The sequence below is a fragment of the Eptesicus fuscus genome, chromosome 17, assembly GCF_027574615.1.
Source record: "Eptesicus fuscus isolate TK198812 chromosome 17, DD_ASM_mEF_20220401, whole genome shotgun sequence".
Taxonomy (NCBI): Eukaryota; Metazoa; Chordata; class Mammalia; order Chiroptera; family Vespertilionidae; genus Eptesicus; species Eptesicus fuscus.
The window spans coordinates 11,371,866-11,498,085 of NC_072489.1; the positions used below are offsets into that span (position 1 = coordinate 11,371,866).

General features: G+C 49.6%; 3 protein-coding genes, 1 non-coding gene and 3 pseudogenes across 7 annotated transcripts; 4 read left to right on the forward strand and 3 right to left on the reverse strand.

The window, feature by feature from the left end:
* Positions 1-7,563: 7,563 nt before the first annotated feature.
* LOC129152090 (aurora kinase A and ninein-interacting protein-like) lies at positions 7,564-13,650 on the reverse strand (annotated as a pseudogene).
* Positions 13,651-15,609: 1,959 nt separating this feature from the next.
* TMEM254 (transmembrane protein 254) lies at positions 15,610-20,412 on the forward strand. 2 transcript variants are annotated; one of them, XM_008145295.3, is made up of 4 exons: positions 15,610-15,749; positions 18,033-18,136; positions 18,320-18,379; positions 19,760-20,412. In XM_008145295.3, exons 1-4 carry the CDS (start codon positions 15,660-15,662, stop codon positions 19,878-19,880), a joined length of 375 nt encoding a protein of 124 aa, XP_008143517.2. In that variant the 5' UTR covers positions 15,610-15,659; the 3' UTR covers positions 19,881-20,412. The 2 variants fall into 2 exon arrangements, with proteins under 2 accessions (XP_008143517.2, XP_028006996.2); XM_028151195.2 differs by lacking the exon at positions 15,610-15,749 and adding an exon at positions 16,003-16,107.
* Positions 20,413-35,112: 14,700 nt separating this feature from the next.
* PLAC9 (placenta associated 9) lies at positions 35,113-48,840 on the forward strand. Of its 3 annotated transcripts, none has more exons than XM_054728816.1 (5): positions 35,113-35,331; positions 45,455-45,508; positions 45,676-45,773; positions 47,617-47,740; positions 48,099-48,840. In XM_054728816.1, exons 1-5 carry the CDS (start codon positions 35,271-35,273, stop codon positions 48,104-48,106), a joined length of 345 nt encoding a protein of 114 aa, XP_054584791.1. In that variant the 5' UTR covers positions 35,113-35,270; the 3' UTR covers positions 48,107-48,840. The 3 variants fall into 3 exon arrangements, with proteins under 3 accessions (XP_054584791.1, XP_028006998.2, XP_054584792.1); XM_054728817.1 differs by lacking the exon at positions 35,113-35,331 and adding an exon at positions 41,387-41,542; XM_028151197.2 differs by lacking the exon at positions 45,455-45,508 and having other exon boundaries at positions 35,136-35,331.
* Positions 48,841-49,597: 757 nt separating this feature from the next.
* On the reverse strand, positions 49,598-49,692 carry MIR9259 (microRNA mir-9259). Its single transcript, NR_128957.2, is given in 1 exon segment — positions 49,598-49,692. It is a non-coding gene; the product is annotated as a microRNA mir-9259 (primary transcript).
* A 7,505-nt stretch (positions 49,693-57,197) lies between these two features.
* Positions 57,198-103,280, reverse strand: ANXA11 (annexin A11). The gene is made up of 15 exons (XM_008145297.3): positions 103,107-103,280; positions 72,646-72,708; positions 70,567-70,679; positions 69,157-69,600; positions 67,525-67,612; positions 67,183-67,277; positions 66,414-66,527; positions 64,686-64,776; positions 64,165-64,244; positions 63,998-64,054; positions 61,890-61,983; positions 60,491-60,586; positions 59,528-59,586; positions 59,209-59,331; positions 57,198-58,002 (listed from the first exon to the last, which is right to left on the reverse strand). Exons 2-15 carry the CDS (start codon positions 72,698-72,700, stop codon positions 57,943-57,945), a joined length of 1,569 nt encoding a protein of 522 aa, XP_008143519.2. The 5' UTR covers positions 72,701-72,708; positions 103,107-103,280; the 3' UTR covers positions 57,198-57,942.
* Positions 103,281-103,799: 519 nt separating this feature from the next.
* LOC129151994 (tRNA wybutosine-synthesizing protein 3 homolog) lies at positions 103,800-104,535 on the forward strand (annotated as a pseudogene).
* Positions 104,475-105,283, forward strand: LOC103289574 (peptidyl-prolyl cis-trans isomerase A-like; annotated as a pseudogene).
* The last annotated feature ends 20,937 nt before the right edge of the window (positions 105,284-126,220 follow it).

The following is a 126,220-nucleotide window of genomic DNA, read 5'->3' on the forward strand; positions in this document are numbered from 1 at the left end:
TTGGGACAACATGAAACATAGCAATACCCACAAATTGGGCTACCATAGGGAGAGGAGTGTGAGCAAAGGAGAAAGAACATGTTTGAACAAATAATGAAAGGAAACTTCCTAACCTGGAGAAGGAAAATGTCATACAAGTTCAGAAAGTCCCAATAAAGATGAAGACAAAAAGACCCACATCAAGATACATCATAATTCAAATGGCAAACTTTAAAGACAAAGATAGATTCTTAAGGGCAGCCAAAGAAAGACAGTCAGTTACCTAAAAGTGAGCTCCCATAAAGCTGTCAGCTGATTTCTCAACAGAAACACTATAAGCCAGAAGTGAATGGCATGAAGTATTCAAAATCATGAAAAGCAAGGATCTGAATCCAAGACTACTCTATCCAGCAAAGCTATCATTCACAATTGAAGGTGAAATAAAAAGCTTCCCAGACACACACATAAAACCACACAAAAAGCTAAAGGACTTTATTACCACCCAACCAGCATTGCAAGAAATGCTAAAGAGATGGTTGTAAGAAGAAAAAGAAGAGAGGGAACATAGGCATAAAGACTAAAAATGGCAATAAATACAATAAATAAGTACCTATCTAATCTAATAATAGACAAATATGCAAATTGACCATACCTCTGACACACCCACAAGCCACGCCCACAAGCCACGCCCACAAGCCATGCCCACCATCCAATCAGAGCGAGTATGCAAATTAACCCAAACCAAGATGGCTACAGCCACAGAGAGCAAGGTTCCGTAGGTAACAGAGGAAGCCAAGCTTTCTGCCAGCCGTTGCAGGCCTAAGCCTCCACTCAAGCTACAAAGTTTCAATTATAGAAGGTAAACAAATTCAAACAAATGGCGGCAGAATGGAGCTTGAGAGAGCAGGCCAGGGTTGCCGCCAGCAACGGGTAGCAAAGCTTTCCGCACACCCTGGCCGGGCCCACCCGCTCAAGGCAACAAAGTTTCAATTATAACCCCAACACAAATGGATTCGGGCCTCGGAGGGAGCCCCAGGCTTGACTCCGCTCCAGGCTACAAAGTTTCAGTTGTAGAAGGAAAATAAATTCCAGATACCAGGGTCTCCACTTGCATCCCAGGGGGCGTGGCCCACCTGCAAACCACCACAGGCCCCTCGCTCAGGCCGCCCCACACCCCAAGGGAACCCCACCCTGATCAGGGACGCCCTTCAGGGCAAACCAGCTGGCCCCCACCCCTGTACCAGGCCTCTATCCTATCTAATAAAAGAGAACTATGCAGATTGATCATCACTGCAACACACAATATAGCTGCCCCCATGTGGTCAAAGATCCTGCCCCCATGTGGACACAAGATGGCCACCACAAGATGGCCAGCAGGAGAGGGCAGTTGGGAGGCACCCAGCCTGCAAGGGAGGGTAGTTGGGAGGCACCCTGCCTGCAAGGGAGGGCAGTTGAGAGGGACCAGGCTTGCAAGGGAGGGCAGTTGAGAGGGATCAGGCCTGCAAGGAAGGGCAGTTGGAGGTGATCAACCCTGCAGGAGAGGGCAGTTAGGGGTGACCAGGCCAGCAGAGGAGGGAAGTTGGGGGCAAACAGGCTGGCATGGGAGTGATTAGGGGGTGATCAGGCTGGCAGGCAGAAGCAGTTAGGGGCAATCAGGAAGGCAGGCAGGCAAGCAGTTGGGAGACAGCAGTCCTGGATTATGAGAGGGATGTCCGACTGCCCGTTTAGGCCCGATCCTTGGGATCAGGCCTAAACGGGCAGTCGGACATCCTTCGAGGGGTCCGAGATTGGAGAGGGTACAGGCTGGGCTGAGGGACAACCCCCCTCCGTGCACGAATTTCGTGCACCGGGCCTCTAGTCTACATATATAAAAGCCTAAGCGACTGTCTAACCAGGCACTGACCACCAGGGGGCAGACGCTCAATGCAGGAGCTCCCAAGTGACAGCAACTTTGCAGAGTGCCCTCTTGCACTCTGGGACCCCTCAGGGGATGTTGGAGAGCCAGTTTTGGCCGATCCCCACAGGCCAGGCTGAGGGACCCCACCAGTGCACGAATCCATGCACTGGACCTCTAGTCAATTATAACCTTATATATACATGGATTAAGTGCTCCAATCAAAAAACATAGAGTAGCTAAATGGATAAAAAACAAACAAACATGACCCATATACACTGAGTGGCCAGATATTATGATCTCCTATATAATAAAAGGCTAATATGCAAATTGTCCCCTCGACCAGGAGTTCGACCAGCAGGTAGGCCAGCCAACTGCCCATGTCCCCTCACCCTGGCCAGGCTGGCCGGACCCCACCCATGCAGGAATTCATGCACCGGGCCTCTAAAATACACACACACACACACACACACACACACACACACACACAAACATTGAGTGGCCAGATTATTATGCATTCAGAGATCATAATAATCTGGCTACTCAGTGTATATGCTGTCTACAAGAGACCCACCTTAGAACAAAAGACTCATACAGGATGAAAGTGAAGGGATGGCAAAAATTTTCCAAGCACATGGAAATGAAAAATTAGCAGGTTAGCAATACTTATATCTGACAAAATAGACTCCAAAACAAAGATCATAATAAGAACCAAAGAAGGTCACTACATAATACTAAAGGGATTGTTCCAACAAGAGAATATAACCCTGGTAAACATATATCCAACCAATATAGAAGCACCCAAATACATTAAAACAAAAACTCTTGGAGGACTTTAAGGGAGAGATTGACATTAATACAGTCATAGTAGGGGATTTTAATACCCCACTGACATCACTGGAGAGATTTTCCAGACAAAAACTCAACCCAAAGTCAGATGAAGAAAGGAAATAATAAAAATTAGAGCAGAATTGAATAAAATAAAGAACAAAAGGTCTATACAAAAAATTAATACAAAGTGCTAGTTCTTTGAAAAGATGAATCAAATTGACAAACCCCTGGCTACACTCACTAAGGAAAAAAAGAGAAAAGACTCAAATAAACAAAATCAAAAATGAAAGGGAGGAAGTTATCACAGACATCACAGATATACAAAGGATCACACTAGCATACTATGAAAGACTATCTGCCACATAATCAAGAATAAAGGATGCATTCCTAGAAATATATCACCTTCCTAAAATGACCATGAAGAATTGGAAACTCTAAACAGACTGATAAACAGTGAGGAAATTGAAACAACCACCAAAAACCATGCCAAAAATAAAAGTACAGCACCAGATGGCTTCACTAGTAAATTCTACCAAATATTCAAAGATTTGATGCTTATTCTTCTGAAAATCTTCCAAAAAATTGAACTAGAGGCAATATTTCTTATCACATTTTATAAGGCCAACCTAACCCTCATACCAAAACCTGGCAAGAATAACACAGAGAAAGAAAACTATAGACCAATATCTCTGACAAATGCAGATGCAAAAATCCTAAACAAAATACTAGGGAATGGAATGCAATAATACATTTTAAAAAATAACACATCATGATTAAGTGGGGTTCATTCTAAGGGCACAAGGATAGCTCAGCATATACAATCAATCAGGGTAACACACCACAGTAACAAAACAAAGGATAAAAAGTCATATGATCTTATCAATAGATGCAGAAAAAGCATTCGATATGATACAACATCCAGGTATGATTAAGATACTCAATAAGATGGGTATAGAAGGAAAGTAGAAGGAAAGTACCTCAACATAATAAAGACCATATATGACAAACCTCCAGCCTATATCATACTCAATGGTGTAAAACTGAAAGTTGCAGGATATAAAATCAATGTAAAAATCCCCTGCTTTCCTATCCTATCTGATAAAAGCATAATATGCAAATTAACCATCACTCAGCTACACCCACCAGCCACGCCCACCAGCCACGTCCACCAGCCAATCAGGAGCAAATTTGCAAATAAACCCAACCAAGATGGCTACGGCCACAGAGAGCAGGAGGGAGGCTTGGGTTTCCCTGGCAATGGAGGAAGCCAAGCTTTCCACCTGCTCTTGCCGGCTTAGGCCTCCAGTCAAGGCGACAAAGTTTCAATGATAGAAGATACATAAATCCAAACAGAAATGGCGGAAGCCATGGAGCTGTAAAGAGCAGGAGGCTAGGGTTGCCCCCAGCAATGGAGGAAGCCAAGCTTTCCACACACCCTGGCCAGCCCAGGCCTCCACTTAAGGCTACAAGGTTTCAATTATAGAAGATACATAAATCCCAACAGAAATGGCTGCTGCCACGGAACAAGCAGAAGGCTTGGCTCTGCTCCAGGCTACAAAGTTTCAATTATAGAAGATAAATAAACCCCAGATACCAGGGCCTCCACTTGGGTTGCCGAGGGGCGTGGCTAGCCTGAAAACCACCACAGGCCCCTCGCTCAGGCTGCCCCACGCCCCAAGGGAACCCCCACACTGATCTAGGAAATCCTTCAGGGCAAACCAGCTTGCCCCCACCCATGCACCAGGCCTCTATCCTGTCTAATAAAAGAGTAATATGCAGATTGACCATCACTCCAACACACAAGATGGCTGCCCCCATGTGGATACAAGATGACCGCCACAAGATGGCCAGCAGGGGAGGGCAGTTGGGAGGGACCAGGCCTGCAAGGGAGGGCAGTTGTGGGCGACCAAGCCTGCAGGGAAGGGCAGTTGGAAGGGACCGAGGCCTGCAGGGGAGAGCAGTTGGGGGGGACCGGGCCTGCAGGGGAGGGCAGTTAGGGGTGACCAGGTCTGCATGAGAGGGCAGTTAGGGGCAAACAGGCTGGCAGGGGAGCAGTTAGGCATCAATTAGCTGGCAGAGGAGTGTTTAAGGGGGTGATCAGGCTGGGAGGCAGAAGCAGTTAGGGCAATCAGGAAGGCAGGCAGATGAGCAGTTGGGAGCCAGCAGTCCTGGATTGTGAAAGGGATGTCCCAGATTGAAGAGGGTGCAGGCTGGGCTGAGGGACACCCCCCGCCCCTGCACGAATTTCGTGCAATGGGCCTCTAGTATACTAACAATAAAACCTCAAAAAAATAAATGAAAAAAAAAAGTCCTTTTGCAATTTCAAGAAGGCAGAGGGAGTTCCTGACTTGATTCCACCATAGATCATGCCTCCCCAACCAAAATGAAGAATAAGCACGAGGAACAGACTTGATGGGCAGATGACCTCATGGGAGGCCTGTGAGCCATGCCTGTAGATGGGTCCTGGCTGCTGCTAGGAGTTCGAGGCCTTGAGAGCTCAGCCAGTGCATTTGGGCAGCACTAGGTGTTCTGAGTAGGAGAGAGCGCCATGTGCGAAGCTGGAAGTGTTGAAGGAGTTTGGGGACTAAGAGAGCAAACCAAAATAAGGTTCAACCTAAACTGATTTAGGCTGCTTTTTTCCCTCCCCAACTAATCCAAAGTTGACGTGAGATTTTTTGGTTTTATTTTTTCTCTCAGTACCTTGAATTCACACCAGGTGGCAACCTTCCCTGTGCCTCCTCTATCAAGCTGCTTCCAAAACACATTTCCACCAGGCTTTCAATTCCTTGCTTTACATTCTTCTCTCAACTCCAGTTAGTAGTGCCTCTGTTCCTACTCCATTATTTCAATCTCATTGGCAAAGATCAACAAAGGCCCTAAATTGCCCAGCCTGATGGTTAATCTTCTTCCTTAAGTCATCAAAACTTTTTTAAAAATCTTACTTCAGATTCTTATTTTAAGCTTAGCTTCATGGTATATCCACCGAGTCCTTAATGCTTTTGAAAAATATCCCATAACATATACCAGTGTATGGTATGTGAGCCTCCCACCCGGGGGGAATATGAGGAAGGCCATCTGGAAGTGGACTGTGGGTCCTTGGGAGTCTGGTGACTATGTGAGCCCAGACTGCAAACTGCAGGGAAACAGCCAGCATTTTGATCCCACACAGTTTACACACAAGTACACCCCAGCGCCTGCCCACACCTGCTTGCTTTGTTTTCTGGACTCAATATAACCATGAACTGTGAAAGCCTGTGATGCGGAAAACTTCACCAGCAGGCCACACTGGTGTCCATATAAGTCTAATAAACCCGTGTTTTTCACAGCCAGTTCTCTGGTTTATTTCTTTAAAATCAGCAGCCAAGCCCTAGCTGGTTTGGCTCAGTGGATAGAGCTTAGGCCTGCGGACCAAAGGGTCCCAGGATCGATTCCTGGTCAGGGCACATGCCCAGGTTGTGGGCTCGATCCCCAGTAGGTGGCGTGCAGGAGGCAGCCAATCAATGATTCTCATCATTGACCTTTCTCTCTCCCTTGCTCTCTGAAATCATAAAAAAAAATAAAAAATAAAAAAATAAAATCAGCAAGCAACACACTGATGGTTTTCTCAGACCTCAGCTCTGTGCAGAACAAGTCACATAGTCCAGTAGGTGGAGGCAGGATGGGAGGTGATGTGAATGTAGTGGGGGAAATCCCAGGTGGCAACCCTGATTGACAGTCGGGGACCACCTGGAAAAGCCAATAGGACTGTTTTTGGTCCTGGAATCAGTGGTGTGAAAGCTGCCACTGGCAAATGAAAGGAAAATGAAGACAATGGGTCTTTTGCCTGCCAGAGTGGCTCAGTTGGTTCAGCATCATCCCATGAACCGAAAGATCACTGGTTCAGTTCCTGATCAGGGCACATGCCTGGGTTGCAGGCTCCATCCCCAGTAGAGGGTGTGCAGGAGTTAGCCAATTGATGTTTCTCTCTCTCTCCCTTTCCCTTCCTCTCTCTCTCTTTCAAATCAATAAAAACATACTTTAAAAAGAAAAGAAAATGGGTCTTTTCAGCAGCCTAAATTCTTCTGGAGGCCCTGAGGATGCTGTGGTCCCGGGGACAGTGCAGGAATTGGTGCCTCCCCCAAACTCTGTGTGGGCAGTAGGGGTGACTGCCCCACCTCCATGTGAGATGGCAAAAACTGACACTTTTAAAACTGAAGTGGTGGAAGTTGTCCAAGCCTAGTACCCTCCCTCATCTCCAGCCTTCTTAAAAGTTGGCAAGGACACTAGGAAATTAAGCAATGCACTAAAGGAAAGCAATAATCACCAAGAATTCAAATAGTGGTTTAAGTTTAGTGAATGTCTTTCAAAGTTATTAACATAACATACATGTTTGTTTTGCCTGGGTTTACAAGTTCATGTTATTTATTTCTGTTACTCTGTTACAAAATTTGTCAATAAAATGGCTTGGGTAATAATTAACTTTAAATTTTCATACAGTTGGTAAGAACAAATAAATTTGAATCTGTGAATAAGTATATTTTGTACTTTATTTGAAGTAGGTCTCTTGAAAATGTGAGTCTATTTGCCAATGAAAAAAAACCTATTTCTAGAACTTATGAAATATATTCATAAATTTGTCAATCTAAAGAAATGCTAATTACTTGCTTTTAGATGTCACTACAAGTTAAGTTTTCTAAGAATTAAGAATTCTAATTAAGTTGGAAAAAGGGCACATGCCCGGTTTTGGTAATGGAATGTATAAGTTATGGTAATATATACATATATATTTTTTTGTCTCAACAGGTGTCACCACCGGCTTTATTTACACAAAGATAATGTTCAACAACAATAGTTTCATTCCATAACTCCGGAGCATTTTTAAAACCAAACCCTCAAAGATAGTTAGACTTGGTGCCTGATAACTTGATAACCATCAGAGTCCTGGGAAAGGAGTGAATCAGGCTGCAGGTTTAACTGAGTGAGCCTATCCTAGCACTGAGCCTAAGGGCTGTTAGGAAACTGCCCTAACCCCTGGCTACCTCTCAGAAAGGAACTCTGGAGTTGTGAGCAATGACCCGCTGGCCCTGAGAATCCTCAGTGAAAAGCTGACTCCCAGAGGCCTTGTCATTCTTTTCATGTCCCAGAAACCACAGGATCAGGGCAAGAGCTTTGTCTCCCTGCTTCTGTGTTTTCTCCGCTCCAGGGCTCCCTGTTTGAAAGGGGACAGGGGCCTGCCTATTTTCTCTGGCAGACACCTGTGCCCATGTAGGCTTGTCCCAGGGCTGTGGGCCCTTGGCCCCAGGTGGTTTACTGCGTCTCACCATACCCTGACGGTTCTTCTTCTTGATCCATGAAGCCATTCCCTTTTCCAGGAAGAATCCTTCTCTCCCTCCTTTTGGTCCAGCAAGCAAGAACTTTCCAAGTCCTGGGTGAAGGAACAAGCCAGTGAGTCTTGACTCTCTCCAGCACAGACTAAGTTAGTCTCAGGCTGGAACAAAGACAGCCCAGTCAAGAATGGGGTTCCGCCGAAACCGGTTTTGCTCAGTGGATAGAGCGTCGGCCTGCGGACTGAAAGGTCCCAGGTTCGATTCCGGTCAAGGGCATGTACCTTGATTGTGGGCACATCCCCAGTAGGAGGTGTGCAGGAGGCAGCTGGTCGATGTTCTCTCTCATCGATGTTTCTAACTCTCTATCCCTCTCTCTTCCTCACTGTAATAAATCAATAAAATATATTTTAAAAAAAGAATGGGGTTCCCAGTCTGTGGTGGCCAGAAGCCTGGAGGGACTGAGGAGAAAGTCTAGCTTCCTGGATGCCTGTAGGGGTTGAAGTGGCTATGAGGGTGCCACGTAATCATCCCCAAGCCCTGGATCAGATGGTCTAGCTGGGTTGCATCTTTCTTAGACTCTCTGTTGGTCTGACTTGCTATATATGATGAAACACTCCCCTGATCACCACCATCTCTCTTTCCTGACTGCAAGGTGAAAAAGGAAGCAATGCTGGCTGCCAAACACCGGCAGGTGGCGTTCTTTGAGTCAAAGGGCAACAGCGAAAGCCTGGGCCTCCCACTGAAAATGATTGACATGTTACAGCTTGTTAACAGCTTGTCTGTATGTGTGGAGTGGCATCTATGGCCCTTGCCAGCAATGACAGGACATTGTAATAATTGTGGCTGAGAGCCACAACATTGAATGGTGACTGCACCTCCCTTATAATCCAACAGGAGCTGGACTGATAGGACGTTATAATGAACTGTTGAAAAATGCCCTGAAGACTGAGGGAAGGTCATTACGAGGACAGACCCCAAGACTCTACTAACAATGAATAAAAAGCGCCGACCAGATCGACCTGCATGTTCCAGATGCTGCCGCAGACATGGGCAAACCCACTGAGAGGGCAAGTTTGAACAAGGATGGTAAGATAAGACCCTCTTGGGGAATGAAGAATAACCTGTTGTTGTCAGCACCCCAGGACATACACCCTGAAGTCAATGTATTACCCTGGCCCTGGAAAACTCAAACTGGTACCCACTGGTGCACTCTCCTGGCCTCATGCGGGGAGGCGCTTGCACAGGGTGTGCTTATACAACCTGCCATACTGGTAAATGGCCACCTACTATTCAAGTAAATAACCCTAGGACACGTATCAGGGTAGGGACCTTCATTGTTTCCATCTGGCAGATGCAAATGCTCCTCTCACAGCTAGCATGCTAGGACAGGGGGTGGGGGGCAGGGGGATGTCACCAGTCATAGGGTATGGTATAGGAGAGCAACAGCCTGTATGTGTACTGATTTCCCTCTATTGGTGCTGACTAAACATTTGTCTTATTCTCCCTAGTTCAGTGCAGGCTAGCTGTTTTGTGAGATGCTGATGAAGCGGCTCTCCGATCCACTGTTTCAAACTGTGTGGAGTGTTCGTTGATGCCCCCTCTCTGCTACTGCTGGGCTGCCTTGGAAAACGAACCCAGCCAACCTAACAAACTGGTCCTGTCCCAGCATGGTTTGGAAAGTTGTCTTGGGACTGGCGATTAGTTTTATATACTCTGATTCTGGTACGTGTAAGCCTGTTGTTATTCCTTTGCTGTATGCTACTAGTATATAGTTGCTATAGAAACAGATGCAAAGTCTCACCCATTCTCCTTCCTCCCCAGGATATATGCGGAAGTTGTAAGGGGGAGATTGTACGGGGGCGAAGAAAGAAGGTACCCATGTTGGGGTGGAGTGTACGGTATGTGAGAACATGGGTCCCTTCCCAAGCTGCAACGCCCCCTCCCAAACTGTGGGAATCTGATGAAGGCCGTCTGTAAGTGGACTGTGAGACCTTGGGAGCCTGGCCAGCTCCTCGGTACATCCAGAAAGTAACTGCTTCTAGACTGTAAACAACTACAGAGAAACAGCTAGCGTTTTGATCTCACACAGCTTACACACAAGCACCCACACACACACACATCCACACACCACCCATACCGTTTTTGTTTTCTGTACTCTATATGACCCTGAACTTAGAAAGCCTGTGCTGTGGAAAACTTTACCAGCCGGCCGCCACTGGTCGGCACATAAGTCATAATAAAACTCTCTTTCACGGCCAGTCCTCCGGCTTATTTCTTTGGAATCCACAAGAAAAAGCTGATGTTTTCTTGGACCCCGGCTCTTTGCATAACAACCAGGTGTGTATTGAGCCCTGTGAATGCAGTCTCTGCTCTCAGCAAACCAAAATTCAATAAGCTTTCACTCCCAATTACCATCAGCAAGGGGAAGTCAGAACTCGCGAGGTGCCTGAGAGGGAGTTTCAGGACGTGCCCACTACAGCCCTTTCAGCCTCACCTTGGAAACTCTGTGGCCTCCTGCTAAGGCTCAGCTCTCTAATCAAGCTGGGCTGTTTCCAGGTACTGAGAAACTTCCTGGCCTATACATCTGCTTCAGGTGCTACAAAGACGAGTTCCAGGTTACCTTAGAAAAAAATACTTAAGTCAAAAGCAAGTTGATGAACATGCAATTTGATTAAAATGATCATCTAGTTAAAAAGAAAAAGGCAACAATAGCAACAGGTGATTTTAAGAGTTTGGTGTTCTGTAGAGTAGCTGTGTTTTCCTTAAGTGTTTTTCTCCCAGGTCTCCCCTCTACAAGGATTTGGAAACACATTCTCCATTTTTGGGTCTCATGAACTTTTAATTCATTTTCCCCATCATTTTTGTGATTTTTTTTTGTTTTGGTCTTTTTTTTTAAATTTCTTTATTGATTAAGGTGTCACATATTTGTCCTCATCCCCCCATTCCCATCCCACACCCCTCCCCACGGATGCCCCCACCCCCCTGTTGTCCTTAACCATTGGTTAGGCTCGTATGCATGCACACAAGTCCTTTGGTTGATCTCTCCCCCCTACCCCCACCCTCCCGTATCCTCCCTCTGAGGCCCGACAGTCCGATCGATGCCTCCTTGTTTCTGGTTCTGTTCTTGTTCATCAGTCTATGTTGTTCATCATTTCCCCTAGATGAGTGAGATCATGTGTTACTAGAAATATACTTATAAGAACCGAATGTGAGACGAGCAATAATAGTTATGCTGACAGGCAAATGAATCAGTCTGTAGTGAGTTTCTTTCTGGACCAACAGTTCTTTTGAGACCCAATTTCAATGTCCACCAGTTCCTTGTGTACATGTCAGCACTGACTTTTCAGTTCTGGATGGTGGACAAATGGTGGTAATGCAGGTCCAACTCCCTCTGGTTTGGTCTCACCCGGACCCAGGGGCGCGGCCTCACCCGGACCCGGGACACAGCATCACCCGGGCCCCGGGGCGCGTGGCCTCATTCGGACCCAGGGGCGCGTGGCCTCACCCGGACCCAGGTGCGCGAGGGGCTCACCCGGACCCGGGATCCATCCTCAACCAGACCCAGGGGCAGGCGGCCTCACCCGGGTCCGGGACCCAGCCTCACCCGGACGCAGGGGCACATGGCCTTTCCCGGACCCAGGGGCGCGCGGCCTCAACCGGACCCGGGACCCAGCCTCACCCGGACCCAGGGGTGCGTGGCCTCACCCGGACCCAGGACATTTTTGTGATGTTAAAAATTAAACATAAATGCCCCAAACTCTGGTTAGTCCTCAAGTTTGTCTAATTAAAAAACGTAAAATTTTTCTTCTATATAGATATTTGAAACAGTATTTCATCCATTCATTTATTCAATAAATATTTCTGAGCTTCTACTGTGTTCCACAATTGTTGTATGCAGAGATGAGAAATATTGTGTTTGTCATACCCAAATTTGGGTCATTTTTTCTTTGTTTTTATTTTTTATTTTTACAAAGACATTACATTTGCCTCTAGGTGATACTCTTTTCTCTCTTGATATATGTGTTCAAAGGGAAATTATTAAGCATTTTCACTTCCTTCCACTCCTACCCTATCATGAAATACTGTTTATTCATGAGAAGTTTATCTCTGTCAAATTGTAAGCAATGTGCACCAATATTCCACAAGAAAAAGTAACATTATTCACCAGGAGTGAGGATGCTTGGGAAGGTTCCTCACAAAGCACAGCTGAGTAGGAGTAAACTGGAAACAGGCCGAAGGGCCCTATGGGAATCCCATTACTGGAAGTCAACATCTGGATTTGTGGGAGAAAAATAAGGGCTTACTTTCTCACAGCCATAGCTAAATCTAACTAATACAATATACCACCTGAGAAAATGCCTAAAAAAACACACACCTTTAAATATTCTAAAGGTCAGTAAAACAAGAAACGACGTTAAAGGATTCACAAAATATTTCTATAAAAGAAAAGTTGCTCCATGACAAAAAGTAAACATGTCTGACAAAGCTATTTAACATCCCTATTAAAGTCACACTCCATAAATCTGATGAATTTTGCAAACTGATGATTCAGCAAATTGGCTTTGAGCACATTGAGTTTGGTTGAGATGATTGTGTAAATTGCCTGTTCATTGAATTGTATTTTCTCAGAGTGAATTTTAGCCATTTGCGTGCCTCATCCTCCCTTATCACTGCACTTATTTCATTAAAGAGTAACAGTAGTAAAAAGAATAGCTAATGTTTATTGAAATTTTACTTTATGCCACCTCTAAACTAACCACTTCAAAGGGCATATTTTAAAAACTCAGTGTTCCATAGGCCAAAATCCTGTATAAAACCTAATCATCGCCATCACTGTCATCATTAATCATCATTATTTGAATTTGAACACTTTTAGGCTAGACAAGCACACACTAGTTTTACCACACACACTACCAGATTATCTCTGCCCCTTCATTCATGTGTTGATTTAATGCCCTGAGGAATTTCTGTCACCTCTGAATGCAAGATCTCATACTTGAAGGTCAAAGTGGTCAGTGTATTAAAACATTAAGTTATGCTGCCTCTAGTAAATCCCTATCGATTTGCTTGTCATCAGACCTACACTGTATCAACCTGACACCTGGACTGCATTGGTCTTGTTCATTTATCTTATTTATCTCTAGAGCATTAGCATCGAGCCTGACACTAAACAGATCCTTGGAAATATTTTTTGAATATCTGAATGAATAACATAACCTTTTCTCCACTCCCATAATTTTCCTTTATCAACCCTTCATCTTCCTTGCTTCCAATTTTACCTCCATCCAATGTACACCAAACATTTTCACTCCACTGATGTAAAAAACAAAAACAAAAAAAACGTGCCACTGACTCACCTTGGCTAAGGGATCAAATCAATGAATGCCATTAATGACCAGGACCTAACTACCTGCCTTTTCAGCCTCCCCTTCCTTCCCTCAATTTCACATTTTCCCTCTTGCAACAATACATTGCTAATTCTCTGGACACACAATGCTATCCATATTTCCATGTTTGTTTAGATCACTCTCCCCTTCCATGATCCTGGGAAAATGTGGGGTTTTTGCTGTATCAGCACTTGCACATCCCACTCTCCATCATCAGAACTTCCCTAGAGGGACTATTATCACTGTACCTCATGTTACTGCATTATTTGCATTTTTCTGTTGGGTTGAGGGTAGAGTCTTAAATATTTTTCCCAAATAGATAACCAATCATCCAAAAATAGTTTAATGAATAATCATTCTTTCATCCTTAATTTGAAATGTTAGCTTTATCATAAAATAAATGTCAGGTCTATCTCTGGAGTATAATTTCCACTGATTTGATTTGTGTGTCAAATACCAGATGCTTTTTATTATAGTTCTTTATAGTGTGTCTTGATACCTTGTAGGCCAATCTTAATGGGGAGGGGGAGAGTAGACAGTATCTTATTTTTACTTTATTTTGCACATCCCAAATTTCCCTACAGTTGAACACCTTTTCATGTTTCTTGGCCATTCATGTTTTCTCTTTTAAGGATGTCTAATTCATATCCTTTACTCTATTATATACACTGAGTGGCCAGATTATTATAACCACCCCATCAGTACTTCGTTGGGCCACCTTTTGCCTTCAATACTGCGGTGATTCTTCTTGGCATTGACTCCACGAGATGTTGAAAGTTGATGCGAGGAATCTGGCACCATGCCTGATGAATAGCACTGTCCAGTTCTGTGAGATTTGATGGTTATGGAACCAGCTGCCTGATGGCTCTTTTAACTTCTTCCCACAAATGCTCAATTGGATTGAGATCTGGTGATTGTGGGGGCCACCTAAGCAAGGTAAAGTCTCCCTCATCTTCTCAAAACCACTCCTGCACAATACGAGCACCATGGCATGGCACATTGTCTTGTTGGAAGAAGCCATTTCCATTGGGATACGCCATCAACATGATAGAATGAACTTGATCAGCAACAATACTTAGGTATGTTGTGCTATTCAGACCTTGTTCCACACTAATTAAAGGGCCCAAATCATGCCAGGAAAACATGCCCCAAACCATAACACTGCCCCCACCAGCTTGAAGGGTTGTACTCATGCATGTGGGGTGCATGCTTTCATGCTGTTTCTGGGAAATTCTCACTCTGCCATCTGCATGATGCAACTGGAAACATGATTCATCGGACCACATGACTTTTTTCCAATGCTCGACTGTCCAATCCTTGGGTTCCTGTGCGAACTGGAGACGTTTTATCTTGGTAACTGCAGACAGCAAAGGTGTTCGAACAGGCCAGACCTTCAGCTTCCATATCCCATACGATGCAGTGTACGGCTAATTTGCCTACAAACGTCAGGTGGTCATAATAATCTGGCCACTCATTGTATATTGAAGAATTCCTTCTTTCAGGTCTTTCAACTTTATGGTGCCTTTCATAAGAATGAAGTTTTAAATTTAGATGCCGTTAAATTTTCAATCTTTCCCTCTATGGCTTTTAATTTTAATAACTTGCTCAAAAGTTGTAAAACTCTTCTCCATATTTTCTGCATTATTTTCAATATTTAGGTCATTAATCCATGTAGAGGGGAGAGAGCTAAATTATAACGGGGTGAGAGATTAAAGTTATAATGGGGATGGCGATAGAGGATACCTGGAGGATAAAAAACTTAGCCACCCCTGTCACTTGTGGAGAGGAAGAGAAGTTAAATTGAGGCATAGAAGGGTTAAGTAACTAGTCTAAGCTTACGCAAAGTCAGTGGCAGAGCCCAGGCAATCTACTCCACAGCCCCTGTTCATAGCTGCTGTGCCCTAAGGTTTCAGACATCTAATGAAAAGGAAGAGCATTATTTCTCACAGGGCACGGCCGAGCTGAAGTTCAAATCTTAGACTCGTGTTTAGTAGACTTCCACGTAAAGCACCACATATTTCCAACACCTTTATCTTAAGCGCGGGAAAGTGACTCTGAGAGAGGGGTCTACCCTGCAAATGAGGTCCAGCCCACCAGGCCAGAATCAAGCAACAATCGCCCTTGGAGTTTCCGACCGCCAACCCCGCAGAATCTGCTTCCTCCCCGGAGGGAGGAGGGCGGGGCGCTGGCCGAGGCCCCGCCCCGGCCCCGCCTCCGAGCTAGCGAGCGGTGCCCAGCGCACTCCGGGGATGTGCTGCAGCGATGGGGAAGGCGGCAGGCGACGAGGCTTACTTCCAGAGGGGCAGTCTGTTCTGGTTCACGGTCATCACCCTCTCCTTTGGCTATTACACGGTAAAGGCAGCGAGGGGAGCGAATGAGCGCTCCATTGAACGCAGGGCCCGCGCCTGCGGGAGGCGAAGGCGGTCGCGCAGGCGCAATTCGGCGCCGCTGCTCTCGGAGCCGCGGGAGAGACGAGCCCAGAACGGGACGCAGGCGCACTGGTCGGCCCGCGCCTCTCGCCGGCGCTCCGGGCCCTGAGACCGGCTACTCAGGCTTTCCCGGGATGGGGGCGGGGACGGGGGCGGCTCTCCACACAGCTTTCAAGATGGTGGTGGCGAAGTCGGAGGGCGGCAGGGCTGCCACCGCCTACTTCCGCACAGCCAGACCCTTGCCCTCGCTGGTCACTGCCCTCGCGCTGGGCTATTTCACGGTGAGGCGTGGAGGGGCGGGGCATCATAGGGCGAGGGGCTCTGAGGGAGCGCGGTTCTGCGCCTGCGCTTCCGGGCGGTTGCCTAGGTTACTGGAGTAAGCGGAAGTTCTTGGGCTCACAGGTCTGTTTCTACTTAGGAGGGTTCCTGCCTTTGCGTCCCCTCCGCTCCAAGGTTACTATGATTTACAGGAGTCTCAGAACTCACCCAGGAAGCCAAGGTTACAGCCTGCCAAGTCGGAGCAGGGCTTCCGAAGCAGAATGTTGGGGCAGTTAAAATTGCTTAGAAAACAGATAAAGCTCTGGCTGGTTTGGCTCAGTGGATAGAGTCAGGGGTCCTCAAACTTTTTAAACAGGAAGCCAGTTCACTGTCCCTCAGATCATTGAAGGGCCGGACTATAGTTTTTAAAAAACTATGAACAAATTCCTATGCACACTGCACATATCTTATTTTGAAGTAAAAAAACAAAACTGCAAAAACACCCTCATGTGGCCCGCGGGCTGTAGTTTGAGGATGCCTGGATAGATCCTCAGCCTGTGGACTGAAGGTCCCGGTTCCATTCCCATCAAGGGCACATGCCCAGATTGTGGGCTCGATCCGCCCCCCCCCCCCCCCAGAGGGCGTGCAGGAGGCAGCCGGTCCATGATTCTCTATTATCATTGATGTTTCTCTCTCTCTCTCTCTCTCTCTCTCTCCCTCTCTCTCTTCCCTCTTCCTTCCTCTCTCAAACCAATAAAAACATATTTAAAAAAGAAAAAGAAAACGGAGATAAAGCTAAAGGATGGGTGAGACTTAATTGGTAAGGAGGGATAGAGAGGATGTAATGGGGAACCAAGGCAGATAATCTCTGATGAGAAGAGGAACGACTTTTGTTTGACAGTTGGTTTATAAAAGATAACGGGGAAAACTTCTGGAACTCAGGTTGGGGGACTGACTTGGTATAATTTTGAATGAAGGCAAAACTATTTGGATATTGCCCGGTAGATCCTGGAGATTGGGGATTGAAAGTGTGTTTGTCGTGTCCACAGTGTGTGTTGTGAAACCGGACCGCCTTTGTCCTGATTTCCCCATATGTAAAATGGAGGTGTTGAACTGAAAATTTTCAAAGGTGCATTTCTGTTCTGTGATTCTGCATCTCTGATTATAGATTCTGCATTTCCTTATAGATTGAGGAAAGCTTTGATGGCCTCAAATTGGGATATTATGGATAGATGCTGCCCATTCCATTCCCCTTGGTTTGGGAGAATGGAGTGATATTTTATGCTTTATTTAAATTTTAGGTGTGTAACAACATAACAGGAGAGGTAGTGTTGCTCTTGGCTGAATATGAATGGAACAATACATTTTGGACCTATTGGGACTTAATTATTCTCAAAAGCCTAAGGTGACAGAGGTCACAACACAGAGACTGAGGGAAAGTTGGTAAGATTACAAAAACCTTATGTGATTAAGTGGTTGCTGTGAGCACTTCACAAACCTGATCTCACTTATTTTCCAATTCTGTGCAGTGGATCAGTCCCAGTTTTAGACATAGGAAAAGTGAAAGGAGGTGATGGGGTTGTAAATTAAATGGAGATCTGTCTCAAGCCATAGTTTCTGCAGCAAAGAAACTAGTCGGGGCACATAAACTCTTAAAATTTGTTAGTAACCTGTATAAAATAATGTTTTAATGGAATTCATTCAGAACAGAAGCCATCCAGCGTGGGCACTGAGTCTGATAACCACATAGTTTCCTCAGAATAAATCTCCCACTAGAACAGTGTTTAGGAAATAGAAGTCAAGAGTGGAACCTCAGATGTCTTAGTTCCCAGTTTCTTTGGTCTGTTCTTACTGTAGAGTCAGGATGATTTCCTAGCCTCTGTCAAAAATAAACATTTGCTGGTTTCAGTGACCTAATAGGTATTCTGTGCCTCTGGTTCTCTTCCAGTGGGTTGTCTTCTGGCCTCAGAGTATTCCTTATCAGAGCCTCGGGCCCCTGGGCCCCTTCACTCAGTACTTGGTGGACCATCATCACGCCTTTCTGCGTAATGGGTAAGGAGGGCTGCAGAAATGGGGTGCGGACACTGCAGTTGTAGTCCCACTGTAGACCTGGAAGGCCTGCAGTGGCCTTTAGATATCTGAGTGGCGCTAGTTCACAGTAAAGCACTTTTTTTTAATAAAGGTTTCTGGGTTAGATTTCACCATCACCTTAAACCTGGCTGACTTTTGTTCCAGGTACTGGCTTGCCTGGCTGATTCACGTGGGAGAGTCCTTGTATGCAATGGTATTGTGCAAGTAAGTGTTTGTAATAGGTATTTGTTGCTTTGCTCTTGGTATCTAATTTGAGAGTAGCCACATTTAAATAATTCATGGACTTGTAAACTGAGAGCATTCTCCGGGTAGAGTTGAATCCCCACATCTAATACTGGGCCTAGCCCAGAGGGAGTACTCAGTAAATATTTAATGAATGAATTTATTTCATTGGTGATAGCTTATCAGTTATTTAGTTGCTTAATTTAGATGATTTTTCTTATGTTTTAAAAAATGTCTGTGTATGGTCCCCTGAAAAAGAGCTTAGTTCCTGACCAGGGCTGATGATTCTCAATCTTAGTTTTACAACTGAGCCACTTGAGGAGCTTTTTCAAAATACACAAGCCTGGTTTCCAGACCCACAAGGTCCTGGCCTGCTTGGCCTTGCTTCAGACATGGGAATGTTATTGTTACAAGCTCCACAAATCATTTTGGGGTGCAATGCAAGCTAAAAGCCCCTTGATTAAACTCCACTCAGCAGATGCCAGTGTAAGTTAATACTGTGTGAAAGTACTAGAAAAGATTCTTTTTACATTTGTACTTCATGTAGCATATACAGAAAGGATGGTGTAATGAAAAAGGTGCTTATAGTGATGCCAGATTTCTTTGCAGTTGACTTTTTTTCTGGTCAAGATTAACTGTCACCTCTATTATTGCTGTACTAGAGGCCCGATGAACGAAATTTGTGCAAGAGTAGGCCTTCCTTCCCCCAGCTGCCGGCACCAGCTTCCCTCTGACACCTGGGACCCGGACTTCCCTCTCACCCGGCCCCACCCACCCACCTCAGCCCACCTGTCGATGGCCTGTGGCCTGGGCCTCTCTCTCCTGGGCAATCATGGCCAGGCCCCCAACCAATTGCATTGCACTCACCTTGGCTGGCCTGGCGCCAGTGGGTGTCATAGCATGGTCCCGGATGGTCTTCCAGAAGATTGTCTGGATGGTCATTCCACTGTTCGGCTGTCTGGTCTAATTAGCATATTACGCTTTTATTATTATAGATTATTTCTAAAAGTAGAAAATGTGATACTTTATTACTACTGTGTTTTAATAACAAAAATAATATTTCTTGGGTACACACTTGCTCTGAAGCCATTCCAGTGCTGTTTAATCTATCCAGTCATCAAAATCATGTGAGAAACAGTTCTATGATACAGCTCTAGGCAGTAGCCAGGCTGCTTCTCGGGAAAACATGTACTATCCTAACTACACAAGGAAAGTGAAAATAAATGAACTAACCATTCGAGTTAAGAAGCTGGAAGAAATGGCAAAATAAACCCAATGAAAGTAGATAGAAGAGTACATTTTAAAAAATAGAAGATAATGACTCTATGAAACCACAATATTAAAATTGTTTCTTCTCTTAAGGTCTAAAGGCATCACGAATGGTCGGGCTCAGCTACTCTGGTTCCTGCAGACGTTCCTCTTTGGGATAGCCTCCCTCTCCATCCTGATTGCTTACAGACCAAAACACCAAAAGCAAACTTAAAGGAGATCTCCAAGCCTTTCCCTGCACTGACATCCAGCCTCACTTTATCTGGGGGTGGTGTGTTTACTCCACCTTTCTGTTTTCTGGAAAGCTACGACCCTCTAGTTATTCATTATTTCATATTCTCTAGTTGTGTTTGAGAAGATGACAGGAAAAGGTTTAACTTTCCAATTCTGCAGACTAACCTATTGAGCAGAGTCCTTCTAGCTACCTTCTCGAAGGCCTAGGCTGTGTTGGTGCTCTCTCCCCGCCATCTGGTGTAAGCCACGTACTAAATTTGCTGGTTGGTATACCTGTGCTCCCACCTTTTGACTAAAACACTCATACCACCTCCATCTTAGCTGATGAGGGGTTGCTTTTTGGTAAGGTAAAATATTTTAGAGTTAATCGATGGAAATCCAACTCAGATTTTGTAAAAGCATGGTCCTCTCCAAGGGAAATAACGACAGTAGCATTAATGGTACCAGGAACAATATGGTGCATTATTGAATGAAATGGATTAACGAATAAAATGCTGTGAATTGTCTCTCCATTCAAATGCTGTATTTATATGTCAGTTTTGATATGTTGTCACACCTTTCATCCTACTTTTTCTCAAATAGACTCTATTATAGGACTGTCTGTCCAGTTCAGATAGCAGGGGTATTTTTCCCACTGAGAGAAATGCAGAAAGCCCTGGTTGTGGCTCGTATGCTCCTCATTATGCTTAGAGAGCTGCCCACAGCCCACTTAGCTTCTCCACACACTTCTCCAGCCTGAGCCACAGGCTGGCACGAGTGTCTCCTTTTATTGCAGGATTATTCTCTAGTTTCCATTAACACTTAATTTAGCTTATGATACAATCTACACAGCAAGTGAGAGGAGTATTCTGACTTTTTCTTTTTTTTTGTTATTGACAGTATTGCAGGTGTCTCCCATTTTCTCCCTTTTTGCCCCCTTCATCCAGCCCCCACCCCATACTATTGCCTGTGTCCATAGGTTATGTATATATGTTCTTTGGTTATTCTCTTCCTGTCCCCTCCCACTGCCCCCACCCCTGAGATCTGATATTCTGTTCCATTCATCCAAACCTCTGACTATTCTGACTTTTTAAATGCCAAAAGTATAAAATCCTGTAATCTTATTTGGGGCATTATCATGGCAGACCCTCTCTGGGCCCAAACCTTGTCCGGAAACAGAAGCAGTCGTGGAGGCCAAACTAAACTGTTTTCTTACCCACTTCCTCCTCCCACCCCAAAATAATTGTCAAGAGCTTGTATAGTTTGGAAGAACAAGAAAGGATCAATAGAAAAAAAAACGACAAAATGAATGAGCTCACAACTTAAACAGCAACAGGCCAGATTTGTAAACTAATACTATTTCCTACATTCACCAAGTTTATTACTCGGCAATCCAAGTCTAAATGTGTTTTATAAATCATGGTTTTAAAATGTGTCTTGGGATTAAGAGGTTATGTTCCTATTTTAAAGGTTATGTATTTTGCTAAAAAGGTCTTTAGCAAAACACCTTGCCATCTGAGAGCCTGTATGTATTTACATGGAGAGTCTGAAAACACAGACGTTAGATAAACCACCATTGAGGTCAGAGTACAGAGAGCAATCGTATTTTTATCTTTGCCCCAGCCCTTCCTGGAGCCTCCTTAATTATTTATTTAGATGCTCAAATAAAGCAGTGGGAGCCCCTTCAAGGTGGTTCTGTGTCCTTTTGAAATGCCCTCATCAGTTTGAGTATTTTCAACAAGTTGTCTTTTTCCTGCCCTAGTCCTAGAATCAGCCATTTTCCCAAGCAGTTTGGCTTCCTTTTACTGGAGAAAAGTATTTTAAAACAACATCTGGTCTGTCCCTTGTTGTCAATGGTGCCATTGCTTTAGAACTATTCAATGGACAGAGCTAAGGATGCACTTTTTTTTTTTTTTTTAATCATGAATTGACTAGAGGCCCGGTGCATGAAATTCCTGCATGGGTGGGGTCCCTAGGCCTGGCTGGAAATCAGGGTCTATCAGGGACTTCTGGCTGCCGGCCAGGGCCTTCCTTCTTTCTGAGCCGCCCCCTGGTGGTCAGCACACAACATAGCGAGAGATCAAACTCCCAGTCTCCCAATCAAACTCCCGAAGGGACAATTTGCATATTCGGCTTTGATATATATATATATATATATATATATATATATATATATATATATATATATAGTAGATAGATAGATAGATATAGATAGATAGATAGATAGATAGATAGATAGATAGATACTGACACCTTGTAATTCCAATTCTTCCCACCAGAGAGCGTTCTTCCTCTCCTGTGTCTCCACCCAAGGGAGAACTGTAGTTGGAACAATGTCAGTGTATCACTCAATCCTACAGCAAGCACAGAATAGTTTCCGAATATCTCAGTTTGCCAGCCAATATTACTATGAACAGCAAACTTTCTTTGAAGTTCTTTCAGTTTTTACAATATATGTCATAGGAGTTATAGTTTTTTCTTTTTGTGAATATGTTGTTAATTGGTATTAGGTTTTAAGTTCATTTGCTAATTTGTATTCAATTTTAGGGTTTTCTTTTCCCTCCATCCTTGATAATTTTCTTTTATATCATTTAACATGGTTCTTACATCCATCAACAAGGTTCAAAAGGCAACACTATATCAGAAGACATCAGAGAAGTCTATTCCCTCCTCTGTCCTTTCAGCTCATTCATACCCCCTGCCTACAGACAACGTTATTTTAAAATCTCCTGCTAACCCAGAAAATCATCTCCAAATGTAAAAAAGAAAGAACAGTTTTATTACTGAATAAGCATTAAACTAGACTGTGATATGTGTCACAGGCAATCCGTCTGCTAATGAGATTGCAAAGGCAGAAAGAAATATCACCCTCTATATGGCCAAGCAGATACCAACCATTACATACATGTTCTCAAGATAAATGGTAGAGCTCTGGCTGGTGTGGCTCTATTGACTGAATGTTGCCCTGCGCACCAAGAGAGCACTGGTTCAATTCCCAGTCAGGGCACATGCCCGGTTGTGGACTTGATCCCCAGTAGGGAGTGTGCAAGAGGCAGTCGATCAGTGTTTCTCTCTTATTAATGTTTTGCTTTCCCTTTCTCTCTCTAAAATCAATACAAATATATTCTTTAAAAAAAAAAAAAAAAAGATAAACGGTAGCTAGTCCTCCTGCAGAGTACTTGGTAAGATCATTTTCTGTACATTCTTTCACAGTTGCTCCTAAACTCCCCTGGTAATTGGGTGTCATCTGTATTAATTGCTTCCATCTTTTTGTAGTTACAGCTTAAAGCAAGGCTAAACTCCCACCATGGCAGGGAGACTAGAGAGCTATCTTCCTTGGTATTTACATCTCAAGGAAAACATTCCTGGGTGGCAACACTGTTAAGAGACTTATTTAGCTTTTATATGTTTTACATGCATATCAAAGGGATAGGGAAAGAACTTGTAAATATGGTTTGTTCATAAATACAATTATATTATTTAATATGCTATACTAGTGGCCCAGTGCACAAAATTTGTGCACATTAAAAGGGGATTAATTAGAGGAAATATTTTAATATTGCTATTTTCCCTTTCTCTATAATAGAAGTGTCAGAGATTTTAAAAAATTATTAAAATGTATATGAAAAATATTCCTTCTGTTAGAGTCTGGGGCGTGCCGCAGGACACAGAGTCAAGTCCCTGCCCACCCGAGGTGCCTCAAAATCACTCCAGACCCAGACCCAGCTGGCCCCACCCTCATTGGGCGAGATCCAGACCCGGCCAGCCTCAGGTCACCTGGCCAGGCACCGGGGAGGGGGCATGCCTTGAGGTCTCCTGTCAAGCCCCACCATGGGGGGCGAGGCCTGAGGTCCCCCATTAAGCCCCGCCAGGTGGCAGGCGCAGCCTGAGGTTCCCCGGCCTGGCACCAGGGTAGGGGGCACGGACTAAGGTCCCCTATCAAGCCCTGCCAGGTGGGGGGTGCAGCCTCAGGTCCCCTGCCCTGGTCCAGCACCACACAGCCTCAGGTCCCTGCTGGTTGCTAGTTAAGGCTTGTTACGGGAACTCAGCCTCTGCTGTGGGTGCAGCCATTTTGTGTTACAGAAACCCTGCCTCCACTGTGGGCGCTGCCATCTTTGTGAGGGTATGACGGTCAATTTGCATATTCTATCTTTAGTAGATAGGATTAGTTATATGTTGCAATATGTTATTAATATATCATCCTATCTAATAAAAGGGTAATATGCAAATTAACCATCACTCTGTCACAAAGATGGTGGCGCCCATAGCCACAAGATGGCAGCACCCAGTCCTCTCAGCTCCGCCGGAGTCCCCCAGTCACAGGGGGGCAGCTGCTGAGAGCAGGCAGCGTGAGCAGCCTCGCAGAATGTTTGCTTCGTCACCGTGGCAACGAGGCAACTGTTCTGTGCCTGGCCATGGATGGGCGTCTGGGCTGCAGAGAGCCTCTGGGTAGCGGACGTGGAGCGGCCAGGCCCCACAGAGAGCTATTGGTGCATGGATTCGTGTGCAGGGCTACTAGCATTATACATAATATGTTTATTATATTATATCAACTAGAGGCCCAGTGCATGAATTCATGCATGGGTGGGGTCCTTTGGCCTGGCTAGCAATGAGGGCCGATGTGGGGGTGGGGCTGGTCGGCTGCGGGGAGGGACTGAGGGAGGTTGGCCAGCTGGCCCACCCCCGAAATCGGGGTTGATGGGGTGACCAGCAGGCTGAGGGGAGAGACCACGGGATGTTGGCCAGCCGGGAGAAGGGACCACGGGAGGTTGACTGGCTGCGGGAGGTTGGCTGTGGGAGTGCACTGACCACTAGGGGGCAGCTCCTATGTTGAGCGTCTCATAAATATAATTTCTCAAGGAAATGCTCTAAGAAAAGAGAAGGGGGAAAAGATCTTTCCCTTTTAGAAATAGGGAAAATTCAATCCTATTTTCATTTCCCTTACATAATAAATATCATTCATTTCTACTTTATCTTTCCTGTGTGAAATTTTGCAAATAAAAGCAAACACATATGAATATTCTTATTTTGCCTTTTCCCTAGGTGTCAATTCCTGTACTAGATGCCACCGTAACGTAGATTCCCCAGACATAAATAGGCAGAGGCTGTTTCACCAAACACCTGCCATGGTATTTTGAGTGTTCATTCCTGGGATAGTGGCATTTCAGATTAAGAAATAAATTTTGGCCGAAACCGGTTTGGCTCAGTGGATAGAGCGTCGGCCTGCGGACTGAAGGGTCCCAGGTTCGATGCCGGTCAAGGGCATGTACCTTGGTTGCGGGCACATCCCCAGTGAGGGGTGTGCAGGAGGCAGCTGATCGATGTTTCTCTCTCATCGATGTTTCTAACTCTCTATCCCTCTCCCTTTCGCTCTGTAAAAAATTAATAAAATATATATTTTTTAAAAAAAAGAAAGAAATTTTGAAAAACTTTCCACTCTCTAACCCTCTAGAGTCCTCATGTTCTCAAAATAAATGGTAGAGCCCTGGCCAGGTGGCTCAGTTGGTGGGAGCATTATCCCATACACCAAAAGGTTGCAGGTTTGAGTCCTGATCCAGGCACATTCGTAGGCTGCAGGTTTGAAAACCGGTTGGGGCATGTATGGAGGCAACTGATCGATGTTTTTCTCTCATATCAATGTTTCTCTCTCTTCTTTTTCTCTCTCTAAAATCAATTTTTTAAAAAAGTACTAGTGGTACATTAAAAATAGGAAGGAAGGAAGGAAGGAAGGAAGGAAGGAAGGAAGGAAGGAAGGAAAGAAGAAAGGAAGAAAGAAAAAAAGAAAGAAAGAAAGAAAGAAAGAAAAAGAAAGAAAGAAAGAAAGAAAGAAAGAAAGAAAGGAGAGAGGGAGGGAGGGAGGGAGGGAGGAAGAGGCAGCAGAATGTAATGGAATAGGGTCCTGGGCTTTTGAGTGACAGCTCTGTTCAAATTGTTACCCACTATTCACTAGCTATATCACCTTGGGTAAATTTTATCCTCTTTTTGAGTCTCAGTGTCTACTTCCCTCTTGATTTATTTCCTTTTATCATCATTTTCTTCCTGCCCCCACTCCCAGGCAACGATTCCAATGTGTTTACTGTGCATGTATTCTTGGAAAATGTACTCTGTTGTTTTGTGAGCATGTGTTTTTAATTAACAGTGTTTTAAATAAACAGTGTTGTGATAAGACCCAATCATGTTGCCATCCAGAGTGGGGCAAAAGTAGGTTTACCATTGTTCGTATGGAAAATAATACAATAATTAATAAATAATTATACAAGAATAAACGAGTGTTTCCCCTATTCACAATTGTAAACCTGCTTTTGCCCCGCCCTGTATGTCAACTGCTGCTGAACTTTGACAACTTGAGAACTCCGAGGACAGTGTGAGTTTGGTTACTTCATCTGATTTTCATTTAATTCTTGACAATTTGCCAACAAGAGCTGAGTTGCCCACATTCCATGTTGCTCCCTTGGCGGAGGGAAAAAATCTGTCTCCAAGACAGTGTGAGAGCCAAGTGGGACCCACGGGGTTTGGGAACAAGACAGATAACAACAGAAAAGAAAGCCCAGGCTGGCCAAGTAGCACAGTTCATCCTGGACGCCTCCGGAAATCTATCTTCATTTTGCTCGACTTCACCGGAATCGCATTAAGCTACACAGGATGTGAGATAAAACCACGCTATGGCCACTTGCAATCAGGATGCTGGAAGGGGCTGCAGCAATCTTCAGCTAGACCCCCTCACTCGACACGGGGAGAAACCGAGGGCCTAGGAAGCAAGGTAACCAGTAAGGTCACGCAGCCAATTTGGCGGCAGGCCGCGGTCCCTGACTCCTCGATATTTCACCACGCTGCCTGTCAGCAGTGTCGGATGAAACATCCAAAGAGATGTTCTCAACAGGATGCCTCACCTCCCAACTATTTTTCAAATATTATCCAAGAATGACCCATTAAGAGTGAGAATACTTTCCATCTTTGTTAGCTGCCCTAACCCCCTGCATCCCGTTCATGTTCCTGGCGCCCGCCTCTGATACTGTATCCATAGCAATGGACAACTAGCATAAACACTCTGCAGACCCAGGGGCTTCTTGCCATTGGTTAAAGGTGCAGCAATAACATGTTGCACAATCACACAGAATAGAGGTATCTGTAGCATTTATGGAGCTGTGATATATGCACAGCTACAGAGCTTGCTGAGTTTTCAGAGGATTACAGAGGATTTCCTAGGAAACTCAAAAGAAATATATTATAAAATTTCAATTTCAATGTGTCACTAATATTGTCCTGGCAGCCTGGTGTGCCGGTTGCAAAACACACTGTTGGCCAGAGGCAGGAATTCCTTATGTAATCTCATCATATCCTTTGAAACTGCAGGAATCCCACAGAATGTCCTCTTTACTAACAGTAATAAGAACAAACACTAACTGAACACGCACTGTGTGCCAAGCATTATGCTTGGCCATTTTCCAGTTAGAACGCTGAGGCCTAATGAAATGGAGTCGCTTGTTAACAATCAGAGCTAGCGGTGGCCGAAGCAGGAGTCAAATCTAGATCCCTGTGACTCTGCAGACCACGTTTGTAACATCTGTGTGCTCGTGGCCTATTGGTTGTAAACTACAGGTAGAGCCATAGCATCTAAAATCACTTCCTGGCAGCAATATTTTCACAGTGAAATACATGGCTCTGTGAAATACGTACGGTATTTAAAATGGACGCCACCATCTAATTCCTTATGTAGAAATTATTCCATTTATATTTCAAGCAAGGGATCCCGTTGAAATGTCTGTTTGAAATGGTATCAGGAAAAGACGTTTTCACTGGAACATGAGTCTGAACAAGGATTGGCTAGAGGCCCCTGCTTGGGGCCATTGGGAAACGGCACCAAAGAAGCTCAGTCCCTGTAAAAGATGGCAGTGACGCGTCCTGATTTCTCACCACTAGGAGTTAATTCAAGGGGAGGAGGAGGGGCCACTCAGGAGCACTGAGCCAGCCAGGAGGCTGATCCAAGGGCATGTCAGTGGCACTGAGGGCTGCTGGGGTAGGTGTGGCCAGGCCCCAGCTCTGAGCAGGTACCAAGCCTTTCTTCCATGGTCACTGAGGGGGAGAGAACCCCAAGCAGGTCAGCTGTAACTGCTACGTCTGGACTAGTGGAGGGGGTAGGTAAATGAACATTAGCCTTCAGGGCCTCAGAGACCAAGGCAACTTCAAGCAGAGTCAAGGTAAAGATTAAGATCAAGGTGGGACTAATGGGGGCTGGGCACTCAAAAAGCTACACCCAGGAACAGAGAGGAGCTGAATCAACCCTGTGACCCTGAGGTGGGCTGGAAGAGGATTGTCCCGCAGAATGTAGAAAGAAGAACCTGGACTTCACTGTCCAGCAGTTCTGAAATAGAGGCTCTTATCCTGAGGTCCATGGATGGGTCAGTGAACTTGATATTATCTAGATTAGAATCCAAAGAGGCCCAGCAGATAGTTCCTCTTCCTTTTCTCTTTTGGATCTTTTCCCCGTGGTTCTTCTTGAGTGTTTTTCTATATCAACTTTAAAATCAGCTTATCTGGTAATAAAAAGATTCCATTTATATTTCATTTGTGGCTTATTTACATTATAGAATGACTTAGGGGAAATTGACATCTCCATGATCTTGATTCTTCCTATCCAAGAACATGGTAGTCTTTCCATTTGTTCTAGTCTTCTTTTGTATCTGCCAATAGCATTTCCAAGTTTTCGTTATGGAGATTGTATCAGTTAGGTCTTGTTGTATAATAAATCATCCCCAAATGTAATAGTTTTAAACAATAGCCATAATTTAGCTCATGAGACTGCACATTATCAATTCAGGCTGGGCTCAGCTGGGTGGTTTTCCTGCTGATCTTCGCTGATCTCAGATGGATTCACTTGAGAACCTGTTTGGGAGGACTAGAATGACTAAGGATTCTACATGGTATCTCATCCTCCAGAAGGTTTTGTTTGGGCTTTTTACTTGATGTCTCATACACTGAGATTGTTCAGTAGGTCTTTGAAATTATATGCAAAGTTGCATGTGCTTATGTGTGAGTGTAGGTGCATACTCAGGGCACAAGTCCTCTGCTTTTGTCAAATCCTAAAAGGAGTCCGTGTTCCAAAAGAGATTAAGAAGCAAAGGCTGTGATCCTCCTGCACCTACTTCAGGAAGCAGAATCAGCTGCTGGCTCTTAACTTGGCCAGTAGTTGACTTTCCTTACTCCTTGGAAACCTTGAACTTCTTCCGAGGGCCTCCGTAGGCCTGTCAGGCACTGCTCGCACCCTTTCCACCCTCAGGAAACTCCCAACCTGCAAATAAATAAGGCAAGGAAACAGTGACCTCAGGAATGCTCGAAAAGCAGGTCAGAGGCAGGCAAGGGAATTCACATTTTCCACTGTGACGTGGGTGTTATTGTTATTCCTCTTTGCCGGTGAGGAAATTGAAGCTCAGAGGAGGGAAGTGACCTGCCTAAGGCTACCCAGCCAGTAAGGATAGAATCAGGGTTTGAAGCCTCCCCTTACTGAGGGATCCTAACTGAAATGCTTTGAGTAGTCAGGAGGCAAACCAAGTCCTCAGACAGTTGACATTTTACCCAACTCCAACCTAAAGGGGCAAAATGAGATGCTCCTAGAGAGCCCTACAAACAAGGTATAATAAATGGCTGGGGGACACGCCAACAGTCTCCCTAACCCCCAAGCACACAGAGGATCCTGGAATCGGTGATTCACTGAATTGCCAATGAGCAATGTGAATCTGTGCAAAAATATCTCCAAGCCAAGCAGGTACAACCCCATTAAGCCATCTTTAAATGTGGATTCATCACTTCAAAGCACGCTGTTGGGAAACTGCTATTGCCAAACTCTGGAGCAACCGCAGAAGCTACCTCATACAGTGAGTAACCCTGATTAACCGAGGAATGAAGCACACGGTGCTATGAGCAGTGCTTGACACAAACTCAGAATCGATGAACGTGGGCTATTAGGTCTGTGACTATTGATATTATAATCGTTAAGAATACACCTCTACCCTCCTTCCTCACTTCACTTCTGCCTGGACCCAAAAGATTTTCCCTACCTTCGAGGAGTCAGGACTGCACGCAAGTGGGTAGATTTAAAAAAAAAAGAAAAAGAAAACCACACTTCTTAAATCTCAACATGTCAAGTCCCCCTTCTTTTTATTCCCCCAACAAAGACATTCATACCCAACACCCCACTGGTTGGACTTCTCTGACCATAATTTGTGTGGCCCTGGGCCCGGCATCTATGTGGGGAGGAGGAGGCCTGGCCCACAGGGCTGAGGGTCTCCTGGACCCGGTCTTGCCCGAGCCAAGACGGGGAGACAAGGAGGCTTTGTGCAGCTCCCACCTCCTGGCACCAAGGCCCTTTCACTCGGCTGTCCCTCACCCCCTTCTACCCCCACAGGAAAGGCCAGCCCCTATTTCCTGTTTCCCTGGATCCCTGCCAGACTCCCCACATTGGTGCCCTCAGCACTGCCAGGCCGGGAGGCCCGTGGGCATCCTGTGCCATTGCCTCTGGAGGCATAGGTGCCCTGGGAACGCACCCTCACATTTCTACACGGGCACCTCCCACCTTCTCCGACCTCACACTGTGCTCACTGTGGACCCTGACGCTGCCTGCAGGGTGACAGGAGCTATGGCACTTCATTTATGCAGTAGGCTGTGGGTGGGCTCCCCCTAAGTGCTAAGAACTTGCTACTCTGAGCCCACACATGCCCCATTTGCCCTCTTCTCCTTTCCACATCTCTCTGATTCCCTCACTACCTGGCTGCTCCCCTGGGGCCCGAGAGAGAGCAGGTCTGATAATGCTTAAGAGCATGGGTTTTAGAATCAGATCTACCCGCTTCCAATCTTGGATCTGCCACCCTCTGACCTTCATCAAATATATCATATTTGAAAAATGGAGATAAGGATACCTACCTTATAGGTCTAATGGTGCAAGGATTACATGAGCTAACACAAGTACAGCCTTAGCGCAATACCAGGTTCAAAGAAGTCTAGCAAATAACAGATGAATGATACTTATTGCCATTGATCCCAGCTGGCCATCAACTTGCTTTGAGGCCTGGCATATGGGTGGCATATTTCCCAAGTTCCTGGCACTGGTGTCAGTTTCCATTGGTCATTTCTAGAGAATGTTGGAAGGAGGACATCAGCAAACTGAGTCCTTTCTGTCATCTTTCCCAGAAGTGTTCCTTCATGGGATTAGGCTGCTTTCTGTTGCTGTGAGGAAATAAATGATTTCCAAGCTCTTATCTCAGGTCTTTTAGTTCTACTGAATTTTTTTAAAGGCAACAGAATCTTCCACTATTACCAATACTTTGTCTCCTTCAGAATTCCTCTTCTTTTAATTTGTGCTTCATTGATCAGACCATGAATAATTAATAGTGGTGATGGTGGCATTTTTACCTCATGCCTGGCTTAATAAAAGTGCCTTCTCTCCATCCTCCTTGCATGCACATGTGAACTATTTGTTTAAGATAAAATAGTTACCTTGTTAAGGAAATGCCCCTTTATTTCCTTTATTTCTGCCTCTTAGAGTTTGTTGTTTTTAAGTCTGGGGTGGCTGTTTAATTTCATCAAATAATAGTTTCAGCATTTATTAAAATGATAAGCTTTTATTTTAGCTTCCTTGACCTCATGATAGACATGATGGCTAGAGATTTTCTGGAACTCCATTTAGGAATGAACAACTAACCAACAATTTATTTTATGTTCAAATTAGTGTCTAAAGGATGACCTATGCAATAAAGAGCATTAGGATTTTAAATGTCCATTCAGGAAAAAAATTAAGTTTTAATCTTTCCTTACAACCAATACAAATTCTCAGTGGATTAGAGATTATGCTTTTAAAAAAACACACACAAAAAAAACCTTTTAAACTATTTGAAGAAAATATTGGAAAATATTTTTATAGTCTTGGTATGAGGAATCATAAACAAGTTGTAAAACTTAGAAGCCATAAAAGAAAATAGAGATATGACTACCTAAATATCTAAATATCCTGTATTATGAAAGACACAACAAAGGAAGTTAAAGACAATGGGAGGATGGAAAAAACATTGCCAACAGACACTGAATTAATACTCAGAATATGTAAAAAAAAGGAGGGCGAGTATTTGAATTGGCAAATAAAGCTCAACTTCACTCATAATAAATAGCATATAAATAAAAACAACAAGGTAACGTTTTTCATCATCAAATTGCCTATATTTTAAAAGCTATATATCCAGTGTTGGAGAATGTACAAGGCTACTAGATCTACAACTTTAGGTCTCTCCCCTACAGAATTCTTTTATGTAAATAGCGCCCCCTGCAGCACAACTCCAACACAGAACAAGATTAATTGGGGACCCGGGAGAGTAGCTCTCAGTGCCAGTCCCTTGCAATGGGCTTAGTGAGAATGTTTGGCGTATCCAGCAAAATATAAAAGGCCCTCTGACTCAGTGATTCCTCTTCCAGGAATCAAGCCTTTCAGAAATACATGAGTGCGTGACATGTACATAAAGATACACACAAAAGTATGTTCCCTGAAGCACAGGGGGGGAAAGAAACAAACTACTGCCGAAACCGGTTTGGCTCAGTGGATAGAGCGTCGGCCTGCGGACTCGAGGGTCCCAGGTTCGATTCCAGTCAAGGGCATGTACCTTGGTTGCGGGCACATCCCCAGTGGGGGGTGCGCAAGAGGCAGCTGATCGATGTTTCTAACTCTCTATCCCTCTCTCTTCCTCTCTGTAAAAAATCAATAAAATATATATTTTTTTTTAAAAAGAAAAAGAAACAAACTACATGTCCTTCAGTAGAGGATTGTAGAGGATTGTCTGGGCAAATAATGGTGCATCCATTCATGAGATATTTTGCAAGTCTTCAAAGGAATGAAGTGGATTTATGTGTACTGACATAGAATGATCTTCAAGATTTGATGCCATGAGTGAGATAAACATGAATGTGAAAGCAAGTTCCAAAAATACCTATTTTTCAATCCCAGGTACATGCTTGTGTGAGTCTGAATATACATTAGGTAGGTAGGTAGGTAGTGCACACACCAGGAATGGGAAGAGTCCGCCACGCCGAGGGGATGGACTGGAATCACTGTGTAGGCGTTAGTGCCAGGGAGGAGTTTCACATTGTCCTCTGCCTGCTGTCCTACTCTGTGACTCACCACAAGAAAGTATTGCATGTGTGTTAGTTTCATTGAAAATTCAAATATTAGGTAGGTAGCCCACTGATTCTGGGCCGTTCTTTTGACAACGTCTCACCTGACTAACCTACCCAGGAATGTCCTACTAACGAGTGTGAGACATTCTTGAAAGAAACCCTTCTGGGCAGCTCCTCTGGGCATCCTTATCCCCATGAGAGCATCTTAAAAACTAGATCCACGTCTCTGTCCAAGATCTGCTGCTTCAGAGCTGGAATTTCTGTGCCTAAGGCTATTATCTGGGAGAGGAAGTGACAGTGAGGACTGCTGGGTAGTGTGGTGACTGAATTGGAGAACGACAAGACCGCGATTGGGAATGAGAAGACAGGGACCAGCCTTGTCTGCAAGGACTCCCATTAACCCTGACGGCGGCCCTGGCGGGACAGGTACATTCTCCTGGGCTTGGTGATGAAGGCGCTCCACTGACTCCAGGCTACGCGCTCCGGGCTCTGCAGCGCAGATGTCAGGGCTGCTGCAGCTTTGGGTTTTGTTTTCACTAAAACTTGTGTTGTTTTGCACTTGTTGGGAGGTGTGTGTCCCATGAATGAGGCTTTGACTATTGTGTTCTAAACTGGAGGAAGGTGGATTTGAAAAAAGCTCTTGCTCTGGGCTTGCTTACATGAAGAAAGACAACTTGGTTCTCAGGAATGCTGTGAATATTATCATCTAAGGCAGTGATTGTCAACCCGTGTGCCATGACACACTGGTGTGCCACATGTTTTAAAACATGCAATACCTGACTATTTAGACAGGGGCACTGACCTCTTTTCCTTTAGGTTGTCAAATAATAAAAAGGGCAACAGCCAACACAAGAATAGCCATCCCATGTGAATGAATCAAAATTATGCCTATTTTATTTTTATTTGATATCCATATTTATTTATCATCAGATCAGCAAAAAAAGTGTAATTTTTGACGTGCCACAGAATTTTAGTAATTAGTTTACGTGTGCCGTGAGATGAAAAGGTTGAAAAACCCTAGCCTAAGGGCTGGCCTGCAGAGACAGCAGGACTGGATTCAAACCCTGAATCCAGCCAGGCCACTGTCGGCAAGGAGATACCAGCCAGGCGACTGTTGGCAAAGTTCTTAACATTTCTGGGTCTCAGTTTCTTGGTTTGAAGAATGGACGCAATGATGGGGTTGCAGTGAAGATCAGAGAAAGGGTATATGGAGAGGTTAGTCGATCAACGCTCAGCTACTGTTTATTAGTATTATGGTGGTTACTAGGCCGTTAACTCCTGGAGGGCAGACATACGTGAATGAGAAGTCTTTCATCCGAGTCTACCTTCCACTGAATCAGAATCTGTGTTCAAAAACAGAGCTGAACACCAATCCTGATTCTGTTAGGGCTCCGGGCTTTCATTCCTTTAAGCTGTTTAACGAGTCTGTAAGTCATAGATAGGAATGCAAAATAATGTTTGTCCAAATGTATGTAAACTAGTCCTGTTATGGTCTCAGTTAAGTCTCCCCCAGGGTGTGGAAGAAGCCAGTTTTATTTATTTGCACATTCATATCCATATTCCAGATCTGTGTCTGTCCTTTGGCTTGGCTGTCACCCCTTACTGATTCCCTCATTCATGACTTAAATAAGATCTTCAGCACATGCTCGTTTTTCACCTCTCGTGATGGGTTTTTTTGAAAATTATCTTCTAACATTACTATGACTCCTTTAGCACTTTTCTATAGAAGGCAGATGCACTTCTCAGGGCCATTACTGTCCCATGTAATGAGAGTGAATAACTTGTTGGTAACTATGGGACAGAGAGAAGCTCCCTCGCTGCGTGCAGATCCCGTGCCAGGGCTGTAGGTGACACGGAGGATGAAGGCCCTGCTCTCAGCTTCCTTGGCCGGCCAGGCTGTGTAAGGGGCTCATAGCGAATGCCGGGCCGGGCTGGGAGCGGGCCCTCACCCTTACCCCTCGCCCTTCTCCCTCTCCTCTGCGCCCGGGCCCCCGGAGGAGCGGGGACTCGAGGGCAGCCCCTCGCCGGGCAGGCGCCCAGGCTGGCACGTCCGCCCTCCGCCCTCGGGGTCTCTGGGCTCCGCGCGGCCCGCGGGTGCGGAGGGGCCTCTGGAGGGGGCGGGTTCGCTCGAGCCAGAAAGCCCGGAGCCGCCCAGGAATCTTGGCCTGGACGGCGCGCATTTCCTCCCGAGCGAGCGGGCGGCGCGATCCCGGGGAGGCGGCGGGCAGTCGGCACCATGCGGCCCCTGCTGTGCGCTCTGGCCGCGCTCGCCCTGCTCCGCGCCGCGGGCGCCAACGGTGAGTGGGGCCCGGACGGGCGGGGGCCCGGAGAGACGCGCTGGGCGCGAGAGATGGAGGAGGGAGGGACAAGGAAACAGAGCCAGATGGAGAGAGAGATGGAGAGAGAGAGGGAGATGGTGAGAGAAAACGAAGAGAGAAAGATAGGAAAGGGCAGAGAAATAAAGGCAGACGATGAGAGAGAGGACAGAGGGAAGAACAGAGAGAGAACGGTGGGGACTGAGACAGAGACTTTGGAGGTAACGGGTGGGTGTGAACCATGAGCTCTGAACGGCGATAGAAAGAAAAAGGAGTTTGAGAGGCAAATGGAACAAGAGGGAAAGAAACAGAGGACCTGACATGGCAAGAGAAGTGGGTGGGGAGAATCTAGAGGAAAAGAGAAAGATTCGAGACCAAAAGGAAGAGAGATTGTGGGGAAACCCCAGGTCTGAAGGAGAGAGGGGAAGTGACAGGGATCACAGGGTGGGAGGCCAGTCTACAGGAGGGGCAGCCCCCCTCACCTGCTCTTACCCCCCAACCCCCACCCCCAGGGTCAACAGAGGCTCGGGGCCTTGAAAACCCAGCTTCAACACCCATGACCCAGCCGGTCAGGGCGGGGCAGGCGGGCCCAGGAGCAAGACCCCTGTTCCACCTGTCAGGTGGGCTGAGGGGGCTGGTAGCTGGGGTGAGCAGCCAGTCTCCAGGCTGCAGGAGAGATCCCTGAGAGCCTGGGGGCGGGGGCTCTGCGGGCTGGGTGCTTTGTCTTCCGCTGTCCCCTCTGCCCTCACAGGTGAGGCTCAGGGCAGGTGGCTGCAGGTGCATTTATTTTTGGACACAGACGCTCTGCCTATTGTACAGTATGTTGCGGTTTACAAGCCACATTCCCGTTTTCCGACGTCCCATGAAGGCCTCAGCCAGGGCAGCTGGTGCCCATCCCAGTTGTCCAGGTGAGGGGAAGGCTCAGATCTCACCAAGGTGCCAAGGCAGAGCCCTCACGAAGCACCCCGGCCTCCTGCCCCAGGCCACGCCGCTCCCCCATCAACCTGGAGTCCGTGGGTGTTGAGTCACCCAGACCAAGTGCCCTGCGCCAGGATGGAAGGCTCCAACCCCGGTCCCCCTCGGGGCACAGCAGCTGTGGGGGTGAGCACCAGGGAAAGAATCGGGCCAGTCCTGATCCGGGGCAGCCCTGGCTGAGTAGCCCTGGGTTAGTCACTCCCCCTCTCTGAGGCTGCTGGGGGGGAAGGTACCCACCCCACAGAGTTGTCTGCGGGGATTGGAGGAAAGAGGAAGTATCAGGTGCGTCAACACATTGGCTCCTTCTCCCGTCCCCTCTGCAGCCCCACTGCTCCCTCTGAGCCTCAGTTTCTTCACCTGTTAGGAGGACCTCACAGGCTGTGTAAGAGTGGCTCAGCAGAGTCCTTCTCCCCCCCTCCCCACAGCTCCCTCCTCCTGGAGCTGAGGAGACAAAGCAGGGTCTGTGTCCCCACAGGGAGAGGTTGGCCACCTGCCCACTAATGGCTGACGTTCTGTGGCCCCTTGAGCCACAACTGGTATAGACCCTTTAACTTAAAACCATTTTAAAAACATCATTTTCTTCCTGGTTATGCATGCTCATTGCTACAGATTAAGTAAGAAAAAGGATAGTAATGAAAAAGAATAAAATAAAGAAAAATATTAAAATTTAAAAATAGAAAGGAGGAAAGTATAAATGCATTAAATGCGATTTCACACTGAGTTCACACATTTTTGTGTATAACCTTTCAAACTTCGGACAATGTACCATTGTTTTTCTTAACTTTTAATTATGGAATCATTGGCTATAAAGGCATACCTCAGAGATATTGTGGGCTCGGTTCCAGACCACCACAATACAGTGACTATTGCAAAAGAGTGAGTCACATAATTTTTTTTTTGTTTCCCAACATAATTAAAAATTATGTTTATACTATGTCTTAGTCTATTAAATGTGCAATAGCATTATGTCTAAAACCCCAATAATTTAAAAATATTTTATTGCTAAAAAAATGCTAACCAGCCAAACCGGTTTGGCTCAGTGGATAGAGCATCGGCCTGCGGACTCAAGGGTCTCAGGTTCGATTCCGGTCAAGGGCATGTACCTTGGTTGCGGGCACATCCCCAGTAGGGGGTGTGGAAGAGGCAGCTGATCGATGTTTCTCTCTCATCGATGTTTCTAACTCTCTATCCCTCTCTCTTCCTCTCTGTAAAAAATCAATAAAATATATATATTTTTAAAAATGCTAACCATTATCCAAGCTGTCAGCAAGTCATAATCTTTTTGCTGGTGAGGACTCTTGCCTTCAATCTGCAAAAAACGCAATATCTTCAAAGCGAAATAAATAGAGGTATGCCTGTAAAACAAATCGTATAATTAACCCCATGTACCTATCACCCAGCTTCAACAAGTATCAATACATGGTCAGCCTTGTTTCATCTATTATCCTCATCCTTTCTCTCCTTCCTCAAATTATTTTGAAGAAAATTCCAGACATCATATTCCAGATATATTGTTTTTAATTTTTAAAAATATATATTTTTATTGATTTCATAGAGGAAGGGAGAGGGAGACAGAAACATCAATTATGAGAATCATTGATTGGCTGCCTCTTGCATGGCCCCCAGCCCGAATCCGGGCATGTGCCCTGACAGGGAATCAAACTGTGACCTCCTGGTTCATCGATCCAAACTCAACCACTGAACCACACTGGCCAGGTTATTTTTATTTCTAAAAATTTCCTGATGTATCTCTAAAAGATAAGTAACCTTTTAATAAACATAAGTATGAAACCATTATCATAACGTAAAAATGGTCAAAATCCCTTACTACCATCAAATATCCAATCAGGGTTCAAATGTCCCTGATTATGTCATGTTTTTCCATTTGGTTAGTTTGGTTCAAATAAGGTGCATACAAATTGCTTTTGGTTGAGATGTCTGATGAGTTTCTTTAAATATGTAAGTTCTCTTCTCCTGTTTCATTGTTGTTTTTTCTTAAAGTTCATTCATTGAAGAAACTGGGTTGTTTGTCCAGTAGCTTTCCACATATAGAGTTTAGCTGCTTGCATTCCCCCAGGTGTCATTTAAATGTTGTTTTGTGGTGTGTTTTTTTGCCCCTGTATTGTCTTTAAACTAGTAGTTAGATCTAGAAGCTTGATCTAATTCCAGTTAGAATTTTTCCCCCAAGAATACTTTAAGACAGTTTTTTAAAAACATATATATGTTTTTATTTCAGAGAGGAAGGGAGAGGGAGAGAGAGATAGAAACACCAGTGATGAGAGAGAATCATCAATCAGCTGCCTCCTGCATGCCCCACACTGGGGATCGAACCCGCAACCCAAGATAGGTTGACGCTCAACCATTGAACCACACCAGCCGAGCTAAGACAGTTTTTATTGCTTTCATTTGCATTTCTTTGATTAACCACCAAGATTGGACTTTTTCTTCAAATACATATTGGGCATTTCTACTAAATCATTTTTTACTTTTTCAGTTGTGGTGTTGGATAGTTCATATTGGTCTGTAAAAGCTCTTTACATGTTGAGTGAGACAAACTGTTTTGTGTCACTTGTACAGAATTTTTTTTAGGTTCAGGCTTGGCTGAGTTCCTTTCCTATTTTGCTCTCAGAGGGATCTGAAGTCCCAGAGGCTGGTCCTTTCAGCCAGTATAACCATTGTCACCCATGCCTCGGGGCCCATCGGGGAATCTCTCACTCTCCACCACCAACCACTCCAGGTCCCTGTGGGCATCTGTCTTCCCGTGGATCCTGCTTTTTGCTGTGGGTGGGGGAGGAAGATACTGAAGGGCTGTGGTGAGGATCCCAGCATTTCTTCTTACAAAACTAGATGTTGTGGGGAGTGAAGCACTCAAAGACAGTTGGGTCCAAAGCACACATTTGGGCTCTTGTGGGGCTTAAAACAGCTGCAAGGGAGTCAGGTGTATAGGTCCCCCACACCTGTCCAGCCCCTCATTTTATAGAAGAGGCACCTGAGGCCCCAAGTGGGAGGCCTTTGACTTACACAAGGTCACACCACTGTCAAGGCATAGTATAGACAGTGTCAGGCAGGTTGGGTTCAAATCCTGTCCTCACCACTTACTAGCTGTGTAATCTGGGACATCAAAATCTTTGATCTTGGTTTTCTAAACTGTAAAAAAAAAAAAAAAAAAAAAAAAAAAAGATGTAAGAGTTCTGAGCTCACAGCTAGAATTAAATGAGATAATGCATTTAAGAACTCACCAAAACCTTGGCACATAGTAAGTGATCACCAGTCAGGAGTAGCTTCGAGGAGCCCGTCCGGTGTGGCTCAGTGGTTGAGCATCGACCTTTTAGTCAGGCCGTCACGGCTCAATTCCCGATCAGGGCACATGACCGGGTTGCAGGCTTGATCCCCAGTAGGGGGCGTGCAGGAGGCAGCTGGTCAATGATTCTCTCTCATCATTGATGTTTCTCTCTCTCTCCTTTCTTCTCTCTCTCTCCCTTCCTCTCTGAAATCAATAATATATTAAAAGAGTATCGTTGAGGAGGACAAAGGGATGGAGGAATGGGGGGCATCTGTAATAGTGTCAACAGTAAAAAAATAAATAAATAAAAAAGAGTAGCTTTGAATACAGAGTATGCTTATGTCCATTCTAAAGGTGAAGAAACCAAAGATCCAACAATGGGCTTGGCTTAAAGGAGCCCGGAGAGCTGGGTCAGCACTGAGCCCTTTGGTGCGGTTGGAGAAGCCGCTCCCAAACACCCTTGGGGCCCCTGCTTGGGTTTAGGTCTAGGGCAGACGCCGCCCCATCATGAGGAGAGCTGGTTGGAGTGATCTAACCAAGAGCATTGACTCCATGTAGAGGGGCAGCCATGGGGGGCTCTCACCGACCCGCTCATTCTTCAGCTCACCTGGGCAATGCCCTGCGTGGCATTTGTTTGCATTCTTTCCACAGCACGCGGAGAGAGGTTAGATATCCAGGATGCCTTCTCCACCTTACGGGGGTTTTGGAATGTTCTAGAACATTATAACATTAAGAAGCACAGTATTCCAAGATAGAAGAAAACTTGGTTTCTGTATGGCCTCAGGGAGCAGAGCTGCCTGCCAGCCTTGACCACAAGCCAGTCTACCTCTGAACTGATACATGAGAAAGAAATTAACTTGTGTATAATTGAGGGGGCTCTTTGTTACAGCAGCCTAGCTTGTATCCTCAGCAAAATACTAACTTAACCAGATAGTGAAGGTATTAGAATGGCATTGCTATGCTCTCAGAGTGGATGGCAAGGCTCCAGCCACATCTGGAAAGTGACCAGAGACCAAGGGAGCAGGACATGTCTCACCCAAAACAAAACAAAACAAAACAACAAAACAAAACTAAACTAAGCAAGAGTGTTTCTCAGAGCCTGAGATATCTCTCTCTCTCTCTCTCTCTCTCTCTCTCTCTCTCTCTCTCTCTCTCTCTCTTTCTCTGGGGGCCTGAGGGCCCCTCTCCTGTTTCAGCCAGAGCAGTTCCACAGATTGGAGTTCTTCACATAATTATTTGGAAATAATGTTCTTCTGGCTTTAAAAAATCAAAAACCACTGATGGCTTTAAATTAATCACAAATTTTAATACAAATATCAAATGTGACAAGATGTATTATTCTATTATACTTAATGTGGTCCAATAGAATTAACCCCCAGTGACAAGAGCTGCTGGTCCAGCAGAGGGTCTTTGATGACGCAGGAGGCTCGCCAGCACCTGTCAGTGTCACCCCTGGCACGGCAGAATTCATTAGTGTCGAGGGCACTTCCTTAGCGTTTGGGTCCCAGATAACAACGGTCTCCTCTGATTGAAAGTGGAGGGGCCATACTTCCCGCCCCGAGGGGGACCCAGCGGCCAGGCCTCTTTAATGGAGCCATTAGCCCAGCTCCTCTGCCTGGGCTTCTGGCCTCTACTGCAGCGTGTTCTCACCAGCGCATGACATTCCACCCCTGGCCACCGTCCAGGGTGCACAGAGGCCCGAGCAGGAGCCAGGCCAGGGAAAACAACCCGGCGTCCAAGAAGGTCCATTTCCCCACTGGCCGGGGCAGGGCGGGCGGGCAGAGGAAGGAAGGGAAGATGGAACCCCAGCCTTGGCTCCTCCAGGTCCATCATGGCAATCCTTCAGCCTCCCCAACTCCTTCCCTTTCTGGAAGCCCCGTGAAGCAGGCCTGATCGTGAGCCCCTTTCTCCTGATGAGGTACCCGAGGCTCCAAGGTGTGTGTGTGCGTGTGTGCGTGTGCGTGTGTGTGTGTGTGTGTGTGTGTGTGTGTGTGTGTACAAGCTCAAAAAAGAAAAAAAGAAGGCACCCAGGTCTTGCCTTGCTGGAGGGTCTGGTCCAGGAAGCCACTTGGCCTTGACTCCTCCCTGTAGCTAATTTTGCGGCCTCTGGGCAGGCTCTGGAAGACCCAGCAGCGCAAGGATGAGCTGTATCTGGGCGGCAGTGCCACCCCACCCGTGTTGCAGGGGCGGCTGCAGAGGCTCAGGGAGGAGGGACGTGTCCCACAGGCCCACAGCAGCGCATGGCTGAGCCGGGCCAAGCACGCGGGGCCCAGTGTGTTTTCTGCCGTCATGCGTTGAGCTCAGCGCCGTGGGACCCCTCTCCGATGAGCCGGTCGGGAGGCCTGGCTGACTCATGGGCAGTTGGGCGGTGGAGCCGGGGCGGAGCTCTGTCCAGATGTGAGAGATTAGTCTGCGCTGTGGAGAGCAGCTCCGGCCAGCCTTCTCCCCGGACGGGTTTGGAGCCAAGCGAGATCTCATCGCAGACACGTAGAGAACAGTGGGTTTTAGGCCAACGGGAGGTGCATGTCCATGCTGTCCGGGACTTAGAGAGCTGGCAGAGCCCCACCGGCCCCCAGGGTCACAGTGCTTCCTCTCGGCCTAAGCTGGGGGAGGGGCGGGGAGGGCCTGGGAGAGGGCAGGCGAGGCTCGGAGGGGAAATTCGGCCAAAGGGCCCTGGGCAGACCTGCACAGGGTGGGTGCGGACACAGACCCACGCTGGGTCAGCCACCTCTTCCCCGACAGCCCTCCTGCCCCTCCAAGTCTTTCCTCTCCAGGCTGAGCAGCCCGTTCCTCCAGCTGAGATAAATGAATCCAAATGTGGGTCCCTGCAACCTGGCGCGGCTAGGCCTCCCTAGGGCACGCGGCCCAGATGGAGCACAGCCCTCTAGGCGGGGTCTCAGACCACCCCTCTGTCCTCCTGAACATTTCACACCAATGCATGCCGCCCACCGTGGCTTCTGTGTTTTGCTAAAAACCTATCAGACAACTGGCTTTTCTTATGGAAAATTTCAAACCACACACACTCACACCACACACACACACACACACACACACACACACGTAGAAGAGTGCAGTGGACTCCCATGTCCCCATCACCCGATTTCGACAATTACTAATCTTGTTTGCTCTATGCTCCCGCCCATGCCTCCTCCACTCCCAGGCCTGGGTTATTTTGAAATGAATCCAAGACATCATAGCATTTCATGTGTAAATATTTTGGTGTAGATCTCAAAAAGCGTCCCTTTAAAAAAGTAACCAAAGCTCCATTCTAACACACACACCCCCGGAGGCGACAAGAAGCCCATTGTCGTATGAAGAGGCTTTTGTGGGTTCCGAGGAGGGAAACAGTGGAGTGGAGGATGTAAGACACAGATTGTTCGCCACAAAAGATGCTCAGAGTGGAAGGAAGGTTTGTCCCTGCTGGTGGTCCTGGCCCCCGAGTGGAAGAGCTGGGGTCCAGACGGAGCTGGAACCAGAGAATCTCAGGGGGCGCTCCGGCAGAGCTCCCAAAGGCCAGCCTGCTGAGGGGGGTCAGGAGAAGGTCAGTGCTTGGGGTCCAGTCATTTGCTGACCGTGTGACCTCGAGCAAGTCACTCAACCTCTCACGGTGGCAATCAGCACCAGCAAAAGGACTTAGCAGCTCCATTCTTAACTCAAGACCTGCTGACTTCGCAGTCCCAGGAGTTTTGCAGTGACAGAGACCAGTGCGGTAACCGTACCCCTCTGCTCAGGGTCCCATCCATGGCCACGCCCGCATGTCGTCACTCCGCCCACACCGCCTGTTCCTGTCTCTCCCATCATCGCATCAAGGCCTCCAGTCCCTTAGCCCCTCCATCTCCCAATTGCTCTGCTTGTGGGCCTCTTTTCTTCCCTCTCCAAGCCAGACTCCAGAGCTCATTCCCTCCACCCCTCGCTGGTCAAACCCGCACTTCCTTTGCTCTCTGCACGCATCCTGCAGACTCCCAGGTTCCGCTCCATCCAGCCACCGTCTTTGCTGCTCTGCACCAGCCACCGGCCGCTGGGGGAGGGCTGGTGATTCCAGAGGTGCTCCCTGATGTCGGCCCTCCTGCAGTCCTCCTGCGCTGCCTCCAGTTTTCCTCGTTCCCCTTCGGGACCCCCTCTTCACGCAAGCCCTCTACCGAGTGGCACGCTGTCAGTGCTCTCACGGGGCTTCTATTTTAGTGGCTGTTTAACAGCCCACTCACAGATTCCTGAACATTCACAGCTCTCTCTCCCCTTCCCTAACCCCACCCGAGTGTTCAGCAAACGATTCTCCTCTTACTTTACAAAGCAAACAGAGGCCATCAGGTGGGAACCCGCTCAACCTTCTGGCCCTCTAAGTAGAACTTTTTTACCCATTTTTGCTGCATCCCCTCTCTCTTCCCTCATGGGTTGTCCCTACCTGTCATCCTCCCCGCACCCCTACACACACCACCACCACCCCTTTCTGGATTGCATGACCTCTCTCAAATGCATTCCTTCAGCTCTCCTTTCTTCTTGTTCCTCAGGCTCTAAGCACGGTGTGTTTCTCCAGTGTAACAAAGCGGGAGGGACAACAATAAGCTTTCTCTAGACCTTGTGATCTGCTCTCCTTCCTTCGGCCACACTTCCTGAAAACACTTCCCAGGACCTAGGCTCCCCCTCTGGCCTCTCCTTCCCTTCTCATCCCACCGCAGCCTAAACCCTGCTCGGCCTCCACCAGCCACTGAAAGAGCCGGCGTGGGATTTAGCAGTGACGTTCCTGTTGCTGTTTTTCTCCCTGTTCCTGCTCGGCCTCTGGCTGCTTTAGGTCTCACTGGCCGCTTCATTCTCCCTAAAGCTCTTTGCTTCTCTTAGTTTCTGGAACAGTAGCCTCCCTCCTGAGTGCCGGGTTCTTCCAGGGTCCAGCCAACTCCCGTGGGCCCCAGGCATCTCAGAGCCACCAGCTCTGACACCTGAGCTCAGACCAGGGTCTGAGACTTCCATATGAGGGTTGGTGGTGGCAAGAGGAACCAAGGAGGAATCAACGTTGGGGAGAAAAGTGATGAATCAGGGGTTGAACGGGTTGAACCTCAAATCTTCCACTTACCAGCAGCATGACATTGACATATCATGTCACCCGTCTGTGCATACATTTCCTGTGTGTATGTTAAGGACAATAATAGATTGTTGTGGAATTGACTGAGTTAGTACATGTGTTTAGCACTGTGTGTGCATGTAAGCACTCATGGATGCCAGCTGTTACTAACTGCTCACCAATGTCAATGCTACTACTCAAACATCTCCACTCATTTTCTTATAAAAAAACATATATATATATATATTTTATTGATTTCAGAAATGAAGGGAGAGGGAGAGAGAGATAGAAACATCAATAATGAGAGAGAATCATTGATTGGCTGCTTCCTACACACCCCACACTGGGGATCGAGCCCGCCCCCCGGGCATGTGCCATGACCGAAATTGACCGTGACCTCCTGGTTCATAGGTTGGTGCTCAACCATTGAGCCACGCTGGCCGGGCTCTCCACTCATTTTCTTCCTTTTAATTCCTACTACTGCCCCCTCGCCTCACTTCTTACCCTGGTTACTGCAAAGACAAATCCCTCCAATCCAGTGTCTGTGTTTTAAAAATTCATCTATGGCTGTGTGACCCTTCTGTTAACCCCCAAACAAGCACCGGGACTGGTTTGTCAGGGCCTCTGGCTTGGTTTCTGTGACCCACCTCTCCAGTCCCGTCTCCCAGCCACCCTGTACTTCGCAGCCGCGCTAAGTGCCAGGGCTTGTGCACGGAGCCATGCTGTGCACGCTTCCCTGTCTGCACACGCCGTTCTCCCTGGTGGACACCTTCCCTCCCTCCCTTGTGCAGGCAGCGCCTCCTTGAGGAAGCCCACCTGGACTGTCGGTGAGCCCACAGAGACAAGTGAGTGATGGGGGCAGCCCCTCTCTTGCCCTGACCCCACTGAGGCTGCCTTCGCTTCTCTCTGTGACTGTGTTCAGGGCCCACCCCACTGAACCCAGTGCTTTACAGGAGTCTCAAGTGTTACAGGGAAACGGGGGCCCACAGTGACAGGACTTGTCTTCCCACAGCCGCTGACCCCTCCATCCCCTCCAGAGGAGACCCAGCTCGGAGCACGGGGTGTGACACACACGTGGCTGTCCTCGGCCGCTTGGACGTCATAGAGGAGGTAATAAGGGTGACCGGGGAGGACATGCACCATCGGGACCACCTGTGCGGCTGCTGGCTTTATAGAGCTCGGCCAACCTTGCTTTGGAAAATTAGGGAAATCCAGGCTAGTCCTGCTCCCTGCCCTACCTGGGCTGTCGGGCTGACCAGCTCCCTGCCCTACCTGGGCTGTCGGGCTGACCAGCTCCCTGCCCTACCTGGGCTGTCGGGCTGACCAGCTGCAGGGGACCCTGCCGCCCCTGGGACCCAGCCAGAAATCTCCGCAGGATCATTAGGTGAAAAGGTAGAAATTTGATCGCTGTGTTTTGTTATACAGCCAGTTTATAACTTGGGGTCCATAAATTTTTGTGGGACAAAAATTATACTTTATTTTTAAAAACCTTAGCATTCACATTTATTATAAACTAGAGGTCCGGTGCACAAATTTCATGCTCTTGGGATGGGGGGGGGTGGTCCCTCAGCCTGGCCTGTGCCCTCTCACAGTCCCTGGAGCCCTCAGGGGATGTCCAACTGTCAGCTTAGGCGGCGAGCGTGCCTAAGCCATCAGTCGGACATCCTTAGCACTGCCACGGAGGTGGGAGAGGCTCCCGCCACCACTGCTGCACTTGCCAGCCATGAGCCTGGTTTCTGGCTGAGCGGCACTCCCCCTGTGGGAGCACACTGACCACTAGGGGGCAGCTCCTGCATTGAGCATCTGCCTCTTGGTGGTCAGTGCACATCATAGCAACTGGGCGTTCTGCCATCGGGCCAAAACTGGCTCTCCGACATCCCCCGAGGGGTCCTGGATTTCGAGAGGGCGCAGGCCAGGCCAAGGGACACCACTGGTGCACAATCAGGGCTGGGGAAGGGAGGGATGTGGGAGGTTGGCCAGCCGGGGAGGGACAGTGGGAGGGCTCCAGGGCATGTCAGACCTGTCTTGCTCAGTCCTGATCGGCTGGACCCCAGCAGCAAGCTAACCTACCGGTCAGCGCGTCTGCCCCCTGGTGGTCAGTGCATGTCATAGCGAGCAGTTGAGCAGCCTTAGCATATCATTAGCATATTACATTTTGATTGGTTAAACTGCTGACTGGACACTTAGCATATTAGGCTTTTATTATATAGGATACAATAAACCATAGTAGTATTATCAGTATTAATAGTACTGTGATTTTTGTCATCAATAGAAATCAGGTAATTTCATCCCCTTACAATTGTTTTGAACATCTCAACATATCACTCAGTTTAATCCGTATGTCAAAACTGCAGTAGTTGTTAGACTTTATGGTGGATCATGTTGTTTAGTGAGTTAATAAAAACACATTTTTACATCAAAAATTTAATTTTGAATACTTGAATAATATGTTAATGAAAGTAGTGTCCTTGGAAATACTATATGTTTTATTATTTTTTTCAATTAGATCATTTTTCTAAGATGGAGTCTGTAGGTTTCACCAGACTGTTAATGGGATTCATTCATGGAAAAAAGTTAACAATGAATAAAGAAAATTTCAAAATCCCAAACTTGTCATTTGGCAGAGTTGCCACCAGGGGGCAAGGCAACAAAAAGAATGTAAGCTCCGGTGATGAAGTCCTCGAAAGAGAAGTGGAATCCTGGTCACTCCGAACCTGTAACAGAGAAAAACCAGTGCCAGGAGCAGCCCCAGAGAGGGGGCCCCTAAGATTTTGTCATCTAGGGAACCCGGAGGCAGGCAGGGCAGAGACTGAACAAGAAGGGCCCAGGTCCCCTGGAAGCCAGCTCTCTCCCCGCTGCACACCAGGTGCTCCTGACTAAGCAGGACTGGGCACCACTCGTGTCCTCTGCTCCTCTGCCCCACCCCACCCTGTTCCCATCTTTCTTGCTCCAGACGGTGGAGAAGACGGTGGAGCACCTGGAGGCCGAAGTGAAAGGCCTGCTAAGCCAGCTGGAGGGGCTGGCCTGGAACCTGCCCCCGGGGCCCTTCAGCCCGACCCCCGACCTCCTGGGAGATGGTGAGCGCCTCAGGTGGCAGAGGTGGCAGCCCTGGGGCTGGGCAAGCAGGGTGGGATGGGTGCTCTGGTGCAGCCTGGACAGGCCAGGCCTCCAGCTCCTCCTCCAGACGGAAGTGGGCAGGCATTCCCGTCAGGGCTCCTGGGACACATTCCCCCAGTCCTCTTATCTCCCTTCCATGGACCACCCCTGTGCCACCAGGAACCCTTTCAAGAAAGACCGGCGTCCCTCTGACCGGGCAGTGGAGGGATTGCACCTGCTCCCTCCTTGAGCCCTGTGTTCCCCGGCACAGTTCCCGGGACGTGGGAACAGGGCAGGGTGCCTTCAGCACCCCTCACGCTGAGCCACCCTTTCTTCCAGATCATTAGTGAGTCGGGAGATGGAGTTGCCCAGCAGCTGGAAGTAATACACCTGCCCGACAGCTCTCCTCTGAGCCTTGCCTCTGGCCTTCCTTCCTCAGCTTTGTGCAAATAAAAGCTACTCCTTTGACCCCACTGACAGAGTGGACCCTACAGCGGCAGCCCTTCTCCACCTACCCCCACGCCCTGAGGCCCACATCCCCCTGGAGGCTTGGGCCTGGGCACCCCCCAGCCCGGCTGTGCTTCAGCCCTCCTTCTTTACAAGGCAGGATTGGTTCACAGAGGTGAGGCACCTGAAGCGGAGAATCATAAGATGACTCAGCGGAAGGGCCCTTTGGGGAGCCTGGCTACTCAAAGTATGGGCTCCCCTGGGAGTTAGTCAGAAATGCAGAGTTTGGGGCCCCAATCAAACCTCCTGAATCAGAATTTACATTCTAATGAGACCCACCAGGGGATTTGTGTGCCCATTAAGGTTTTTAAAAAGATTTCTATTGAGGTAACATTCACCCAGCACAAAATTCAAAGTTGGAACCATTTTAAGCTGTACACGTTCAGTGGCTTCGCAAGGTTGTGCAGTCGTCGCCGCTCTGATTCCAGGTCATGTCCATCAGCCCAGAAGGAAACCCTGTCCCTGAAGCATCGCTTCCCGTTTCCCCTCCCGCCGCCCCTTGGAAACCACTGACATTTCTGTCTCCGTGGACTTGCCTGTTCTGGACATTTTAAATAAACCGTCTCATACAATATGTGATCTTCTGTGCCTTCTTTTTTTTCACTTAGCATGTTTTCAAGGTTCATCCATGTTGTAACGTGTGTCAGTCCTTCGCTCTCTTTTGTGTGGACACATGCTTTCATTTCTATTGGGTCTATAACTAGGGATGGAATTGCTGATTCCAATAGTAACTCCGTCTGAAGTTTTGAAGAATCACCAAGCGTTTTCGCGTCGCAGCGGGACCGTTGCACATTCCCGCCAGCAGTGTTTGTGTAAGGGCTTCAACGCTTCTGCATCCTCACCATCTTTTTTGTTACAGCCATCATACCAGGTGTGCGGTGGTATTCCGTGGTTTTAGGTTGCATTTACCTAATGACTAGTGATGCTGAGCCTCTTTTCATGTGTTTGTTGACTATTTTTATGTGTTTTTGTGTTTTTTCAGCAAAAAGCTTTATTGTTTCATTTGGTCCAATTCATGCGAGAGGGTTTCAGGGTGGTTAGAAGAATGGCTAGTAGTTTCAGGGAGAAGCTCAGGCAAAAGCCAGACACCAGGGGGATGCAGGGGGCCCCTCTAAGGCCTCTGGGCTCCAAAGGCTCCTAGTTGTGCTTGAGGGTGAGCCTTTCAAAGAGATACTCGCCCAGCCCAGCCTGGGGGCCGGCAGCCTGCGGAGGTGAGCCAGGTGCGGCCCATCTTCTTGAGGAGTTTCACCTGCTCAGCCAGGCGGCGGTTCACCAGGAAGTCACGGAGCTGAGGTCTGTGCGGGTAGAACCCGGGCCTGCAGCTCCAAAGGCCTCATTCAGGTTCTTCTCCAAGGCCATGGCGGCTTCCTGAGTGTTACCACTCATGTGGGGAAGGCTCCTGCACGTCCTGGAGGAGAACGCGGCCACCGCGCAGGTTTTGCATCTTTAAGAGCCGCTCAGCGTCCTCGCGCTTCTGTGCTAACCTGGGGAAGAGGCGCCCCCGCCCTCCAGAGCCACATCGTCGTGGTCAAAGTAGAAGCCCAGAGAGAGGTAGGTGGGGGGCCAGCAGGTGCAGGCTGGCCAGCGGTTGACCGCAGCCTCCACCTCAGTGGAATAATTCTGACGAATTTGGGAGCTCATGGTTGTTCGGCAGTGAGTTAAGGTAGAAAAAAAGGCGGTATGTGGTGTGTTGGTTGGTCTGGGAGGTGGTTCTGAAGGTGGTGGCTGGCTAAGAGGCAGGAGAGTGGCGGGGGCTGGAAGAAGGGGCGTCCCTGGGTCTGTTCCGTCCAAACACTGTTGAAGCAGGAGACAGATCCGGGACGCCGAAGGCATTGCCGCGTTTTTAAATGGCTATTCAAGCATTTGCCCATTTTAAAAATTGGGTTGCCTTTTGTTGTTGTTAGAATTATGTTGTGGATACTAGGCTTTTATCAGATATGTAATTTGCAAGTATTTTCTCCTATTCTGTGGGTGGTCTTTTTACTTTCTTGATAGTGTTCTTTATCAGAAGTTTTAATTTTGATGAAGTCCAATTTGTTGTTGTTGCTGCTGCTTTTGTTGTCATGTTTAAGAATCCAGTGCCAAATCCAAGGTCACGAATGTTGTTTTCTTCTAAGATTTCTATAGTTTTAGGTCTTACGTCTAGTTCTTGGATCTATTTTGAATTAATTTTTGTATATGATGTGAGGTTGGGACTCAACTTCATTCCTTTGCTTGGGATACCTAGTTGTCCCAGCACTGTTTGCTGAAGGTAATATTCTTTCCCCATTGAATGGTTCTGGGACCCTTGTCAAAATCAATTGAGCAGAGATGCTTAGGTTGATTTTTCTATGCTATCTCTTGTCTTTGTGCTTATCTTTATGCCAGTATCATACTATATAAATTACTGTAGATTTGCATTAAGTTTTGAAATTAAGATGCATGGGTTCCCTGACTTTGTTGTTCTTTTCTAATACTGTTTTGGCTAATGCAATCCTTTGCAATTTCATAAAAATTTTAGGGTCAGCTTATCCATACCTGCAAAAAGGCAATTGGAATTTGATAGGGATTGGACTGAATCTGTAGATCAACTTGCAGAGTACTGCCATGTCAACAATACTGTCTTCCAATCAATGAGCACAGAATGTTTTATATTTTTGTATTTTGCAGTGTACAAGTCTTACACCACATTGGTTAAATTTATCCTGAACTATTTTATTCTTTTTGATATTATTGTAAATGGGATTGTTTTCATTTCATTTTCAGATTGTTCATTGCTAATGTTTAGAAATACAACGGATTTTCATTATGTTCATCATGTATCTTACTCTGCAACTTTGTTGAATTCCTTTATTAACGCTAATCGTTTTTGTGTGGATATTTTAGGATTTTCTATATACAGATCAGATTATTATGATCTCTGAACGCATTATTATGATCTCTGAATACATATATATATATATATATATATTATTAGAGGCCTGGTGCATGAATTCATGCATGGGTGGGGTCCGGCCAGCCTGGCCAGTGGGAGGGGACATGGGCGGTTGGCCAGCCTGCCTGCTGGTTGAACTCCTGGTCGAGGGGACAATTTGCATATTAGCCTTTTATTATATAGGATATACGCCGAGTGGCCAGATTATTATGCGTTCAGAGATCATAATAATCTGGCCACTCAGTGTATACGATCATGTCATCTGTTACTTTGCAATTTAGATACCTTTTATTTCTTCTTCTTGCCAAATTGCCCGGCTAAAACTTCATTCTTTCATCATGAAGTACGTCAGCTGTTTTTTCACAGATGCCCTTTATTTCAGTTTGATAATTTTCCCTTCTATTTTTAGTTTCTTGGGTTTTTTAATCATTAAGTATTGTTGGGTTTTCTCAAATGATTTTTCTGCATGGAGATGATCATGTGGTTTTTATCTCCTGTTAATAATGTGTATTACATTGATTGATTTTTGAATATTGAATGATTTTTGTATTCCTTTGATTTATCCCACTTGGTCATGGTAAATAATTCTTTTAACATGCAGTTTGCTAGTATTTCATTGAGGATTTTTGCATTTTCTTGTGATGTATTTGTCTGGCTTTGGTATCAGGGTAACACTGGTCTCAGACTGAATTAGGAAGTATTACTTCTATATTTTGGAATAGTGTGAGGAAGATTGATGTCACGTCTTTAAACATTTGATAGAATGCATCAGTCTTGATTTTTTTCTTTATTGGGAGTTTTTTAAAGTACGGATTTAATCTCATTATAGGTCTATTCAGATTTTTTATTTCTTCAAGTCAGATTTGACAATTTGTATGTTCCTAAGAATCTTCTATTTCTTCTAGGTTACCTAATATCTTGACATACAATTGTTAACAGTATTTTCTTGTAATCCTTTATTTGTATATAGTTGCTAGTAATATACCTTTCATTTCTGATTTTAGTAATTGAATCATCTGTCTCTTCTTCATCTAACTAAAGTGTTGTCAATTTTGTTGATCTTTTCAAAGGGCCTTTTTGTTTCATTGATTCTATTGTCTTTTCTTCTACTCTCTATTTTGTTTATCTGCACTCTAATACTTATTTCCTTCCTTTTGGTTGCTTTGGGTTTAGTTTGCTCTTCTTTTTCTAATTCCTTAAAATGGAAAATTAGGTTTTTGGTTTGAGATCTTCTTTTTTTTTTTATTTTATTGATTTTTTTTATTTTTATAGAGAGGAAGGGAGAGGGATAGAAAGCTAGAAACATCGATGAGAGAGAAACATCGACCAGCTGCCTCGTGCACATCCCCCACTGGGAACGTGCCCGCAACCAATGTACATGCCCTTGACCGGAATCGAACCTGGGACCTTTCAGTCCGCAGACCCACGCTCTATCCACTGAGCCAAACCGGTTTCGGCGAGATCTTCTTTTTTTAATGTAGGCATTTACAGCTGTTTCCCTCTGAGCACTGCTTCCTTCCACTGTATCCCACATTTTGGTATATTGTTTTCATTTTCATTAATCTCAAAGTATTTCCTAATTTCTCTTGTCATTTATTCTTTAACTCATTGGGTTATTTTTTTAAGAGTATGTTGTTCAGTTTCCATATATTTGTAAAATTTCCAGATCTCCTCTTGTTATTACTAATTTCATTCCATGTGGTCATAGAAGATACTCTGTATGGTTTTTATCTTCTAAAATTTATTTACTTTTGTGGTCTATCTGGATATTTCCCATGTGCACTTGAGAGTGTATATTCCGTTGCTGGGTGCACTGTTCTCTATGTCTGTTAGGTCTAGGTAGTTGTAGTGTTCAAGTTTTCTGTTTCCTTTTTTACCTTGCCTAATTGTTCTATCCAATAGAGAAAGTGGGATGTTGAAGCCTCCACCTGTAATTGTTGAACTATTATTCCCTGTCAGTTTTCCTTTCAAACTCACTTGGGGCTCTTCACTTTACAAAGGTCAAGAGGCCCAAAGAGGGCAAGTGACTTTTCCAGGATCACACAGCCAATCAGTGGCTCAGCTGAGCTCAGAACAGGGATGCTCGATTCCCAGGCCAGTGCTCTTTCTACCTCAGGACTGGATCAGCTCCGATTGTTGGGAAGGAACCAGGTTCAGGGTGGACCCCAGGATTAGGCAAAGGAGAGCTTTCCAAGGAGCCAGGGCTGAGGGCAAGAGCCCCTTGCAGAGTTGGGGGCCTGATTGGATCCTTTGCTGAGAGGGGACCCTGTATGTGTCCAGGTGGAGGACTGGGTAATGACCCCCGTCTCTCAGAGCACAGGTGGTAGGTGTGGTGGGGGGAAATGAAAGCGGTTACCTGCCTGGGGAAGTGGTTTAGGTTGATTTGTTTCTAGGTCTGACTCCACTCCATATCAGCCAGGGCAGGAAGAAGCTGACAGTAGAAACAGGGTCAAATCTTCGGCTAGGATTAGAACTCCCCATCAAAGTAAGAGAATGGGCATGGTGTGGCCATCCAGCTGTTGCCTGGACCAGGGGTATCTGCAGAAGTTCACCTCTGAGATCCCTCTTCCCAAAGCTGGGAGTGGACATGTTCCATCTCCCATTACCTAACTGGATTCCAAACACCCTGCCACCTGCACCAATACCCTCTGTGTGAACACGTCCGTTCTCGGGCTCAGTACTTAGATGGGCATCAGAATCACAAGGCAAGCAGGTAACAGATGGGTTCCTGGGCCCCATGCCTGCTCTGCATCTGAGGGTGGGGCCCAGGGACCTGCCTCTGGAACAAGCTCCTCAGCTGATCCTGATGCACACGCAGGTGCTTTCTTTGCTATCTTTATCTGATTCAGTGTCACAGAAACACACATCTCAGACACATCATCAGTGTTCAAAAAGGCTCACATCTGACAGCTAATTCCACACCTCCCTTTGTCTCCGTTGCAGGGACAAACTGTTTCTGCAGTTTCCTCATACATGAAAGCACTGTCAAGACTATTGTGGTTAAGCCGTGACTCAGTTGGTTGGGCACCGTCCCCTGCACCAAAAGGTTGCTGGTTTGCGGTTCAGTCAGGGCACGACGTGTCCAGGTGGCGGGCTCGATCCCTGGTAGGGGGCAGGAGGTGGCTGACAGATGTACCCCTCTCAATCAATGTTTCTCTCTCTAGAAATCAATGAAAAAAATTTTTTTTTAAGATTGTGGTTAGCCTGGTTGGCATGTCTCAGTGGTTGAGCGTCGACCCATGAACTAGGTCAGGGGTCAATTCCTGGTCAGGGCATATGCCCAGGTTGCAGGCTCAATTCCCCATGGGGTGTGCAGTAGGCTGCTAATCAATGATTCTCTCTCTCTCTCCCTTCCTCTCTGAAATCAATAAAAATATATTTTTTTTAAAAAGAAGACTGTGATTAAGAAGGTGGCAAGAGCCCTAACCGGTTTGGCTCAGTGGATAGAGCGTCGGCCTGTGGACTGAAAGGTCCCAGGTTCGATTCCGGTCAAGGGCATGTACATTGGTTGTGGGCACATCCCCAGTAGGAGGTGTGCAGGAGGCAGCTGATCGATGTTTCTCTCTCATCTCATCGATGTTTCTAACTCTCTATCCCTCTCCCTTCCTCTCTAAAAAAATCAATAAAATACATTTTTTTTAAAAATTAAAAAAAAAAAAGTGGCAAGAGCTGGAGTTTTACCTCCCCTTTTGCTTCGTTTTTCATTCTATTTTCGAATCTAAAATGTTCAGAACCAACCTTGGAACAGGCCTCCACTTGGACAATTACAGCTCGATGGAAATACTGAATGGGCTTTGGTGGAGACAGAACTGGATTCTCAAAGTATTACCCATGGGAGTGCATGGTGTTTAACAGTGGAGGCTACCTGCTGGGTCCCCCCCCCGCCCCCCACTTCTATCATCTGGTTCAATGGCATCCCATTACAGCATATTGACTCCCTGACTCTGCGATAGAACTGCTTATTCTTTTTTTTTTAATGTTCCTAGTTCCTTTCCTTGGTATTTTATGTCACACTGAGGTTGAAGAACAAGCACGTCAGCCCCATTTCCCCATCAATACGAAGTGCACATTCCAAGGTTCCTTCCCTAAATGTTACAGCCCAGACAAGTGACTCACTTGCCGCACCCTAGTCCCAGTGCTACCCTTAGCACAGTGTTCCTCTCCAGGCCCACCGCTGTTGAAAATTTACTAAGGGCTGAATTCCCTGGATCCTCTATTCTGGAAGTGATGTTAGATGTGTGCCATGGACTGGCCTTGACCAACAACCCAAAAGGCTGCAGAAAACCTGTGTAGTCCTCTACCAAAATGATCATCTGTAAGGTCAAATGCCCCCTCCCCATCTTTTTTTGTTCTGAGAATAATCACTGTTAACAACAACCTCCCACTGACCTTTGCCCCTGTAGAGATGTAGTTCAGTCCTCCAGCCCAAACTCACTATGGATTGGGTGCCTGGACATGACCAAGAAGGCAGCCAGAGGCACAGGAAGGCAGAGAACCAGGACCAGGAGGAGCACAGGTGTCCCAAGTGCAAAAACTAGGGTCTCAAACTCAAAGGCCTGCAGGGGCCAAATAGGTAACATGTGATGGTGGAACACATCAGGGAGTGGTGGGGCCTGTAGCGAAATGAAGAGTATATGCCTAAAGGGGGCAACAGCAATTTGGCTCCAGCAGCATCTGCTGTGCAGGAATGCCAAGCCAATACTGCCAGAATTTTTGGTTTTTCAGGAGAAGCCAGCAATGCCCTGGCCGGTGTGGTTGTTGGTTGAGCGTCCTCCCCTATTCCCGTCAGGGCACACACCCAGGTTTAGGGTTTGATCCCTGTGTGTGTGCAAGGCAGCAGGTCAATTTTTCTGTCTCTCTCCCTCTCAAATCAATTAAAAAAGAGAGAGAAAAAGGAAACAGCATGTTCTTCCTTACTTTATTTTAAAAAGTCTAAACTTGTTTAAGTATGAAATCGTTCAGTACTTAAATGTTGGTAACAAGTTCAAATATTAAAAACTCATTGGAGACCAAAGTCAATGCATGTGCAGTCAAACAGCGCCTGCGAGGCACCAGGTTGGAACTCCGGTGTAGACACCGGGCAGGCATGCCACAGAACGCCGACAGTCACATCGGAGCCGACGGAATCCAGGCACACAGCTCTGAGGCTGCTGGGTCAGCCCGAGTTCATGGCAACTTGGCCAATGCCAAGTGGTCCATCCCACCAGGCAGGGCACACCTGGGCACCCAGGGGCAGGGGGCCTGCCCTAGGGAAGGAACACCTCAGCCAAGCATACTGGGTCTTGGGCAAGAAGCTCTGGCACGGAAACTGAGGCAGAGCTGGCCTGACAGGAGGGCCTGCCATTGGTGCAGTGCCCACACCAGTTTCCTCTGGCTGGGAAGGCAGGCCTAGGTAGACCAGGTTCCTGTCCCGCTTGTGGCTGCTCCATGCCCCTTGGGTGATCCCCTCTTCTCACCATGTCCAAGGGGGAGGGAGGAGGTACCCCCAAGCCCTCCTAGTCTCTGGATTCTCTCCTTTCTATACTTTCTACAAAGGAGGTCGGAAAGGGAGTGAATAGAGACCTGTGACCCGCAAGCTCTGGGTTCTGGACATGACAATGACTTCTGGAAACTCTGCCCCTTCTGGACTTGCCCTATCCTACCACCATTAACCAAGGGGCAAGGAGCCTGCCAGGGCCACAGCCAGGATCACCCTCTCAGACGGAAGGGTCCTCAGGGAACCCGGCAGTAAGGCCTACCCAGGAGGCACGCATCCCCTCCTTCCAGTGTCCCTCCTTCGGACCTGAGCAACCCCCGCCCCCGTCCCTTGCTCTCATGTGACCCAAATCACCGCCCTTCTCAGTGTCTGGGCCCCACGTGGATTTCAGAAGCACCCTTACAACCTGGGTCCCTGTGAACTACTCATGCCCAGGTTTCCTGAGCACAAGCTTCTATGTAAAGCCACATAATTTCCCTGGCTAATAAGGTTGGAACCCCTGGGGACAGGGCAGAATCATGAAGCAGAAGAAAAGAGGCCATTTCCAGAATGTTCCAGAGCTGGCTGGCTTTAATTTAGAAACAGCTTTTGGCCATCAGCATCCAGGTGTAAGGCACATCCTCCATTACAGAGAGCCCTGTACCAGGGCTGGTTCTTCCCTGGTTTTATATGAAGAAGGAACAGATGACTTTCTGACCTTTTTTTTCTCTAAAAAGCAGTGAGTTTGGCAATAACAAAGCTCATGACACATTCTCACCAGAATCAAAGATTGCCCTGAAAGGTCCTCCCTTTTCCTCCTCAGTGAGGACATGGCACGGCCCCCGACCGCTCACACTTCCCGAAATGTGTGGCAGCAGAGTGGACGCACCTGTCTGGCAATGACTATAAAAAAATGCCTCCAAAGAACATTAAAATCATGTGACTAAAATGAAGCCGAGTGTCTCAGCTACAAGCAAAGGGCAATGGCTGCATGAGTCAGAGACAAAACATCTACTTTAGCAGCAAGAGGCTGAGGGGGGACGGGGGGAAGGAGACGTATCCTGAGCGTCCAGGCCAACCAGGCCCATGGGCACCATCAGGAGGGGCGGGTGGGCACAGTCAGGAGGGGCGGGTGGGGGGGCACGGTCAGGAGGGGCGGGTGGGGGACAGGGCAGAGGCTCCGCAGGTTGTCGGCACTGGGGTTTGGGGGCTATTTTGTGGGTTTGGTAGAAACAGACAGACATTCCTTTGGCCTTTTCCTAGCATCACTGTTGCTGGCAGGTGGACAGTGAGCCACCGGTCACGGCTCAGTCGTTGCCACCACAGATCTTCAGCAGAATCTTCCGGTAATCCCCCGAGGTGTCTCCCTGTCACAGAAATGGGTGCATCAGTGAGGGAGATGTGGCCAGTCCTGGCCTCCTGGATCCTCATTTTCTTCTGCCCCAAGTGCCCTCACAGAACGGAGGCCCATCCCAGGGAAATGCAGGCCCCAGAGTGGCCAAGACTCCCACACTAGGCAGCTAGGGCCTTGGCAATGCAGCTTGGCCTCCCCCAGGCCCCTTAAGAAAACCAGAAAGCGACATCACCCCAATATCGAAGTCAGAATCCGAAAAACAAACACAAATCTTAAACAGTCAGCACACCACCGCCCAGGGCTAACTACTGGTGCCACTTCCCCGCATATTTCTGAGGCTCCGATGGGGATTATGCTGTAACAGGAGTGTGTCTGTCCCACTTGGGAATGTGCCAGACTGACAGTGGGGGGCGCTGTATTATCTGGGCACCCAGTTCACACTGCTATCTCCTCCCCCTGAGACCACGGGACTTACTCCAAAGTGCAGCCACGCTTAGCTAATGTCTAATCATGTCCTTCCTTGAAGGCAAGGCCTGTGGGGTCTTGTACACGCCCACAGCCCGCTGGCACAGAAAATGATACTTTGAGGCTAATTACTAATTCTCTTCTACAGAGAGCATCATCGTTACAGCCAGGGCAATGGAGCTCGCTTCTCCCCTGACACGCCCAACAGTACATGCTAATGGGTTTGAAATCGGGACTTGGTCATGGTGACTGCAGTTGCAAGGCTCACGCGAGTTCGGAATTTACTAGTAACTGTCGGGCCACACAGACAGGGTACGCCTGTCACACAGCTCCGCACACGGTGACTGTCAAGCACACTTGATATGCTTTACAGGGACCGTCTCGTTCACGTTCACCAGTCCCAGGGGAGCACCAGCACCTGGCCTTGCGATGGGGAATGGGTTTGGAGGGTTAAGGTAGGTCACACAGATCTCCAGCGCGCAGAAGAGCCAGGGCTGGGCTCCACGCCGCGGGACTGACCCGAGCCCTCTGCACCGCCCTCCTTACTGCTGAGGGGTGGGGGTGGCAGCAGGGAGGACCTATTTGGGGGCAACTGGATGAAGAAGTAAAAGCTGAGAGAGAAAGGACAAGGTCCACAAACATGACGCCCAGGCCCTGCAGAGGCCAAGCGGTGGGAGCTGAGGGAAGGGAGAGACAGTGTGGTGGCAGGGTGCCCACTGGCCAGCGGGCGGCCCAGCCACCCCGAGGCCCGTACCGTGATGTCGTGGTACAGCGACTTGCCGTACAGCCGCTTGTACTCCGCTCTGATGTCCAGGAGGTCGATCTCGCTGCGAGACACCATGATGCGAATCAGGGTCCGGTCCTTTGTTCCTGCTCCCTAGAGAGTCCACCGAGGGTGTGAGCAACGGGCCTCACCGTCCCACCTTCCCGGGCCCCTGGTGCCCTCCTGCCTGGGGCCCTCAGTCCTCCTGGCTGAGCTGTAGCTCTCCCCATGCCTTCTACCAGGAGCGTTGGTCCCAGCCAAGGTGAGGCTGACCCCCCACGCCCCGCCCCTCCACGGGGAAGGTGCGTACCCTCATGGCCTTGTTGAGCCTTTCAGCAAAGAAGGCAGGGGTGTTCTTGAGGCATTTCACTGGAAGAGAGAAACACAGCGTAACTCGCTCTGCAGGAAACAGTCCAGGGGCCACCTCCTCCCCCTTCTCCTCCAGGGTCAGTCAATCAGCCACAGTCTCGGCTCCAATTCTTTGGATAAACATGCAGGGCCTGGACAGCACCCGGCCTCTTTCCGGGCAAAAGGAGCCATGTAGAGAACGGGATGGCGACCCCGCGGTGCTGCTCAGGTGGGAGGGGTGAACTGGAGATGCTGAGAACCTTGTGGAGGAAGGATGGCCGAGTGGGATGTCTCCCCAGTGTTCTCAGGCCATGAGGCCTACCACAGGGGACACGCAGGGAAGCAGGAGGGCTCGTCACCTCTCCCATCAGAAAGCTCCAAGAAAAGCAAAGCGAAAGATGGACAAACCGTGAGTTTCCCGAGTGGGTTTAGAGGGGCCAACCCTGAGGGGGGCGGGGGGGCGGAGCGCTGGCTTCAGAGGGCAGGGCGCGGGCCTGCCAGGAGCACACCGTGCAGGGAGCTAGGCCAGCTCTCCTCTAGCGAGGCTTGTGTTGCTGTTGCAACCACGTGTTTCCATCACAAACATCTGACAACTGCCTGCGGGGATGTATTTTTAGAGGAAACTTGGCGGGATGTGAGTCATCTCTTCCAGCAGGGCAGCTGGTTGCTCTCCCACGAATACCCACATGGCACGCCCTTTCCAGAGCTGCGCTTGAAATAGAAACAAGACACCTCCAGACGGCTGGGGGCGCAACCACACCGTGATGGGGAGCAGGGCGACCCTCCCATGTTTAGCCCACTGGGTCCTATGGTTCTTTCACTGCTCTGCCTGCCCTCGACCAGAGGATGGTGAGCACCCTGAAAGCTTATAGTACATGCCAGTCCTGGCGGGCAGGCGGCGGACACGCAGGCCCAGGACACCTACCCACAGCCAGCATGCCCTGCTCCAGGTCCCCGGACATCTCCCGGCAGATGCTCTTCTCAATGTCTCGGCCTGTCATTCGCTGATACTCATTGAAAACTAGTGAGAAGAGAGAAGGAACACGTTGTGGGCTGAATTCTGTCATCCTCCCTAAATTCACATGAAGTGCTAGCCCCCAGGACTTCAGAATGCGGCTGTATTTGGAGATAACTAATTGCCTTTAAAGAGGTAATTAAGTCTGCGCTGGCCAGGTGGCTCAGTTGGTTAGATCAGAGAGTGACACACATAGCCCCCCTCCATGGGGAAGTAGCGTACCCCCATGGCCTTGTTGAGCCTTTCAGCAAAGAAAGCTGGGACCAGGGCTCTGGGTGGAGTCACACCTCCTGAGTTGACCTCTTGCCATCCCAGAACCTCAAACACTTTTTTTTTTTTAAATATATTTTATTGAGTTTTTACAGAGAGGAAGAGAGAGGGATAGAGTGTTAGAAACATCGATGAGAGAGAAACATCGATCAGCTGCCTCCTGCACACCCCCTACTGGGGATGTGCCCGCAACCAAGGTACATGCCTTTGCCTGGAATCGAACCTGGGACCCTTGAGTCCGCAGGCCGACGCTCTATCCACTGAGCCAAACCGGTTTCGGCAACCTCAAACACTTTTAAAAAAATACATATTTTTATTGACTTCAGAAGACCCCGGCCTGGAATAACTACAAAGCTGAGCCCTGTGGCTTCTGCTTATGTGAACAGGCTTGGGGTTATGTTACTGTCTGCTTGTCTTTTTCTTCTTCTTTTTTTTTTTAATATATTTTCATTGATTTCAGAGAGGAAGGGAGAGGGAGAGATAGAAACATCAATGATGAGAAAGAACCATTGATTGGCTGCCTCCTACACATCCCCTACTGGGGACTGAGCCCAGAACCCTGGCATGTGCCCTGACCAGGAATCAATTGCTTAACCACTGAGCCACACCCGCTGAGCCCATTGGTTGATTCCTGCATGTGCCCTGACTAGGAATCGAACCTGCAACCTTGGGACATTGGGACAATGCTCCAACCAACTGAACTAATCAGCCAGGGCCAAATCAGCCAGGGCCAAATCTCTTTTTCTGTTCGAGATCACTTGGCCATGGTCACACAGACCCAGACAGGATGTCGGAATAGATTTGTAATAAACTTTTAAGGTGAAGGGAAATGTCTTGCTCATCGTTAGCCTGAAATCTTGGCTTACCCTGATATTGCATTGTGTGTCCACTACCCAAAGTCAAATCATCTCCCGTCACCATATATTTGGCACCCTTTACCCGTTACTATGAGGAGGCGAGAGCCCCATGCAGAGAGGAGCTGCGGTTGTACCTTGTCTGCCCTCATTACCTGGCCCGGGGAGGTCTGGGACTGCCTTACCTGCCACCAGATGGGCCCGGCTGCGGGCGCATAGGATTGCATTGAACTTGGACTCATCTGTTCCCAGGCGGTTCTCCCCAGCTGCGTACAGTTCCTGGACAGACAGAGGGGACGATGGCATGCCATGCAGGCTCCCTCAACACCAGGTCCAGGTCACCCACGAGAGCCGGGCAGAGACTCCTGGCTGCGCAGGCCCCGAGGGGAAGGGTTAGGACCAGTGCCCCGCTGTGCTCCATTACTGTGCAGGACCGGACACCATCCGCACGTCCCTTCCCTGGCAACACCACGGATCCTGAAGCTGGGAGAACTCGGACCCAGGAGAACCGAGGCCGACGGGAGCCAGGATAGGGCAGGAACTGCTTTAACCAACCAAGGGAGCAGCAGCACCCAGTATAAAAGAACGAGGGGCCCGAGTCCTCGCTCGCAGCCAACTTGCCGCGAGGCTCTCGGCAGGTCAGGGGCCCTCTCAGAGCCTCGTTTCCTCATCTCCACAATGTGAACACTGGACTAGGTTTGGGGTCACAAATCCAAAAGCCCAAAGGGCCAGCTACGTAACCCGAGGATACAGGGCCTGAGGGAGGTGGGGACCAAGGCTAACCACAGAGGGCGGCTACTTCTCAGCACCAGCGAGCTCCGTGACTGAGCAATGCAGGCTCACTCTGCCAGGCCCACGGCGCACGAGCAGCCAGATCCTGATCTAATGAAGTTCCCGATCTTTCAGAGGAGCATGGAGATGAGTATGACAATAACTGGTAAGTCAGTTACAGACGTGGGATTCATATGCGAGGAGCTTTCCCTGTGGTTGCATATGCCATGATGTTTGCAAATGGGCAGAATTTGCACTTGCCTGTTAAGCTTTTGAAAGTATGAGTCTAAAATATTTGCCAATTTGCAACCCTTGCAACAGATGGCTCAAAAGTGCCTTCCAGCCTCAGGTAACAGCTTTTAGATCTAAAGGCACCAACACGCAGGGGAAGAGGGTGGCCATCAGGGGCTCCAAGACCCCACAGGTCAAGGGGAGGCAGGAACAGGTCCAGGCCATGAAGGCAGAGCAGCAGGCATGAGACCTTGTGACTGAGGTCACTTCCGCATCAGCTGGGAAACAGCCCACACAGAAATAGGAAAACAGGAATGTTCCCACTGAGGCCAGAACCAGAGCCCGGGAGCTTTGAGATTGTCCGAGTCTAGAAATGGAAATGGGTGTCTCCAGCCAGGGGGGATGGTAAGGCAGACCCTCAGGAGGGCATCTGGGACCAGGGGTCAGTGTGCTCCCTGCAGGAACAGAGCCAGGAGGCTGGGCCCTTGTCCAGGCTCTGCCTCCATGTTTCTCTGGGCACAATGTCAACCTTTCTGAGTCTCAGTCCCCATTTGGCAAGCAAAATGGACCAGATCATAAGAGTGGCTCTCTTCCAACCCTAACAAGAGGGCACTCTGCAGAGGTGCTCTTCAACTTGACCGCTGGGGGAGACGGGAGACCACGGCAGTGCCCGGGGAAGCCTGCCGAGGCGGCAGGAGCAGTGACGAGGGAGAGGGAGAGGGAGGGCCGCTCCGTCCACCAGGGAGCTGGGCTCTCTCCAGACTCAATGCTCTGAATTCATTAGTGGAAACCCAAACTCCTCCAGAGGGGCACTCAGATGCCTGGACCAAGAGAGGAAATGGGGACGTCCCCCCTGTCTGCAGTTCACACCAGACTGGGCACAAGGACAGAATGCTAAGGCTGCACAATTAACGTGACAGCTGGTTTCCAGGCTCAAACCTTGAAAAGCTTCACAAGCAAGTGTGGGTTCTGCCCATTTGCAAACATCATGGCAATGCAACCAACCGAAGTGCCAGGTCACACGAAGTTCCACCTTCATAACCGTGACCTACCAACCGCTCTGACGGTCCTCGTGGAAGTTCCCTCTACAGGGAGGGAAACGAGCCCCACGGTGGGGACCTGCTCCAGGCCGCACCGCTGGTAAGCAGCAGGGCCTCTGGAAGTCACAGCATCGGGACCCACTCCTGCGGGTTCTCAGTCCATCCTAGACCTCCTCCCTCAGGAAGAAGGAAGTGGCCTCCCACCAGCTCAGGAAGCCCAGGCAGGTGCCTGATCTGGCCACCACACTCACCTGGACATCTCTCTGGACGAGCGACATGTCCACGTTTGTGCTTTCATCCCGGTTTCCCTGAAAGGAAACAGGCTGTGTGGTCAAGGCCACTCCCCGGGGCTGCCCCTCGCTCCCCTCCTTTCCCTCCCTGCTCAGGGAGGCCCCTCTCCGCTGCGTGGGAAACGTACCTGAGAGAGAGAGATGAGGAGCCGCTGGAAGTGTCCTGACGTGTCGCTTCGAATGGCCTCCTCCAGGGTCTTCCTGAATTCTGGGAGACAGAGAAAGGCCCACCTTGTAGCCCGGGGGACAGAGCTGCCCAATGCAGACACAGTCAACAGGGGGCACTGGCCAGAGAAGGCCCAGGAGTCCTGGGCTCGAGACAGGTGGCCCACGTGGCTCTCCAGGAACATACATTGGGAAATCCTGGCGGGGGCGGGGGGAAGGCTGTGAACTCCAGGTTGTCCCGGCCTCTTGCCAGGCTTGGCCCAAACCATGCCCAAGAGGTTTCCTCATCCCTCGCTTCCTTTAGTCACCTGTCCTGTGTGCAAACAGCAGGCAGGGTTGGGCCTTAGATCAAAGCCCCATGTGCTGGCTGTGGCAGGGGGTGAGGTGATGAGAATCCAGGAAGGAACAGAGGCCCTGGGAGAGGGTGTGGCCAGGCCAGGGACACACAGGGATCTGGGGAGGGCCTGGGCCTGGGGCAGCCTACCTGCTTGGTAGGCTCTGCTCAGTTCCCGGATGTGCTCGTTGTTGCGGGAGGCGAGGATCTCGATCAGACAGGCTTCGTCCGTGCCAGCCCCCTGCAGAGGGCACCGCAAACCAGTTTGTTACGCTCCCTCACTGGCACCCAGGAAAGAGCTGGCGCCGTGCCACTGCCCTGCTCCCCAGGCACAAATCCCGGCAACAGGAGCCACAGAGCCCCTGTGCTGCTGTCCCTCTGAGGGCAGCCGCGCCATCCCCCGCAGCCCCAGGGGACAGGGACGTGGCGATGAGGGGACCACACGGAGGATCGTCCCCCGTCTACCCACCGGGAACCTGAGAATCAGGTGGAGTGACTTGTCCCAGGCAAAGTGGGTTGAGATGGGGGCTCAGAACTGTGCTATCCCAAGTCCAGCGCATGAATGAGATGAGAACAACTGAGAGAATGGGTTTAAAGCGCGAGTGGGCATGCGGGAAAAAGAGCCTCAGAATGGACCGTGGGCTTCGGCAGACGCCCAGGGAAAGGCAGTGACAGTGAGGACGAGGGAGGACGGCAGGGACAGTGAGGGCGGAGGACAGGACACCAGCCTGGCTTCTGTCGGTCTGAGTCTCGGCCCTGCTGCGGACTGGTTGTGTAACTGTACACACGCCACTCGGCCCCTCTGGGCCTCAGCTCACCGGTCCATACAATGGGCAGCCACAGTCCCATTTTACAGGCGCTCAAGGACACACCGCTAGTCAGTGACAGCTGACCCCACACCTGGTTGCTTCCAGCACCCCACAACCACCACCACCTCATGAATGGCTGGGGCTGGGGCTGGGCAGAGGTCTAGGGGCCACTCCCAGGTGCCCTCCCCAACTGCCTCCTGACCCCTCGGTAGAAGAAGGCATGCAGGGTGCTTCAGGGGGGGCCTCTCCCTTCCAGCTCCACACCGAGAGCTCTCCCTCTCCTGGGGGCAGGCAAGGTCACTGCGCCTCCCCGCCTCGCCTCTCCGCCACGGAGGAAATGTTAGGTTCCTCCCAAAGCACCCCTCTGTGGGCTGCCCTCCCATCCACAGGGATCCCCACGGTGGGTCTGGGGATCCCCGGGGTGTACGGCATGCAGAGGATTCTCCAGAGGATTCTCCGCTTGGTCACAACGAGAGGCTGGGCAGACACTAAACCGAACCGAGCCATTCACAATGTGGACTCAGGGGCCGCTGGCCTCTTCTGTGGCTGGACCTCTGGCGGGTAAATGGACAGGGACCTCGCCGAGCAGACGAGGAGCGAGCAGGAAGCAGACGGAAGCACAGAGTGGACTCAGAAGCAGCGACGGGAGCGCCCGCCTGTTGTCTGAGTGACATCCCTGTCCCACCTGTCCCCACGCCAGGCTGTTCCTCTCTGTGCTCATAACCGATCCTCTCTGTTCTGCTTCAAGTGCTCCGGGCGCCTCTGCCCTTTGCTACTGAAGGAGGATGAGCCCACCCGTGCCTCACACCCCTCTACAGCCCCAGCTCCCACCACGTCATTAAGATGGAGACACTTGGATGTTCCCTGACAATGAATGACCCTCCGCTTTCCTCTTGGGGAGTCACCGGAAGGTCCCCTTCCATAGCACGTGGCCTCCAGCCCGAGGGGCTGTCGGAGCCAAAATGACAAAGGTAGCTAGTGAGCGGGCTAAGACACACCACGTGATCCAGGCCCTCCCCTGGGCTGTGTCCACATGTATGAACACACACATACACGCATGCTTACACACCTTGATGGCTTCCTTTATCTCGTAAACATCAAAGAGGATTGGGGTCTTCATCAGAGCCAAGATAGTCTTCTCGAAGTTTCCTGACAGTTCAGATTTCAGATCTTTGATCAAATCCTGATTGGATATTCAAACAAACAACAACCCTATTTAGAGACTCCACAGGTGATGGACAGGGACAGCTTTACAGATGTGAGGAGGGAGCACTGGCAGAAAAGCCGACGCTCCATCCCCAGCCCAGCCCTGCGGATCCGGAGCTGCGTTTGCTCCCATCCCAGGCAGTCCGTGGCACACTGGTGCTGGAATACCAGCCTCCGCAATACTCGCCCAGGTTCTACCTTCCTGAGATTCAAAATGCGCCCCTCGCATTTGTTCGGGAAAGCCTTTTCCTTCAAGCCCTTCTACCAGCCGAGCCTCAGGGTGGCCGTGAAGAGGGCAGGACAGCAGCCAGGTTCCCAGGAGAGGACCAGGCCAGGGGGAGGGAATCCCTTGCCTGGGGCTCAGTGATCGAGGCAGCGCCGGGGCGAGAACCCCATCTCTGACGCCTGTCATCAAATCTCAGTTCCCTGTGGACTCTGGTTTCCCCCTCAGAGCATCGTTCACCCCATCATCACCCCAGGAGATGCCATCAGCCGAGGCCACTGGCTGGGAGGGCAGCAGGAATACCCTGATGTGCCTCACTGCCCCAAGGAAGAGCAGGGCGAGCAGGGCTGTGCTGGAGGACGCCTCGTTCAGGGGACCAGCCTCCCTGGACCCTCCCCCGCACCCTCACCTTCCCATACGCTGTCTTGAAGGACAGGAGGATCTGCTGCCGCTGCTTGTTGGAGCGACTCCCCAGGCAGTCGATGATGGCCTGCTCGTCAGTCCCTGGAGGAGGAAGAGGTGGGAGTGGGCAGGGCTGGGGGTCGTGGGATGCTCTGCAGCTGGAAGACTCCCCAGGCATGGGTCCTCCCCTTCTTCTGGGCACCCCAATGCACCCCCACATCCATCTTCTCTCCACTACCACTAGGGCCAGGCTGCCTCGACCCAGTGACCCCAGCCCACAGAGCCACTGGGTAACTGCCTAGGGTATGGGGGGCGGGGGGTGAGCATCTGAGCCATCGGGAACGCTCACCAAAGCCTTTCATAGCCTTCCGCAGAACCTCGGCGTCTCGCAAGGGGTCAAAGCCAGGAGCATCTGTGATGGTACCTCGATTCCCAAACTGCTGGGACAGACAGACAGGTAAGATACTGCATCCCCAGATGCGACTGCCCCACCCGACTCTGGGAATGACCTTTATCTGAAAGTTGGGGTAGCTGAAGGAGCTCACAATGAACAGCACAGAGGAACCTACTGAGTGGTCCTACGTGGCCATTATCTGTCCTGCGTCCTGGTACTGACGCTCTGCCTGGCTCGCTCCTGTGGCTAGGAGCTCATCTACAGCCGAATCCTGATGCTGAAAATCGGCCCTACACCCAGGTCCTCCGGGGCTGGCCTGGGCTCCTGCTGAAGGGGAGGCCTCAGGCGCAGGAGCCGCTGGCTTCTCCTCGATGCCTTACCACCAAAGCATCATTAATGGAGCCTGGCTGGTCCACGGAGCACCTCCGTGCAAACTAGAAAAAGGTGACTCCTCTGGGGGGATGTAGGTGCCCACCCTTCACGATGGTCCAGCAGCCTGACCACCTCCTGGACCAGCACCAGCTCCTGGCACCTCCTCTGGACTCTACAACCTGCTGCCGCCTCACTTCTTCCCGACACTGGCAGCCTCGCTCCCAGCAAACTTAATTTCCCCGCCTCAGCCGTCTCACCCTGGGCTATCTCCTGTGGCTAACGCAGACTGATTTTAACAGTTAAGGAGATAAACTCAGAGAAGAGATGAGGTGGAAGAGAGGAAGGGAGGGAGGGAGGAGAGCAGGGCAGGGGTGGGGGAAGGTGGGGGGCAGGGAAGAGAGGGGAGCCCCTGTCTGAAAATAGTCATCAAGCACATATCACCAGCACGGCACTTTGCTGGCTTGGCCATGTAACCATGACAATGAATTCTAGGCTCTGCCAACACAAACGCTCTCCCAAAGGAGCCAAGAGCCGCTCTGAGGGAAGGGCCAACCATCTTCCCTACAGGGGGTTTTACAAATCCTCCCAAGTGAGCGGGGTGGGGGTGGGGGCCCATCCAGGAGCTGAAGACTCAGAGCTGTTGGGCATACACCTGAACCCAGGCAGTAAGTCAACAACAGAGGCATGAGGAGCAGCCGGACATTCACACCAAGTCGCACTCAGAACATCGAACCGAACCGGGAGAGACCGGGCAGCTCCCTGCTCTTCAGGAATTCAAACCAGGGCTGCGGAGTCTGAGACAGTGACACTCTGTTAAAACAAGAAGCAGTTACAGCCCTGGTCGGTTTGGCTCAGTGGATAGAGCGTCGGCCTGTGGACCGAAGGGTCCCGGGTTCAATTCCGGTCAAGGGCACGTTCCTCGGTTGCAGGCTCCTCCGCAGCCCTGGCCCTGGTTGGGGCACGTGCAGGAGGCAACCAACTGATGTGTTGTTTCTCTCACATCGATATTCCTGTCTTTCCCTCTTTCTTCCACTCTCTCTACAATCAATGGAAACATATGCTCGGGGGAGGGTTAAGACAAGAAGTTATAGCTGGAGGCCTGAGCCCTGGCCTGCCCACCCACACCCTCCCGGCCACGCTGGCAGGACTCTGGGCCACGCGTCTTGGGCCTTTGGAGCCAGGCTGGGACTGAGGGTAGCACAGGCTGGCACTCACCTGAGATGGGGGCACGGCAGGGGTGACGGTCCCGGACCCTTGAAATGCTGGGTAGCTTGGCATCGGCTGCTGGTGCTGCCCAGGAGGTGGCATTGGTGACTGCCCAGGGTAGGTCATTGGCGGCTGCCCAGGGTAGGCTCCTGGGGGCTGCTGTCCGGGAGGCGGCATGGGCTGGCCTGGCGCAGGGGCCCCTGGGTATGACGGGTATGAAGGCATCCCAGATGGCGGGTTTCCCCCAGGGGGTGGGTATGAAGGCATCCCAGACGGCGGGTTTCCTCCAGGGGGCGGGTACATTCCGTACGGAGGAAGAGGCTGCTGCGTGGAAGAGGGCTGCCCAAAACCCCCAGGGGGCAGAGGAGGGTAACCGCCCCCGGGGGCCCCAGGGGCGCCAGGGTACAGGTTTGGCACGTTGGCTCCTCCGAACGTCCCGGACACGTTGGCCGCCTAAAGTCCACAAAGCAGAGAAGAGCCTAAGACTAACGAGCAGGCCCAGGACAACATGCAGACCCCACGGAAAACACCCAGGCGAGCAAGTCCAACCCAGTCCCCCTATCGGGGGAGAGGGGGAGCCTCCCCTCCTCCCTTCCCTGCCCTGCGCCTGCAGGCCCCGGCGCTGCCCTCGGAGCCCGAGCACCTGACACCGCCCCACAGCACCCCGCCTGCACTGCTGACCCCCGCCTGCTCTTGTGCCCAAAGCCCCCACACTGGCTCTAGCACCGCATGGTTACCATGGCAACTGCCCGTCTCTTCCCAGTGGGTAACAAGTACTCCAGGGCTAAGGCTGTGGTGTGTTTCATCCACGAGTCCCAGTACCCAGGATGGGCCTGGCACAAGTTAGACTGCCTACTGGTTGCACTATTTACATTGAGCATACATTTGTTTACATTACAAAGTATAGCATTTTAAAAGCAAATCAACAAGTAAAAGTAGCATGTCTGCCCATGCTACCAGGAACCCACTCTCAGGCCCAAGCAGAACAGCCACCCACACATGCGTACATACACACACACACACACACACACACACACAGAGACATTTGTACAAAGCACATGCATGCATACACATGCCCACCCTCACCTCCCTGCTGGTCCTATTCTGAGCTCATACAAAAGGCGCTCAACACATTCCAAAAGGCACCACCCCACCCAACCCCGAAGAGCCAAAAAGGACCTAACAGCGCGCAATGCATCCCCCGTCCCTGATTTTACAGCTGGCAGATGTAGAGGCAGAGAGGGACAGTGAGCAGGTGAGAGCCCCGACAAAAACCCCTATGTCCTAAGATGCCCCTCAGTACACTCAGCATCCACACGTAACACACACAGCCCCCTTGGCACACTGGAAGCCAGCAGCCTTACACCCTGGCCATGCAGGAGTGGGTCTAGGGCAGCCCAGCAGGAGGGCTGGACTCACCATTCCCGAGAGGTAGTCCTGGTTGAACTGCCCTGCGTAGTTGGCCACGTTATCCAGCCCAATAGGGGGCATGTTGGGCTGGGGGTAGCCAGCACCTCCCCAGGCACCGCCACCTGAAAGCAACACCAAGCCTGTTAGCCCCTGGTCAGCCTCCAACAGGGAAAGGCAGAGACAGCAAGCTCCCAGGTGGCCGAGGGGCAGGCCAAGCAGGGTCTCGGAGACAGCACTACAGACCCCACAGAACACACAGGCAAGCAAGTCTAACCCAGTCCCACTGCCGGAGGAAGGGAAGAGGGGGCCTTCCGCTCCGTCCAGGGAGGGAAGGGGTGGTTCAGCAACACTCCCAAGCCCTCTGTGGGGTACTGAGGATGCAGAAGGTCAAGGGCAGGTCTACCCCCCCACCCCCACCCCAGGCTCCCCATCGTAGAGCAAGAGTGCAGACGCAAGGACAGGTCATTTTAGAACACTGACAGCAGGAGCTCAGGGAGCACTGAGAATCCAGGGAGATGCAAACGCGTGGTGGAGGGGGGAGGCTGCCACTGTGGCTGTTTGCTATCACAAGTCTGCAAGAGGCATGGAGGAGCAGGTTGGAGGAGGAAAGGAGATGGGCCTGAGTCACGTTAAACACAGACACCGTCGTTGTGGGGACAGAGGGGGACATCAGTAAAAAGCCCAGCTCTGGAGCCAGCAGAACCAGGACTGTGTCCTGGGGCGGGGCACCCACCACCGCAGTCCCGTTCCCCTGGGGACAAGGGGGTATAACTAGTGTTTGCTTCACATTGCCGTGCTGAGGCTGAGTTAACGCCCACGCAGGGCCTCGCTGGGTGCCCAGGCGCTATGTTGCCGCTGTCACTGACAAGCAGCAGGCAGCTCAGCTGGCGTCATCGTGCCGGCTGCTGGCCTGTTAGATGCATTTCTGTTCTCGCAGCAAACGGGCCCTGGGGCCTCGAGTTTGGCTTCTGCGCTGGCAGGGCTCCGGACACTCAGGACAGAGCCTTCCCGAGTCACCCGCCTGCTCTCTTGCTGCTCAGATGCTCAGACGATAGGATTCCTACTAGGGAGAGGGGACTCAGGCCAATCAGGACAGGGCTTGCTCGCAGCGCAATGGCCCAGTCCACCCGATGAGCCAGCGGCTGAGCTGCCTCCCAGCTCTGGGCCTGACCGTCACCAGGCGATGAGGGGGGTGAGTCCAAATGGTCTGCGGGGCCCTCAGAGCTCAGACTCCAGAGCCTCAGCTCTAGAGAAATGAATGTGCCCAGGGATCTTTTTTTTTTTTTTTTTTTAAATATATTTTATTGATTTTTTACAGAGAGGAAGAGAGAGGGATAGAGAGTTAGAAACATCGATGAGAGAGAATCATCAATCAGCTGCCTCTTGCACACCCCCTACTAGGGATGTGCCCGCAACCAAGGTACATGCCCTTGACCGGAATCGAACCTGGGACCTTTCAGTCCACAGGCCGACGCTCTGTCCACTGAGCCAAACCGGTTTTGGCAATGCCCAGGGATCTTGTGGGGCGAGGGGCATCGCAGCTCAGGCCACCTCAGGATGACCAGCCTGGAATGGTCCCTTCCCCCCCTTGTCCCAGGAGCCCTCATGTGTCCCTCCTACCCGGGGGGCCAGGCCAGAGAAGATGACCTCTGGGTGTGCAGAGCAGCACTGTGGCTGGTGCAGCCGCAGGACACCTGACCCTCAGAGACCGCCTTCACTCCCCCCCTCCCCCTCCTCCCCGACCCCGCAGGGGGACCCTGAGCCCTGAGCACAGAAGTGACAAGTCACCTGACAGTGCGCCCAGGACACCGTGCCAGAGGCTTTCGCTGGCTCTCTTGTTAGCATCTGGGACAGCCCAGTGGGGGAAGAGATCCGTGAAGCCATTTGCAAAGGAGACAAGGGAGCCAGGAGAAGCCTTTGCCCACCGCTATCGGTAACAAGTCACCAGACCTGGTCCTGGCCTCCCAGAGGCAGCTTCAAACCCAGGCTCTCCTGGCCTCAGGGTCCGTGCTCTCCTCCAGCCGCCACCCCACCTGGCTACACTGTGGGGGACAATCTCATTCCTCCCCTCCCCACACACACTCTTACCTGGTGCAGCTGGGGGGTAGCCGCCTGCGGGCGGGGGGTAGCCTGGGTAGCTCATGGTCAAATCTGAAAGGAAGAAAAAAACCGCTCAGGCTCTGCCGGGAGCTCCCACCAGCCTAACCAGAAACTTCTCAGGAGAACAGCAACAGCCCACAAGCCAGGCCCTGCAGGAGAAACTGCATCAGTCTGGACTGTGGCAACCAGTTTACCCTCCTACCTGCCAGGGCCTCCACACCCACACCCACACCCACACACCCACACCCACACTATAGGACTCGCCACCCACGAGCAGTGGGCTTCCCTGAAAACCCCTTTCACCTAAGCTTCACTCCCACCTCTGTCTCCCTCTTCCAGTGCCCTTATCACCATCCATCCAGCAGGGGGCCAGAGCCCATCTCCCTGTGCCCAAACTGAGGACAGCACGCCTGGGTTGGCCCCAGGCTACACTCTCATTCTCCAACCTCTGGTTCATTCCTCAAGGGAACCTGGCAGGGAATCATTGTTCCAGAAACAAGGCGGGACCTCAGGAGCTCACCTGATCCAGGAGGCGGACTCAGGCAAGTGAGGCAGCACCATGCTGCTCCTAAGATGAGGCCTGGAGCTCAGCAAGGGTAAGCGACTTGCAGATCAGAGGTAGAAGGAGGAAACAGGCCTGGAAGCCAGGCCGCTTTGAATACAGTCCCTCTGCCGTGTCCCATGCCAATTCAAATGCCCAGGAGCAACGCAGATCTGCCATGATATCAGCCACTCTTGCTAATCAGTGGCTGCTGCGGTTTGCAGAGGCACCCAATGACAGGTGAGGGAGTGTGACGAAACCTGTAGGCCCCCTAACAATCACTCCTGCTGGCCCGGTGAGCTGCTCCTTCCATGCTGGGCCCCACTGGTTCCCAAACTGCAGGGCACCAGAACCACCTGGAGGCTTGTTCAACTCAACAGTGGGCTCCACCTACAGAGTCTGGGTTAGAAGAAGCAGAATCTGCATTTCTCACAAGTTCCCAGGTGAAGCTGCCTGCTGGTCCAGGGCCCCACTGTCAGACACTGCTACCTGCCCATGAGGTCCCAGTTGCTCTTCTTAGCTGTGCTGGAGAACTGGGAATGCACTTTTCATGGGGGCCGCAAGCCTTTAAGGTACTACCGGTCCCCACAGGGTGGGCCTGGTTCTTAGCCCTGTGGCTGAGGTAGTTTGTTTTGGTCTATGGGCAGAGCGGTGACTGTAGGCAAAGCAATCTTGAGGCCAGACGATGGCTAAGTGACCTTGGAGAGAGCTAGAACTGGCTACCTGCAGCATGGACCATAGACCCCTTTCCTTGTACACTGTGGTCTGATGGTCAAGATGTGAGTCAGGACAGCATGAACCCCAATGGGGCTGCCCTAAGGCTGGTTCATTTCCCTGTGGCTGGGGAGTGGTCAGCACAAAGCCCTCCAGGTCCTGCCATCAACCTGACTCTCTGCCAGAACCTCAGACCTTGCTGCTGGTTCTGAGAGGCCCGGGGATCTGAGTGATGGGTGAGCAGGGATGATGGGAGGCAGAGGGAACGGGCGAGCTGCGGCTGTGTCCTGACATCCTTCTCTCTGGAGACCATCACGATGCAGAAGCTTTGGGCACCAAAGACCCCTGTCCACTCCTCGTCTCCTCCCAGAGCAAGGAAGCCCAAGAGCCACAGCCACAGCAAGGTGGCAGAAAAGAACCACCACAAAAGCAAGAAACTACCCTGTTCTACCCCCAAAATAAAATTCAGCCAGATCAAAGATTTAAATGTAAGAAGTGGCCCCAAACCCCAAAGATATAAAATTAATGTTCTGCATGGTAAGAAACAAATAAGGAAAACAACATAAAGACAAGAGAGCCGGGCCAGTGTGGCTCCAGGGCTGGACACCGACCTGACCTATGAACCAGGAAAGTCATGGTTAGATCCCAGGTTGCTGGCTTGATCCCCAGTAGGGGGCGTGCAGGAAGTAGCCGATCAATGATTCTCTCTCATCATTGATGTTTCTATCCCTCTCTCCCTCCCTCTCTCTGAGATCAAAGAAAAACATATATATATATACACATATTATTTTTATATTTTTTTTAAAGACAAGAGAAATGACAAACTTAAGAAAAATGTTTTATAATAAAAAGACCACTAGAAAAAGTCAAATGATGTGAGCAGGCAATTACAGAAAAGGAACTAAAGATTAAAGATGTTCACTCTCACTATATGCTGAGAATCGCCAATGAAAAATACAGCAATGTCAAATTTAAAAATGACACCCTCTTTGACCCAGAGACTGGACTTCTGGAAGTGCACTTCGCAGACACACTGACACCGTGGGAGGGGACTGCAGCACTAGTTACAACAAACCCCTACGTGTGCCCTAAATACATCGCAACGGAGCCATACAATGGATACTCTGTAGCTACTTTTAGAATTAGCCAGCTCTATATATGGGGATATGAAATGATCACCATTATTAATCAAGGAATAATACTAATATTTTTTTTAAAAGAAAACCTAAACATACAAACTTAGTGGTGTGTGTGTATATACACACATGCACAGAGACCATCCCTGGAACAAGAAACAAGAAACTGGGTAACACTGGTTGCTTTTGGAGAAAAAAGTGGAGACAGAAATGAAGCTTACTGTTTACATTTGCATTTTTTGCCACGTAAGTATTGCCTATTAAAAACAACTTTAAAAAGGCCCAATTCAGGTGGGGATTTCTGAGCTCACTGGAGGCTGCGGCTGTTCTTGCAAGATTTGTATAACACACACAGGGTCCATTCAGTCCAAGACAGCCCCTCTCTGAGCCTGGGGTTAGCACGACTAAATAAATATACCAGACTCGGGCCTGGACCCCGGACCGCAGGTCAGCCTCCGCCTGCCTCCAGGGTGCTCGCCTGCCTTCAGGGTGCTCGTGGCGAGTCCCCAGCAAGAGCCAGGACCTCCCCTGGCAGGGTCTGCCCTCGGTGCCCGCAGGCTGGGTCCAATCCCACGTCCAAGGAGCAGTCCTTCCTCTCTGGGTCTCCCTCTCTCCCCCAAGACCTCCAGGCTCCCCTCGTGAGAACAGCCATTTCCCCACCACCTCCGGCCTGGAGTAGTTTCAGGGCTGCGACCCACTCCCTTGTTTTCTCAGAGGCCCCAGGTGTGGGCTGGAGAGTGCAGGCGGGACCATCCTCTCCCTTCCCCCTCCTACCTCCTGTACTGGCAACACTGGGGTGTTCCGGATAGCCAAGCCCTGAGGCAGATTCCTGTTACATTCCCCCCTTACCTTCTGCCTGAGCTCAGCCTACTGAGATGTCTTGGGATTCTGACCAACCTCAAACATCTCAGTGCTCACTCAGCTTTATTTAACATCCACCGATACAGAAAGGGCCAAGGACAGACACTCCCACACTGTCACTCCTGACCACCCCCAGCTACACAACAGCAGTACAGGTACCCACCAGCCAGCGGGCCACCTAACTAACCACAAAACAGCGCACATTTCCCCGCGGTTCACAACAGTGTAAGAGGGTCTCCATCAGATAAGGGTGCCAACACTCTCCCACACTTAGAGCCTTCCAATCTAACGGCCAGGAGGAAAGCTGGCCAGCCTCGGGGTGCACCACCCTGGCTCCCAGTGCCCCCCGCCCCCCCTTCCCTTCCCACCTATGGCATGTCCTGGGGGCTGCAGGGATCCTCCTGCTGCTCTAACTCAACATTCACTCTTCCCCACTTTTTTGAAAATTAAGAAATCTGCTCATCCTCTAGTCTTTGGGTAACTTTGGCCTCCGATTCTTCTCAAAAGAAGCCACCACCGGGGCCTGCTGTCTTGGCCAAGTTGTTCCCGGGACCCTGGGGCTCAGAAGGGAGCTCGGCAGGGCTTCCAGAGGCCTCTCCCCCCTCCCAATGCCTGTCCAACCTCACTGCCCAGGAGAGCAGGGAACAGTCGTTACAACGAAGCAGGCCCGCTTTCTCCTTCGCATCCAGGAGCATCCCTTCGGCGCTCCCCAAGGCCTCTCCTATTCCTGTCCTCACAGAGGAGAGGGGTGCCTGGGTGGGGATTCTTCCACTGCAGTTCCGACAGGGCACATCCCGCTCTACGCGGCCCTGGTCACAGACCTGACGGGGAATCAGGGACGGCAGATGGCCTCTCAGGACTTCTCCTTTTTTAGAAAGCAGCCTCCAGGGAACGTCAGGCCCCTCCCTGGTCCTGCCTCGTGGGGCTGCTGCAGCAAACACCACCCTCCCTTCCTCGAGGGGCCCATCTACCTGCAGCTGCACACCGATTTCATCCAGCTGTGGCCCTCCCCCAGCTGTGGCCCTCCCGCTTCTCAAACTTCAGTCTGCAGCGCTTCTTACACCAGATTGCCGGGTCCCTCCCCCAGTGTCTGAATCAGCAGGGCTGGGAGAGGACCCCAAACGCTGCTTGACTATGAACCACACTCTGAGCAGCACTGGTCACCACGCAGGAGGACCACCTGGAGAGCTCGCTAAAAGCTGCAGCCGGCTGGGCCCCCGTCATTCTGGGCCTTTCAACCTGGATGGGCCCGGGAATCTGAAACTTAAACAAGCACCCCAGCCCCGCCATCACCCCCAGCAATTCTGTGCTCCACACTCTAGGAAACACTCCTGCCAGGTGCTGGCACACCGTCTAGCTTTTATTCGAATCAGTTTCCTGAGGAAAAGCACCAGAGCCCGGGTGTCCCTGGATCCCATCAGAACCGAGCCTCGGAGCACCAGGGGACTCGGGGACCGGAGAAGGACCTGCTCCCTCAGGCTGCGCAGGGACACACAGTGCACCACCCAATCCCAAGGCTCCGGGGCCCTGCAGTTTGGGAACCAGTGGGGCCCAGCATGGAAGGAGCAGCTCACCGGGCCAGCAGGTGTGATTGCGGGGGCAGGGTGGGGATGGGCTGGGGGAGCAACAGGAGATGTGGGAGTCAGGACAGCACGAAGGACAGAGGAAGGGAGGAGTGAAGGTGCAGGTTCCTTCTCCCAGACCAGGCCCAGCTCTGCAGCAGCAGCCCTGTGAATGGCTGTGCTGGATTTTCCAATCACCCCAAGGAGAAATCACCAACAGGAAACGGGCAATGTTTTCTTTCCATCCTCTGCATGCCTGAGCCAGCGCCTGGTCCAAGCTCCAGGAACGGGGACAGGCAGGAAGCAGAAGTGGAAGGTTGTGGGGGAGGGGAGTCACCTTTGAAAAGGCCTCCAGAAGAGGAAACCCGCCTGGGAAGAGGGACTGGAGGAGGCAGGGCCTTGGCCTGCGGAGGCCCAGCTCTGTGGGCACCCAGGAGCCTGTTGTCAGTGCAGCTGGCCCGCCGTATCCGCAGATTCTGCATCCGCTCATTCATCCAATCACTGATCAAAAATATTTGGAAAAAAAATTCCAGAAAGTGATCCCTAAACAATACAGTATAACAACTCTTTACATAGCATTTGCACTGTGTTAGGTATTATAAGTCACCTAGAGATGATTGAAAGTATTTGGGAGGGTATACACAGGTTATATGCAAATACTAACCCATCTATCTATATTTATAAAAGCCTAAGTGACCGGTCGGCAGGCGGGTAGGTATGACGCACACTGACCACCAGGGGGCAGATGCTCAATGCAGGAGCTGCCGAGCGACAGCAAGTTTGCAGAGTGCCCTCTCACACTCAGGAACCTTTTGGGGGGAAGTCGGACTGCCGGTTTCAGCCAGATCCCCACAGGCCAGGCCGAGGGACCCCACCTGCAGGAGGGACGCCCGCTCATTCCGCAGATGCCCTTTGAATCCTGGTGCCACCCCAGGTTCATGGGGAGGGACTACAGGAGGTTGGCTCCAGGGCATGTCCAGTCTGTCTTGCCCAGTCCCACCCCGCCGGCCACCTTCTAATTAATTTCCTTTCAATGTGCACAAATCCGTGCACAGAGCCTCTAGTTTTATATAAGTGACTTGAGCATCCTTGGGTTGTGGTGTCCAATCCCCCGCAAATGCCAAGTGACAGACATCATATTTGCTCCTCTCAGCTGCCTTTCCAGTCCAGGTCCTTGGAACTGAGAAGGGGAAGGAGCAGGGCAGGAAGGACCACTTTCACATGCACAGAGATCCATCCGTGAGGTCTCTCCACCAACCCTCCACCGCACAGCTCTCTGGCAGACCCAGCCATTCCTGTTCCTGGGACAGGCCGCTCAGACACCTGCCCACTAAAGGGGCTTCTGGAATAGCCACCACTTAGCCAAATGCCAAGCCCAATTCGCGATTTCGAAGGAGTGGAAAGGAGACAGCGGAGGAAGAAGGTGAACCCAGATATGGTGCCAATAGTATCTGGCTGAAACCCAGGCCAGAATGTGATGGGGCTCAGGTTGTGGTCCTTGTAGACGCCAAGGTCCTTATGACTATGGCAGAAATTAAAAAAAAAAATCCCTCCACCCAAGTCTAAGTTCAAGGTATGGTCAGGATGAGGAAACACCTCCCACCTCAAAAAAGGGGGAAATTGCGGGCTGTGCTTCTAAGCGCAGCTCAGGCTGGGGAGGCAGGCCTGTGTCCTTGCTTCACCACTTCCGCCGGGGAGGCTGCTCCCAATTACACCACCTGCCAGCGGGCTCCTCCAGGACCCGCCTGAGAAACCAGGTAGGAGGGACCAGCAGACGTTAATCAAGCACAAGTCCCCGAGATGTCTGAGCCCCCGTGTCGCCCCACTTAGCTCTCAAGTCCCTCCATCTCCTGCCAAGTCCAACCCCAGTGCTGTTTCTCCATGATCACCTCGGCCCACAGGGGAGCCGCACACTCCCAGCCCCACTGCAGTTAACGGCAAACGCAGCTGTGCGGGAAGGGAACTTGGGGAGCCCCCTCTCTGAACCCCTCCCTCGCCCGGGTGGGGAAAGGGGAAGCTGAGTGGTTCATCCCAGCTCACGCAGCCAAGCAGCACCAACACTGGGTCTCAGAATGGCCAACTCGAGATGCTCCGCAGATCCTTCCACCACCCCAGTTATTCTCTTCCATCTCGAAGCCAGTTCCCCATCTTCACACAACCCACACTCCCCCCCTCCCCCACAAGAGCCACCAACATCACAGGGCAGTCACAAGACTTCTCGGCTCTGCTGCGTGTTTCATCCACAGCCCACAGATCTGATACCATCTCCTAGCTCTGCAGGGGAACCTGAGCGACACATGGACTTTGGAGCCAACATTCTAGCTCTACCCCGTGCTGGCTGTGTGACAGGAAGTCACTTTACCTCTCTCCAGCCTTTCTCCTTACCTGTGAAGTTGGGGAAATGCACCATCTTACTCTGTGGCTGTGAGATTCTGATGCACTGATACGCACAGAGAAAGCTATCTGCCATGTAGCTTACTGGCATATAGTAGGTACTCAGTTCATTTTAACTTACCCCCTACAGACAAAGAAAGTGGTTCTGTGAAAAGTAGCCTCACAGGGTGATCTGATCATAAATTCCTAATGGGGCAGGCCAGGGGGGTAGTCGCACCCCAGGCATATAACTTCTTAGTAAAGGGTTTATTTTTGCCTTAAGCAAGCTTGCCTATTGCTTCTGTACATCTAGGTTAACACACCTTTGAAATAAGCCCTAAGAAAGCACATAATCTTAATTTATCCTGTAACCCCAGTTGCTTCCTCCCACCTTCAGGTTCCTTAATAAAAGAAACAGCAAATGTCCTGTTAGTCTCAGAAGCATTTTACCTCAGTCTGTTGAGATCTGGCTTCCAGGCTCAAATAAATTTCTATTTAAATTCTCTACAGGCTTGGACTTTTCTTACATCCTAAGAAGCATTATTAGCCTGGCAGCCAGGGTTTAGGTCCCAGCTCCAACACCTGCTAAGTGACTTTCACTGACAGCCTCTCTGACCATCCCGAGATGTGCTCCGTTGGAGTTACCGAGGACTGAATGAAGCAAGAACAGGGAAGACCTTTGTAAAGTACGCACAGTTCTCACTGTGACCAGCTCACCCAGTGTTGTTCTCTCCCAAGTGGCTAAAGAGGGACAGGCTCGGATGCTCAGTCCACAGGTGTCCAGCTCACACTGGGGGGTTGGGAAAGGGGAGAGGGGAAGACTTTTGAAAGCCCAAGATCAAGGCACCATCATGCTCCTTGATTAGGTCCCTCAAAAATACCCCAACAGGCACTCCCCACCAGATAACCTGGAACCTGTGACTGTTACCTTCCGTGAGAAAAGTTACTTGCCGATGTGATTATAGTTACCAACCTTGAGATGGGGAGATTACCAGGTAGGCCCAATCTTACCTTATAATAGAGAAACATGCAAATTGACCGCACCTCCGCTATGCCCATGATTGGGCCTGGCAGAGGCTGGGGGCGGGACTCCGGGTGGCCCATCCAGCCGTTGGGAAGACCAAGATGGCTGCGCCCAATCCTGTAAGTTCCGGGGATCCGCATGGCGATCGCCACAGGGGGGAGCGTGTCGGGCCGAGCCCGGCGCTCCCGGGTGTCAGCATGGCTATCGCCACCCGGGGGGCTATCCGGGCCGAGCCCGGTGCTCAGTGGGTGTCCCCGGGCGATCGCCACCCCGGGGGCTGTCCGGGCCGAGCCCGGACAGCTCCCCGGGTGTCCGCATGGCGATCGCCACCCGGGGGGGGCTGTCCGGGTCGAGGCCGGCGCTCCCCGGGTGTCAGCATGGAGATCGCCACCCGGGGGGCTGTCCGGGCCGAGCCCGGAGCTCTGTGGGTGTCCTGGGGGCGATCGCCACCCCGGGGGCGTGTCCGGGCCGAGCCCGGCGCTCCCCGGGTGTCAGCATGGCGATCGCCACCCGGGGGGCGTGTCCGGGCCGAGCCCGGCGCTCACTGGGTGTCCCGGGGGCGATCGCCACCCCGGGGGCGGGTCCGGGCCGAGCCCGGCGCTCCCCGGGTGTCAGCATGGCGATCGCCACCCGGGGGGCGTGTCCGGGCCGAGCCCGGCGCTCCGATCGCCACCCCGGTGGCGTGTCCGGCTGAGCCCGGCGCTCCCCGGGTGTCAGCATGGCGATCGCCACCCGGGGGGCTGTCCGGGCCGAGCCCGGCGCTCCGTGGGTGTCCCGGGGGCGATCGCCACCCGGGGGGCGTGTCTGGCCGAGCCCGGCGCTCCCCGGGTGTCAGCATGGCGATCGCCACCCGGGGGGGGGCTGTCCGGGTCGAGCCCGGCGCTCCCCGGGTGTCAGCATGGCGATCGCCACCCGGGGGCGTGTCCGGGCCGAGCCCGGCGCTCAGTGGGTGTCCCGGGGGCGATCGCCACCCCGGGGGCTGTCCGGGCCGAGCCCGGCGCTCCCCGGGTGTCAGCATGGCGATCGCCACCCCGGGGGCTGTCCGGGCCGAGCCCGGCGCTCCCCGGGTGTCCGCATGGCGATCGCCACCCGGGGGGCGTGTCAGGGCCGAGCCCGGCGCTCCCTGGGTGTCTGCCTTGACAAAAGCTTTCCACATCTCTGTTTATTCTTTTGAATCCATAAAACGACCTTTAAAAAAGCATGGGGGCCAACTAAGAAAGAATGCACTTTCTGGCCAGAGCACGCAGGATTCTTTTGCCCAACAGGTTAAAGGGAGCAGAGCTGGCACAGTGGGAATGGCCCTGGTGCCCTATGAGGAGACCGGGGGAATGGGGTTGCCGAAATTCCCTTAGCCTCTTGCCACCTTCTCCTTTGCAAACCACACCATCCAGATCCACCAGGACTGGAGGCAACTGGGAATCACAGCCGTGATTTGGGACATGGTAAGCAAATCTTGAGGGGCCTCTGAAAACACCTGCAACTGATTATAAGACTGGTCTTTATTTAAAAAGAAATAAAAGAACAGCTTTGTTGAGAAATACCCATATACTGTACATGTCACCTAAAGTGTACAATGAACTGTTTTTTTAAAGTAAATTCAGAGTGGTACAACCATCACCATGCTCAATTTTTAAATATCTTCGTGACCCATCCCCTCCAAAAAAAACTTCTACCCACTGGAATCACTTTCCTGATCATCTTCCCCAAAATAGATTGCACTTTAAAGGTGGGTAAAGGAAAGTTGAGGGAAGTTAAAACACTGCACAAAGGATATTGTAAGATGACAAAGCCCAAAGTGAAGATCATGTGTTTTCTTTAAAATATATATATATTTTTAAAATTTCAGAAAGGGAGAGGGAGAGAGAGATAGAAACATCAATGATGAGAATCACTGATCAGCCGAAACCGGTTTGGCTCAGTGGATAAAGCGTCGGTCTGTGGACTGGAAGGTCCCAGGTTCTAGTCTAATTATAAGAGTCCTTTCCTGATTGTGTTAAGGATGAAAAGAAAGAATAAGGAGATGCCCTAACCCGTTTGGCTCAGTGGATAGAGCGTCAGCCTGCGGACTGAAAGGTCCCAGGTTCGATTCCGGTCAAGGGCATGTACCTTGGTTGCGGGCACATCCCCAGTAGGAGGTGTGCAGGAGGCAGCTGATCAATGTTTCTCTCTCATCGATGTTTCTAACTTTCTATCCCTCTCCCTTCCTCTCTGTAAAAAATCAATAAAATAGATTTTTTTTAAAAAAAAAAAAGAAAGAATAAGGAGAAATTACGGATGAAAAAAAAAAGATAAGCATGAGAGGGACTCCATCCGTGGAGGAAACGGCCGCGGCCACATGCCTTGTCTTGAGAGGCGGAAGATAAGGATTCTCCTCTAGAGCCTCCAGAAAAGATGTAACCATGCTTACGAGCACTAAGAGACCTGTGAGACACGTTAGAAAAAAAGTCAGCCCTAGCCGGTTTGGCTCAGGGGACAGAGCGTCGGCATGTGCCCGGGTTGCAGGATCGATCCCCACCCAGTAGGCAGGAGGCAGCCAATCAGTGATTCTCTCTCCTCATTGATGTTTCTCCCTCTCTGAAATCAATAAAAATATATTTTAAAAAAAAGAAAAACAAAGTATTTTTTAAAAAGTCAGTGGTGGTCCATTTCCAAGGCGAGGCATTTAACCCGGAATGGAAAATAACTGGTAGTCGCTTGCATAGCAGCCTGCGAACGTGACAAAGTTCATGCACTTGGAGAGTCCCCAGAAAACAGGATGTTGTTGGGGAGGAGCCAAGTGACAAAGGAACTTAAATTGGGAAAGGGAAAGAGAGCATACCCTATCCTATATAATAAAAGCCTAGGAGGCGTCACATGCGACATCACAAGATGGCCGCCCTCACATCGTCACAAGATGGCTGCCACAAAGATGGCCGGCAGGGGAGGGCAGTTGTGGGCGATCAGGCTGGCAGGGGAAGGCAGTTGGGGGTGACCAGGCCAGCAGGGAAGGGCAGTTGGGGGGGACCGGGTCAGCAGGGGAGGGCAATTAGGGGCGACCAGGCTGGCAGGGGAGGGCATTTGGGGGCCATCAGGCCAGCAGGGGAGCAGTTAGGGGGCGATCAGGCAGGCAGGCAGAAGCAGTTAGGGGCAATCAGGCAGGTAGGCAGGCAAGCAGTTAGGAGCCAGCAGTCCCAGATTGTGAGAGGCATGTCCAACTGCCGGTTTAGACCCGATCCCTGTGGGGTCCCAGATTGGAGAGGGTGCAGGCTAGGCAGAGGGACACACACCCCCCCATGCACGAATTTTGTGCACCGGGCCTCTAGTAAGGAAATAGTGAAACTTAGGTGACCTCCGGGAAGATTGTACACCCCATGGTACCCAGCCAATGAGGAACCAGGGAGGGACCAGCGCACTAGGGAATAAAATGCTGGTGGTAACCGCTTTGAGCGTGCCTGCCCACCAGACACCTGATCTTGCAAGACTGACACTGAACACCTCGCTTCGTGTCTCCATGTCCTTTTTTTAAATTGTTTCTCACAGACAGAACTACAAGACAAAGGTCCCGTGGTGAAATGGTTCTGCGGTAGCAAACAGTGGGGAGGTGCCTCAAAAAATTAAACATTTGATCCAGCAATTCCATTTCTGGGCGTTTACTCAAAACAATTGAAAACAGGGACTCAAACATATTTGTACACCCATGTTCATAGCAGTATTACTCATGTGGACAAAAAAGGAGCCACATACTAAACTGACAAGCTCTGGGGAGGCCTGCATGGCAGCCTTACAATCTCCGAGACTGAAAGTAACCACATAGGATGGTCTGAACATAGAAATCCCTAACTAACAGTGAGTCCTGGTGGGTACTCACATCCTAGGCCTGTAGCTTCCTTGACAAATGTCACTCTTTACTGTGGTAGCAGTTAGACTGATGGGAACAGAGCAAGGAAGATGGGCCAGGTTCAGGTCACCAGGGTGGAAGCCCTGGGTACCTAGCAGTAACAACTGTAGGGGGCGAGGGGGGAGCCTCATCCCCAGAGATAAATGTCCACCCTTAAAACCCTCAGGATGGAGGATCCAGCTCACTCCTCCACCTCACACCTGCACCTTCTCTCCCCCTCATCCCTGCCCCCTTCCTCCCAGGTGCACTACCTTTTCCTTCCTCACTCCAAGCTCCAAGGGCCCTCCTTTAGCCTCTGTAACTTGTTTCCTGAGCCCATTTGTTCCATCACTCACTTCTTCCACCTCTGTGATTTTCTAAATAAATGTCCTCTTATAGTTTGAGTCTTGGCTCTGAATTCATTCCTAGCCAGAACTCCTCAAGTATAGAGATTGCTGAACTGAGGTCCAGTCTGACCCCACCGGTGTCATTCCTGCTGCAGCTGCCGCTAACATCTACCTTTACTTTTTATTTATTGATTTGAGAGAGAGAGAAAAAACACACACACTGATTTGGTCTTTCATTTACTTATGCATTCATCGGATTCTTGTGTGTTCCCTGAACAAGAAACGAACCCACAACCTTAGAGTATCAGGACAATGCTCTAACCAACAGAGTTACCTGGCCAGGGCAAGAGCCTTTACCTTTAAGTAAGCCTGTATTTTTGTATGTAAGATAACATACCTTTGGAATGTCAAAGTAACCCCCTTTTTCTGGACCCCTCACACCACAGAACAAAATCACAGAACCTCTCACTGTTATGTTGTTCCCCAAATACCATCTCTATGTGCTGTATTCATTGTTAACTAGCCTATACCAACCAATGTAAAAGTATGTGTATAAGAAAAAATTAAAAGAGAAAAGACTAAGGAAGAAAAAAGTTTCTCTCTATTCAATCTCAGAGAATTCTCAGCTTTGCTTTCTCCCTCCTCCCTAATCTATCACCAATGGACTTCATTAACCTACTTCTATCTCCTCCTTTGATTATCTATAATAATAAAAGCGTAATATGCTAATTAGACTGGATGTCCTTCTGGATGAAGCCTGGGCTGCGAGGGAATCCCAGGTCCCAGGTGCCGGAGGGAAGCCAGTGCCAGAAGCCGGGGGGAAGGAGGTCCTACTCTTGCCCACAGGCAAGTGCTGTGAGAGGGGTCTGAGCTGGAGCTTAACTTTGCTTAGCCTCACAGTAAGACCACCTGCGGCCTAGACTCCCGGGACAGAGGGAGAAAAACAAAGGCTCCGCCTGCGCCAGGCTCAGGCTCTTTTTCTGGGGAGGGAAGCACAATGGCAGTTACAGGAAAACCCCACAAGGACCTCTGCTTAAGAGCCAGTCCCAGGGAGAATGGAGATAAGGCTAACAATCAGGAAACGGGATCTTTGGAGCTGGGAGAGGGTGAGAGGAGTGTCTAGAAAACCACTTCTCTGCCAGCAAACCAAGGCTCAGCCGAGCATGTCACCTATCAAGTGAGTGGACCTGTGGGAATCCGCATTGTTAACCCCTGCTGCCCAGAGCCTGGGCTCCGTGAAGGTTTTGTAATTCACAAACAATTATTTCTCTGTGGGAGGGGTGCTGCTGCAAGAGAGACTCTCTGACTTAATTTTGTTGTAATGGAAAAATAGGAGACGGGCGATATGCTGTGGCTGTAGCAGCTGCCCCGTCCCCACCTGGGTTGTGCCTGAAGGCACCTGTAGTCAATGAAATAGATGTCACCCGGGGCCCTGCCAGTTACATGTATGAGCCATCTCACCTCCAAATGACAGTCTGTCATAGGTCCTCTCAGAATGAAGTGGGGGGACAGGGTGGTAGGTCAGGGTAAGACTAAAGACCTGAAGGCAGCAGAGTTCCCTGGCCTCTACCAGGGAGGTCCTGACCCGCCCAGTGCTTTGGGGCCTGTTCAAACAGCTCTGGAAAACCCCAGTCCCTTCACACCCAACCTGGGAGTACCTCTCCACCTCCCAGTGGCTGTGCCACCCGGCCTTGCCAGGCAGCAGCAGGAACACTCTCGTTCAAACAGCACTTGCTGAGGGCTGCTCTTCTATTGGTGACAGGTCCTCAGCCAGCCTGGCACGGCTGGAAGCTGAACAGAAACTCCCACCAGAGCCGACAGAACACACTGGAGAAGATTCTTTCGGATCTCAGGTACAGCTGACCCTCTGTAGGCGGGATCCTAAGCTCTGCCAAAAGACTCTGGGCCGAGTGACACCGTGCCATGGCAAGAAAATGGACGGTTCCTGGAGATGTATGTGTGACAGAAAGAACCACAGGAAATGCATGTCCATAGCTCAACCAAGCCGATTCCTCAGCACTTTGCATCTTCAGGACTTCTGCTCAAAGAGTCTCAACTTGCTCTGTCCTCCTGTCTCCTTTACATCTTTCTTAAGCCTGTGTCAATCCTGGTCGTCTTCCTTTAGGCCAGACAGAGCTCACTTCTTTCAGGAAGCCCACCCTGATATCCCCTCCCACAATGATCCTTACCAGCACTTGGCCTAAAAGGTTTTCTATGTCCTCTAGTCCTAGCAAAAAAAGGGGGGAATATGCAAATTGACCGTAACTCTGTGACAAAGATGGTGGTGCCCACAGCCAATAAGGCGGGGATATGCAAATTGAGGGTCACTCCACAACAAAGATGGTGTTCTGCCCCGCCCCACCCCGCCTGTGGAGGGCCTGTGGGCAGGACGCAGGCGCAGAGGCATGGAGCAGCCGGGACGGGACGGTGGGCGGCGCGCACAGGCATCCCCTCCCACCTAGGCCGCTTCGGGCCTATGGGCAGCACTCGCGGAGAGCGTCTGGGCGGGGAAGGCGGGCTGGCAGAGGGCAGCCTATACTCCCCACATGGCGGCAGTGGAAGCCGTGAGTGCACCAAGAGGAGCCTGCAGGCCTAGCTGAAGTAGCACCTGTAGGCCATCAGCGCCAAGGAGTGGCTGTGCAAAGTCCTGCCTCCTGGCCCAGAAGGTGCCCGATCACAGGGACAGCCACCGTGGCGGGCCAGATTGACGTCCACCTGGCTGCGCCATGGGGATTTGTGGATCTGCACAGCTGCAGGCCTCTGGTGCATGCATCCTCTCCTTCCCCCCTGGCATGCGAATGTCCCCCAGCGTGCTGTCACCCACGCACGCCTGCAACAGTCCCGGACCACGGCACGCGCAAGTTCCCCCCGCCCCTCCGCCTCACTTCCATCAACCCCAGCATGCCTACGTCCCCCACAGGACGTGCGCACATCCCCTCCGGCACGCTCACGTCCTTTGGAGAGTGTCTGGGTGTTCTGGATGCTGAGGGTGGGCGCCTGTGAGATGACAGTGAGAGGGCGGAGTGGTGATGCCCTGTTCCTGCAGAGGCCAGTGCAGCGACAAGATCACCTCCGTGGGGCTAATGCAGGTGCTGAGGCGAGAGCAGGTGCAGACAGACACATCTGGTGGACGCGGGCAGCCCTCGCTGAGGTGCCTTTGGTCAGCGTTCAAGATCAGGAACCCAGGAGGTGAGGACTTCCGTCCTCTCAGTGAAACGGTGGGATAGTCGGGGCGACTGCAGAGGAGGAATGTGCACTCGGGGTGCTGGCACCCATGAGCGAAGGCTGCCCTGACTGAGCCTCACTCGCTTGGGGCCTAGCGCACTCCTGCCGGGCAGCGGGTGACAGGACGTGCTTTTCCGAGTTAATGAGAGAAAACATTGATTCTCCCGCTGCCCGAGAAGGTGGAAAGTGCAGTGGGGAGACATGCAGGGAGTGAGCGAGGTTCCCTGTCTGGGGGTTCCAAATCCACCGTTGGTTCCTTTCACCACTGACTGGAGATATACAGGGTGTCCCCCCAAAATGTATACACACTTTGAATACCTACTAATTCCAATGGGTTTAAGCATGAAAAGAAAGAAACAACAATGGAACTAACATCTGTTAAAAGTGCGGGCACAAACCGGCAGTCGGACATTCCCCGAGGGGTCCCAGATTGGAGAGGGTGCAGGCCGGACTGAGGGGCCCCTCTCCCCTCCACCCCCTGTGCACGAATTTCGTGCACCAGGCCTCTAGTGTTCTAATAACAGCCCTGTTCTCCAATACCTACGATGAGCACATACATTTCTTTATTATACACCCCTAATTAATCTTCATAGTGTTCCTACAAGATATTATCACCTCAAGGGAACTAAGGTTCAGAGGTGATTCCTGACAAGCAAGGGTCAGACTTGTGCCCCGGCAAGAGTTACTTTTTCCTAGGCCTCCCAATGAGATATAATGTCCAGGACAGGCCTCTCCTTCTCCTGCCACCGGCTGGCACAGGGCTGGGCACAGTGAGGCCCAACACACGCCAACAAGACACCAGTGGACCCTGACTCATCTCTTCCACACCCTGGGTGGCACCTGTTCTGAAGGCCTCTTTGGTCAGAGTTTCTGGTACGTAGGCTCCAGGAATTGTGGGGGCAGACGACACAAGTAGGACATTTCTCTCTCCCTCCCATGCCAAGGCAGGACCTCACGGGTGTATGAACATCCCTAACTGCTGAGAAGGGGGTAGGTGGCCCTACTCTCTGCGCCCCAGTGCCCTGCCCTCGTTGGGCTCTGTCTCACCACTGAGGTGTGGGTCACGGGTGCCATTAAGCCACAGAAACAAGCCAGGGAGAGCCCCAGGGCAGCGCTCCCCCAACCCTGGCTGTATTTCCCACGCAGTGAACAAAAGGCCCACGGAGGTGCTGTTCAACATTCAACTCCCCACCCACACGCCAGGAACTAAGAATAGCTGGAGCCTACGTCAATCATTAGCCAGGCAGTGCCTCAGACCTTGCCCTCCAAGGGCTGGCACCTGGGGCTGCCCAGCCAGGAGAAGGCTGGGCAAAGCAGGCTGGGAGTGGCAACGGGGCAGTGTCTAGGCTTGACCAAGGGGCTGCACTTGAGCAAGCAGGTTCTGAAAGATACCTCTCAGAAATAAAGCATCAGTCACACAAGAATCCTGCAACATCGGAGCTGGAAGGGGCTTTGTGAAATGGTTTGGTTCAACTGGCTCATTTTACTGAGGTGGGAGCCCAGGCCCAGAGCGCAGGCCCAGTGTCTCAGGACTGCCTGGGGCAGGCAAGATTCCAGAACCGTGACTCTCCACATCCAGGCAGAGGCACAATGACCCAGGCTGGCTCCCCTCCACTCAGCACACTTCCTGGGCTCCACTCCACCTTCCTGGCTGGAGAACGGCCTTGGGAAATGTAAAGCCTGTGCGGTGGGAAGGGCAGGATGAGAAAGTGACTCTGCTGCCTCCCAAATAAACCCAGAGAACCCAGCCACACAGGAAGTGCCATCTGCTCCAGGGACGTCTGTGACATCGTTTCCCCCCAAGTTCACCTCCCTAAGACTTAGCAGCTGCCAGACAGCAGGGTTGGCAGCCACTGGGGTACCAGGAACTGCAGACACCACTGGCCCCAGCTCAGTTCAGGGTTCAAATGGCCTCTGCCCCCAAGCTCTCCCAGAAACAGTCACCTATGTGTAATACCTGAGGTTGGGGGAGCTCGGGTGGCGGGAGAAGCACAGCAAGATCCTCTGCACCCCAAGGCTGGGTCGTGGAGCCCCCTCCCATGCTGTGGGGCCTGTAAAAGCGGGAGGTGGCTGCAGTGGCAGAGTGTGTGGCTGCCAGACCTGACTAGTGGGAATCAGCACATCAGCAGCTGCCGGTTTCTTCACCAGTCACAGGACTGGAGGCGCCGGGGCTCCCACTGCCTGCTGGCTCACCACTGTCAGGAGACACCCACCATCCCACTTCCTAAGCTGAAGAGTAGTGGCTTAGCCGATGGCAACACTGACAAGCACAGTAGCAGCTTCAAATTAAGGACAGCCGTGGGTGGTGTTCCACAGACTCCTGATTGTCCCCTTAAACCATCTGTCCCCCCTTCCTTCTACACAGAACACTAGCTGTACTGGGGCACATGGCAGCCCCAAATAAGGACTATGTGTTGAAGTCTCCCTGGCAGCCAGGCAGGCCTGTCAGGTAGATGTGAAGGTCAGCTGTCCTGGGCCGGGCAGGTAAGGAAAGTGCTGCAAATGAGGAAGAGCAGGGCACCCCAACGTCTGGTCTCCAGACTGGAGGGATCAGCACAACTTGGGCACCTGTTAGAAAGGAAATTCTCAGGCCCCACCACAGACCTCCCACCTCAGGACCTTTGGGAGTGGGTCCAGGAATCTGTGTTTTAATAAACCTGCCAGGTTGTCCTCATATGTGCTCAAGTTTGAAAACCATAGCCCTACAGGATGCTGGGAGCAACTTTACATATGGAGTGTGGTGCCTGCACAACCTCATGGAACAGACACTAACCCTCCAACTTCTGAAGAGAGAGAGATAAGCAACTCTCTTAGTTCATAACCAAACCTGAATCCTAATACAAGCAGGTGGGAAAGAAGAATGATGAGAAACCTAGCCAAGATAGCAGCAATCAGGAAAGAAATAACATCCAAGTACAATAAATGATCAACAGAAAACAAGATGCAAGGGATAAAATCAAGAATATCGGTTATGTGAACAGTCTGAATTCTCTACCAAAGACACAGGCCACCACATTCAGTTTCTTGTTATCATCATTGTCTTCTGCATTCCTTTCTCCCTCCCCTGCACCAGTCATGTGCTGGTTATTAGAAAAACATTATTTTTAAAAATAACATTCTGCCACCCCTTCTCCCTCCCCATCTGAGTCATGTGCTGATTACAAGAGAAACATTTTATTTATTACTGAGAAAGAAAAGTTAAAAATTAAGGTTGGCAGAGCCAGCACACCTAGTGGACAGTTTCAGACCACATCGAAGCACCACTACCCAACCACCTCCACAAGCAACACACTCAAGGGGTGGACTCAGTAAGCACCAGAGCCCAGCTGTCCTCCACAGTGGTCACAGCCAGTCCTGGCAGCTGATCACCCTGGGGGTAAATCCCTCCCAATGACATGCCAACAGCAATCAAGGCTCAACTACAAGAAGAAGGTGTATGTACATAGCCCACACCGGGGGCACACCTCGAGTGCTCAGCTTGAGTGATTTAGGGAGGCCGTGCCACTGGACCCTACAGAACACTGACTACATAAGGCCACTCTACCAAGCCTGTGATATGTACCAGCTTTACCTAACACATACTAGTAGAAACAAACACAGGGAGGCTGCCAAAAGGAGGAGACAAAGAAACATTCCAAATGAAAGAACAGAAGAAAACTCCAGAAAAAGAACTAAACAAAATAGAGACAAGCAATGTACTAGATGTAGAGTTCAAAACACTGATTGTAAGGATGTTCAATGAACTTAGGGGAAGAGTAGATGAACTTAGTGAGAACTTCAACAAAGAGATAGGAAACATAAAAAAAGTCAGAAATGGAGAATACATTAAAGGGAATTAACAGTGGAGTAGATGAAGCAGAGGATCAAATCAGAGATTGGTAAGATAGGGAAGTAGGAAAAAAAATCCGAACAACAAAAAGAGAAAATAATCTACAAAAATGAGGATAGTGTAAGGAGCCTCTGGGACAATTTCAAGCATGCCAACACTGGCATCATGGGTGTGGGAGAAAGACAAGAAAGAGCAAGAAGTTGAAATCCCATTTGAAAAAATGACAGAAAACTTCCCTAACTCGGTGAAGGAAATAGACATACAAGTCCAGAATATGCAGATTCCCAAACAAGATGGACCCAAAGAGGCCCACACCAAAACACATCATTAAAAAAAAAAAAAGTCAAAGGTTAAAGACAAAGAGAATCTTAAAAGCACCAAGAGAAATGCAGTTAGTTACCTACAAGGGAGCACCCATGACTGTCAGCTGATTTCTCAACAGTAACTTGCAAGCCAGAAGGGACTGGCAAAAAATACTCCCAAGTGATGAAAATCAAGGACCTACAACCAAGATTAATTTACCCAGCAAAACTATCTACACTAATTACACTAATAGACTAATATGTAAATTAACCGTACCTCCACAATGCCCACAGCCAATCAGGAGCAAGTATGCAAATTAACCCAATGAAGATGGCTGGCCTGTGGGTGTTGTGGAGGTATGCAGGCGCCGAGTGGCCGGGGGCAGGGCGGGATGCCACACAGTCACCGTAGCAATGGGCTGGGGGCAGGGTGGGCGTCTCTGGGATGCCGCCCACTTCGAGTTTGTGGCCAGCGTGCGTGCACACCGATGCCAAGTGGCCAAGGTCCCGGGGATGCCACTGGAGTGTCCGGTCCTGTCAGCCCGGCCTGGGGGCAGCTGGAGTTCGCAGTCCTTTTAGTTTGTGCAGCCCCTGGACCGGAAGCGAAAACCAAGAGCATGGGAAGCACCAGGAATGCTGGGAATCATAGTTCTGGTGGCAGACACGTTGCGGGATCTCCTAGACACTAGAGCAAAGTGAGCCTGGAGCAAGTTACTGTTGCAGGTGGGAGATGGAGGGAAAACAAAGGTGAGAGACATAAGCAAAATAAAAAAAAAAAAAAAAAAAGACATCTATTATTCTGTGAGCACCAAACCAAACTGGGTTGGGGTCTCAGACAATTAGCTCATATGATTACAAAGACAGATAGAAACTCCCGGATTGGAGAGGGCTTCCCTGAGGGCTCCCAGATTGGAGAGGGTGCAGGTCAGGCTGAGGGACCCACCCCCTGTGCACGAATCTTTATGCACTGGGCCCCTAGTCATTTAGAATTGAAGAATAGATAAAGAGCATCCCAGACAAGGAAAACCTAAAGGAATTTATCACCACCACCAAAACAATATTAAATTTTAAAGGGTCTTCTTTAAGAAGACAAAAAGATAAAAAATGTGACCAACAAAATGGCAATAAATACGTATCTAGCAACAATTGAATCTAAAAAAACCCCAAATGAATAAGCAGAACAGAAACAGACTCATAGAAACAGAGAACATTTCAATGGTTGCAAAATGGGAGGGTTGAGAGGATGGTGAAAAAGGTGAAAGGATTAAGAAGTACAAATTGGTTGCTACAGAATAGTCATGGGGCTATAAAGTACAGCATAGGGAATATAGTTAGTGGCGACCCAGCAATGACTGCCAGAGGGGGCTGTGGATCAGGCCCGGAGAGAGGCCCGAAGAGAGAGGCAGGGTCTGATCCACAGCCTCTGTGGCAACTGTTGATCAGCTGTTGCCTCTCTCTTTCTCTCCGGGCTTTGCCAGCAGTCCCACCTCTGCTTCTCTCCGGGCCTCCACGGAGGTTGCTGATCAGCCCTGCCTCTCTGATCAGGCCCGGAGATAGGCCTGGAGACGCTGATTGGCATAGAAACCGATCAATCAGAACCAAATCTGGGTGAACTGTGAGGAGCCAATGGCTGCCTAGGAGGCAGAACTTTTGATGCTGACTGGCATAGAAACCGATCAATCAGAACCAAACTGGCCGGCAGCGGAGGGCAGTTGGAGGCAACCAGGCCAGCAGGGGAGAGCAGTTGGAGGCAACCAGGCTGTCAGGGGAGGGTAGTTGGGGGCGAGATCAGACCAGCAGGGGAGGGCAGTTGGGGGCTAGATCAGGCCAGCAGGGGAGGGCAGTTAGGGGTGATCAGATTGGCAGAGGCAGTTGGGGGCGAGATCAGGCCAGCAGGGGAGGGCAGTTAGGGGCAATCAATCAGGCAGGCAGGCAGTAGGCAGGTGAGCAGTTAGGAGCCAGCAATCCCAGATTACAAGAGGGAGAGATCCCAGATTATCCGATTGGAGAGAGTGCAGGCTGGGCTGAGGGAACCCCCCCTCCCCGCCCCCGTGCACAAATTTCATGCACCGGGCCACTAGTCTATAATAATAAAGGCGTAATATGCTAATTAGACCAGACAACCTTCTGGACGAAGCCCAGGCTGCAAGGGAAGCCCAGGTCCCGGGTGCCTGCCAGCGACTGGAGGGAAGCCGAGGTCCTGGGTACCAGAAGGAAGCCGGTGCTGACAGCCGGGGGAAGGAAGGCCTACTCTTGCATGAATTTCATGCATCAGGCCTCTAGTATTGTAATAACTATGTATGGTGTCAGATGGGTGCGAGATTTATCAGGATGATCACTTAGTAAGTTATGTAATGTCTAATCACCAGGGTGTATACCTGAAACTAATGTAATAATGTCAACTACAATTGAAAAATAAAATTGTTTTTAAAAATTTAATTTGAGCCCTAGCTGGTTTGGTTCAGTGGATAGAGTGTTGGCTGTGGACCAAAGGGTCCCAGGTTCAATTCCAGCCAAGGGCATGTACCTTGGTTGCAGGCTTCTCCCTGGTCAGGGGTCACGCAGAAGGCAACCAATCGATGTGTTCTCTCACATCAATGTTTCTCTCTGTCTTTCCCTCTCTCTCTCATTCTCCCTAAAAATCAATGGAAAAATATCCTTGGGTGAGGATTAACCAAAAAAAAAAAAAAAAATTTAAAAATTAATTTGAAGGTTCGGGCAGAAACATATTAGATAAACAGAGAAAAACTAGAAGTGAAAATATTAACATTAAAAATATGTTGAAGACTTTTCAATAATCCTGCCTCAGCAAGCTGAGGGTTTTTCCAGCCATTTTTCAGCCATTTGCCTTCATCCTGAAAAACAGAACTTGGAAAACTACTCACTAGGAGTTCATGGCACAACAAGGCTTAGCTAGTCCAGTCCCTTTAAATAGCATATGTGACTTAATACACACCGCAGAAAAGAACATAAGACTTGGAGGTCCAAGTCTTTTTTTTTTTTTTAAATATATTTTATTGATTTTTTACAGAGAGGAAGAGAGAGGGATAGAGAGCCAGAAACATCGATGAGAGAGAAACATCGATCAGCTGCCTCTTGCACACCCCCTACTGGGGATGTGCCCGCAACCAAGGTACATGCCTTGACCGGAATCGAACCCGGGACCCTTGAGTCCGCAGGCCGATGCTCTATCCACTGAGCCAAACCGGTTTCGGCTGGAGGTCCAAGTCTTTACATATGACATTTGGCCCTGGGGTCCTTGTTGTGTACTAACTTTTTTGTCTTATCCCTTGGGGAACAGAGAAAGTCCATCTTACTGCCACAAATAAGGAAGGATACACACAACTGCAATCAGAGCAATTGGACCATCTCCTTGAACCTAAAAAAAAAAAGCAGGTGGGAACCAGAAGAGAGAAGAGAGGACAAAGGCCTGACCCTGGGGTTTGCCCACAAATCTCATTTTATCCATCCCTCCAAATCCGGTTTTCAGTGCAAGAGGGGGAGCTCATGATAATGGAGAGCTGAGAAGGTGGAGGTACACCCGATTACTACCTACTCCACAGCCTGAATTGAAAATAAAGGGGCATGGATGACCCCCTTCTGCCCCAAGACTGACACCTGCCTCTAAATTTCTGAGCCTCTCACTGTTTTATAAAATGCTCTTATTTATTAACTTTAGGACTGTGTAAAAAGAGGGGTTCCTCTTTTTATGTAGATCCTTAGCAACATGTTTTCCTAAGCATACATAATATGGAATTAATGGCCAAAGGTCAAAAGCATTAAATAAGCAACAAATGACACAGGGCGCAATGCACAAACATAAGCTTGATAAAACTGCACACAAACCTGAAGGCTGAATTCATAAAGCTAGAACAAATACAAGCAGAGCTTGACTTAAAAAAAAGATTACAGTGAGACTTTTTGATATACTTGTCAGAATCAGACAGATCAATAAGCAAGGATAGAGGAGGACAAGCTCAAGTTCACAGAAAAATCTCAAGTGGTCTCCCACAGAGAATATACTTCTCTCATGTCCATGAACCTTTTAATATTAATCATGTAGTTGGCCACAAAGAAAATCTTAGTACAGCCCAATGAAAGAGATTTGCTGATCCCATTCACTAAACATCCTATATAATAATCCTATATAATAAAAGGGTAATATGCAAATTGACCCTAATGGTGGAAGGACCAGAACGACCACTCGACCAGTCACTATGAGGCGCACTGACCACCTCTTGGTCCCTTCCCCCAGCCGTCAGGCTCTGATCACCCGATGGTGAATGGGAAACTGGGGGTGGGTGGCGGCGGGGGGTGGGCCCGGCTGCGGGCAGCTGAGGAAGATGGCCCTGATCGCAGGCCAGGCCTAGGGACCGTACCCGTGCATGAATTTCATACGCTGGGCCTCTAGTAACCCCAAAAATGTAGCAGTCCACAATAAAATATGAACATACCATCCAGCCCCCACAAAACTAGTCAGAAATTCAGAACCTCATCTTATAAATAATCCTTGAATCAAAACTTATCTACACAACGACTAGAAAGCCATGGAAAGGTGAGCATTTCATGCAAAAGCCCATTAGCTACAGCTGTATTCAAAAGAAAATGTGGAGCTTTATAAATTAAAAGACTAAAAATAAATTAACCAATTTACAGTATATAGTAAAAGTAGAGCAACAAAATATGCCAAAAGTAAGAAGGAATGAAGAAAGATAAAGGTTGAACTTAATGACCAAACATAAAATAGAAAGGATACAAAAAATGCCGGGTGCCTGCCGGATGCCAGAGGGAAGCCCAGGTCCTGGGTGCTGGAGGGAAGCCCAGGTCCCAGGTGCCAGAGGGAAGTCAGTGCCAGCAGCTGGGGGAAGGAAGGCCTACTGTTGCACGAATTTCATGCATCAGGCCAGCAGTGGAGGGCAGTTGGGGGTGATCGGGCCGGCAGGGGAGGGCAGTTGGGGGCGATCAGGCTGGCAGGGGAGCAGTTAGGCGTCAATCAGGCTGCAGGGATTGGGCCTAAACCGGCAGTCAGACATCCCCCAAGGGGTCCCAGATTGGAGAGGGTGCAGGCCGGGCTTAGGGACACCACCCCCGCCCCGTGTACAAATTTCGTGCACCGGGCCTCTAGTATGTATGTGTATGTATATGGGTAGGGTCCCTAGTCCTGGCTGGCGATCAGGGCAGATTGGGGCCTTTTGGCTGCTGGCCAGGGCCTTCCTTGGTTCCGTGCCACCCCCTGGTGGTCAGCACACATCATAGTAAGCGATAGAACTCCCAGTCTCCCAAACTCCTGCAGGGACACTTTGCATATTAGCCTTTTATATATATAAATGTGTGTGTATATGTATATATATTAGCATAGCCAGTTACAATTCCATCCACAATATCTAGTAAAGACATATTACAAGGTCTGTAATCTGTCCCTGACTTGGAAAAGTTAATGTCTACTCTTCCTTATAAATACTAAATACATTCAATGACATTCCAATTAGGATCCTATAGGTTTGAAAAACTGCTCCAGGTTTTAAAAAGAGCCTCCTTGTATGCATATATGCATGCAGACAGTGGGGTGGAGGGGAGCGGAGGCAGGCTGGAGGGGGCCAATAGGGGAAAAAGGGGACATATGTAATACTTTCAACAATAAAAAAATTTTTTTTTAAAAAGAGTAACAGTCTCAATACCCATCAATAAGGGAAAAGCTTAGTAAATGATGGTACATTTGAACATTATATATAAACCTGCTACTGGCGTGGAAGAGCAGTAACATGAAGTCACTGGCCACGATAAATTAATCAAAAGCACAAGCTGGAGTGCAGTATGTACATGAATCCATTTGGTGAAACAGGCAGTTTTACAGCTGCCTGTGTCTGTGACAGGAAGAGAGAGGGATCCTTGACTGCAGGCCATCCACACTAACTTCTCAGGGGAAACGGGAGGAGAATGGGCTGAGGAACAAAAACAAACACCCCTCAAGATGTCCTCCAGCATCACCCAATCTTTCTCCTCCCCTTCAAAGCCCACATCTTCAAAGCTTGTCTATAGTAGTAACCCCAGATCATCACCTCGGGCTACTCCCCCACCCATTCATTCCCCGAGCCTTCTGCTACTATCATCCCACAAAACAGCCCCAGCTGGTGACCAGTCTCCTCCACATCACTTCCCACCGCAGCCACGGCCACTGCCGGAGGCTTCTGTGTGGGACACTGTCTGGGTTTTCTTTCCTGCTCTTTTCTGGCTCCTTCACAGGCTCATCCTCCTTTACTCAGCTGTTCTCGGTTGGAGTTCCTCAATCTCACCAGGTCTTCGACATAAGTTACAACCTAGACAAAAATGTCCCTCTAACCCAGACTCCTTCTGAGCCCCAGACCCATCTGCCTACTTGGTATCTCAAACACAACATGTCCAGAACTGAATTCATGATCGTCCCCATTCTCCAGACTACTTCCCATCCAGTGTCTTCTTATGTCCTATGTCTCAGGGGAATGCAGGGAACAACCCAGGCTGGGTGGGGCTGGCCTCTGCTTTGGTGCACACAGCACGGGGCTAGCAAACAGTGGGTACTCATAATAAGGAGTTCGACGGAAACATGCCTTGTCACCCACTTCCTAAAAATAGCCGTGACCTTTTAGGTAGACACATCAGGCTCACATCTACTATCACCAGCACCCACCCCACAAACACACCCTTTTCCCCACGATGCCACTCCCCCAGGCTTAATCTGCCATACACTCCCTCCACCTCCCTGCTAACAGCCTCTGAATTTCTCTCTCCCCTCACTCTGATTGCTCTCAACTTGTTACGGCCAAAAATAGAATATTGGGAACTAGCTATGGTTATGGGAAATATAATCACGCTCTGTTAACTCTGATTGCCTTGTTCAAGGCAGATGAATGGGTGGGGGGGTAGCCCGAGGTGATGATCTGGGGTTACTAACTACCGACAAGCTTTGAAGATGTGGGCTTTGAAGGGAAGGAGAAAGATTGGGTGATGCTGGAGGACACCTTGAGGGGTGTTGGTTTTTGTTCCTCAGCCCATTCAAACGTTAGAACGTTTAAAGGACGTTCTAACCTGGCTGGGAGTTGTACGCCCCAGGGACCTGGGTGTCAACTTTGGAATGGGGTCCATTCTCATTCAAGAACTACCTATTATCATGGAAAGATTAATTACTGTTGCCCAAATAATGGAGTCCCTATTTCCCATTTTGCATATCCATCATTCCTCTTGCCTACTTCCCCATGTAATCTTTGTCCTACCCAATATAAGCAGCTGGCTTATGGGGGGGGTAGGGTGCAGAGCAGATTTTTGTGGATGACCTGCTGCTCTCCCATAATGCCAGCGTTATTGGAATAAACATTCATATATGATTCAACCCTGTTTCTAACTTAATTGCCTCACGTAGTGACAGGCAGCCTTGTCCGGTTTCAATTCCTCCCTTCTGTTCTGTGTAGGAAGGGGGACCTTCAGGAGCACAAGCACCTGGCAGACCTGAGCGTGCCACTCCCAGCTTCAAGGTTCCTTGCAGTAACACACCCAAGGTATCACCACCCCCTAACTGAGCTCAAACCCCTTTTGCAAACATCTCACTGGATTCTGCAAACAACCATTTGAGGCAGGCATTTTACCATCCAGAACACAGAGTCTGTGTGGTTACATGGCTTGTGCCTGGTCATCTAATACGAATGAGCTGTCTCCTGACTCCTTGGTTGCCCTCACCCATTAAGTTCTCACATCAGTGTAGCATGGTCAGCTGTGATTCGAGTCACTGTTCTGGCTTTACTGTTAAGATCCTCACACCATGTGGCCTTTAATTTCAGGGTTAGGGTTAGCAGACTGAATGTATGGCTTCAGTAGTTATTAGATACTAGTGGCCCGATGCACAAATGAAGATTCGTGCAAGAACGGGCCTTAGTTCCCCTGGCTGCCGGCATCGCCCTCGCTCTGGCGGGAGCAGCCTTTCCCCTCCGGCCTGGAGCCGCCTTTCTACCTTCCCACGCTGCCCAGAGGCCCCGAGCTGCTGGGGTGGTGTGGAATGCCTTCATCCAGCCCTGTCCACAGCCACTAGGTGCCTGCATATGCAAATTAACCCTCCATCTTTGTTGGGTTAATTTGCATACTCACTCTTGACTGGCAGGTGGGCGTCGCGAAGGTATGGTCAATTGGCATGTTACTCTTTTATTAGGTAGAGAATGCCATTGAATTTCAGCAACTCCTTTTAAAAATGCAAATTCCCACCAAGGAAACTTTTGTTTTCTTCCTTTCACCTAAGAGATGTCCTATGTAGGTAGCATTCAAATTCCTGATGTTCCAGGGAAATGAGATCAGAGGTGTTGTAGAGAAAAATGCAGAGAAACTTGAGTCTATTTGGCTATGACTGTGATGCACACCCACATACAGATTCTCCCCCAAGTGTCCCTTGGAACCAAGTGCCAGGTACTGCTTCAGGCTTACGGGGAGATGATGGCAGCTAAGAGAGAGGAAGGAGGGAGAGCTCTAGGAAGGCCCAAGGGCCTCTGAACAAATTTCTTTTCTACATTCACCGCCTTCCCACACTGGCTTTCTCCCTCTCTCTCTCTCTCTCTCTCTCTCTCTCTCTCTATTCTGCAGTGAATTCTCAAGAAGAACCCACACTAACCTATTCTGGCTGTTTTCCCACCTTCATTCCGAACTACCCAGCCTCCTCCAAATCACGTGACCAAGGCACACTCATCAATCTTGGCCTTCTAGGAACAGCAATCCAGGATGGGCCCTGTCCGTCACCCTTGCCCTGGCCACATAAAGGAACTCGAAGGCCTTGCTACTTGGCCTCTCAGGCAGCTCCTACTGCCACCCCTCAGTCTGGACTCATTTCCATCTCCAGGTCTAATGTAACAACAGGGAAACCTTGCTTCCCTGGCCTGCCTCTCACTCAGCTGACATCTACTGAGCACCCACATTAGGAAGGCCCATCCTGGTGCAGTGCGGCTCAGAGATTTGTAAGAAACAGCCCTCAACCTCCAGAGACAAAGGACAGGGCAGAGGTGAGACACGTGGCCATATAAATACTACAAAAGGCCAGTATAAGAAGTGGGTCAGTGCCAAAGGACTGGAGGAGGAGAGCTTTGTGGACTCGCAGCGAATCTTGTCCCTTCTTGGTGGGAGCAGGCACCGTGATGGCTCCCAGGAAGGTGCTGAATAACGGGGGCAGGAATGGGGGAAGGAGGGCATAACAGCATGAGCTAAGACAGAGGGACAGGTCAGAAGAGCAGTTCAACTTGGCTGGACCTCAACTGCATGAAGGGAGTGATAGCTATTACTACTGCATTATCACTGACACGTACAGATGATGACTTATGCACAAGGCCCTGCTGTAAGCTTTATGTCCAATCTGGGTGACATCCACCTGGGACACACAGGTATGGTATGAGTCACCACCTATTCAGGTCAGTGCCTGAGCTGTATGGTTGTTAAATATATTAATTCATTTATTCCTCACAGTCACCCTGTGAGGGAGGTATTGTTATCACCCCCATTTTAAAGATGAGGAAACCAAGGTCTGAAGACTAGTTAAGAGACAAGATTAGGGAGGGATGCAGGAGCCTGAGGTGAGGCACCAATGCCAGGACAACAAACTACCCTGGCACCTCACCTCACCACTCTAATCAGGGAACACCTTGCAGCACAGAAAGTGCCTGGAGGGAAGGGTACCCGTTAATCCTCCTGGAATCCCCAACAACTGACTGAAGCAAGAAAGAAATTAAGGGACTTACTGAGAGCCAGTTAGGGGTGAGCTACTCCTGGACTCAGACTGGCACTGCCCTGCAAAGCTTTTGCTCCTGTTGTGTGGGCAGGGCAGAGGCTCACCCCTCACAGCGCCACCCCATGCCCAGGTCAGGGCAGGTGGGGACAAAGTGAAGGGCCTGGAGAGAGCAGAGTGGCTAGCTACCTCCATACCCAGGCTCAGTCCTCAACACCCATCGCTACACAAAGCCACCGGTTAGATGGGCGGGGACAGAAATGGCCCAGGCGCACAGCTTCCTGCTTGAGCTAGTACCGCCTGGCTTACCAATCTGCCCTCCCACGTCTCTAGGTGAAGAACTTCATGCTCTACGTCAGACGCAGTTTCTACCTTGTGAAGCCTTCAGGGGCTGAGTTGAGGCCCCGGAGGAGATAAAAGTCCAAGAATCCCTCCCTGAAACCGTCGCCCAGGTTGGAGAAGGTGGAAAGGCGGAGGAGGTGAACACAGGTGAACACAGCACCCGGGATGAACCCCGCTCTTTCCAATAAAGTGCCTTACAAATACACTCCAGCAGCAGAGAAACTCCCAGGAATTCGCGTCCTCCCGGTTCCGGGAGAAAGTTCCTGAAGGCAGCCTCCCCCACCAGCTCGCCCGGGGCAGCCTTTCCCGGAAGGGCGCACGCACACTCAGAACCCAGCTGGGTCAGAGGGGACGGACCAGCGGCCACCCCCACCCCGGCCCGTCGCCCCAGGTCCAGGATCACCCGGTCCCACGCCGGCCCAGGCCGTTCAGCCCCGACCCCGGCGGCGCAGCGCAGTCACGAGCCCGGGCCCTGGGGGCCACGGGGAGGAGAGTCCCCGCAGCTGACCGAGCCGAGGCAGCCCGTCCGGGACCAGCCGGACACCGCCCCCACCCCCACGCGGTGCAACGAGGGTCCCCCGCAGGGCCAGCCGAGACCCTTACCCACCTGGCCACCGGCCACCGGGTGCGGAGCCGCGAGGGGTGAGCGGGGCGCGGCAGTAGCGGCGCTCTAGGCGGGCGTCCGGGCGCGGCGCTTGGGTCGGTGTGAGCTCGGTCCTCGGTCCGCTCCGGCTCTCGGGGTTCTCGGCCCGGCGGGCACCGCAGCCGCAGGGCGGGGCGGAGGAGGGGCCAACTCAGCGGAAAACTCCGGGTCGCTGCGGTCCGCGCCCCGAGGCGGGGCCGCTTGTTCAGGGGCGGGGCCAGGGTTGGGGGCGTGGTCTATGTGCAGCCCCGCCCCCAGGCGTGAGCCATCTGGGCCCCCCTGCGGGGAGGGGCCTCCCGGAGCAAGAGGAAGGAAGGCGTGGCCTCCGGCTCCCGGGAGGGGGAGGACTGCGCCCGGGCGCCGTGGTCTGTCGGGGGGTCCCCCTCCAACAGAGCCGGGTCCCGCCCCGCGCCGCCCTCCCGGGGTGGGGATTCCCCAAACCCCCTCCAGGCCAGTGTGCCACTGTTAGCGACTCTCTAGGGTGACTGTCTGCTGTAGTGGGGCGCACAGAAGTGCGGAAATGGAAGGGTGCGGGGAAACCCGACCGACTACCTCAGCCCGGTGACCGGGTCAACCTAAGAGGGAATGGGGCTTCGCTCTGGCGGCCCCAGGGGAAGGCGAGAGCTAACGCCCAAGTCCGGGCCCTAAATCCCTCCCGCGGGGATCGCTGGGGGTAGGGGTGGGGGGTTCACGGGATGGGAGGCGCAGAATCGGAGCAAAAAGCGCTCCTCGACCGGAGGAGCCGTGAGGACGAGGACTGGCTGCGCTCCCGCAGCTCCCGAAGGGCGGCACAGATTTTCACCTACAGTTCCTGCGCTGGCCGCCTCCTCCTAGGAGGGCGTGTAACTGGCTCGAGGTTCAGAAACAAAACTTGCTGGCTACTCTAGTTACAAACCTTGTGTAAAGGATGATGTGATTGTGGCTCTGCAGAAAGCGAACGGTGGTGCCACTTTGAAATGCGAACCCCGTGCTCTTCGCGTGCGGCGTCTCCAGTTGCAGGATGCACAGATTGTGCCTGCAGGGCTGCAGCGTCTGGTTTCGGAACTCCGGCAAAACCGTGGGAAAGAGGAAAAAGACTGCCCGGGGCGCAGATGGCTTAGGATTCCCATTAAGCCACAGGGAAAATAGATGTGACAAAGGAATAGATCTATTTCCTATTAAAGATAGCAAATGGAAAAATGGAGGAAAATAAGAGAATTGAAAGGTTCTACAACTGCCTACAGCATGCTTTGGATAGAGAAACTTAACATCCCAAAGAGAAAACCAATGAGAAAAACAATTCATATTCTTGTTAGGGGCATAAATAGAATACATATTGGGGACTAGCGTGGTTATAAGAAATATTGGGCTTTGCAGACGCTGCCGCCCGGAAGCCGCTCCTCAGCCTTGGTGAACCCCACCGTGTTCTTTGACATCAACGTTGATCCCCTGGGCCGCGTCTCCTTCCAGCTGTTTGCAGACAAAGTCCCAAAGACAGCAGAAAACGTCCGTGCTCTGAGCACTGGGGAGAGAGGGTTTGGTTATAGAGGTTCCTGCTTTCACAGAATTATTCCGGGATTTATGTGCCAGGTGGTGACTTCACACGCCATAATGGCCCAGGCGGCGAGTCCATCTATGGGGAGAAATTTGAGGATGAGAACTTCATCCTGAAACATACATGTCCTGGCATCTTGCCCATGGCAATGCTGGACCTAACACGAACGGCTCCCAGTGTTTCATCTGCGCTGCCAAGCCTGAGTGGGTGGGTGGCAAGCATTGGTCTTCGGCCAGGTGACAGAAGGCATGCATACTGTGACGGCCATGGAGCGCTTTGGGTCCAGGAATGGCAAGACCAGCAAGACGATCACCATTGCTGACTGTGGACAACTCTAACAAATCTGACTTGTGTTTTATCCTAACCACCAGACCATTCCTTCTGTAGCTCAGGGGAGCACCCCGATTTGCTTGGAATGTTCTATAATCTTTGTGCTCTTGCCCGTTTATTGGGTTCCATAATTTCCTCACCCCTTCCCAGTCGAGCTGGATTGCAGAGTTAAGTTTATGATTATGAAATAAAAACTAAACAGTTAAAAAATATTAAACATGCTCTATTAACCATGGCTGTTTTGTTCTGATGAAAGAAAAGCACATTCTAACCCAGCTGGGGAGTTGTACGCCCCCAGGGCCTGGAAGTCAACCTTGGAATGCGGCCTATTATCCTATTATCATGGGAAGATTAACCACCCTATTGCTTAAACTATGGCCTCCCGCCCTCAAGCCTGTAACCTGTAACCATCATACCCATTTTTATTCCTTTTGTCTACTTCATGCCATCTTTGTCCTACCCAATATAAGCAGCTGGTTGGGGGGGGGGGGGGCGGGGGGGCGGGGAGTGCAGAGCAAATTTTCGTGGAGGAACTGCTGCTCTCCCATACTGCCCGCAGTATTGGAATAAATGTTCATCTATGACGCAACCCCGTCTCTGCTTAATTGGCTCAAGTAGTGACAGGCAGCCCAGACCTATTGGTTGCCCAGTTTCATTCTCATAAGTAAAATAATGAGAAACAGCACATGGCAAATGTACTACTAATAAATTATAAAGAACTTGAAAATGATGATCCAGGAAGGGTGTTACTATCGTCCCTGAAGATTACTAAGATTTGGTTCTAAAGTGTCTTTGGGTGCCCTGGCCAGTGCGGTTCAGTTGGCTGAGCGTTGTCACATGCACCAAGAGGTCGCTTGTTTGATTCCCAGTACAGTATCCTGCTGGATCCCCAGTAGGGGGCAGTGCAGGAAGCAGCCCATCAATGACATTTTTCTCTCCCTCTAAAAGAAAATCAAAAACATTTTTAAAAAATAAAGTGTCTTTGGTACAATAATATTTCTGTTAATGATTATTTTAGTTTGTTGAGTGTATCAGACATCAGAAAAGCAAGATTTAATTTTTCTCTATATTTTATAGACACCCATCTTATAAACACAGATGCCTTTTAAAAATAGCTGTGTATGTTTCCTCATTAAGTACCGTATTTTTCTAAAATCATTTGACGGAAAATCGAGGGGCGTCTTCTACACAGAAGTCAGCCGAGGAGGGAGCCACGTGGGTGCATAGCTGCCCATACCTCATCAGACAGGCTTCCTCCAATCATGAGCCTTATTGTTACTGATGCCCTGCCCGCCGGTCACCCCACAGGCGGCCCTGATCGCTGGCCAGGCCTAGGGTCCCTACCCTATATATTAGGAACAGTCTCTTAGATTTAAAAATGAAAACCTAGCAAGGCTACTCTAACACTAAAAAAACAGGATGATGCAGCAATGACATGCATAGACTCTGGCTTGCACATTTTGTGGTCAGCCCTGATTCTGACACTTATAACTGTGTGGCAAAGCCAATTACTTAACTTCTCTCTGCTTCAGTTTTTCTACCCATAAGATGGAGAAAATGGTACTACTGCCTCAAAAGGATCATGTTATGTACTACTTTTTATAATCAGGGCAAAAACATGTAGCTGCCCATACAACAGCAAGATGCCTTTCACCTATATGAAAAGTATGGTCACTGGTGCATGCAGCGTCCCGGATTGCGAGAGGGATGTCCGACTGCTGGTTTAGGTCCAACATCTCCCAAGAGGTCCCAGGTTGCGAGAGGACGCAGGCCGGGCTAAGGGACGGTCTCCCTCCCCCCACCCCCCGTGCAAGAATTTCATGCACCGGGCCTCTAGTATTCTCTAAAATACCTAATTGGTAGTCCTTAAAACTGTGAAAGTCATAAAAAAACAAGAAAAGTCTGAGACATAGCTCTGTCTCAGCCAAGAGAAAACTAAGGAGATGTGAAAATGAAATGTAAAGTGGTATACTGGATGGGCTCCTGGAAAAAGGACATTTTGTCCTATAATAAAAAAAAAAAAATGTTTTTAAACTGAGATTCACTCTTCAGTCACCCAACCCACTTTTTAGGTGTGCATTTGCAGATCTTTCTGCAGCACATTCTATGTATATACAGGGTGTCCCCAAAAATGTATACACACTTTAACAGCTGATACCTCAGTTTTGGAAATGAAATGTATTTTAGTAAATATTGCCTTTATAATTACTCAAAGAGTGTATATTCAGTTTGTTGGGAGACCCTATATATATGTGTGTGTGTGTGTGCATATTCACATAGATATATGATTTACAGAGCGGCCTTGCAGTATTTCTCTGCAACGTGCTTTTTTTTTTTTAAATATATTTTATTGATTTTTCACAGAGAGGAAGGGAGAAGGATAGAGAGCTAGAAACATCGATGAGAGAGAGACATCGACCAGCTGCCTCCTGCACACCCCCCCACTGGGGGATGTGCCCGCAACCAATGTACATGCCCTTGACCGGAATCGAACCTGGGACCTTCCAGTCCACAGACTGATGCTCTATCCACTGAGCCAAACCGGTTTCGGCTGCAACGTGCTTTTTACACTGTATCTTGGAGGGTCTTTCCATGCAAGCAGAGCCGGACCAACTTGTTTCTTCCTAGTGACTGCACAGTAAGCGTCATCATGCGCGTCACCATTCGTTATCACCTAGTCCCTCGGGGAGGACATTCAGGTTGTTGGCTGTTTGAGGCTCTTACCAGCAGTGCTGCAGGTCCCGTTTGCCCTTATACAGCTGGCTGAGCAGGAAAGACTGGACGCGGCCGGCCGAAGGGGAAGGCTCTGGCCTCTGCTTCGCCCTGGCAGGGGTGCAGGTACTGGGGAGCCGCGCCCTCTGGGCAGCTAGCCAGAGCCCATGACGAGCCCTGGGGACCAGTCATCTGCCACAGCCTCTCCAACTACCCCTCCTCCCCCAAGGCGTGCCTCCTGTTCCAGCCTGGACTGCATTTTTTGGAGATGAGTGGGCGAGTGAGGGCTAAACTGAGGCCAAAGATTCCAGAACAACTTAGAGAACACAGCAGTCATTGGGGGGGAGGGGGAGGGGGGAGGTGCAGTAGCCGGGTAGGTATAGGAGCTGGCCGGACTAGCAGGGCCTGTGTGAGGCCCCCATCTAACCGTCTAACCTACAGCATTGGAGGGAACATTTGTCAGCCACCCCCCCGCATTCCCCCCGCCCCCAACTCTGGCAGAGGGAGAGGGGAGGATTGGTCTGTGAAGGCCACCTGGCGCCCACCCAGCCCCTCTGCCTGGACACCCAGCGCCACCCACCCCACACCCCCACCTCGGCACCCACCCAGCCCCTCTGCCTGGACACCCTGCGCCACCCACCCCACACCCCCACCGCTGTTGCAACCACTAAGGCTAGCTTCTCTGAATGACTCAATTTTTACATCTGAGTGAGTGGTTCTTTTTTATTTTTTGAGTGAGTGGTTCTTGAATGACCAGGTCATTTAGGGTGGAATTCCTTCTGTATGTAGCACACACTTTCCTGCCTCAGAACTGAGCTCTAAGGGTCAGAGGATTAATAGTGTGGGGGCTAAAAAAGATACTTTCCCTCCCACTTTGTATGTTCTGGCTGGGCTAATCAAATGAACAGATATTAACAGGAGAAAATCAAACAGGCTCCCGGGGAATTCATATAGGCATGGAAATTCCAACGACAGTGAGGCATCTTGGGAAAGGACATTTTGGACAAAGGAGAATGCAGGGGGACGGGGTGTTTAGATTTCAGAAGTGAGAATGGGTGATTTGCAGGTGGTTGCAGATGCCTCTCTCACATCCATGTTTCTCTGTCTCTCCCCCTCCTTTCCACTCTCTCTAAAAATCAAAGGGGAAATATCCTCCCATGAGGATTAACAATAAAAATAAAATTAGCCCTAAGCCGGTTTGGCTCAGTGGCTAGAGCGTCAGTCTGTGGACCAAAGGGTCCCGGGTTCCATTCTGGTCAGGGGCCTGTACCTTGGCTGTAGGGCATGTTCTGAAGCGGCCAATCAACGTGTTTCTCTCACATCGATGTTCCTCTCTTGTCTTTCCCTCTCTCTTCCACTCTCCCTAAAAATCAATGGAAAAATATCCTTGGGTGAGGATTAACAAAAAACAACAAACAAACATTAAATGAGGCTCAAAGAAATTATTGAACAGGCTCTCCCTTTTTATTTATTTATTTTTAGACAAACAAATTTGTGGGAACCTGACAGTAGAAAGTGCTCATCAGGAAGGAATCTAAGCAAGGTTTGGATATTTATTAGTGAGGAACCTAAACAAAGTTTGGTCTAGGGCCGTGGTCGGCAAACTGTGGCTCACGAGCCACATGCGGCTCTTTGGCCCCTTGAGTGTGGCTCTTCCACAAAATACCACGGCCTGGGCGAGTCTATTTTGAAGAAGTGGCGTTAGAAGAAGTTTAAGTTTAAAAAATTTGGCTCTCAAAAGAAATTTCAATCGTTGTGCTGTTGATATTTGGCTCTGTTGACTAATGAGTTTGCCGACCACTGGTAGACTCTAGGGTAGTAAAGGAGTAACAGGGTATAGTTATACACACTTTTTTGGCTCTGGATTATTTTTTGTAAATTTTAAAATCAATTTTAGAAAGAGGAAGGGAGAGAGAGAGAGAGAGAGAGAGAGAGAGAGAGAGAGAGAGAGAGAGATTTGTTGTTCCACTTACCTATGCATTCACTGGTTGATTTTTATATGTGCCCTGACTGGAGATTGAACCTAAAACCTTGACGTATTGGGACGACACTCTAACCAACTGAGCTCCTGACCATGGAATGGATTTTCTGTTTCTTGTGATAAGGTTGTCTCTCAGTCCTTCAGGAACAAGTAAATCTATCATGATGATTTATGTCCAGCTTTAAGGGGGACAGAGGAAAGTCAGAGAACTCCTTCTGCATCGGTGCGTCTTAGGTGATTTTAATTAGAAAAATATGCCATTGTGGAATATGTCGGGGCAGCATGCCCTGGGCCCCGACACGTCAAATGAGATAAGGAGCGGTAGGTGCCTTATGCAAAGGCCATGTGCCGTAGCGCTCTGACTAGTACAGTACTATAATGTTTCTCACGTTGGCTCCTTCAGCAGACAACGGCTGAGCATAGCCAATGAGACTGGCCCTGTGCCTGGTGCCACGGTCAGAGGCACAGAAGAACCCTCTCTTGCTCTAACAAAGGTCTTGGTCTAATGGAAGAACAAATCGTAAATACCCCACCTAGCAGAGGCTTGCAAAGGGTCCTTGGTGTCAGTGAGGGGCTGGGGGGAGGATCCGATTCAGAAAGGCTTGCCAGACTTTGCTAAGAAGTGACTTTTAATTTTTAAAATTATGTTAAATCTTTTTTTTTTTAAATTGTCTATTGCTTTAATTCCTGCTTTTGTCTTTGAGTTCTGTTCCTTCTAAAACCTTCTTTGGGTTTGTCCTGGTGTTCTTTTTTGAGTTTTTAGAGTTGAACATTAGGGGCATTTATTTTCAAATTCATTTGTTGTTGATTTCTAGTAGATGTATACAAGACTATAATTGTCCTTGTAAACCCTGCTTTAGCTACGTATCACAAATTTTAATATGCCACGCTTTTGTTATCTCTCATTCATAAATATTTTGGGAATTTTTTTCTGTTAAGATTTCATCCTTAACTCATGAATTATTTAGAAATGTGTTTTTCTTTTTTGTTTTAAAAGTTATGGCTTTAAAATTTTTTGTCATAGATTTCTAACATTAATGCTTGAAATTGAGAAAATGCGATACTTTTAGAATTTATTGAGATGTTTTTGTGACCTATATACAGAACTTTTTTTAATGTCGCAGTTTTTGTGAATGTATATACACGCTTTATATGCACATGTTTCTGTCTCTACAGCTCTTCACCCAGTTTGCTAATCTGGATATTTAAATTGTTTTCCCAGTTGTTTTTTTTTTTAAATTTCAATCATTGATTCCCCCCCACCCCCAAACTAGAAGATAAAGTTTATTGAGAAAGTCTCAGAGGCAGAAGTGAACATAGAAGAAATGGACTCAGGAAATGAGTTAGAGAGAGAGATACTCTCCTTGAAAGATGAAAGAGGGAGGAAAGGAGAGAGAGGGAGAGAGGGAGAGAGAGAGAGAGAGAGAGAGAGAGAGAGAGAAAGAGAGAGAGAGAGAGAGAGAGAGAGAGAGAGAGAGAGGACTCTTAAGGGCTTCTATCAGGAGTAGCGGAGGATCTCAGGAGAACATTCACCAGCTTTCCAGGTGTGCCCCCTCAGGGTCAGGGCCGTGGTCTAACAGACTATCGGGCACCAGGGGCAGGGCGCCATTAATCAGTGCAGCTGGTCCCCATGTCAGCCATCTGATTTTGCTGCTTCTCTGGTCCTGGAGCTGAAACAAAACTGAGGCCTAGATGTCATCTCCAGGGCTTAATGCTTAAGGAAGTGGTCATGCAAGAGCTTGTAGTTTTGCCGTTGCTAGGCACCCAGATCTCCCCGCCCTGGTAACCCTCTGCACCTGGCCTATTGTTTCTACTCTGCTCTGAGTATACCTACCTACCTACCTACCTACTACAAAAATGCCTTTCTTCTATTGATGTAATTGTTCCCCTCCCCTTCACAAATACCCATTGCCTTCATCTCTTAATCAGAATGTTATTTGGGCTTCTGCCTCAATTAATGATTCCCAAATAGTTATTCTTTTTTAAAAATATTTTTTTATTGATTTCAGAGAGGATGGGAGAGGGAGAGAGAGATAGAAACATCAATGATGAGAGTAAAGCATCCATCAGCTGCTTCCTATACGCCCCTCACTGGGGATCGAACAGGCAATCTGGGCATGTGCCCTGACTGGGAATCAAACTGTGGCCTCCTGGTTCATGGCTCAGTGTTCAACCTCTGAGCCACGCCAGCCGGCTAATTATTCTTTTAAAAAAATTTTTGATTTTAGAAAGTAAGAGGAAGGTAGAGGAAGATAGAGAAAATGATGTGGGAGAAACATCGATCCACTGCCTCCTATTCGCCCACTACCGGCCAGGGTGAGACCACAGAATTTGAGAGGGACTTCAATTTGAAACTGCTGGGAAGTGGGGTGGAGAGGAGACAATAGAAGGGGGAGAGGAAGCCCTGGCTGAGGTGGAACGGGAGGGAACTAGCTTGGCTGCAGCTCCCAGGCCCCCAGGGTACCAACCGCTTCTCCTGTAGGAAGATGCTGGGCTCAACATCAAAGATTCTGGAACTTGCCAGCCCGGGACTGCATGGCCGCTAGTTGCAAAGGTCGCAGAGTTGTCTCTGTATCTCCGGGCACCGAGGACAGCCCTTTGCTCCAGGTGGTTGCTACTGCCTTTCCAGTGCTGGGGATGTCCAAGTGGTTCCTGGTCACTGGAGGGTGTGGGCCCTCTGGGCAGGACTTCTCCCTGGCTCAGGGCCAAGGGCTGTGAGAACCTGGTGGCTCTGTTGCTGTGGCCACTGTTGCAGTCTCCACAATGCTCCCACGGATATGATGACCCTGGACTGTGTGTCGGAGGTTGGACGTTTGGGCCTGGGTCTCCTTTCAATTCCTTATCTTCTCCCACCACCAGCAGGGACCCCTCTTCCTCTTGGCCACAGACATCTGCCTAGCGCGCTGTGCTTGCACCGTTTGGCTCCCGGAGGGACCAAGGAATACTTCTTGCCCCTCCTAAGCAGGGGAACACCAGAGATGGGGGGCAGGGGTGTGAATGTGACTGGTTGCAGGGGAGCTGCTGAGATTCCCTACCACCAGGAAGAAAAGGTACTTCAGCGGGGAGGTGACTTTAGAGGTCCCCCTAGTATTTCTTCTCCTGGGCCACTTCCCTTACAAGAGTGACCTGGGCAGGCCGCCTACAGCAGCAGCTCCCAGCAGCAGCTGGGCCTGCTCCCTGCTGTCCCCCAGACACTACCATTTCTTAGACTCTAAGGACTTAGAGGACACGTCCAGCTCCAACAGTCTGGCTTCCCCCAACCCAGGCAAGTTGTGGGGGGAAGAGGGCAGGAAAGAGCCTGGCACGCGGGAACTTCTCCCTGATGTGGGTACCTCAGAGTCTGGGCGTGTCCTGTGGGCTGCTGGGTTTGGCCTGGCCCCCTCCTCTGGGACAAATGCTCACCCTCACCAGCTGCATCTCACCAAACTCATCTGCTGATCCATGATTGTCTCTCGTCATTGATGTTTCTATATCTTTCTCCCTCTCCCTTCTTCTCTGGAATTAATTAAAAATCCTATCTAATAATAGACAAATATGCAAATTGACCATACCTCCGACACACCCACAAAGCCACACCCACCATCCAATCAGAGCGAGTATGCAAATTAACCCAAACCAAGATGGCTACAGCCACAGAGAGCAAGGTTTCCTAGGTAACAGAGGAAGCCAAGCTTTCTGCCAGCCGTTGCAGGCCTAAGCCTCCACTCAAGCTACAAAGTTTCAATTATAGAAGGTAAACAAATTCAAACAAATGGCGGCAGAATGGAGCTTGAGAGAGCAGGCCAGGGTTGCCGCCGGCAACAGGGGAAGCAAAGCTTTCCACACACCCTGGCTGGGCCCACCCGCTTAAGGCAACAAAGTTTCAATTATAACTCCAACACAAATGGCTGCGGGCCTCGGAGGGAGCCCCAGGCTTGGCTCTGCTCCAGGCTACAAAGTTTCAATTGTAGAAGGAAAATAGATACCAGGTCCTCTGCTTGCGTTGCCAGGGGGCGTGGCCCGACTGCAAACCACCACAGGCCCCTCGCTCAGGCCGTCCCACGCCCCAAGGAACCCCCATCTGATCCGGGACGCCCTTCAGGGCAAACCAGCTGGCCCCCACCCCTGTACCAGGCCTCTATCCTATCTAATAAAAGAGTACTATGCAGATTGATCATCACTGCAACACACAATATAGCTGCCCCCATGTGGTCAAAGATCCTGCCCCCATGTGGACACAAGATGGCCACCATGAGATGGCCAGCAGGAGAGGGCAGTTGGGAGGCACCCGGCCTGCAAGGGAGGGCAGTTGAGAAGGACCAGGCCTGCAAGGGAGGGCAGTTGGAAGTGATCAACCCTGCAGGAGAGGGCAGTTAGGGGTGACCAGGCCGGCAGAGGAGGGAAGTTGGGGGCAAACAGGCTGGCAGCAGAGTGGTTAGGGGGTGATCAGGCTGGCAGGCAGAAGTGGTTAGGGGCAATCAGGAAGGCAGGCAGGCAAGCAATTGGGAGCCAGCAGTCCTGGATTGTGAGAGGGATGTCCGGCTGCCCGTTTAGGCCCGATCCCAGGGATCGGGCCAAAACGGGCATTTGGACATCCCTTGAGGGGTCCCAGATTGGAGAGGGTACAGGCTGGGCTGAGGTACAACCCCCCTCTGTGCACGAATTTCGTGCACCGGGCCTCTAGTATATATATATTTTAAAGAAAATATTAAGCCACTTGTCTGGCCTATTTGCTGACCAATTAGAGACTTGGAAAAGGTCCCGAGTGCTCCCTGGGACAAGCACGACACTTTTGTTGCTACATCAGAGGTGGGAGCACTGTGAGGTCTTAAAACAACCATCAGGATGGAAGAATTTCTTTTTTAAAAATATATTTTTATTGATTTCAGAGGGAGAGGGAGAGGGAGAGGGAGAAACATCAATGATGAGAATCATTGATGGGCTGCCTCCTGCATGTCCTCCACTGGAGATCAAGCCCACAACCTGGGCATGTGCCTTGACTGGGAATTGAACCGTGACCTCTTGGTTCATAGGTTGACCCTCAACCATTGAGCCACACCAGCAGGGCTGTTTTCTTTTTTTCTGAAGTATTTTGAATATTATGTGAAATATGCTTTCTCTTTGTTTCTTTTTTTCACTTTTCTACCTTCCTTTGGGTTGTTTGAATTTTCTTTGTTTAAACAGGGATGGGGGTTTGGGGGGATGGTACTAGAACTACAAGTGTATCAATAAATACCTTTACCAGAATATTCCCCAAAAAACTCAAATTCATCATGTCAGAAAAATGAACCTACCACCCTTCCCCTCAACCTGCTTTTTCTCCCGGTTCTGAATCCCAGGTGGGAAACCACTTTCTGCCAAGGCATTGGGCTGGGGATCTGATAGCTACTTTGTCATTTCTGACTTTGCAAGTCCTACAGATTGAGAAGGATTCACCATGAAGCTGCAGAGCCCTTGCTTGCAAGGGTTTCTCATGGGAGAGTCTCGGGAATGTTTTATGTGGTCACGTGTTTCTGTAGAATTTGCAAAAGGAAACTATTTTAAGTGCAAACAGTGAAGATGGCTGGCTCTTTCTACTCCGATTTTTCCTCAAGCCCCTCATGTTGGAGTGGCCCTAGGCATCTTCGGGATCTTGCTTAGGGAAAGGCGAGCTGGCGATACATTTAGTTTGGGTTTAGCCGGACATGTGTGTGTTATTTGTGGTCACTTCCATGTGTAGTTATGTTACTGCTAGTCATCCCAGGGTAGGAATGGGTCACCATTCTGATTCAGCCAGCTCAGTGATAAACAGGTCCCACAGCACCTGTTTTAGGAAATCTATAGACAGTGGAGGAGAAACAAGATTTGACGTGGGGCCAAAGCCAGTCTATGGGAAATTCTTCCAGTCATCGTATGTATGAAGTTCTAAGCATGAAGTCTATTCTCATCCATGCCTATTTGAAACGGAAGTTCTCCCCTATAGAGAATATATTTGATATGGCAACATCTGCAATTAAAACATACACACCTATAGACACACATCTTTTTTGAACAATTCGGGAAATATATTTTACTAGAAATCTTGTGTAATAAGGCACAAACTGCAGGAATACTAGAAATAGAAGCATTCCCGAGTGTGAAATTAAATGTTGTATGCATCTACCATATCACATGGCGTCTTAGTTTATCTGACATATTTGATTTTTATGAAATCTATAAACTTCTAGATGTACACACTAAGGAAAGACTAAATTTTATGAAGACTTGATGTGAAATACATCTAAAGTACAATACAACTCAATTAATCACTTCAATAGAATATCCATGACAAACTAGAAAATACTTGTATCAATTCAAGAAGTATTTAAGATTAGTAGACACTGCACAAGAAAACTTAAAATGCCCTCAAACCTTATAGCTCATATATGAAACTTAATAGTATTTCCACTTTGATAATAGTTATAAAAATGGGTGGGATGTTACCAGTGGTATTAACTATTTGCAACTGAAATAGCTTACTTTTGCAAATTTTACAAAAAACATCTGACCATACTGGAGGAACTGGAGTCTCTCTTTATTCCATCTAAGGAAAACAAATACTACTGGAAAATTCTCCCTGTCTACAGAGTTTTCTTCCTATTTCTTGCATCGGCCCCTCACTTTCCATATCTTAGGTACCACTGTCTTGGCCTCCAGGCCCTGGTGAGTTCTCGCCTGGACTTCTGCAGGACCTTTCTAACTGGCCTGCCTAGCTCAGGTTTCATTCCCCTGACCTCTGTCCTCCAGAGTGGCCCAGATGCACATGCGACTCCTCAAGAACCTTCAGGGGCTCTCGGAGTAGGGGTAAGCCTCTTAACCTGACACATAGGACCCGGCCTCTCCGTCTGCAGCCCGTGTACCTCCTGACTCTGGAAATGTCAAATTGCTCGTAATCCCTCCTCACCTCTTCACCTGCCATACCGTGTCATGTCCCCATACCTTCGCCCATGCTGTCTCCTTGTCTGTAATGCCCTTCTCTCCCCTTTTCACTTTAGCAGCTCCTCCTCCTTCTCCGAGATTCTGCTTAACTGTCGTTTTTTTATGGAACAGGAACTCTCTGACTCCTCTTTTCACCATAATGGACAAAACGCACGCTCCAGTCTCTCCTCAGCTCCAAACCCCAGAAATGACAGGAAAGGGGGGAAAGCGTGACCTCAAAAAGGATGACCGAGCATGTTCAGAGAAGCGGAAGTGCTGAGGAATTTCTGAGAAGCCCAAAGCAGGCAGGATGGGATTTAACATGGCAGCCCAGCTTATGGGCTGTGGTCATGAATACAGCACGGGCCCAGCTGGCATGAACCAGGAGGTCAGGGTTTGATACCCAGTCAGGGCACATGTCTGGGTTGTGGGCTTGATCCTCAGTAGGGGGCGTGCAGGAGGCAGCCTATCAATGATACTCTCTCATCACTGATGTTTCTATCTCTCTCTCCCTTTCTGTTCCTCTCTGAAATAAAAAATATATATATATATTTTAGAATAGAATTACATCACGGGCATGCTCTTCCTCTCGGGAGCATGCTCACACCCCCCCCACCCCCTCCCGTGTGTTATCTTTGCCTTTCTCTCTCCTAGGCTTCTAGGGCCCTTCTGCCTCTGTAACTTGTTCCCTGAGCCCATGCAGCTCAGCTGGCTCACTTCTACCTCTGTAACTTTCTGAATAAACTTTCCTTTATAATTTGGAAAAAAAAGAGAATATAGTATGTATATTCTTGAATGTATATACTACAATATACACTACAAAAGTGGGAGCAGAAACAAGGGTACTCGTGCCCAGAGGCAGGGGAGGCCTGGAGTAAGAGGGAACCAACTCGGTACCCATGGGTGAGTCAAACAAACACTTCCATGGAAGTAGCCAGGTGAGTTGACTCCTGAACATCACCCTGGACCTGAACCCCACCGTTGCAGACAAGATGGCCAAGATAGGAGCATCTGTCTCCAGGTAGGAGCAGTGTTAGAGAGTGAGGGACAGGGCAGGGCCCTTATGGATGGCAAAGCCAGGGAGTACTGGGCAGCAGCCAAGCCCCAAAAGCCAAGTACAAGGACATCCACCCACTAGTGGGTCCTGCCCATTCTGTACTCGTCCTGAAAGCAACGTGGAACACACATTCATGAACAGGTTTCACCCCTCTATCCGAGTGAGGACACAAGCAGATTTCTTGCAGGAAATCCCATGGGAAAACATGAGTCCACTGTCAAAAATTTAAATATTGTTGGAGAAGCACCAGCCCCACAAAAGTGAGACTTATAACTGAGGAAATACGATAATAATTGCTAATATTTACTGAGCATTTATATGTCAGGCGTAATGCTAAACATATTGCATATATAAAAAAATCTTAAACTCTAACAGCAATCTTTTAAGGTGGAACCATTTTCATCCCCATTTTACACTTGAGGCAACTAAGGTGTAAGCGAGCATGTAACTTTACACAAAATCACAGAGTTCAGTGTGTGAAGCCACAATTCAACCCCACGCTGTCTGCCTCCAGATTCCAAGGTTAAACCAGAACAGGTAAGACAACCAGTACTGAGCTTTGAAGTAAGTATAATTAATATTCTCTACAATAAGATAAATTAGAGATGTTAGAAATGAAAAATATATTCATAATTAAAAACAAAACAAAACACCACCTCCGTGGATGGGCTAAGAGGTAGGAGGTCTGCAGCGGAAGAGCCAGGGAGCTACAAGACTGGCCCAAGCAAGTCTCCCTGAAAACAACAGAAAGGGCTAGAGCAACAGAAAGTACAAGAGAAAAAAATAATAAATATGAGAGATTGTTCCAGAAGTGCCACATCCTTCATTCAGGCTTAGAAAAAGAGAGACCAGAGTAATGGCTGTCCAGTTCAATGGGCTTGATTGGCAGGCAGTGCGAGCTTACTTCCTCTCCTTCCCCAATTCCAGTAAAACGACCACAGAGGAATGGCACAGGTAAGACCTGCAAGGGCAGGAGGAACTGGAGAGAAGAAAACAGTGGACAAGAGTTTCCAACACATTTTCTGAAGACAGAAAGCATACGGAGGAGCAGTAACTAACCTGGCAGAACAGGGGGTGCTGTAACGTAGGTGCCCCCAGAGGAGGGAATAAGGAAAAGCCAGCTGATTCTCCCTGTGGTACCCCCAAAGTCTCAGAAAGGTTGATGTTAAAGATGTGAGGTCCAGGGGGAGGCTGAACTGGGAACAGGGACACAGTGTGGAAACCCTGGGTCATCTGCCTATTCCCCTTCAGTGAGGATCTGCCCTGCCCCTGGGAAAAGGGAACCTGTCATGGAAACAGCTGTGGGAACTGCTCAATGAGAGGTGTGAGGCAATACATTAAGGAGGAGGAGGAGGTAAGGTACAAGGCTTGTGCATACATCTGCATATTGAATGATGAGACCCCAATGCCCGGGGGGTGAGCAAGCTGATTCACAGTCCACAAGCAGGATCCTGGAAGATTCCTCAGTGGAGAAAATGAGCATCCCAGACAAAGGTTCCCCAATAGCTGACTTCAATGCAAAAGCTGATTGATCCTCAAACACCCTGCAGTGAACTCCATCAATCCACAAACCCCACTCCCACACAGAGATCCCATTCAGTAGTTTGTGCTTCATCCCTAAATGCACACGTCCCCCAGGGGTCACCCGCTGGTGAGGAAGGTCTGCAGGTAGGCTGACCCGCGTCTGGTTCGCCGGTGACTAAGCGGTTTCCCAGGACACGGGACACTCAGTACTAAGCGGGAAAAGTCTCCGGCAAACCGGGACCAGCTGGTCACTCTACCAGCATGTATGAGCAGGATCCACGAGCTTGCCTTTTGCTTAATAATTTGCAAGCCTGACATCCATGTGCACAGCTTGCAGGCTGTGGGCATAGTCATCTGCTATAATTTATAGGATCTAGAGGCCAAAAATTGTATGAAATGGTTTGTGACCTTTGCTGAGTCTCTTCCAGCCTTTGACACAGACTGTAGAGGAGAAATGAGGACACTGTTAGTCACCTCCAGTCGGCGCCTTGTGTTTTTAACTTGGTCTTTCATCACTTGAAACGGGCGTTGGATGGGCTGCAGAAATGCCCACCTGCCAGGGTCGGTTCTGAAGGGCCGGTGTCAGTGCCATGCAGGCTGCTGTGTCTGGTGTCGCCAGGCCATGCTAAGGGTCACCACGCCATCCTGCCCTGCGCTAGGGACAGAAAGCTACGCGCTCTTTTGGATGCAAGTTACCTGATTTTGATATCATGGACTAGGTCCGTGGTCGGCAAACTGCGGCTCGCGAGCCACATGCGGCTCTTTGGCCCCTTGAGTGTGGCTCTTCCACAGAATACCACCGCCTGGGCGAGTCTATTTTGAAGAAGTGGCGTTAGAAGAAGTTTAAGTTTGAAAAATTTGGCTCTCAAAAGAAACTTCAATCGCTGTACTGTTGATATTTGGCTCTGTTGACTAATGAGTTTGCCGACCACTGGCCTAGGTGGTCTGTCTTTTCTTTTTTTATCCTCACCCAAGGTATTTTTTCCATTTTGGTTTTTTGTTTGTTTGTTTGTTTTTGAGAGAGAGCAGAGGGAGAAGGTCGGGGGGGGGGGGGAGAGAGAGGAGAGAGAGAGAGAGAGAGAGAGAGAGAGAGAGAGAGAGAGAGAGAGTGAGAGAGACACATTGTTTGGTTGCCTCTTGCCTGAGCCCCAACCAAAGCCGGGGATTGAGCCTGCAACCAAGGTACATACCCTTGATGGGGAATCAAACTGCAACCCTTTGGTCTGTGGACAGACGCTCTAAGCCAGTGGTTCCCAACCTTTTTTTAGCCGCGCCCCACCTGAGCATCTCTGAAATCCTGATGCCCCCTCTGTGACATATAATTCTTATTATTCAAAAAGTGAACTATTCACGTGGAGGAAGCCTAAAAGGCCATTACCTTTACCTTGGACTAAACAAGCTTCCAAAGAACATGGCATCCGTGAAAGAGAAAAATAAAAGAACAAAAGGACAGTTGAAGTACTGAGGAAGAAGTCACTAAGAAATTGTTAAAAAATAATAATAATATGAAGTGATATGAAAAAATAGCAAATAAAGTTTCAAAACATATACAAGAGAACTGAAGTGCATAAATATGTCACAGTATATATTTATATGCTGTAAATGAGGCCGCTAGAACCATAAGAAATGCAAAAAAATCACTGTTAATAACTCATTCTCAAATTGCCCCCCTTAAAAATCAAATTGCTCCCCTGTGAGGCGTGTGCCCTATGTTGGGAACTGCTGCTCTAACCACTGAGCAACTGGCCAGGGTAGTAGTAGTCTTTATTTTTAAAAAAATTTTATTTATTTGTGTTTTTTTTTTTAGCATTCTTTCTTAATAGACAATTGACATACTACTACCTGCCTACCTCCAGAAACAAGGGCTACCAATTCTGGATTGTGAAGCATCATTTTAATAGATAGCCTTCAATTGTAGAAGCATTTATAGAAAATAACTACAAGTAGCAAGTTACCGTATGTAGTACTTTGGAAGTGCATCTCACAAGCAGTGTACCTAGCAGGGCCCGTTCGCACATTGAGGTGTGCGGAAGATTTTTGCGTCCTGGGTCAAACAGGGTTTATGGCTACACACCGGCTTTACAGTGTTTCCAGGCTAATTTTGACTGGTACGGCACTCTCTCGTGTGGAGCTGTGGGGCCTCAATTACTCATCCGTGGCATCGTTAGAGAGCTCGCAAAGTCCCCTCAACGCAGAGCTGGGCTCTACCCACAGGGGCTGCCTTGCTGCGCTTTAGAGGGGGTGTGGGCTGGCCTTCTCTGGAGGAACGTGTCCTTGCTGGTGCCTGACTTTTTGTAAGAGGATCTAGCCCAGCTGGTGCGGCTCAACCCAGCCAGTGTGGCTCAGTGGTTGAGCGTCGACGTATGAACCAGGAAGTCACGGGTTGATTCCCAGTCAGGGCACATGTGTGGGTTGCAGGCTCGATCCCCAGTAGGAGGCATGCAGGGGGCCGCTGATCAATGACTCTCATCATTGCTGTTTCTATCTCTCTTCCCCTCTCCCTTCCTCTCTGAAATCAGTAGGAAGATATATTTTTAAAAAGTGCTGATGCATAAGAGGATCTAATCGAAGTCCCGGCTCAGTGGCCCATTTCTTAATTGGCAATGGGAGGTACCAACACTCCAGGTAAATCTCAGCCTCACAGCCACAAGTGCTTTTTAAAGCTTGGCTAAGAGAGATGCTGCTCGCGGCCGAGGGCCTGCAAAGTGCACCCTGGACTCCCTCTCTCGAGAGAATTTTTAATGTTGCCGCTTTAGCCAGAGCAATGCGGTTGCGTGCCTACCACCTGTCATGGCTTCTCGAAGAATGACTCTTAGTGCTTTGTGCCTTAGTTGATGGCCCTCAACCTACACTGAGGAACATTATACAAAGTTTGGTCTGTAACATTGATCTCTCTCTGTGTAGGGATGTTGAGGGCGTCACTTCTTACGTCCACAGGGGTCCCTCTAAGGACCCCTCATAGAAGTGAGGATGCTCTTTGGCCTCACTATGTGGAATAGTTGCTTTTCCTTAGCAACCTGAAAGGACTCTGGATCTCATAATGGGTCATATCCCCCCTCCCCATCAGAGGCTAGGGTCTTAGAGCTAAGTTGGTGAAAAACCACGAGACCCCACAAAGGGGACTAAATATCTCAGATTGGCGCCACTGGTGAGCATGGAGTCAGAACATGGGGTGTTGGCAAGATGCCCTAGGGCCGCGCTGCCATGCTGGGTGCCGGGGAACCCCTCCCTGGACAAGGGCTGGAGATGAACACAGGTCCCTCCAAACCAGTCTTCCAGAGGTGCCTGCAGACAGCATCCCTCCCCCTTAGGGTTAGGGTTGGGCTCAGCTATGGTAGGACGAAGACATGGGAGACGGGCACATCTCCCTCACCGCTTTACCTCTTTTTACACACATGGCATTGCTGGAACCCCATGGGCACCGCATGTGAAATCAAGCGCTGTGTGCTTTCCACTGTTTCCCCATCACGTCCCCAAAGTTCGCTTCTGGTATGCCAGCCAGGGAAGCGGGACGCGGTAGACATTAAAGCGTGGGCTTTGGGTCAGAGGGCCAATCTCAGATCCTGCCTCCTCACTCGCTAGCGGAGTGGCCGTGGGTGAGACACTGAGCCTCTGCGTCTGTGGAAGGAACAGAAGCACTCGCACCAAACACACCTGCTACAGGAGGCACATGCTCTAATAGGTGAACCGCCTCGCACGGAGCTTGGCCCACCATGGCTGCTGGCGATGAAGAAACACACTCTGGTGCGTAAGAGCTGGGCCTTGGGATTGGATGTACCCGAGTTCACATTCCAGCTCTTCCCTGCCCAACTGTGCATCTTTGGGCATGTTTCTAACTTCTTTGTTCCTCAACTTTTCCATCTGCAAATGGGGCTCATAATACGTATCAAGCTCTGGGCACACTTCCTGTGCGAAGTGTGTGCTCCATAAATGACAGCTCTTGTTGCCTGCTGTTTACTGATCACGCTTGCCGGGCGAGAGGGACCGCCTGAGGGAGGTTTGAGGGGCAAGAGGGACCACCTGAGGGAGGTTTGAGGAGCAAGAGGGACCGCCTGATGGAGGTTTCAGAGCCGTGTGGTAACAGGAACCCTTGGTGGTAACGGGAGGCTGAGTCTCCGTTTTCCAACTGAAAATGGGATTCTTAAGATGCCTTCCCAGCCCATTGCCCTCCGCGGCTGCTGTGGGAATCAGCCTTCCCTCAGGCTCCAGAGAGAGCAGACAGGTTCGTGTTCCCATGGTGTATCCCCGGGTTCTCCTCCATCACTATGTCCACAACTGGAGCTTCTGGAAGATGCTCAGGGCATTTCCTCAGCAAAGGGGGCGGGGGTGGGTGCTTCCAACAGGAGCAACGGGCATTCTGAGGCACCAGCACCGGCACCGACTGCAGGGTTTGGCGAAAGGAAAAGAAAAACCAACTTTTCTCCCCCTCAGACCTGCGATGGGGAAGTTAGGAGCCGGAAAGCTAAATGCTGTCCCCTGCTGGTCATTTTCTGTGTAGCAGCACCAAAATGTTCATAGTTCCACAAAGCTCTTATTGAAACGTAGCTAAGGGAAGAGGAAGACGCGTGGATGGACCAGCACGATCTGCGAGGATCCAGAAGGAGGATGTTACTAGGGGCTCGGAGAAGGAAAGGAGGAGGGGTCCTAGGCAGACTAAGAGAAGGTTTCAAGACGTGCCGTCGGGAAGCCTGCCACGTGTCCCCTTCGCGCGTCTCCTTGTTTGTGAAGCTGAGGGCTGGGCTACGGATCTCCTGTTCTGACTTCTGCTCAGGGAAACGGACAGAGGCATTGAAAGACTTCTGGAAGGAAGGATGAAATAAACACCTGTGTAGTCTCCACCAACTTTAAGAAATAGAACCATATTGTTACCTTAAAAGTATTCTATTATATGAATATGTTATAATTTACTTACATATTCTACTGTGACTGGACATTTGAATTGTTTCCAACTGTTTCCAGTATTCGGCTGCCTGGACATCTATGAGCATGCATTTCTGTCCAGTGTACACCCAGGGGGTGGGATTGTTGGGAGTAGACCGTGTGCATTTTCAGCTTTGTAGATGATGACAATTTACTGTCCACAAGAGGTTGTACCAACTCAAATTCACACTGGAGGTGCGTGTGTGAGTCCCTATCACTCTAAATTCACTACAAGCACTTATTGTCAGATATTTTAAAGTTTTAATCATTTGGTGGGGTGATGACTTACTTCTCTCCAATTAATAATGAGCATGTCTTCATGTTTGCTGGTATTTTGAGTTCCTTCTGTGACATAACTTCCTTTTTGTCTATTTTTCTATTGTTTTGTCTTTTTTCTTATTAACATGTAAGAGCTTTTAAATATATTGCAGATACAACTCTATTGTTTATGTATATTGTAAAATTCTTATCCCATTCGGCAGCCTACCTTCCTACTTTCTTATGTCTCTTGAAGACAGAAGTTAGCAATTATAATATAATTGTAGTAGACAAAATTCTGAGATGACCCCCCCGGAACCCCACCATGGTATATTGTCCCTGCCCCCCACCCAGAGAGTGGACGAAACCTTTGAATGTGACAGGCATCACTCTTGATCATGTCATATTGTTGGCTGTCAGTCAGGATCTACCCTGTCTCTAGGGACAGCCTGCATTCCACGGAGCCTCCTCCTTCTTCAAAGCTGGCAGTGGCAGTCGACTCTGTCTCATGCTTTGACTCTGAATTTTTCTCTTTCTGATCTCTAGACCCAGGTGTGCAGGATCACGTCAGTTGGTCAGGCCCATCTGGATAATCTCCCTCTTGACGAACTCATACTCCATTGATTAGTAATCCTAGTTATATCCGCGAACAAGGACCTGGAGACCTCAGCCCCACAGCCTAAAGGAGCTAAGTCTGCCACAACCCCAGGAGCTGGGAAGAGGACCCAGAAGTACGGAGGAGACCACAGTCCGACCACCACCCTGATTTCAGCCTGTGAGACCCTGAGCAGAAAACCCAGCTGCGTCTCGCTCAGACTTCTGGTCTGTGAACAAACAAATGGGTGCTGACGTTATTCACGTGTTAAACACTTGCAACCTGTTCCCCATCTCTCACTCACTTTTCCATATCTTTCATTTTTTTTCTTCTCTGAGTATCAATTTCAGTATTTTCTACTGACCTAACTGCCATTTCCTTAAACTGTTCTGTTTTTAATATATATTTTTTATTGATTTCGGAGAGGAAGGGAGAGGGAGAGAGATAGAAACATCAATGATGAGAGAGAATCATTGATCGGCTGCCTCCTGCACCCCACCTCCACTGGGAACTGAGCCCGAAACCTGGACACGTGCCCTTGACCAGAATTGAACCTGGGACCCTTCAGTCTGCAGGCCGACGCTCTATCCACTGAGCAAAACCGGCTAGGGCAATGTCTTCTGTTTTGTCTAACTTGCTGTTAAACATACCTATTGGATTCTTAATTTCAATTATTCTTTTCAATCCTGTAATTTCTACTTATTTGTTTGTTTGGAGTCACTACAGGTTTCCCTGTATTCCCTTCTCCTTTTTTCCTTTTGAAATTGAGATGTAATTGACATATAGCATTGTGTAAGTTTAAGGTGTACAGTGTGCTGCTCTGACACATTTATATATTATCATACTATTTCCACTGCAGCCCAGCTAACACCTCTATTGGGTCACCTAATTATCATTTCTTTTTTTGTGGAGAGAACGTTTAAGACCTGGTCTCTTGGCAACGATGAAGTATGTACTACAGCATTGCTGACGATCACCGCCATGCCTGCGTTGGCTCTCCTGGCTTATTCATTTTCTAGCTTCGAGTTTTATTTAATTCCTCTTAAAAACAAATTCCAGGTATTGGTGAAATTCGCCACAGATTCATCTGTTCTTGGTGACTATCAGTCATGGTTATGTTTAACTTCTGACAAGAAGCGGGATCATTTGTGGGTCTCTTGCTATTTTTCTCTCTCTTGGTTTTCCATCCTTCGGCGCTGTCTCCTGGTAGACCAGGTGTCTGACTGCAGAGACTAAGCGAGGACGGTGTTCC

Excerpts from the sequence above, each read along its gene's own strand:
- TMEM254 (XM_028151195.2), top strand. The coding sequence starts at position 16,003 with ATGGTGGTGGCGAAGTCGGAGGGCGGCAGGGCTGCCACCGCCTACTTC. Across the intron at positions 18,137-18,319 it reads CACGCCTTTCTGCGTAATGG|GTACTGGCTTGCCTGGCTGA; the intron begins GTAAGGAGGGCT and ends CTTTTGTTCCAG. Across the intron at positions 18,380-19,759 it reads TATGCAATGGTATTGTGCAA|GTCTAAAGGCATCACGAATG; the intron begins GTAAGTGTTTGT and ends TCTTCTCTTAAG.
- PLAC9 (XM_054728816.1), top strand. The coding sequence starts at position 35,271 with ATGCGGCCCCTGCTGTGCGCTCTGGCCGCGCTCGCCCTGCTCCGCGCC. Across the intron at positions 35,332-45,454 it reads CCGCGCCGCGGGCGCCAACG|GCAGCGCCTCCTTGAGGAAG; the intron begins GTGAGTGGGGCC and ends TCCCTTGTGCAG. Across the intron at positions 45,774-47,616 it reads GCTTGGACGTCATAGAGGAG|ACGGTGGAGAAGACGGTGGA; the intron begins GTAATAAGGGTG and ends TTCTTGCTCCAG.
- ANXA11 (XM_008145297.3), bottom strand. The coding sequence starts at position 72,700 with ATGAGCTACCCAGGCTACCCCCCGCCCGCAGGCGGCTACCCCCCAGCT. Across the intron at positions 64,777-66,413 it reads AGATAAAGGAAGCCATCAAG|GGGGCTGGCACGGACGAAGC; the intron begins GTGTGTAAGCAT and ends TGCCCTCTGCAG. Across the intron at positions 60,587-61,889 it reads CCGGGCCCATCTGGTGGCAG|TTTTCAATGAGTATCAGCGA; the intron begins GTAAGGCAGTCC and ends TCTTCTCACTAG.